This window comes from Hibiscus syriacus, unplaced genomic scaffold (genome assembly GCF_006381635.1).
Source record: "Hibiscus syriacus cultivar Baekdansim isolate YM2019G1 unplaced genomic scaffold, ASM638163v2 tig00111543_pilon, whole genome shotgun sequence".
Taxonomy (NCBI): Eukaryota; Viridiplantae; Streptophyta; class Magnoliopsida; order Malvales; family Malvaceae; genus Hibiscus; species Hibiscus syriacus.
In genome coordinates, this window is record NW_024063116.1 from 249,594 (window position 1) to 393,772 (window position 144,179).

The 144,179-nt window shown below is 35.1% G+C and overlaps 2 protein-coding genes, 1 long non-coding RNA gene and 3 pseudogenes across 6 annotated transcripts; all 6 read right to left on the reverse strand.

Annotated features, from left to right (window-relative positions):
- Positions 1-105: 105 nt before the first annotated feature.
- LOC120164855 lies at positions 106-541 on the reverse strand. The gene is made up of 3 exons (XR_005519766.1): positions 431-541; positions 219-326; positions 106-141 (listed from the first exon to the last, which is right to left on the reverse strand). It is a non-coding gene; the product is annotated as an uncharacterized LOC120164855 (long non-coding RNA).
- Positions 542-10,462: 9,921 nt separating this feature from the next.
- On the reverse strand, positions 10,463-13,834 carry LOC120164810 (protein CNGC15b-like). Of its 3 annotated transcripts, none has more exons than XM_039174458.1 (8): positions 13,360-13,834; positions 13,194-13,272; positions 12,705-13,163; positions 12,413-12,625; positions 12,000-12,292; positions 11,733-11,844; positions 11,421-11,657; positions 10,463-11,344 (listed from the first exon to the last, which is right to left on the reverse strand). In XM_039174458.1, exons 1-8 carry the CDS (start codon positions 13,386-13,388, stop codon positions 10,658-10,660), a joined length of 2,109 nt encoding a protein of 702 aa, XP_039030389.1. In that variant the 5' UTR covers positions 13,389-13,834; the 3' UTR covers positions 10,463-10,657. The 3 variants fall into 3 exon arrangements, with proteins under 3 accessions (XP_039030389.1, XP_039030391.1, XP_039030388.1); XM_039174460.1 differs by having other exon boundaries at positions 12,705-13,125; positions 13,159-13,272; XM_039174457.1 differs by having other exon boundaries at positions 12,705-13,272.
- Positions 13,835-15,177: 1,343 nt separating this feature from the next.
- On the reverse strand, positions 15,178-28,795 carry LOC120164853 (receptor-like serine/threonine-protein kinase NCRK). 2 transcript variants are annotated; one of them, XM_039174494.1, is made up of 11 exons: positions 28,570-28,795; positions 27,928-27,989; positions 27,406-27,497; positions 27,141-27,260; positions 26,807-26,917; positions 17,129-17,374; positions 16,704-16,948; positions 16,304-16,600; positions 15,987-16,220; positions 15,675-15,902; positions 15,178-15,562 (listed from the first exon to the last, which is right to left on the reverse strand). In XM_039174494.1, the coding sequence occupies exons 3-11, from the start codon at positions 27,473-27,475 to the stop codon at positions 15,251-15,253; spliced, it is 1,863 nt and encodes a 620-aa protein (XP_039030425.1). In that variant the 5' UTR covers positions 27,476-27,497; positions 27,928-27,989; positions 28,570-28,795; the 3' UTR covers positions 15,178-15,250. The 2 variants fall into 2 exon arrangements, with proteins under 2 accessions (XP_039030425.1, XP_039030424.1); XM_039174493.1 differs by lacking the exon at positions 28,570-28,795 and adding an exon at positions 28,280-28,364.
- A 4,089-nt stretch (positions 28,796-32,884) lies between these two features.
- LOC120164809 lies at positions 32,885-35,754 on the reverse strand (annotated as a pseudogene).
- Positions 35,755-54,618: 18,864 nt separating this feature from the next.
- LOC120164839 lies at positions 54,619-72,839 on the reverse strand (annotated as a pseudogene).
- Positions 72,840-140,877: 68,038 nt separating this feature from the next.
- LOC120164833 lies at positions 140,878-142,665 on the reverse strand (annotated as a pseudogene).
- Positions 142,666-144,179: the final 1,514 nt, after the last annotated feature.

The window sequence follows — 144,179 nt, forward strand, 5'->3', positions numbered from 1 at the left end:
TAAGTCGAAACCCAATTCCGAGACCTACCCGAAAGACGTTTATCACATAGTTGTATCAGAAGATTGGACCATGTAGTATTGATTGCTATTCGATGATGCTACATCAACAGACTGTCCAAGGGTTGGAGGTATGTTTTGAATCTGAAGGGATTAGAAATAAATCATATGGATGATAGAGCAACTACGGCATAGCTAGATGGAAATGAAAGCAATTTTACCGTGTAAAGAGAAACCGATGGAAACGAAACACCGACAAAATATCCAAAAACGGCTCCAATAGTTGTTGTGATGATGAACCTGGCACTGCAATTTTCCTACAAAATCCACTGAAAAGAATCCAAATAATTTAACAATGGAGGCCAATGCTGCAATGTTCAAAACAACTTGTTACACCAACACTATCGAGTATCGAAAAATGACATATCCCGACCTGCGGTTCATGCTGCCCATATCAGTATGCTCTCCTGCACTCCTTACGAGCATTCCTTGAGAATACCAAAGCAATGCAACTTTTCTTCGACCGGGCTCGATCTCGGATTAGCACAAGCCTCTGAGCTTCAATAAGCATCACAACAAGTGTCAAATTAAATTAGAAGCAATACGAATGAATAAGACATGCAAGCAAGCCACCATATAAGTTATTGCTTTAACTCAGCCAATGATTAAAAATGTTCTGACCATTGTTTTCTCTTAAAGTTAGAATGCAATTTACTGCAAAAATTTCAACACAAAATTTTATTTCAAGATTATTTAATTTAAATATTAGAAAAAAAACGCTACAAATTCTGATTCATTGTAACTTTTCTAAAAGGTTTAAAATAATAATGAATAAATAAAAACCCGCCAATTACACAGTGAAAGAAATAGCCATCACATTCAATTTCTTCACCTCCATATAAAGTATATATATATATATATATGCTTTTCCTGATCAGATTGAGAAACTAAAATTATGAATTTAAGGGTCAACCTTTATTTCTGGAGAATTTCAAAATTCAAGATCAAAGCCCGGAAGAATAAAATATCTAAACAAAAGTAGCAGAAAAAAAAACTAAATTTCTGAAATTGTTCCATGAAGTAGATTGTTTTTTATAAAATAAAAAATCAATCAACCAATAAAATGCTAGGGTTAGAAAATTACCTGCTTTTTTTGGTGATGATAAATTGATCACATAAAGGAGAAAACATGCAAAATGAGAATTTTAGTTGTTTGAGGGGATTAAGTATCAAATTAATTAATTAATTAATTATACTTCAAATTGAATTAAATGGAAAATGTAACAACTTTTAGTAATTTTATTGTATATAGATTGAGTTGCCTAATTTAAATTTCTCATATAATTCCTTTTAGGTCCGTTTGTTTCATGGAAAACAGATTTTGAAAAATGAATTCCGTAAAATAAAATAAATTTTCTTGAAATCATTTTACAATGTTTGGATGGTGTCGTGTAATTCATTTTCTATTGGTTAGTAAATTTTTTTAAAAATTATTTATTATAAATGACTTAATAATTTTTAAAACAATTTAATTTAAAAGTAATTATGACTTTATTTTGAAATTTTGATTTAATTTGAATTAATTTGGAGTCTCATCGAACTTTGAATTAGGTAGGTCAATACCTAATAATATATTTTAAAACAATTTTAAGAAAAATTATTTAAATGACAAAATTGATCTGCATATAACTAGAAATTCATTTTTTAAGGGTTCGAGAGTCAATTATGCATGGGGAAGGATGAGCACCCCCACAACTCCCATAATTCACACCCTCGATTATATGTTGTCTAAGTATTGGAATTATACAAATTTGAATTCAAATTTTAAATTGCGATCCTTTTATGTGAATTAATTTTGAAGAATGAGTGATTTTTTTAAATATTGGACTTGATAAAGATGGTTTAATTCACTCGATTTTTTAAAAAGGAAGTTCCCTTACTACATGCATTAACGGAAATTGAAATTTAGTTATGTTGGACGCAATTCCATTAACCTACGACGCTAGACAACATTGCCTTTGGTATTTTTTTTTAAAAAACGAGAAAACGAATGCATGACGTATGAATGCAGTAGTAATAAATGACATATAAAGGATGACTGAAATATCAACATATTATGACAATTAAATAAATAAAATAACAAAATACAAAAATAAATAAAACATAATGGATATTTATTTATTAAAGTAATTTCATAAAAAATAAAATGTCAAAAATTATACTTTATTTGAAGTGAATAAAATACATCTAATTGATTTAATATAACATAAATATAAATAAGGAACAAATATTAATATTAATATTATTTTATTCGAATAATTCTTGGAATGGCACCTCAGGTATTTGGAGGTCTTCCATAGATTAATTGAATAATTTACCAAATATCTTATATATATTTATAATATTAACAATAACAAGTTTTTATTTAATACCTAATATAATATTTAAAAATATCCCTTTTTATTAATATATAAATGCATACATAAATTTTCTCGATATATATATATATATATATACCTCGCAAATTTAAGTATATGTTTATAAAATAAAAAAAATGCTTAAAATAATAACAATATATGTACATTAATGTATTCCATATATGTAAAAAATAAATGCATATATAATAATATAGGGACCAAACCAAAAAAAACTGCAAGGATCTATCAACACATTCCACATTAACATTTCATTAAGTAATTTAACATAAATGATGACTAAAATGAATATAGAACAAAATATCAGCACTCAAATGTAGTAATCATGCATATTCCCATATTTAGTAAACGGATGACTAAAATACAATAATTTATAAATCAATGGCCACGGTCGCAATTTTACCCAAATCATAACAATTACACATGATGACTAAAATGTAAAGAAGTGAAGTTTAAAGCTCAAAACGTAAATATAAAAGCTTCTATTTAGCGACTGAAATAAATTTTTACAAAACCAAGATGATCCCTTGCGCAATTGTAGTATGCACTAATTTTTGACAAACCCTTACCCAAAATGACATCATTTTAGAAGGGATTTAAATACCCATTTTATAACATTTTTAGAATCTTAACCCCCATTTTGTTTTCTCAGTCGAAATTAAAAGAGAGAGAGAGAAGAAATTCTCTCAACTTCCCATCACTGGGGAAGATGGCCACCACTCACCGACGGTGGTTCACGATGGTCGGAGGGAACGAAAATTTTTCAAATTTTTTCCTTTCATTCTCTCTACACAAATCCGAGGTCCCTTTTTGCTTTCTGGTGGACTTTTAGCAAGGTCAAATCTTTTCTTTCTCTTGTTTCTATTTTGGTTCCTGGATTTGGCTCAAATCTATCATATTTCTTTTTTTTTCGAAAGCCTTTTTTTAAAACGTTTGAATCTTCCTTCATTTTTGTTCGAATCATGGTCCCTTTTTATGGTTGTTGCATGTTGTATTTTATAGATTTAATTCGGTAGCCTTTTGTGATATTACGGCTGAGAGTAACGGTTACTCTATATTTTTTTATTGACTCCTCTTCTTTCCACTGTTTGTCAAGATGATGACGATAGGATGGATGAAACGGCAACATCGACGAGTGTCAGAAGCCAGTGACAGAGGTAGCGGAGGTAGAATAGGGGCTAGGGTTTTGGTTGGGCTTTGTAATTAATTAAGCCTATAAATATATATAATAAAATAATAAAATAAATAAATAAATAACTATAAAAAGACAACCTGGACAAAAACGGGTGTCTACAGCTGCCTCTCTTTGTCAATCCTTATGTTAACAAGAATATGACAAAGATAAATAGACAACGAATTTTTTTTCCGATTCTACTTTTTAAATTGAATTTTGATATTGTCTCAAGAGAGACTAAAGATTACATTTATCTCAACAGAGATATTTTCATTTCAAAATTCTGCTTCAAGAGAAACATTCTCAAAAAGAGTAGAACTTTCAAGAGAAACAAATTTCAAACAATACATAACTTGTTTCAAGAGAAATGATGTTGATGCTTTGAGTTTCAAAAAAAACTTTCTCGAGTGATACAAAATTAGTTTCAAAAGAAAATTATCTCACGTGAGATACAATTTTTGCTTTTGAGATAAAATTACCTCGAGTGAGACAAAATTTGTTATGTGTTTCAAGGGAAACTGTGACAATAAGCAAGATGAAATTTTACTTCTAGAAAAACAATCTCAAAGTTTATGAGTGATTTGTTCCTTCGCATTGAGGAATTCAAATCATTGTTTGGTGACTTGACGCTTTATTTGAGGATGTCGGGTTTGTTAACAACGTTGTCCCTTAGTGTTGAGGACGGCTAGTTGCATTTGAATGACTATGCATCTGTAGACAACATTGTTCCTTTGCGTTGGGTGATTTGCTCGATGTCAAATCTGATGATGACATTGCTCCTTCATATTGAGGAGATCTAGTCAATGGACGACATTGTTCATTCGGTTGAGGACGTCTAGTTGTATTTGAAGGACTTCATATGAATACAACATCGTTCTTTCGCATTGAGGAAATCTGATTGTTTGAAAATAACATAGTTTTGTAAGCGACACTGCTCCATGAAGAGATCTGGTCTCTTTGGGTGACTTGCTCACATCCACTAATTTTCGTAGGAAAATTTGTTTCTTTGAAGTTTGGACCACCCTAAGATGGATGATTGCCACTCACCTAACAAAAGAAAATTTATTTAATGTTTATTTTGAAGAATGTTCAAACTTTAATAAGATGGTGAAGACATTCGTTATTTGCTATTATTAATTAATACTATTAATGTTATTATTTATTACTTATTAACTACTATTATTATTAAATATTAAAATATAAAATAAAATAAAACGTTAACCTTTTGTTAATGATCATTGTAGCCCAAATTAAATACAATCATGCCAATATGGGAACCCAACAGCAACAATCCAAGTAAATTAGGGTTATATCATTAACCCTCCACCCACAAAGCCACAATCATTGGATCAGATCTGATCTAACGATCCAGATCAATTGTATCCTTAGGGTTTCATCATTAACTCTAAGGTAGACGCCGTCGTCGCTCACACAAAAGCCACTCGTCGTCGTGGTCTTCACCTCCATGGTCATCAGCAGCTACTTGAAAGTCAACCTCCTCGGAACATCACTGTTTTCAATCTAATTTCACCCGTACTCATTTTGGTTACCTTTATATTATTTTAAATATTTTCTCTTTATTTTCACTTCGAACTGATATTTTATAACTTTTATGATTTAATCCTTTTTCTTTATATATATATATCTCATCATGGTCCTTGCTTTTTTATCCTTTTAATTTAGTCATTAGATACATATGTTTATTTCTGATTTAGCCTTGTACTTTTAGATGTTTGCATTGTGACTATTGAGTTATTATTATGCTCATTTTATTCTTAAATATCTACTTAGTGTTAGTTCCCTTTTAATGCTTAGATTATGGTCCTTAATTTGTTAGACCCTTAATTTAGTCACTAATTAAACTCTAATTTAGGTAATTTTAGTTTTTGTCCCTTTAACCAAATCATAAAATTTACGAATCCCTTTAGTTTAGTTACCATGTAGATTTTAGTTTGAAATGCTTTACTTTAGGATCCTTTAATCTTGCCCTATTTATGAAAGGTGAGTAACTTAGTTTAAGTCAATAGTTAAAATGTGTTTTTTTTATATAATACACGTTTATACGTTTCTTATTACCAAATAATATGTGCATGTTTCTTTTACTTAGATATTTTATGTTATGTAAGCCTAATTTCCGTAGCCTTTAAAATCTATATGTATATGTTTTTATTATGTTAATTTGTAACTTTATCTTTTTATATATTTGTAAACATTTTTATATATTTATTTTCATTCGGTATCCTTTTAAATAATATACTTGTAAACGTTGTTATATATTTATTAACAATGCCAAAGAGTGTTGGCACAAGTGGTTGGGATTTAAGAATTTGACCTTGTAATGCTAAGTATGAATCCTATCACCGTCATTCTTGGTGGACAATCTGTAAATTCTTATGTAAATCTTAATTGGGTCTTAGGTATGCCCTGACCTTGAATTAATGGGGGAGTCACCCCTTACCTAAACTTTTGTGTACCAATATATATATATATATATATATATATAAATATTAAATTATTATTCCTCATTTTATATTATTAAATGCAGAATAAACATAAATCATAGGGAAATTTCTCTTGTCTTAGACGTTAGACAAGTCAAATTTTATTCACGTGCTTCATTAAATATTCAATGTTATTTAATTTTTCTAATAAATATTCGAGGAGGATGTGGTTGTCTTAGACGTTAGACAAACCGAAGTCTTTCAAATTTTTCTTGTTTAAGATATTAAATAGATATTAATATTTATTTTTCCATCTTTTAAAGAAATAAAATCTTGATTATTCGAGGAGAATTTTTCTTGCTTTAGATGTTGAGCAAATTAAATTCTTTCAAATCAGTCATAATTTGAATTTCATTATTGATATATTTTTACCTACTCAATCATAATTATCTAGGGTTCAGAGACTTAGTTAATGAACTTAGTGCTCAACCTTAAAATTAGCAAACATTAAAATTTGGAACTTTAGAATAATTAGTGAATTTTTTTATTTGCTTAAGTATCTATTTATGCTTAAAAAATTATAATACATGTTAGTATTTTAATTGCATCATTTAAAACAAGATATATCTTTAGTTAAGCAGGCCTTTGATATCTTTCTAGAAGCTAGAGGATTTCAAGGTTACTTAATAAAGGATTTTATCTTTGTTTTTTTATTTATATTATAAGTATGAGCTCTTCAGACTTTGAGAATTATTTTTAAATTCCCTTAGGGGGCGTTTGGATGGGGGAATGTGGGATTCCCCCGGGAATGGAATCCACATTCCCCCGTTTGGTTTGGCCGGTAATGTCATTCCCGGTAATGTTTTATTACCAATAGTGGATTTTTTGGGGTATATTACCGGGAATGTCATTACCTCCCTTCCCTTAGGTATTGTAACATTACCGGCGTTTTGGACTAAAATGCCCTTAAATTTTTATTTTTTTTCAAAATATCATTATTCTGTCATTGAATAATAAAAATTCTACGAAGGTTAAATTACAAATTTATCCTTAAATTATTTTAGATTTACAAAAAAAAGTCTATAATTAAAATTTTTTATGAAGTTCAGGGGTTAAAATAAAATTTTACCCTTTCATTAAACTTTTTTTTTTATATTTTAAATTTTGTAAAAAAATTATATAAATATTATGAATTTAATTTTTTGAAGAAAATATATAAATATTTTACAACTTGTAATATTATACAAATATATAATAAGGACAATTTGGTCAAATATACATTCCAATAATCTTTTATTCCTTTAACCAAACACAGTAATCTTACATTCTTGCTAAACCAACCAAACACAAAATACAACATTCCCAGTAATCCTATTCCCTGGTAATCTTTTATTCCCACTGGTAATCTTACATTCCGTGAACCAAACGCACCCTTAGATGTTAGAGAATTTTGAGAGTATTTGAAAGAGTTGTTGATTTTAGTCTTTTAGCGTTATTCATAAAAAAAATCGATGCTCTTTCTTGAGTAAGGCAATGTTCTTGATATTCTATTAAACGTTGGGGAATACTCAAAATTTGCCCATGAAAGAGTACACTTTTTCAAAATTTTAATGTAAATTAATACGTGAAATTTTAGAATATTTGAGTTTGATTTTGATTTTCTTAGCCGATAGAGAATTCAATATTATCCTTAAATTTTTTTAAAACTCTATATTAATCTAAAAAATACATTAACAACATTCATAGTTTAAACAAAAATATTTGTGATAAAATATGCATTGTTTTTACGAGTGTTTCCCTAAACCCTATGAGAGTGTTAATCATTCCTTATACACGTAACTGCACCTCGAACTCAATTTTAGTTTTCACATATTTTAATTTTTTTTTTACCCAATCACACCTAAACCTAAATAGATTAATTGCGACTGCTAACATTTTCAAAAGTACTAAACTAAGATTTTTATTCATCAGGTAAAATTGGTGTGTACAGATGTTACTTTCATGACTACTACTAGTCCGTCGTATGATGGATTGTAACCCTGTTCTCGAACCTTAATGATGAAGATTTAATTAAAATATTATTATTTTATAATCATTTCAAATTATTTAAAAAATATCAAAATTTAGCGCTTCTTCTTTATCAAACAGTACCCTTATCCATTGATATAATTAATTCTATACTTGCAAATTGCTTCAGTATTGACTCATACATCATTAATTACTTTTTTATTTGAAGTAATTGACGGCAATCAAAGTAATTATTTATGGTACAATGCATAATTTAATTAAATATGTTAATTTGATTAGAACAGTGCACTTCTAAATTTGATTAAGTACCTTCATAATATTAAAAATGATTACACGAATTAATTACGGGAAAATACAAATTAAAATGGAATAAAATAAACATATTTTTACAGTTAAGATCAACCATCAATGATTAACGCTGGATAACATTTAACGATCAGCAGTCAACGAATCTTGAGTTGGGTAAAATGACGAGTCTCATATCGAGTTAAGTTAGTTTATAAATCTCAAATCAGATAAAGATAACCGAACGAGATATCAAAGGCCTTGGAAGTAGTGGATCTCGTTAAATACTCGATTCAATCAAGTACTTATCTATGTGTCGAAATTTTTGAAAACCCCCAGTTCAAATCCTAAATTAAGAGTGAGTAATTCAAGTTGAAAAAAATCGAATTTAAGAATGATTTCATATGACTTTAAGGGGGTGTTTGGTTCAGGTAATATGAGATTACCAGGGGAATGGAATGACATTCTCTCATTTAATTGGCCAGTAATCCTATTCTCCAGTAATATTTTATTCCCAACAGTAGTATTTTTGGAGTATATTATCGGGAATGTGGTTACTCCCTTTTAGGGATGGCAAACGGGTACAGTTTCGTGAATTCCGCACCGCATCCGCTCCAATTGGGGCGGGGATGGGTATAATTTTAGCGGGTAGTGGGCGGGTGTGGATTTAGAAAGTGGTACCCGTCGCGGGTGGTGGGCGGGTAATGGGTTTGAGACATTACCCGCCTCGCATCCGCCCGCCCCACATCCGCCCGCCCAGCTAAATATCCATTAAATTTTGGACCATTATGAATTTAGGTGTAATTTTAGAGACTAATTTATAAATTCTAATATTGTATAAGATATAACATGTAATTTATCCAACTCTCCAACAAAAAGCAAAGGATATTTTGGGCATTCCTGTCTCCACTATCCCATCAAAATCTGCATTCAGTATAGGTGGAAGAGTAATTGGTCCTTATCGTAGTCGACTACTTTCGGAGACGATTGAAGCATTAATGTATGCTCAAAATTGGGTTTGGGCCGATATTAAAGGTAATATTATTATTTAGTTTATATTAGTTGTCAAATTGTGCTTAATTATCTTATTAAAATTTAGTTACTAACTTATATTAGTTTTACTTTCTATTATATATGTAGGTAGTAGTGAATTTAAATTGGAGCGCTCTCAGTTGGAGGAAATAGAGAATGATGATTGTAATACTGGAATATTATATGTCACAAATATTGTCTGAAATTTTAGAATGTTGTGCCAAAGAACAAAAACATTATGTGTTTGTCATTTATGTTTCTAGACTTTAATTATGTCATTTATTATGGTGTTTTATGTATTTTAAGATCTATATTAACACTTAACTTAGATAATCCTTGGATTATTTTATTATGTTTCTTAATGGACATGTTTTTTTTATGTTTGTTGCTTATGTATAACTTAAGTTTGCTGTCAGGCGGGTCCAGACGGGTACGTCGCTAGTAGGTAGTGGGTGTGGGGATAGATTTGAGAATGTACCCGCGTGGGCGGGTGTGGATTTGAAAATTTGTACCCATCATGGGTGGTGGGCGGGTGGTGGATTAAAAAATATGAGGTGGGTATGGGGATGGGGGAGGGGGTATCCGCACCCGACCCGCCCGTTTGCCATCCCTACTCCCTTTCATTAGGTATTGTTGGATTACCGGCGTTTTGGACTAAAAGGCCCTTAATTTTCCCCCCAAAAATATCCTTCTTCCGTCGTTGAATAATAAAAATTCTACGAATGTTAAATTACAAATTTATCTTGAAACTATTTTAAATTTACAAAAAAAAAGTCCATAATTAGAACTTAATATGAAGTTTAGGGGTTAAAATAAAATTTTACCCTTTCATTAAACCTATTTATCTTTTCAATTTTGTAAAATAAATTATATAAATTTTAAATTTTAAAGAAAATATATAAATTAATTATAGTAATATTATAGTATAATTCAACTTGTTAAAAACAAATATATAATAAATACAATTTGGTAAAATATACATTCTAATAATCTTTTATTCCTTTAACCAAATACTGTAATCTTGCATTCCTGCTAAACGAACCAAACACAAAATATAACATTCCCAGTAATCTTATTCCCGCCGGTAATCTTATTCTCACTGATAATCTTACATTCCGTGAATCAAACGCACCGTAAGAGTGATTTGTTCTAAACAATTTAATGTTCATCATTCTTGTGTACAGCCTAATCAAGTAATAAACAAATTTACATCCATAGCTCACTACGCCTACACTCTACTTTTTGATTTGCTTACTCTTACGATTTCATTCCTCGTCTACAGAAAAATCAGGCTCAGCTGGTTTCTGCAAGGGGCTAACAACCCCAGAACCCGATTCACGATGCATATGAACACCTCTCCTAGTGCTTGCTGTTAGCTTGGCTACATACTTAGCCAATCCTGAGCCAGGTGCCTTCCGTTCGGGTTCGGGTTTGTGTTCAGAAGCCATCAGGTTCTCCTTTGCTCTAAGTTCAGCGGCTTCCTTTCGTTTCTTGAACCGACGCCACGCTGCTTGGACGAAACAGGCTGCCCAAGCTCTCCATTGGTGCGAGTAGAACCGGAGCTTGTGTCTTAGTTGCTTGCTATGGAGTCTTCTAAACTGCGCTGCAACGAATTTGAGATCTTCTGCTCGTAGAGCGAAGGCTTCGACTTCGGATATTGCTTTGACTGTTCGAGTCGACGATGGAAGGACGATGCTAGGACGAGGATCTAATGCCCATGTCAACAGCTCCTCACCGCAGAAGTCTCCAGGGCCGATCCGGCATGAGTTGAAGAATCCGGTTCGGCCACCGTTTGTAGTGTACGAATCTAGGTGGCCTCGTATTATGAAGAGCATCGCATTGACGGGATCGCCTTCTCGAGCAAGGACTGTGCCTTCTGTGAACAATGCAGGTTTGAGCCTCTCACAGATTGCATCCAGCATCCGTTCATCCATTTGATCAAACAGTGGTACCTGTTGATACATTGCACATCATAGGTAAGTAATTGTAGTCTAAATGTGATCTGAAAAGTTGGTTCCAAAGACTTACTCGTCGAACAAGGTCGAGACAAAGATGTCGTTTAATGTCCCGTCGGAGATCCAAAGGAAGGCCTTTGAGTAGAGCCTCTTCGTCGACTCCCCTCGTGGCAAGCCACTTATACTGATCATATTTTCTAACGGATTGTCTTAACTCAGGAGGAAGTTGCCTATGAGCCATCCATTGTTCTGTGTCGGTTCTCTTGATTCTCCATTCTTCCAATCTAATCGTCGTTGATTGAAGGTATGTCTGCCAGCGAAAAAAAACGATGTTGGTATCACGACATAAGAAGCCGAACCACGAAAGGATTATGTCTTAACTTACTTGCATATTCCCAATCAGCAGAGCAAAAAGAACAAGTCCAACAGTTGCAATAATGATGGCGAAAATTATTTCTCCAGCATAAGTGCTTGTGCCAAGATTTTGTCCCAAAGAACTACACATGAGAAAAGTAGACGCTGTTAGAGTTTAAGCAGAGTATCGTTGCCTTTGTTATATGAACAAATTATATGTTTTATTTGCAGAAATTTACAGTGTATTGGAGATTGCAGAATATGCATAAAAAATGTAAATATGAAAGCAAAAATGTACCTCAAGTTCCTTAAACCCCACCAAAGGCAATAAAAGTACTTGTTCAAGAATGGTGAGGTTGTAACATTGAATATCAACGCATCACCATAGATACCAAATGGATAGGAGCTGGAACTTGGACTGCACAGGTTACTAACATTGCTGAACTTGAACCAGGTCAACCTTCCAGGGTCTTTAACCATATTGCAATCGAAATATTTATCCTGACAATTCTGCTCCTCGATCTTGCAGGCGGACCTCCAGCATGCTTCTTGCCGCTCAACCGAAAGAAGGTACCAACAGGCTCCTAAAACCTTTTCAAGAAACAAGAACACTCAAATTTGGTAATTCAGGTATGTATGTATGTATGTGCATATGTATGTGCATATGTATGTATGTATGTATGTATGTATGTATGTATCATAATGACTTACATGGCCTGCCAGCATGTAGAGCATCAAGTTATATGCAGCGCCAGCCCATGCTGTTTCGGTCACAACACCAGTGGCATTGACAATTTGTGATGACAAAGGAAAAATAAGAAAAAGTTTTGGAAGGTACTGAAATAGTATTATGAAGCGCAGCATGTTTTTGGTGTTCATCATTGCTGATCCGTTGAGATTCGGAATGATGATCCAAATCAAAACCTGGACAAAGAATCCGACACATAAGAAAATGAAACATACTATGAAAAGACCAAATTTTTATATCAATTTCATCGTGTACCTGAGGAAGGGGGAGGGCAGCAACCAAATCAATCCAGAAACTCTTCTGAAGGTACCTGGAAGCAATCTTCCCGGAATCTATAACGAGCTCCCCTCTCCCAAATACACGAGAAGGCGGTGCAACGTAAGCGGTTCGAAACCGAATGAAGATATGAATTATGTAGAAGGCATCAGCTAATGATCTAACCAATGTGAGGATAACTTTAAGGGGTATTCCAATATCAATACAGATATCCTTTTGAACAAATGGCAAATAAAAGAAGAGAGGATCCACAAACAAAGAAACCAAGCATGCCACTAGGAAAATCTTGTTCCACCGGTGAATGATCGGTCCTCGAGGATCGAAAATCTTCTTCTTCACCCTCTCGAAATCTTCGGAGAAAACTCTGGACAGAACTTTAGCTTTTAACAATTTCCCTGTCCTGATAATAGTAGTAGTAGGCAACTTGTTCTCAACCCTCTTGGTGCTCGAATCGGATACTTTCTTCCCGTCGATGTTGTATGCCAGCTTGATCATACCATATCCATTGATTGTAGGGAGCTTTGGTAATTCAATATCATCTTGAAATCTGGGAAACACATAAGAAGCCACAAATCAATGATTGTTCCAGTGCTAATGAGAGTGTGTATATATATATATAATTACAAGAACAAACCTTACAGATCTTGAATTACTGAACATCATGGCTTTGCTTCAACCAGATTTGATCTATCAAATGACGAGAGAAAGGCAGAGAATTTTAAAAAGGGTAGGCCAGAAAACAAACTCTTTATAGATACAAGATCAAAAATCAACTGAAAGTGACTAGACAAGTCTCAAGAGATCAAAGCCACAAGAACTGGAAAAGGGCCTTCAATGGCTTACTGAACCGGGGAATCATGTGAACGATAGCATTAAAGATAAACTCCACTTGACATGAAGCAGTTCTAAAGATCATCCCCTCCTTTTAGGCCAAAAGAGCTGGCCAAAACATGTGAGCAATCTCTCAAATTTAAGTCTTCTTAAATGGAGTCTTTTCAGGCCACCTTATAAAAGATGCCTGATATGAGTTTGAGGCAGGAAATACATCGAACAAATGAAGAACCAGAAGCTATCTCTCTATTGTTTATTGTGTGCATATAGTTAAAAGAAAACACCCCAAAGTTTTAAGCTTTAGGGTACCCCATCATTAGAAGCCAAAAGAGAAGCAAGTAAATGGCTTAAAAGTCAACAAGATTCCAACAAAAAATATGTAAGATAAACATTGACCACAGCAATTGTTGTCTTAATATATTGATTTTAACGCAAGTGTAAGCAACCTGGAAGAGAATAAGTCAATAAAAGAAACCTAAATGGAATATGATTCTACACAAATAGAAAGGTAAAATTATAGCATTGGTATTTGCTGGTTGCCACCAAAAAGCTGGAAAGAATATGGAAATGGAAAGTTTAAACAACAGTTTCCATAGTTATATAGCAATGAAGAGAAACCCTTCTCTGTAGTTTACTTTTTTATATTTCCTAAAACTTTGAAAGAAAACGAAGCAACAAGTTGCTTTTAGTTTGATGGGTATGAAATTGTTGATGAGAAGATAAATACAGAGAGACAGCCATATGAATATGTCCAAAGATAAAGGTGAAGAGGGCTGTGTCCATGCACTTTGATTGTCATTTGTTTTTATTTATAAATTTTGTTTTATTTTCATTTAATATTAAATATCTTTAAATGATCATAAATATCTGTTTTTGTAAGATCCTAGGAGTAAACTACGGCAGATATGTTTGTTTGCTGGAGTATTGACATTTACTTTGTCCAAGAGATGTAATTTATCAGTTTACACTCGTAATAAATAGTTTAATTTGAATCATGTATTATAAAAGTTATTTATGTATTGTTTTTAATTTATTTTATTTAATTTATAATATTAAAATATTAATAATAATTAGAACCCGTTAAATGGTCATAGTAATAAATGAGAATATAGTTCTTTCTAAAGGTCTTGAGTTAAATAATTATATCTAAAAGATATATATTATCGACAGATTAAAAAAAATTATTTCAAACTGTTAAAACGATATTGATATTTATTATAAAAACATTCTTTTTATTATTGCAACCTCATTGTAAATATTTAACAACATAAAAATTTGTTAGTTTGGAATTTATTAAAAGAAATTGGAAACCCAAAATTCCATAAGACATATAAAAGTGTAATTGTAGTCACCAAATGATTTAGATTTTTTTTAATACAAAGGGAGTCAATGGAATCATTGGGGATGCCGGGCGGGACAGGTATGGATACTTCTTTCCTCATCCTCATATCCACTTAATATTTTCACATCGACCACCTATCTATCACTTACGATGAGTAAAATTTTTAAATTTATACCCGCTCACGTGAATACATTCTCAAACCTACTTCTCAAATTCATATAATTTTTTTTTAAATTTTTATAAATTTGTGTAATTTTTTTGTACAAAAGCCATGAAATGAATTCAATGAAAAACTATCACCTACTTCTCACACAAGCAACCCTACATCATCATCAAATAGAATACTTGTTTCTCACGGTGACGGGACATTTACCATGCCGAACGATTCAAATCGCGGCTCTATTAAGTCTACTGGTTCATCATCAATGACACGCGAGCTGCTAGCATTGGAACTCAAAAGAACCAGCCTCTCCATACAGTACTCAGCAGGAAGGGTACCTATTTGGTTGCCGATGATTCCAATATCATTCGTGCCTGATGGCACTGAGCTCTCTGCTGACCTTGATGTTGTTGACATGTGGTCGTCTGTGTCGTACAAATCCTCGATTACGGTTTGATGTCTTTCAAGAAGAGCTTCATTCTTCATGTTATGGGTGGATGGCATCTGCGCAGTTAACGAACCATGCAACATTATTGGCAAGTGGCATACTCTTCCTAGTAGTTTCATTGAATTCTTATGTGATAGTCTACATTCTAAATGGATTTAAGAAGGTTACCTGGTAAAAGTTTACTGGAATATTTCTTCTTTTCGATTTATCAGGAGCAATAGTTAATAGAATTTGCACAACCTCGCTCATTGTTGGCCGAGTATCTGGGTCTAACAGTAGGCACTCCTTTGCTAGGTAAGCCATTACCTGCATCTCTTCTTCTGGAAAATTTCCTTTTAAACGCGAGTCGGGTAACTCCGAGCTTACTTGCTTACTATCTTGTAGACGAGAGGTAGCCTGAATGGCACAAAGTATAGACAAACAGATGATTTAGTTGCATTAAAAAAGAGGAGAAACAGTAACATGAAATGGCTACTTTACCCAGATAACAAGACTTTCTTCTCTATTGTTTGATTTATGGATGGGTTGCCGACCAGTGATCAGTTCCAGAAGAACTACACCGAAACTAAACACATCCGTCATAGGTGAGGCTTTCCCAAAAACTGAATATTCTGGGGCAAAATAACCAAAGGTTCCCTGCATTCTTGCTGGAGAACTCGAACAGCTGGGAAGTCCATCGGCTCTTAAACATTTGGCCATACCAAGATCAGTTATCTGAACATTTTCAATAATCAATATGTACATCAACTGGCGAGAAATGAACGTATGTTAGATGTCTAAAAGTAAATCATCCTCACTTTGGCTCTCCAGTTCTTATCCAGAAGAATATTTGTAGATTTTACATCTCTATGCAAAATTCTGGGAGCAGCTGCTTCGTGGAGATATTCCAAGCCCCTTGCAGCACCAATAGCAATCCTAACACGAGTTTCCCAGGACATGGTCTCCCCCGAAATTCCATCCAAACAATCCCTCAAATTACCATTAGGCATGTATTCGAATACCAGCAGTCTATCGGCATGTTTCCCACTGGATTCTGAACAGTAACCGAGCAAGGGCACCACGTGGCAGTGATGTAGCCTCGACAACAGCTCGACCTACACAAAGCAAAACTATAAAATAACTCATCGCGTTTTGAGAACAATGAGAGTTTTCATTAACCAAAAACCTTAAGACAAAATAAGCAAGTTGAGATTGTACCTCTGTTGAGAAGATGGAATCTGCATCAAGACCGCTACCTTGAATTTTAAGTCGCTTGACTGCAACAATTCTTCCATCCTTGAGCTGGCCTCGGTATACATAGCTACTTCCTCCAAGTCCTATTAGATTGGAATCAGAGAACTTATTGGTTGCATTTTCCAGTTCAGAGTACGAAAACTGGCAAATTGTTCCAAGCACAGTCCCCATTTTGTTCCAAAAAAGGAATGAAGCACTTTGAAAGCATCCTGAAAATAGACAACGTCATACATTACACGGACAAACTAAGTTCAGAATGAAGAAAGTAGTATGCAAGGTTAAACAACAAAATAAATCAAAATGGTCGAGCATTTGTAATTGAATCACAATTGAAAGCAAATGAAGTTTATCAAAGACGGGCAAATTATAACATGTTAAAGCTTCTATACCCTTAGTTTCTGACGCCGATGAAGTCTTGTGACTTATTAAGTTGGCAGCACTGTTGCAACTAGTTTCTTTATCTGACAAGAATACTTCCGGTCCAATGGGGCACTTTGGGCATTTGTCCTTTCGGTAGAAATAGCATGTTAACGAAGCAAGAAATGCCAACGTTGTGAGAATCACACAGAGTAAAAGAACAATCACAACAATTCTGTTAGCGTAGTTCTTTCTCACAGGCGTCTCAGGAAGGGATCCTGTCAAAATATAAAATTAAGTGCCACTGTATAAGCTCCTAATGGTTGATGGTATTTAAATATGATATGTATAGTTCACGATACATATATGTAACATCCTCAATACCGGGTTAGTGACTAAATTGAAAAACTTTAGAATTTATTGGCTAAAGTACATAAATTGAATAGTTCAGGGACTTATATTGAAAACTTTGTGTAGGACTAGATAGCAAAGGAGGAATAAAAGGGCAGAATGGTCAATTGGTAGAAAAGATAATTAATTTGAAAAGGATATATATTAACCACGTGGATTGAAGGAAGGAAAATATCAAACTCCAGAGAATTCTTCTTCTTCCTTCTTCCAGCCGTGAACCTCAAGCTTGTTAAGGTGAGTTTTATTGTAAGATGATTATTTGTGTAAATTAAGGGTGGTTTATGATCCTTAGATGATACTTAAGCTTAAGAAAGCTTAAGTTATCCTCAAATCAAGAGATGAAGGAGTTAGGAGAGATTAAAAATAAGGAGTCTTTAAATGAAATCTTAAAAAAGAGTTGATAAGTGGAATTTGAAACTAAATTTGACTTGTCAATAGTTGAATTAAAATATATGAAGTGATAGAATTGAAATTAGAACATGTTGAAAATTTGGTATGATTCTTGACTTCCACATAGAGAATAGAATTTTGAAGATAAAGATGTGTTAGATGAGTACAAATGAGTTTAAGTATGTGTACTTGAGTTAAAAGTAAGAGAGGGAATAAGAAATGAAGGATTTGAGTTGATAAGGGTAAATTTTCGGGTTTAAAAATGAAATCTGGGCTTTGAGTGTCGATACTGCTTCATCTAGTACCGATACTTCAAGAGGAAAACAACGATATTGGGTATAGGGGTATCGATACTAGTTGAACAACATCGATACCCTAATTTTGAATTTGACAAAGACATTCATGGGTATCGATATTGGGAAGGTAGTATCGATACCAAGGGTACCGATACCATAAGGATAGTATCGATACCATTTTTGAAATAAGAACTTCGAATGCAAAATGAGTATCGATACCCGGATTGGTATCGATACTACAACTAGGGAAGTATCGGTACCATACCTTGGGTACCGATACTACTTTAAATGGAAAATGAAATTAAACCTTTATTCTAGCTTAAGAAATTAAGGATTGAATCATGATAATTGGAATACTGATATGTATACAAAATGTATGATTGTGTAGATATCGAGCACAAGCAAGTTTCGGAACGAACACAGAGTTAAGATCGATCCAGAGAGAGAGAATCATAGAGGTGGAATTGGAAATTAAATTAGGCTAAGGTGAGTGCATACTGTAGGTATAATTCAATGGAAATAAGACTTGTGATAAGTCTATTTCCTATGTTAGTATTCATAAATCCAATAGTTATGAACATGCATACACGATGATCATTATAAATACATGCATAAGTTATATTTATATATGGGTATATGATTGGATAAATGATAGATCATTCATGTGAACATATTCAATTAACATATGTTATATGATATGAGATTGATGATCATATGCACATGTGATATGTGATAGAAGAAAAGACATTTGTGATTATAAGAGAATTGATATGAATACATGAATATATGAAGCATAATCATAGTGCTCATGTTATATGATATGAGAGCAATAGAGATAGTTGGCATGCCAAGAGTCGAGGGTTACATAGATCATTTGGGACGTATGACAGGTCATTCGGGACCTAGATTTCACATGTCACTCAGTGGATTCTTATATGAGCTGTGGTGACAGTATATGTGTGCACAACCTCAAAGTACTCGCATACCTTAAGGTCTCAGTAATGTACATTGGCTTATATAAGATATAAAAAATATTTACGAGCATATGCTAACATGTTATTATTGTTTACATTGAATCATATATGACATTATTAAATCATGAGACGATAAGTATAATTGCATGTTCATATTTATAGGAAATGCATTGTTATAGTTTTATGTCTCACTAAATCTACGACTTAACGTGTAAGTGTTTTACACGTAGATACTGAGAAGGAAGACGATCAAGCTTAGGATCAGCTGAACAACATACATCCACTCGAAGATCATATCAGAAGTAAATTCACAGTACGTATTTTGTTGTATTAAAAGTATTGGTATGTAGAAAAGTGTAATTTACATATGCTCTGATCAGTTTTGTAATATTTTGGTTGTACGTATGTAATTATTAACTTTATGTTAATGAAAACTTGAATTTTCATGATTTTTTATAAGTTTTAAAAGTTGTAAATAGTGGATGTGACACCTCATATTCGTATTCGGGTCGGTTACGAGTTGAGAGTGTTATATTTAATGGTATCAGAGCTACAGTTTAGCCGATTCTATGTATAAACTAGAGTCTAGAGTGTCTTTAAATGTGTACATGCCAACAAAATAGTGAGAACTTCTGGTCTGATAAGAGTAATAAATATGTTGTTATGCTAATAGAGTTATTTGGTTATATCTTATTAGATCTTCGGACACTATAGCTCTCGAAGTGAAGCGGGAGATGAGAGGCTAGCTAATAGTAGTAATTCACCTGTCCTAACCAGGCAAGGTGAAGAACATGCACCTTCTGGAGTGCCTGTGCAAGATCAAGATGTTTTCTTTAGGACGTTGGACGTTATCCTGACGCGTTTCTAACCTCTTTCTTCCTCAACTCAGAGGATGAATGTAGCTAAGAAGTTAAAAGGATTATGAGCTCCTGAGTTCAAAGGTGAAGCCGATGAAGGTCCTGTTACTGCGGACTTTTGGCTCAATGATGTCAAGATCATGTTAGAGGGACTCCACTGTTCTGATGTGAAGAAGCTAGATGGAGTGGTCTCCTTGCTCCGTGGGCAAACGAGAATTTGGTAGAGAAATGTCACTTTGAGGATGACCAGTAATCAGGTGACATGGTCTTTTTTTTCTCGAAGAGTTTAAAAATAAGTATATAAGAGATCAGTTCATCAAGCAAATGAAGCAAGAATTTTTGAATCTGAAGCAATGGAACCGCACTGTGTATGAGTATGAGTATGAGTGTGAGTTAAACAAGTTAAGTCGTTTTGCGGCTGAATTAATTCCAACAGAGAAGGATGCGTGTGAATGGTTTGTGGAGGGCTTGCGCCCAAGGTTAAAAGAGATGATGATCGTGTTGAACTTGTCCTCATTCCAAAAGGTAGTAAATCGTGCTAAAGCTCTAGAGAGAGCTCAGAATGAACGGTTTGGGGAACAAAGAGCTCAACCGTCTAAAACAACTGAGGCTTCATCAAGTTATGCACCACCCAAGAGAGGTAGAGATTCTGGTTTTTGATCTCAAGCGAGGTCTGAATCAGTGGCATCATCTGCTAGAGGATCAAATCAGATGAGAGCTAGACAGACTCAGTCAGTAAGGTTTGGTGAAGGAAGAGCAAAGCATAGACAATGTCAGACTTGTAGAAGATACCACACTGGGATATGTAGAGTAAAATCTAGAGCTTGTTTCCGATGTGGGAAACAGGACATTTCCTAAGAGATTGTCCATTAAGGACTGGAGAACCTGCACAGTCAGAGCGATCTTCTTCGATATCTCAGAGAGGACGTGGTAGAGGTAGAGGAATAAGTCAGCCAGAGTCATTTACTCAACAGGAAGTACGCTCCACTGCTCGAGTGTATAACCTCAAGACCAATGAAGATCGTGATGATCCAGAGATAATTGTAGGTACATTTCTACTGTATGATAAATGTGTTTTGGTATTGATTGATTCAGGGTCTACTTATTCATATGTTAGTAGTAAATTGGTGAGAGAATTGGAAATTCAATTAGAAGCTACTAGTAGTGATGTGATAGTGACAAATCCGTTAGGGCACAGTGCTCGGGTAAATAGAGTGTGTCGAGCGGGTAAATAGAGTGTGTCGAGGGTGTCTCACACGGATTCAGGGAATTGAATTCCCTATTAATTTGATGGAATTACCCTTTGACGAATTTGAGGTAATACTGTGAATGGATTAGTTATATCGTTATCACGCTAACGTTGATTGTAGAATGAAGAGGGAAACATTAATCAGTTCAGATGGATTTGAAGTAATAGTTTTCAGTGAAAGATGAAATCCATTGGCAAACGTTATATCGGTAATGTCAGCAAAGAAGTTATTGCTACAAGGATGTCAGGGTTTCATTGCTAATGTAATGGATACTAGAAACAAAGAGAAAGGGGTTGAAGAAATTTCCATAGTCCAAGAGTTTCCCGATGTTTTTCCTACAGAGTTGACAGGTTTACCTCCGGATAGAGAGGTGGAATTTTAGATTAAGATAATGTCTGGAACCGCGCCCATTGTAATGACACCATATAGGATGGCTCCAAAAGAGTTGCAAGAGCTAAAGATTCAGTTACAGGAATTGTTGGACAAAAGATTCATTAGACCAAGTGTATCGCCCTGGGGAGCTCCAGTGTTGTTCGTTAGAAAGAATGATGGGTCAATGCGTCTCTGCATTGACTATAGGCAGCTTAATAAGGTGACTATCAAGAATAGGTATCCTCTCCCAAGAATTGAATACTTGTTTGATCAATTAAAGGGAGCTTCGGTATTCTCGAAGATTGATTTACGTTCTGGTTAACATCAATTAAAGATTCAGGAGAAAGACATTCCGAAGACAGCTTTTAGAACGAGATATGGTCACTACAAGTTCATAGTTATGCATTTTGGAGTTACTAATACACCAGTTGTCTTTATGGATCTAATGAATAGAATATTTCAACTTTATCTGGACCAATTCGTAGTTGTATTCATCGATGACATATTGGTGTATTCGAAAACAAATGAACATAGTGCACATCTGAAGATAGTTTTGCAGATTCTAAGAGACAAGAAGTTATATGCCAAACTATCGAAATGTGAGTTCTGGTTGAATGAGGTAACATTCCTTGGACATGTTATTTCTGCCGAAAGAATTCGGGTGGATCCTCAAAAGATGAAAGTTATTCTTGAATGGGAGGTTCCAAAGAATGTATCTAAAGTTCGAAGTTTTCTGGGACTTGCAGGTTATTATCGAAGGTTTGTTAAGAACTTTTCGATGATAGCTTTACCTTTAACCAAGTTAAAGAAAAAAGATGTGGCATTCGATTGGACTCTTGAGTGTCAAGAAAGTTTTGAAACGTTAAAGAGAATTTTGAAAGGAGCTCCAGTATTGGTTCAACCTGAATCTGGTAAGAATTATGTGGTTTATAGTGACGCGTCCCATAATGGCTTGAGATGTGTGCTGATGCAAGAGTGCAAAGTGGTAGCATATGCATCAAGACAATTGAAACCAAGTGAAAAGAATTATCCAACTCATGATTTAGAAATGACTACAGTGGTGTTCACTCTCAAGATTTGACGTCACTACCTATATGGAGAACGTTGTTACTTGTATACGGATCACAAGAACTTAAAGTATTTGATGACTCAAAAGAGCTAAATTTGAGGCAAAGAATATGGTGGAATTCTTAAAAGATTATGATGTAATAATTGATTTCCATCCTAGAAAAGCTAATATGGTAGCAAATGCTTTAAGTAGAAAAATGTTTGCAGCCTTACGAGCTTTAGACGCCAGGTTTCTTTGAATGAAGATGGTGGTCTATGTGCAGAATTAAAGCTTAAACCAGCATGGCTGGATCGAATTAAAGAATTGCATAATAAAGATAACATGTGTTTGAAGAGATTGGAGCAAGTAAAGAATGAAGAGAATAAAGATTTCGAAATTAAGTCTGATGTGAATTTGTACTATAAAGGAAGAGTGGTAATTTCAGATGATGAGGAATTGAAGAAAGATCTTTTGGCAGAGGCTCACTACAGTCCATGGATAATGCACCCGGGTGGAAACAAGATGTATATGGATCTCAAAAGTTGATATTGGTAGCCGGGAATGAAAATGAATATTACGGAATTTGTGTCCAAGTGCTTAACTTGTCAGCAAGTCAAAGCTGAACATCAGGTTCTATAAGGACTATTGCAACCAATGTCTATTCCTCAGTGGAAATGGGAGAATGTAACGATTGATTTTGTGACAAGGTTGCCTTTGACTTCGAACAAAAGAGATTCTATTTGGGTGAAGTAACGATTATACGATTGCAACTAAGTCAGCTCATTTCTTTCCGGTACGAACTGATTTCTCCATGGATAAGCACGTTGAACTATATATTAGGGAGATTATACGATTGCATGGTGTACCAGTTTTAATTGTTTCTGATCGAGATCCTAGATTCACATCGAGGTTTTGGAAGGCATTGCATGGAGCGTTAGGAACTTGATTGAACTTTAGCACATCATTTCATCCTCAGACCGATGGAATATCCGAGTGGACTATCCAAATTCTAGAGGATATGTTGAGAGCCTGTATAATTGAGTTCAAAAGACCGTGGGAGAAATATTTGTCACTTGCTGAATTTGCTTACAACAATAGCTACCAGTCAAGCAACAAGATGGCTCCTTATGAGGCTCTATATGGGAGAAAGTGTCGTACGCCCTTAAACTGGTATGAGTTTAGAGACAGAGAAGTTCTTGGTCCTGAATTGATTCAAGAAGTGGAAGAGAAAGTTCAAGTAATTCAGAATAATTTGAAAGCGGCAGCTGATAGACAGAAATCATATGTGGATCTGAAGATGAAAGAAATAGAATTTCAAGTTTGAGATAAAGCATTCTTAAAGGTGTCTCCGTGTAAGAAAGTGTTGAGATTTGGAAGAAAAGGAAAACTTAGTCCTCGGTTTATTGGACCCTATGAGATCATCAAGAGAGTGGGACCAATGGCATACCAATTAGCTTTGTCACCTGAAATGGAGAAGATTCATGATGTTTTCCACGTTTCAATGCTTTGGAGATATAGGTCTTATCCCTCCCATATTGTAACACCCGAAGAGATAGAGGTTTAACCTGACCTGACTTATGAGAAGGAATCGACCCAAATATTAGCTCACGAGGTAAAACAACTAAGGAACAAGACTATTCCATTGGTCAAAGTATTGTGGAGGAATCACAAGGTAGAGGAAGCAACGTGAGAGTGTGAAGAGGACATGAGGAATCAGTACCCCCATCTCTTTGTGCAGAGAAAATTCGAGGACGAATTTTAAGGGGAAAGATTTGTAACATCCTCAATACTGGGTTAGTGACTAAATTGAAAAACTTCATAATTTAGTGGCTAAAGTAGATAAAGAGAATAGTTCATGGACTTATATTGAAAACTCTGTGTAGGACTAGGTAGCAAAGAAGGAGGAATAAAAGGGCAGAATGGTCAATTGGTAGAAAAGATAATCAATTTGAAAAAGGATATATATTAACCACGTGGATTGAAGGAAGGAAAATATCAAACTCCATAGAATTCTTCTTCTTCCTTCTTCCTTCTTCCAGCTGTGAACCTCTAGCTTGTTAAGGTGAGTTTTCTTGTAAGATGACTATTTGTGGAAATTAAGGGTGGTTTATGATCCTTAGATGATACTTAAGCTTAAGGAAAGCTTAAGTTACCTTCAAATCAAGAGATGAAGGAGTTAGGAGAGATTAAAGATAAGGAGTCTTTAAATGAAATCTTAGAAAAGAGTTGATTAGTGGAATTTGAAACTAAATTTGACTTGTCAATATTGAATTAAGAGATATAAAGTGATAGAATTGAAATTAGAAAATGTTAAAAATTTGGTATGATTCTTGACTTCCATATAGAGAATAGAATTTTGAAGATAAAGATGTGTTAGATGAGTACAAATGAGTTTAAGTATGTGTACTTGAGTTAAAAGTATGAGAGGGAATAAGAAATGAAGGATTTGAGTTGATAAGAGTAAATTTTAGGGTTTAAAAAAGAAATATGGGCTTTGAGTATCGGTACTACTTCATCCAGTACAAATACTTCAAGAGTAAAATATCGATATTGGGTATAGGGGTATCGATACTGGTTGAACAATATCGATATCATAAGTCTGAATTTGACAAAGGCATTCATGGGATATTGATACTGGGAAGGTAATATCGATACCAAGGGTACCGATACCATAAGGATAGTATCGGTACCATTTTTGAAACAAGAACTTCGAATGCAAATTGAGTATCCATACCCGAATTAGTATCGATACTACAACTAGGGAAGTATCGTACCATACCTTGGGTACCGATACTACAAAAAAAATGAAAAATGAAATTAAACCTTTCTTCTAGCTTAAGAAATTAAGGATTGAATCATGATAATTAAAATACTGATATGTATACAAAATGTATGATTATGTAGATATCGAGCACAAACAAGTTCCGGAACGAACACAGAGTTAGGATCGATCCAGAGAGAGAGAATCATAGAGGTAGAATTGGAAATTAAGTGAGGCTAAATTGAGTGCATACTATAGGTATAATTCAATGGAAACAAGACTTGTGATAAGTCTATTTCCTATGTTAGTATTCATAAATCCAATAGTTATGAACATGCATACATGATGATCATTATAAATACATGCATAAGTTATATTTATATATGGGTATATGCTTGGGTAAATGATAGATGATTCATGTGAACATATTCAATTAACATATGTTATATGTTATGAGATTGATGATCATATGCACATGTGATATGTGATAGAAGAAAATACATTTGTGATTATAAGAGAATTGATATGAATACATGAATATATGAAGCATAATCATAGTACCCATGTTATATGATATGAGAGCAATAGATATAGTTAGCATGCCAAGAGTCGAGGGTTACATAAGTCCTTCGGGACGTATGACAGGTCATTCGGGACATAGATGAAGTCCTTCGGGACATAGATTTCACATGCCACTCAATAGATTCTTATATGAGCTGTGGTGACAGCATATGTGTGCACAACTTCAAAGTACTCGCATACCTTAAGTTCTCAGTAATGTACATGGGCTTATATAAGATATAAAGAATATTTACATGAGCATATGCTAACATGTTATTATTGTTTACATTGAATCATATATGACATTATTGAATCATGAGACGATAAGTATAATTGCATGTTCATATTTATAGGAAATGCATTGTTATAGTTTTATGCCTCACTAAGTCTATGACTTAGCGTGTAAGTGTTTTACACGTAGATACTGAGAAGCAAGACGATCAAGCTTAGGATCAGCAGAACAACATACATCCACTAGAAGATCAGATCAGAAGTAAATTTACAGTATGTATTTTGTTGTATTAAAAGTGTTGGTATGTAGAAAAGTGTAATTTACATATGCTCTGATCAGTTTTGTAATATTTTGGTCATACTTATGTAATTAGTAACTTTATGTTAATGAAAACTTGAATTTTCATGATTTTTTATAAGCTTTAAAAGTTTTGAATAGTCGATGTGACACCTCGGATTCGTATCCGGGTCGATTACGGGTTGGGGTGTTATAATATAGCTGTTGACCTATCAAATTCTTCAAAAAACAAGAAATATAGTTGGAGTTGGAAGAAAATACCAGCAGTGCAATTGCAGGCAGTAAAACAGGTAGTATCATGATTGTTGAAGGCTACTTTGGGGAATCCATCAGTAGCACACATACAATTCCACCTATCTCCATTTGGTTCAACTGCCACATAGGATCCACGCAATTTGATGTTTTAAATACAAAAAGATAGTAATAGCTCCACAAAATGCTGGACAATAAAGCATGAAGCATCTTCAACACGAAAATACTGCAACGAAGTCTACTTTTGAGACTTCATAGTAGTTAAAGAGAATAAAAGTAGAGCAAAGTTACACGAAAGTAGTTTAAAGATTCAGAAATGTTCTACCGAAATAATATCGCATACCTGGCCTGCAATCACAGGATCTAGAACAGTTAGATTTAAGAACATCACTTTGTTTTCCAGGATACAAGGAAGAGCATGTGCATGTCCAGTTTCTTGTGCCAGATGTATTGGAAAGCTCATCTGTCATTTAATGATCACAAGGACATTTCAGCTATGTAGCGGTTGTAAAAATAGCAAGCACAAACTTGGGGATGTCAAAGGTAAACTTTATTGTGAAGAAATCTTCAAGCAAAACAACTCTAGAAAACAGAGAGAGAAGACTCACCACAAAGACCTTGCTGAATCCAAATCAAGGTAACAAGACAAGCAAGTACAACTTCCATTTCAAGCTTCATTTAGTCCAATCTGAACACTAAGCTGTTGAGATGAATAATATCTAGTTATTTGTACATTTCCAGAACATGCACTGCTTCAACAAAGTAGATATTGAACATGCAAGTCAAAGCAATGTAACTGAAAACAATGAGAGGACTAGATCGGTATATCCGAATTTTAATTCTTAGCCAAAAAGCTAAAACCAGAAGAATTACTTTGTCAAAATGACATGAGCGGATTCCCTTTAATATGCAAAATCCCGAGTTATTACAAAATGGTAAGACTCGAGCTTTGCTCAGTTTGATGAAAACCCTCAAATTTTACCGGAAAACATAATCTAAGTATCGAATTAGATTCGCCTGATGTATCTCAGAAGCATGACAAACATGAAGTAATGAATTCCAACACCAGATATAACAATGAAAAGAAAGAAACTCCAAAATTACATGCATAATACAGTAGATATATAAACCTTCATTAGGAGGCAGAGGGGTACAGTTCGAGCAAACTTCCCTGATCTTAAATGCCTCCAATCTGCCATAACAAGGGGAAAATGAGAACAAAAAGGCGGAAAATTCATCTTAAACTAAGTAAACACGATGCCCTTACATTCATATCCAAACTCTAGTATGAAGGCAAGAATATCAGAAAAGCAAATAAACATATGATGATGGCTACTGTAAAATTCATGGTTGGCCAACAAATCTACAGCTGCTAATTCTAATTCTTTAATCCTCCCCCAAGGCAGTCAAGTAAAGCAAGAAAGGAACAAGTAATACCGTGTTGAAATACAGTCAGTACCACTGTACCAGTATTTTTCTCACCTAAATCATATAGCAAACTTCAAAATGTTGATTGGTATCTATCTACAGTCCTAGAGACGGCACAACTGAAGAAAAGTAATGAAAAAGGCTGAAGCATATAAGTGTCCAAAAAGGCAAGAAACACATTAAAACTTACCTAATTAGCAGCTGTTATTAAAGTATAGTTACTTCAAATATTAAATGCACATGGTCTACATGACACCGATTGATTTTTCAAAATAACAGCATCTAAGACTTTCTTCCCTCCACTCCAGAAACAACTGCATTAATGGGGTAGAAGGGCCACCTACCTAACCAGAATTCAACAGACCACTTCACTCCACGGTTGAAATTAAGCTTCTTTTAGACCAAAACAATCATCCAAACTAAAGAGAAAGTACCCCAAAAAAACTATAATTTCAAAACTAGGTATTAATAAACTAGAGAGCAAGAGCATAAGAAACTATAAGAAGAACGGATAATTCATTATATTCTTAAACTGGAAACAAACAAAGGAGGGAAAAGAAGAAAGGTGCCAAATTTTTCAATCAGGTGAGACATAGAACAGCACAATTAAGAAAAAGAGACAAAGATTGATGGTGTTTTGAATATATATAAAAGCATTTAAAAAATGGAATACATAGTGAGCCAAACCCATCACCACCTCTCTGAAAGCTATCCATTTGCCAACACGAAAATGACTCCCCAACCATTTTAGGATTAATGGGTTCTTTGTAAAAATTAAAAAGAAGCCAATGAAGTTTAGAACTTTGCAAATTTTGGGAATAGCTACAAAGTTTATATAAACCGTTGGATCAAAGAATGTCAATCATTATGATCTCATTGTTCATTTTATTAATTAGATACTTTATAAGAAGATTGGGAGATATATATATATATATATATATCATCATTTTAGGTTGGAAATCTAAATTCTAAATGATATTAGGATAATAAATTCTAAATGAGATTAGGATAATAATTACACATTAACAGTGTAAGATTATCAAGGAATAGTATTACTGTGAATGTTATATTTTGTGTTTGGTTGGTTTAACATGAATGTAAGATTACTTTATTTGGTTAAAAGAATAAAAAATTAATGGAATGTATATTTAACCAAATTGTCCTTATTATATATTTGTTTTTTTAACAAGATGAATTATACTATAATATTACTATAAAATATTTATATATTTTCTTTAAAAAATTTAAATTCATAAAATTTATATAAATTTTTTTACAAAATTAAAAATATAAAAAGGTTTAATAAAAGGGTAAAATTTTATTTTAACCCCTGAACTTCATATAAAATTTTAATTATAGATTTTTTTTGTAAATCTAAAATAGTATAAGGATAAATTTATAATTTAACATTCATAGAATTTTTATTATTCAATGACAGAATAATGATATTTTTAAAAAAAATTAAAAACATTTTAATCTAAAACGCCGGTAATCTAACAATACCTAAAGGAATGAAATAATAACATTACCGATAATAACATTCTCAATCAACCAAACGATGAATATAGATTCCATTCACGGGTAATCTCAAGTGTAATAACTAAAAAGAAGCAAAAGCTAAAAAGTCATTAAGAAATCACCAAAGTTTGGCCCACCTAAACCAATCTGCTTTGAGAAAATAATGGCTTTAATGTGCTTTAGGGGCAAAAGGTCTTATATTTAGTGTATTGTGAGTATATACTTTTTAGTTTTATATATTTAAAGTGAATTATGTGATATTGTAGATTAAATAATTCAATTATTCTTTTAAAGAAAATTAAATTTATTTTAAATGTTTTTAGCGGGATATTAATATAGTTTAATGTAAATGTATATCAAATATATATTTTTTATGAAAACCATTTTTAATGGGTAAATTATGTGTTTAATACTTAAATTATCAGTTTTAGTCTATTTTAGTACTTATGTTTTAAATGTTTCCAAAACAATGCCTAACGTTTAATTTTTGTTTCGTTTTAATACACCGTCGTTAAAACTTAACAACACTGTATTTTATGGGTAAATTACATCATTTGTCCCACAACTATTTTCTCACTCCTATTTTGGTGCTAAAGTTTAAAAAATTATAAAAAAATTGAAAGTTGGAGTGATCAAATTAGGAGTTTTGAAAGCTTTAATTAAATTAAAATTAAACTTTAGTGACCAAAATAGGAGTGAGAAGATAATTGAGTAAAGTATGATGCAATTTACCCATAAAAAAGGTGCCACGTGCAAATCACGTTAAGTTTTTAATGATAAAGTTCTAAAACGAAACAAAAACTAAAGGTTATATACAATTTTGATAAAAAATAAAAATTTAGATACTAAAACAAACTAAAACTGATAATTTAAATATTAAACACATAATTTCCCTTTTTTAATTCATGAATTAACCGCATAATAGTCTTGATTAATATATATATATATATATATATATATATATATATATATATATATATGCTTGTTATTAGACTTAGGGTACCTTAAGACTTACGAAGCATTAATGGCATTAGAACTGATTGATACCCTTCTTGGATGACATGTGACCATCATGTGGAGGGGCACCCAATAATGTTCAGAAATGGTGTGAACCAAATCCTCCAAACTTTTAAAACACCAATCATGAAGAAGCTATGGTCTTGCATATGAATGATTAAAACACTCGAATTCAATATTTTATTTTATTTAATTTTATAAGATTGAATTTTTTTAAATATATACCAAGTGAGATTCTTCTACACCTTTCTCAATATATTATCTCAGTTTTTTAAGAATGCAAGGTTCTCGGTTTTTTTATTTTTCTTTTACATCATCTCTTTGGAACAATCAACCAACGATGATCGACATAACTCATGATTTATGAACGATGGTTTGCAATGCCATGGATGGTATATAATATTTTTTATTTGAGTTTTGAAGATCTAATCGGACAAAAAGAAAAGGAAAGAAAATAAGTCATTTGATCAAAGGAAGTCACAACAACAAAGACAGTGGACCAGGAAATGTGAAATATTGTTATGGATGGTATATAATATTTTTGTCCAACTGAAAAGTGAAATAGTGGTGTTTGTTTTATTGCTTAAGATGAAAACGAAACAACAAATAGCAGAAACGTGTGAGAAATAAGAGTCGATAGCAACAAATTATTAGATAAGCTTCCCCACAACTAACTCTCGCTTTTTATAGTATTCTTAACGCATTCAGTTACTATTTGCGTTGACGTGGATTGAGCATAAAATCCTCATATTTGGCTGGTAGTTTCTTGATCCGAGACCCACTCCTAACTGCAGCAATCGGCTCCACAGCTGCTGTTGCCTCCTCAATATCTTTCATAACATTCAACTTGGTTTCTTGAGTTCATATCATCAATAAACTAATTTCATAACATTCGTCCCCTTTATCAGTTATAATTGATGCACTTATAGTGGTTGCTAGCTGATATGTCAAATATAGCGTTATTATGGTTATTTGTAGGTCAACATATTAGATAGATATAGTAAACAAACATTGGATTCCGCTCTGAAACACTTTAATAATGCTGGTGGACAAAAGGGTCGATCTAAGACTTTTAACTGATGAAAAATTAACAATATTTGTAGGCCATAGGTCTTCTCTAGAGATATAACAATATATATATATATATATATAATTCAATCAAAGAAACTAACCTGAATTTGATCAGCGTTCAAATGATTTTGAGCTCCAAAAACCTTCAAAGGGGATCATGTTTTTCAGCTATCACTATGCTTTGACATCACCAGGCAAGATGCATCAACTGAATCCACTCCAGAATGTGGAATTTTCCTATTAATGGCTTCTTCCAATGTGGACAAAAAATGTTTCTTTCAATTTCATCTTTTCAATCCACCTTTTAAACCAACTTGTGTGAAACAAATTGGTCATCCCACTTAATCTTGCCTCGCCTGGTGGAAATACCATCACCAATTTTTTGTCAATTCTCTACAATTAATATCAATGACATGAACTCTATCCTTTCTCCTTATATAAGGTATTGCTTTGGTACTCATGATTCGTTTGCTATGCTTATTTGGTTCTTTTTACACAAAGCAACTAATGGGTGCAAGATGAGGCTTGTGGCTCTTGCTTTAGCAATGTTGATGACGGCGAGTTCCTGCTTGACAGAAAAGGTTATAAAAGAGAATGTACCGGAGCATGAACACACCATGTCAATGGCCGGCGGCTGCAGGGCGATGCCGAAAGTGGGTATCCTAAAGAGAGCAGTGTGAATAACCACCATTACATTCCTAGGGAGGATTTTAGCAACTACCCTGGCGGCGATGGAGATGGAAGTGGGCAAAATTAACGAGATGATCAATAATATGGGAATGGACCGGTTATACCGCATGTTTAATGTGGTTTTTCTACATCTAATCATATTTATGATAAAGTTATTTTCTGTACTGTTGTAGGTGTAGCTTGAATTCTGGTTTTAGTAGCAACGTATATCTGTTGTAATAATACGTATAGAATCAATACTTCCAGATTCATATTGAGAATTTATAGTTTCGGGGTATCTAAGGATGTCAATTTCCTACCAACAAAAATCCAAACCTCTTCCCTCAACTGCATTAAAAGCTGAGTTCTACAAACAACTTACTAAAGCACCATAACAATATCAACGTGATTGCTCTGCTTTCTTACTACAAAGTATCAATCAGTGCAGATGCCATCTCGTCCACTCAACCGTGAATCAGTGCAGGAGGCCTGCAACCGTGTATTAGCCAGTTTTGCCACATGTTGAAATTTTATTATAAGCAATAGCTAGGCTAGCTGACCACTCCACTCGTTTTAACTTCAGTACAATCGAACATAAGCTCAACTGACAAAGTCGTGAATCATTTGGCCTCCGAACTGTCCCCGAAGTTGGTACTCGTGTGGCTGATATTGTTGATGATGCTGTTGGAAGACTTCCTCACTTTCTACTCCATGCTTGAGACCCAAGGTAAGTGACACAGCTCCAAGTCCCCTCATCTCAAGCCTGCTTTGCTCGTGAGGTGCGAAACTTATTAATGAGCCGTCCATGCTTGATGAGATACCAAAATCCATACTCGAGTGTTTCTCGTGATACTGGCATTCAACTGCCATATCTGAGCAGGCCAATTGCTTGTCGGACGTTGTGTTTATACACGAGCTGTTGATAGATTGGTCTTCATTGGGTCGAATGGTTATGGAAGTAGTAGATTTTGCATCAGTTTTGCTAGAATTCTGATTGCTTGCTTCCAAGCCTTTGGTCTCAAGCATGTGTAATTTTTCAACCATCGGTTTCCAAACACGAACTCGAGCGTTTATGAACCAGTTAGAAACCTGCATACAGAAATCAAATTGTTGGCATCATGAAAGAAAGCCAATCAAACACTCAACTTCGCTACATTCCAATTCGGTCACACAAATTTGTTAGACCAGATACTTAAGACCACAAAACTGGAAGCAATGAGTTCACCTGGTTTCGAGAAAGACCAGTTCGAGTGGCCAACATGTGCTTATCCGTGTCTGTGGGATACCTATAAGAAAAGTAGATACACAAATTCACACCAAATTATATATCAGAAAGGACATAATGAATTGGTAAGGAAGACAAGTTGACTTACGGATGAAGAAAATGCTCAAAGAGCCAAGCTCTAAGAATTGCCACTGCACGCTCCGGTAGGCCCCTCTGGGGCCTCCAGCCTTCTCGTTGGGGTTCAAGGAAGCCCATGTTAACCCCACCAGATTTCTGAACACCGTATTTCATCCTAGATATATTTATATCACCTTTGCTACTGCTGGCACCGGTAGTTGGGGACAATAAATCCTCCCCAAGGGCTCTAGATAAATGCCCACAGTCCGGTATAGCGTTCCTTAGGCACCGAAAGTTCCTTTCTACGGTCTTAAGAGCCAAGGAAATGTATGGAGTTGCAGCACTTAGACAAGCTACAGATTCAAAAGACGAAACCACCATTTGCGTCTGCTGATAATATAGCTTGTATCGTCTGCAAACCTTTCAATGGCACGGCATAGAACAAAGGACACAATCAATTATCTCGATGAAGATTGATTCTATTAGGATTAGGTCCAAAAACAATAATGGTTCACAACAAGAAACGATGGGTGAACAGCGATTTCACTGTAGTATTCACTTTTTTGACCAAAGAAGTTGGCCAAGTTAGGAATATAAATATTAATCCAGATAGCCTGTTATATCAACCTACAATGGGGCCTTCATCCAAGGCAAGAGGACAACTGATTGGGGTTGAAAATTTTAAATAAAGTAACTTTGTAAGTGTGGTCCGCACTGTTAATATAACCAAAGCCTTAAATAATGTAAAAATGACTTCAAAGTAAACTTATGAGATAGTTTTCTTCATGAAAGTTCATTAATGAAAATGCAGATAAAACTTAAAATGTTTGAAAATATATAAATGAGAAGAAGAAAATTGATAACCTACCTCGTCCTGCAAATACAAAAGCTTTGCCATCTTTTGTGGGTACTCAGGCCTACAAGAGCTGCCCCCAACGCCAACATCAACTGTGTTAATTTCATTAGAACTGCAAAGACCAGAGGCCGAAACCCCCGAGTTATTTCCCTTAACAGCACCATCCTCCGTATCAACTGCATTGGCAACAGCAACCGAGGCTGAGACACAGATGCCATTGGAGACTCCATCGGATGTATCGTAAACTTCACCAAGTTTTGAGTTGGTCATACGGCAGTATTGATCCAACAGTTCCTGTGCTGGTTTAAGAAACCTTGAATCCTTGAGAATAGTTGCATATCCTGTGAATGGACCAAGGGGTGAAGGTAAGTTGAATTCCCACTACCTTCACTGATTATAGACGGCTTCTGCATCGGATACAAATGGCCAGGCTTTAAAGCTTTTGAATCTTAATGAGGTTCCATAAAGGCATGAGAACCACACTGATCCTCTGTGAATTGAGCCGCACCAAAAATTTTGGACGAAGGATTCGACGAAAGAGTTAGAGATAGCCCTTGGATACTACTACAATGGTCTAATAGCGGCCTATTCGTCCAAGCACTTGCTGTAGTAACATCATAAAGTGAAGATGAAACAAACTGCAATTCCCCACAATGCCTTTTACTATCCTGGCCACAAATATCACTCCCAGAATACTGCATAGCGGCGCATACGTTGCTTTCCCTTGCATTATTTGACAGCACTTCCCCATAAAAAGAGGGATAGGGTTTTGATTGTTTTCCCTACCAGCTAATCCACTTGCATAAGCCGGTTGAACAAGATCTGAGTTTAGCCCCGAATGGACCAAGTAGCCTTGCTCCAAACTGTTGGGGAAGTCCCCCAAATGGTGAACCCTCGACTTTTCTCGCCGGCTTTGTTGTGCTACATGTGATTCGGGTTTGAACTTGTTCGTATCCATAACCAAACTCATGCAAAGGTGAATGAAACCAAGCAACTCGTCAAGTTCAACTATCTGTGGATATAAAACAAAACAAAAACGAACGAATACTAAACAAAAGTGAAAGAGAAAGAGAGAGAGAAAGCACAATGGTGAAAGAAAGTTACAGTGTTTATATATATAGATATAAAGGTGAGATTTGTTCACCAAAATGTATGATTATCAATATGAATAAAAAATTATCGGGGAATAAGATTATTGAGAATGTATATTTTACCAAATTGTTATTGTTTTATATTTTTTAACAAGTGAAATTTTAACTATTTAAATAAAAATTATTTATATAAAATTCTATTTATTGATAATATTACTTGAATATTTATATATCATGTATTATTTTAATTTTAATTAATATTAAGTTTTACATAATTTATGTAAAAATATATTAAAATTTTACATCAACATTTAACTAAATGTATGTTTACATTGTGAAAATTAGCTTCGATTCAAACGTGACACATTCACTGAAATGTTTCTTGTATTTTTCAATCGATAAAGTTTACATTCTTCTATACAATAATTTATCATAGATATTCATAATAATAAAAGTTATAAATTATTTTTGTTATCTAAGATATAATATTTATTATATCTTTTATGTACAATAATTTATTTATTTATCTTTTATATTTATACTTAATTTAGCATACTTTATCATTATTATTTATCTCATGAATTTATATTACGATCTTTCTTATAAAATAAAATCATTTGCAAGCAGATGAGGAGACATTTCACAATCTATTACAAATCTCAAAGTAGGTGGAAAAATCAAGTTGCCCCTTTTTCAAAATTGGTTCGCACTCTGCTAACAGTGCTTTCTAATCACAGCTGGCTTCATCTTATGTGATTTAATCACCCCAATAAAAGATTCTTACAAATATTTTTATTGAATATGTTTTATATGATAGAAACCAAATGGATCGGCTGAACATTGAAGCATAAAAATATAATGGAAATCAATGTTTGGAATTTGTTCTATTTGTAACATCGTTCGGGAAGAGAATTCCATAAAATATTATACTGAAGAATAGCTCCAAAGCCTGGCGCATGAATTGAAGTTTTGCATTTCAGTAGTTATGGTAGTTTGACATACTCCTTTATAATCAACAATGTCACCATTCAAATAAATTCCCTGATAATTTTTTTTTTTTTATTTGGGACATAGCAGCTACAAGGCATTCAGTTTGTAATATAGCATGCTTCGGTCTCCAGAACTCATGGTCGACCAAAAGTTTTTTTTCTACTTTTTAAATTATAAGAAAACCAGAAAGGACACTCACCTTGCCAAACAATGGATATTGTTATTGAAACCCCCCGTGTCAACGTTGAATCCGGTTGTGTTCCAGATATTTGATGTCATGAAAGTGGCAAATAAATAAGGCAACAAGCTCCAGGACCCATCATTAGCACATCCAACTTCTTCCAAAATAGATCTAACCCACTCAGAGTCATGATCACCAGCAAGAGCAACACTGTTTGCGACCCCCCTCATTCTTCTTATTTACCTCTTTTCGGGTATTTCTTCAGGTATATGCTTAACTACTCCGGCAAGCAATGAATAAATTAGAGGTGCACCTACTTTGAGCACAGCATCAGAAGCTTCAGCTAAAAGTTTATCAAAAGCCAAGGCCTGTCCTGCCTCAATGCAAAAACCGATTATTGTGTCCAAATCCACAATTTGCTTCAAACAAGCCTCCCTTTCTATTCTGTCACCAGAATGCATGCTGCTGGCAACTGCTTCTAACAATTCACGGTTTGATCGTAATGATGTGTCTATGCAATTCAACAGGGCAGCAGTGTTTTCATCATCCTATCTAGTCTATCAACTCCATAACAGCCAAAATACAGATAAATGCCTGCAGTTCTCCAAGATCAGTGACTGACTCGGCAAAATATCCCCCAATTGGCCTCGTCTTTTGAAGCATTTGTGCATAGGTGTAAACAGAATTCCAGCACCAGAAATATCCTTCACAATTGAGGTCAAATAAAAGTCTTGAAATATCATCTTTCTATTGATTCTATCGTCATTTAATGATTTCTCTGATTAAAAAATACTATGTTGAATTCAAGGGATCATCTTTAGATGGCAATAGCTCTTGCCACCATTTGACATGTGATCATGCAGTGTCAACAAGACATGGCCTTTAAGTCATATGTATGGCAAGTCAACTAATTAACAATTATTTCATTTAGATCAACAGATTTTAATTGCTTAATTAATAATTTGAATTTTTAAATAGAAAGTAGTAACTAAGATATCAACCTCATTCACAAATTAATATACCATGCATGTAAAGCATAGCTCACACTTGCAGAAGCAAGCAACAAAATTGCTATCTATAAAATTAGAGTATAAACCACCTTAAGTTATTTGGTAATCAAATTCCCACATGGCAGGTTGCAGCATATTAAAAAGGTAGAATGTATATCATTACAGAAGCCTCAAAAATACATAGCAAATATGTTGATAATGAAATTCAATCACTTGCATTTATTTTGTACAAAACAGACTAAACTTCTACCATGGGCATATGTTTTCTTTTGTCTTATTCTTGATTAACCCATCTCCTTCTCAGTATAAAGCTTTCAGTATTAAAAGTATAACTGGCTTAAGGTAATCACTACCCATGCACAACTTTTCACTTAGATCCCACACATCATAATGAAAAGGCTTAAGAAAGACCAGAACAGTTTATAATAAATATGCAACACTATCGAACACATGAAAAATTACTCTTTTTAGCATAAAGCAAATAAATAATGACAAAATTATTTATGAACTAAGCCCAAAAGAACCATATATAGTTCCTCCCATCCCTAAGTTTCACTTTCAATTTAATACATGAGATTCTTACGCACTGAACATAAATTTCCGATCTTGCTAGTTAAAACTCACACAGTAGATAACCGCTGACTCAACTAACACGAATCACCAAGATACAACCAATTCAAACTTGATCAAAGAGTAAAAATGTAACAAGAAGCAGCGGATCTAGCTCATGAAGCGCGTACACATTCAAAAATACAAATACCGATTACAACATAGCATTTGATGAAGAAAAAACAGGATCCCTTCTAACATTGACGAACCTATCAACAGGCATTTAAATTAACAAATTAGCATTAATGCCAGAAAGAACAACAGATCGATCCACCCTAATCGAAGTGGAAAAAAGAATAACGAAAATGCAGAGATCTGGATTCACGACTATTGTTTTGAATGATTCTCGAAAAATATTTAAAATATATATATAATGTGACTTACAGAAGAGTAACGAACTTACCTGTGCCGGTATAACTGTAAAGTTTCCCGTAAAAAATACAAATACCGATTAAAACTAAGAACGATAAGAAATCGATAAGAGATCGATCCACCCATGCCTTTGCCTAAGGAATAGCCCTTGATTGTGAAGTGGTAGAGCCATTGACGGTCTGGGTTACAGACCGAGAGCTCGTCGGCGAGCCCAAGGGAGAGGAGGGCGTGGGTCGGTGAAGTTTTGACGGTTTTCTGGGGAAGGTGATGGAAAAATAGAAGGGGGGAGAAGATAACCGGTTTAAGAGTCTAATTGATTCAAACTATGAATATAACCGGACCTATCAATATCATTGCTTTACTTTACAGTTTACTATTCAATCTTCCATTAAAGCTCAAATGCTGCATAAGATTATGAAAAAATGGCAGAATGAATCCAGCAAAACAGTAACTATAAGGAAACTATATCTCGAGGTTAACTTAATCACTACACTAATTTTTTAAAAAATTTAAATAAGTAAAATATTGTAAAGAAAGGGAGAAGAAGAAATCTTACAGGAGAACGATGAATTTTTCAGAGGGAGACAAACTCTTACTGAGAGAAGAAATATGAAACTATATCTCGAGGTTAACTAAATCAACTACACTAATTTTTTTAAAAAATTTAAATAAGTAAAATATTGTAAAGAAAGGGAGAAGAGAAGAAATCTTATCAGGAGAACGATGAATTTTTCAGAGGGAGACAAACTCTTACTGAGAGAAGAAGATATCACAGAGTTAAACGAGAAAAGAAAAATATTTTAACCCTTAACACACTTAAATAAAAAAATACCTAACAGGTGTATGAAAATAACATTCTCAAGAATAAATATACTTGAAAAAAAAATATTACCCTTATTTAAGAAAAAAAATTTCAATCAAACATAAGTATCCTTAGTCAGAAAAAAAAAAATATACCCGATAGGAATCTAAAATCCTTGATCCAAATTGTTCCTAAGAAAAATCAGCTAAAGCCTACACTGCAAAAAAGTACATGTAAATGGCAATCATAAGCTTCACGTCAACCTCTGGAATATAAACCGTAATTCCTCAGAGCCGACGAAATCCAGGGGTTTCCTTTCAGTTGCAAGCTCTACTGAAAAGTACCCTACTTTTTAAAGCTTAATATCTAAGAAAATAACATCAAGATTATTAGAGAATCTTTAGCTTATATTTTTCAACTAACGTAGTTTATGTATAAACTTCTTAAATAAAGATGTCATGAAGAATAAAGTCCCACAAACTAAGAAAAATAAGACCAAACTCAACATCCAACGACCAAGAACAAGATCCAACAGATACCCTTTCTAACAATGGAGTAATAATTAGTTTTTTCAGAAAAGCAAATAAGACGTATTATTACTTGTTTTTTTTCCCCATAAGTTAAGATGTTAGATCTCAAATATATTAATTTTCCAGTGAGAAAAAAGATTTATTAGAGAAGAAAGAACCTTTGAGAGGGATAATAATTGTGGAAAAAGAAACGAAAAAAAAAATGTGTTGAATCTTCAAGTGTTGAATTCTTATGTTTCGAGAAATTATTAAATGGTTTCGGTTTAACATATTATTTGTAGTCCTAACTAATAGTATTTGTATATATAATTTTTGTCCAAGGTGAATCTTCTACTCTTTCTAAGTGTAAATAAAAATTGTGCGGTTATTTATAAATTATTTTAAAATTTATAGATGTCATTCATTAAGATTATAAATAATCAGATCTAAAATAATTTCTCATATTTTTCGTGCACGAAAGTTAAAGCTGAAATACGTGGGGGTGGGTTTAGATGAACGGGCCTTAATTAGGATAACTAGCAAGAGTAATCATTGTTTTAAGACTAAGATCTTCTACCTTTAATAATGCAACCTTGTAAGCAACAACCCTTTTAAATTTATTTGGGTAAATTACGTTTAAAATTCTCCCTCTATTTAAGTTTCATTTTAGTCATTCAAGTATTTTTCTTCAAAATCATAAATAATGTTATATTTTCAGTTATTCATTAAAAAATAAATAACTGCTGACATTATAATTTTTATTTTTTAATCATGACGTGGTATTACTTTAGGTGACACATTAGCATCATTGTTAATTTTTTTAACGTGAGTAACCAAAACGAAATCAAAACATAACATTAAGTACGATTTTAAAAAATTGAGTAACAAAATAAAAAGCATGAATAAGTAGATGACTAAATATTATTTACACTTATTTTCTTTTATTCTCTATATTGGGAAAACATTCTTTTATATATAATAGTAAAATTAATATTATATAATGCCAAAATTAACTCTTAGTACTTATTATAATGGTCATTTTAGTATTTATTTTTTAAGCATTTTGGTCCTTTAATGTTTTATTCTAAGGTAAACAAGCTTTTAACATTTGATCAAATAGTTATTTGGCTCTTTTTATTTTTCTTTCTGGAGCATTATACCCTCAATGTTTCATTTAAGATACAAATAATCCCTACTTTAGAGAGTTAATCGTTGTTAACTAACGATTTCTATAAATAGAGGGGTCTTTTGTACAAAATGAAATATTACTAAAATACTTTAAAAAATAAAGGTGAAATTGATACTTAATTAAATGTTAAAAATCTTTTTTTGATATTATGTCAATTAATATTAGATACAACATTGAAACTCCTAATATAATCCTAAACTTTTAAATATGTGTATATATATGCATATGGGTTAGGATCCACTTACATTATATAAAATTCTTTTAATTTTACACTTTTTAGGATTATTAGATCAAGGGAAATCAAAGACATAAAATATGTCATAAAGACAAAAAGTATAAAAAGCGTCAAAAAGACAGAAAATCGTGTCATAAATATATAGTTGTTAGAAAATAAATAAATATATAATAAAAAAATTATCCACAATCATAATCAATACTAAGATTATGTCGTCGTCTACCGATCATAGATGAAAAAGAAAGCAATTAGCAATAGTTTAGAGAAAAGAAAAGAAGGATGAAGTAGGTTTAAGCTCTAAATATAATTTGTTTATTTTTTAGTTGTTAAGTAATTGTATCTATAAATTATCTTTAATGGTGTTTGCACCTATCACCTAAAGTTATTTAATTATTTTTTTAAATATTTAATGTATTTTTTTAAAATAAAAACAATAATATATATTTTTGTTAAGTTAAGGTGATTACAAAATAATATGTTTTAAATATTCTTATCATTTGAAAAAGAACACTTAAACATCTTATACAAACTGTTGGTGCGCGAACCTGTGATCTTTAAAAACAATAACGATTCTTTTAACCACTAAGATAAGTTGATTCATATAATGATGATAATTTTAATCAACAAATTAATCATTTATTAACATGTATTATATCATATACTCAAGCACAAATAAAACATGATAAAATATAGTTTTGTCTATGAAAATTCCCATATTAAAAATTCAGTACTTTCAAATTCAATTTAATTATATATTAATCTAAAGCATTAATATTTTAAAAACTTTATTAATCTATTGATATGGAATTCGGGATCTCGATGTTCAATTTTTTAAAATGAAATTCACATAAATTAATTAACAAATTCTTTTGTAGTGATATTACTAATATGGGTAAAGTACACAAATGGTTCCCTAATTATAAGGTATTTCTTATTAAGTTTCTCGACTATTAAAATTTTAAAATGATATTCTGACTATAGAGTATTGCTTTGTTGAGTCCTTCGACTATTAAAAGTTACAAAATTATCATTCAAACTATTCATTATATTCCAAAACTCGTCCTTTTTTTAAAAAAAATTGATGGTATATGAGCTGAACGTTACATACTGATTGTGATATGATAAAATCCTCGACACTGTTTTTCGTCCAGGTGGGGAAAAACTTGGTATGATTTAGGGGTTTTTTTTCATTGAAAAGATTTTGAAATGTGATGAGTCGCCACCAATCATTTTAAGGTGCAATCAGGACACCATAAACACGGGTGATTTTAAAGAACATTTTATTTTTATCAAAATACCAAGTTTAGGGTCTACGAAAACCAAAAAATAGGTTCGGGAGTCAGTTACGTGGGGAATGATTAGCACCCCTACAACACCCAAAAATTTATGCCTAGTTGATTACCCTATATTAGAATAAAAATTTTGAGTTCGAACTTTATCTAATTAAAAATCATTACGGATGTAAAGTTCAAAAGAGTATTCGTTTATTAAAGCCAAAAGCATTCGCCCCCTAGCATGAATGCGAGAGATCAACTATTTTGCTAATAACCGGACATTGCCTCAATATTTTAGAAATCATGATGCGGTCTTGAAAATGATGTCGACCTATTTTGAGAATCACCAGTAGCCCCTTCGAGCATACTTGTAGGAGATTATTGACTCTCTAATAGTGAACATTGCCTTAGGTTTTAAAAGAAGATGCAACAAAAAAAATTTTATTGACCCTAATTAAATAAGAGTAGATTAAGGTTGTCTATGTCATAAAGTGTCAAATTATGAAAATTAAAGAACCTAGAGGCCCAAACCTGAAAAAGTAGGCCCTAATATTAACTTAAATTAATTTTAATAATATTGTAATTCGAATAATTAAAGTAGAATCTCGAGCAAAAGCTAGGACCAAATTAAGAATTATTCTAATTTAAGGATTAAAGGTAAAATTAGGACTAAGATGGAGGTTCTAATATTAATCATAATTAATTTAATTATGGACTACCAAATAATTAATTGGGAACCTCGAGCATAAGTGAGGATCAAATTAAGAAATTTCCTATTTAAGGTCTAAATATAAAATTAGGCCTAAAATGGAGGCACTAAATCATAATTAATTTTAATTAATTATGGACTACCGAATAATTAATTCGGAACTCGAGCATAAGCAATTACCAAATTAAGAATTCTCCTAATTTAAGGACTAAATATGAAATTAGGCCTAAGATGGAGGATCTAATATTAATCCTAATTAATTATTTGATTCAAATAATTAAATTAGAACCTCGAGCAAAGTGAGGACCAAATTAAGAATTCACCTGATTTAAGGACTAAACCTAAAATACAAAATAATCTATATTAGGACTAAAACATTAAAAACTGAAATTAAGAGGTTTAACAATTAAAATCTAAAATTAGGACTAAATGTTAAGAAATTTAAAATTAAAGGCAAAACTAAAATTAATTACCAAGTAAAAGGACTATATTGTAATAAATTAAAACACAAAGCTGAAATTAAAATAAAGTAAAAGGACCTAGATGTAAGAAATTAGAACATAAATTTTAAATTGAGAAATTGTAGAAAATTAAAAGATGGATTTTGAAGGACTGAAATGTAAATGCTGAAAAGTAAATACATAAATTTACAGGTAAATTATAAATGACGGAAAATAAATTACTCGAAAAAAAAAGGTTATGGGTTAATTAATTGTTTACTCAGATCATAAATAAAACAAGTCATACCCCAAGGCGGGTCGTCACAAGGTCGTATTAAGGTTTAATATTTGAATATAAACCATAAGGGACCAAAATACAATAAAATAAAATAAAATAGTAGCCAAATCAGAAATAAAAATGACTAAAATGCAAAATTGGAACTATCATATCCAAATCATAAATAAGATAAGAAGTAGAGTTCAAACAGTAGCTAAAATGAAAAATATATAAATTCAGTGGTTAACTTCAGAGAAATAACATAAAACATAGTGACTAAATTTAAAAGAAATAAAACGTATCAAAATCAAATAAATAAAAGAATATTCAGTGACTAAAGCGTAAACATGCATAAACTGCAAGGACCTGAAAGAAATTTAGCCAAAATTAATATTAAAACACAAAATGGAAAATAGCAAAGCAAGAACACTAAATTTTAGAAATAAATGAAATATGTTGAAACTGGGGACCAAATTGAACGCGTGAGGAATAGAGAGGATTTCACTAATATGAAGGAAGAAAATACAAGAGGATTTTGGTAGAAGAAAATATAAGAGGATTTTGGTAAAGAAAAACTTGATTCTCTAACCTTTTACCCTTGCTATTTATTTATAGAGTTAGATATTTGATTACAAAGGAAAGATAAATAAAGTAGAAATCTACTTTAATAAAGTTATCTGCTTTTAATCAAACTAGGATTTTACTTTCCCAAATTTAAATATTAATTAATTGTATCACTTTGAATTGGAGTCAAACTTTAACAAATCTCTACCTTGACGCGAATTTTGAAAGTGCGAATGTTTTGAGACAAAACACAATTCAGAGAGGCACCCAAACTCAACAAAAAAAACAAATTTTCACTTCAACGAACAAGTTCTCTAACTCTTTAACAACACCCTCAAAGGGATAATCTTTAGTAATGGATATCAACCAAATCCAAGCTTTTCTAAGCTTGGATTTAGCCTTCATGGACATGGTTATCATAAGTGTCAACTTTGCTCACAAATGTATCACACAAGCAATATCATGTACAACACGATCCCTATCATCAATGATAATTCTATCTTCAAATTTGTTATGCCCACAAAATTGAATTCTTTTTATGCTTCACATAATCATTATACCCACTATTATCTTGTTCAATAAAAGTATTCTTTTTCTGGATTTAGTCAAGACATTTTACCAATAACAATGTTATTTGACACAGGGATAAAACATCACCTGCATAATTAAAAATATGGTACCCTGTAGAACATAAAAACTTGGTAGTCTTTCTCCGCCCTTTATCACAACAAGAAAGCCCTTGCAAATCTTCATAACTCCACCTTCATTGGAGAATTTATACCCTTTGAATCTATGGCACCTAAAAAATTAGATTTCTACTCAAATATGGAACATGTATCACATTAACAAATGTTTGAACAATCCCATCAAGCATTTTAATCTTGATTGTGCCAATACTTGCTACTTTACAAGAGACATTATTTCTAAAAACATCACATGTATATAACTTTATATGTCACAAATTGATAGAGATGCAACAGCGGGTGAATGAATGTTGCTCTTGTCGAAGAATCAAACCTAGAAAACTCTAGACTCGATCAAGGAACGAGAGAAAGAAATGATGGTGGTTTGCAAAAACTAGGGTTTTTGTGGAATTAGGTTTGCTGAAAAATTGAACAAGAAAAAAAGTTGATGATAAATAATATAGAATAAAGATAACAAAATAAAAATAAGATAATGAATGTAATTAGATAGAAATAACTTAGCTAAATTAGGGTGATGATGGGCGATTGGATGATGTTTGATGATGATGGTGGTGATGATGATGATAAAAAATTGTCCTACAAACCCTCATAATCGTAATTGACTAGACAAACTCGATAATTATCTCTAACCATCCCTAATCGCAGTGAAGAGGTAAATCGGAGTGTGAGAAATCTCTCTCATGAGAACTTGAAAGAACTTATGATGAAGAATGCTTCGAAGGCACAAGACAATCAACACTTGCAAAAATGAACTATCGTTGTATTATTAATCAAAGAAATATAATTTACAATAATGATTGAATGAACCCTCCTTTATATAGGATACGAGTTCTAAAAGTCCTAAACAACTAATGAATAAAATAGTAATAAACTAAACATATTTTAATTCTAATCCTAATAAAATAATAAACTAAAATAATGTTTTAACTCAATATAATTCCTAATAAATAATAAATCTAATCCTAAAATATAATTCATTGTACTATATCAAATATATTATAATAATCAATAAAATATTGAAAATTCATAATATTTATAAAATATTGTATTAAACCCATATAGAAATTTCTGCATGTGTTTGAGTGTATCTTGAGTCCCGATATTGGATTGATGCAATTCAAAACCATTTGAAAGATAAGAGATTAGGATCCCATTCAAAAATTCATCGCAAGTCTACTACTATTTTGGTCTTCTTTCCAAGGCTTGGTCGTTTGGATCAATTGGAAGAGATATTTCATCTTCATTTGATGTGAGCCTTGTGATGCATGTATCACAAACCAAACATTGATTAGATTCATATGAAACTGTTACTAGAGTCAAGTATCCATTCATCACTTGTTATAGAGTTTTCGTCAGTCGTAACTAGGAGTTCTTCATCATCGCACTCTTTGCTAACGTTCACATTTTCTTTCATGGTTTGAGCTAGTTGATCCTGCACCACGAGACCCTCTGTCTAGGGATCAAAACTAGATACAAGATGTTTCATCTTTCAAGCAAGTGCAGACCATTGTACACTTCTTTTAGAGTGAGTGCTTTACGATTATAGAATTGTGTCTCTGAAAGATGAGTAGGAATGAGGCAATGAACACAAGAGGATCATCCAGATCTCTTGATCATACTTCACTTCTAAATTCTCTAAATCAGATACAATTTCTTTGAATACAGTCAGGTGCTCTTCAAGAGATTAACCCTCCACCAACTTGAGTGAATAAATATGTTGCTTTAAGTGCAACTGTTGGTCAACAATTTTGCATGCATAGTTGCTCCAATTTCGCCTACAAATAAGAAATCATTTTTTCTTTCAACACATCCTGCAAAATTTTATTAGATTAGTAAAAAAATATAAAGAGATTTACAATCCTTCCGTTTTCTCATCATCCATTGTATTATCGGCTTCTCATCAATCCTTCTATTGCATCGTCTGGATCTAATTGTTCAAGAACATCTCGAATCTTTACACGCCACAGCGAGAACCTGGTGTTTCAATCCAAAAACGAAATATCATATCTATTGTTGCTATAATCTTGAACCCGAAGCTCTTATACCAATTGTTATAACATCGGAAACGATTATATGCAAATAAATAAATACGATCGGAAAGAAAAGAACACCAACATTTACGTGAAAACCCCCAAAGGAAAAAACCACTGTTAGAGGAGAAAAATTTCACTAATAGAAGGAAGAAAATACAAGAGGATTTTGGTGAAAGAAAACTTGATTCTTTAACCCTTTACCCTTACTATTATTAATCAAATTAGAATTCTACTTTCTCAATTTTAATTATTAATTAATTTGTGTCATTTTGAATTAGAGTCGAACTCTAACAAGTATAATTAAAAAGCAGTGATGAAATGTTTGAAGATATCAAATATTTCGATCAATTTTTTAAAGATATTAAATGATTCACACGACTTTAGAGTTAATTTGTTCGAATACAACAAAACATACATAAATCATAAGTAAGCTATATAAACGTATAAAGTCTTAAAGTTAATTTGTTCAACAAAACAATCTTCTTGAAATCCAAAACAACTTCAATAATATTCATAACATATTCAACTTGCATTCATGATCAGTCGTTAATTCATCATCCATCCTGATCAAAATCAAACAAATAAAATTATATTAAATTAAATGAGTTATAACAAAAGATGAAAAATATACTAAATTAGCGAGGTTATACCAATTCATTCATCTCATTTTCAAGGAAGCTCAACATGTATGATATCTTCGTTTTGCTACAACAAATCAAAAAGCCAAAAATATATTAGTCATTGTAAAACCAAATTCAATAAAACTTAAAACATAAAAATACATTGTTTTTATTTTTCTCCAAAGCAGATTCAGAAGCAACAGTAGTGACTGAAATTGCCAATATATCAGCATCCATTTTTGACAAAATGCTAAATTTAAGATGTTCTGCTTACACATCCCAAGGCATCAATATATACCAGGCTCCAATTAAACTCCTCCTCCAAATAAGTGTCTTATTCTGACTTGACAATGTAAAAGTATCGAAACTTCTAATATGTTGGTCATATTTAGCTGTGCCAGTTTAATACCTTTACCAAATTGACTGAATAAGGAGCTAACACTACTCTTAGAAGTACACCAATACTAACACTTTGACTCCATCAGTAGAGGAAACAACATTTGCTGCTTTATGAGCCTCAACATATTCTTGGTACAACTCATATAAAATACATCGAACTATTTGCATTTCTCTCGAAGCCTCATCATGTGAATAAATAGTATGGAAAGAAACTCAGCAATTTCATTTATACCTGATAAAGAGAATGACATCAATTAAACTCAAATAAATTCATTAAAATAAATTCAAACAACTTAATTTATACCTGGGATCTAAAATAGCACCAATTGAAATTACAAGTTACAAGTACCCCAATACTTGTCAATTTTTTCTTCATCTTCATAGCCATAGCTACCATGTAATCACTTCCTCCTAAAACTATTGCATCCAATGCTTCTTTTATCCCAAACAATTCGCTAAGAAATAATTGGATGTAGGATATTCGGAGCCTATATATAAAAAAATTAGTAGTAAATTCTTTGTATTAAATTAATAAAAAGGAATCAAGTTATACCTGAAATGATTTTTGTAGCTTCATTGACAAGTGCCAAGAATGAGCAAACCTCTTCAACTTTTTCCAGTCTTCCTTGCTCAGTAAAGTAGTGTATGTAGACTCTCGATCGACATAATTCACAACACTTCTTTGAACTCTAAAGCAGTAGACAACATAGCATATGTAGAATTCCACCTGGTACTAACTCTAAAATCAAGTGCTTTTTTGGCATTGAAAGTTGTTTGGCGAGTTCACTAAAAATATGCAATCGACCCGGAGAGGCATTGACATGTTTCACACTCTCACGAACATTATGAATTATGTCTTCAATTTCTCCAAGACCATCCTGAACTAACAATTAAGATATGTGCACAACACCGCACATGAAATAATTTTCCCCAACATCAAGTTTCTTTTGAAGATTCAAAATTTCCATCAATTTTCTAGCCACCACATCATTAGTCTTAGCATTATCCACTGCAAAGTCACCACCTTTGTCTCAATGTTCCACTCCTTTAGACACTTAAAAAGTGAATCATAGATACATACTCCAGAATACGGTGGATGCACATCAACAAAACTTAATATGCGTTTGTGAGCTTGAAATCAGAATCTACTAATGGCATGTAACGACCATGTAATGGATGTTTTGATTCGACGTCAACATGTCTGTAGTGATGCTCAGACGCTTGACAGAATCCAACAATTTTTGAACTCTTTTCTTTCCAATCTCATAACTGGAAATACAATCTTGTTTAACAGAAGCGTGAGATCTTGTTAAATCCTGGATTTGCTTCTTTCATTACCACATTAAACAGTCCATACTCCACAAAATTAAAAATTAATTCATGAACCATGATCACGTGGGAAATAACCTCTCTCATCTTTGCATTGTCAAACTTCCAATTTCAAACCATAGATGAAGAATCTGATTTGCCAGGCTGCACTTTTAAACTTAATTGACCTCTGTTAACCACTTTTAACTTTAGACAATCACCAATATGCCTATGCAACGGTGGTGGTTCCATATTTCATTTTCTTAAACTTTTCTCCACAATGGCTACATTCACACAAGTCAGTTCCATCATGCAACTTTACCATCCGAAATGTTCCCAAACTCCCGAAGTCTGCTTTCTCTTCCTTCTAGTGAATGGAGTTGGTTCTTCATTGTTGGTTGCATTAACGTGTTCTACACTAGCTGTAGCTGCTGCATCTACTTCTTCGTTATCAGTTGTAATAAAATCAACATCTGTATTTTGTGTACTTTCCATGGTTGGAGTGTTGGTACTTGATTCAAATTCAGTTGATTCAAGTGGCGAATCAGACATCTGTGGTACAACAATGAGTAAATGTTAGCATTAGCAAATAAAGGATATTATCAAATTAAAACAGTAGCATATCACTAAAATAGTACAACTAAATTGATGTAAAGCAAACACAGCGACAATTAATCTTTAATTGATCTCATTATGGTCTTTCATTTCTAAAGCCCCCAGGAAATGCAGAGTCATCGGCTATTATGTTGGTACTTCAGATTGTGAACATAGGAAACAGTCCGGTTGGGCAATGGATACTTCATATAAGATGCTTTTGCCTGCAGGTCTTCCTTCCTTTGATAACTTTAATCCACCTCTTCCAGTTTCCACAGAGGAATTTTTAAGCAAAAGTCAAGAGTTCACAAACAGTACGTGACATCTGGTCCATCAAACCAAACTCCAGCTTCTTCCACTGGACAGTTTGATCATTTAATGAAAGCTGAAGCACTGATGACGTTTGCAGTTGAATATGGTGCAGTAGAAACTCCTGCAAGTGATTTCTCATCAATTTTCAGAAACCCTTATCTCCCAAAGTCTCGTAAAACGGAGAGTTCTAATTCAAGCGAAAATAAATAAATACGCTGCAACATCACCCTCTTTTCCTTGCTTTGTGGATTGGATGAGAAGACAGGCATACCTATGAATCTGAAGACTCACCCTGGGGGGCTCGATTCCAATGCCATGCTCCAACTGAAGAAATATTATCTATTTTGGAAACAAGAGAGCTCCCCCGAGAAGGCCTGCACATGTCCCATTCGGGAGGAACTATGTGCCTACTTGAGCTTTTGATCGTATCAAGTACTACAATGGTGGCTCCCAGATTGAGCTTTTCCTTGACAAGTATACTGTATGAATATATCAATGCTAACTACTTTTATTTTCTCTTCCTACAGTGTATCTTATTACATGTTATTCTGTTATGAAAGGGACTGGTTTCCAGCCAAAAGGGTCTTACTGTTCGGCATTTCAGTATGCAAATAAAGCTTGTCCCAGGAGATTCTGCTAGAACTGTTACTGCCTTCTATGTGAGTAAACGAAATTGCAATCCCAGTGCTTCGGTCTCTGCATATAAAAGCTCAAGATTTGCTAATTCATCTCTTGCGTTGCAGTTGTCTTCTCAAACTCGGAGCATGATGAGATAGATTTTGAGTTCCTGGGAAACAGGACAGGGCAGCCATACATTCTGCAGACCAATGTTTCACAAAAGGAAAGGGTGACAGAGAACAAAGGATTTATCTTTGGTTCGACCCAACCAAAGACTACCACTCCTACTCTGTGTTTGGAACCTCTATCAGATTATGTAAGTCTCGTAATGAAGTAGTTGGTTTCTTTTTTTATGTTCAATCTTTGTCTAAAGCATTGATTTCGAAACATACGGGATAAATTCTTTGTTGACGACGTGCCGATTAGAGTGTTCAAGAACTGCAAAGATTTGGGGTGAAGTTCCCATTCAACCAGCCGATGAAATTATACTCCAGCCTGTAGCGGATGACTGGGCAATGAGGGGTGGGCTGGAAGACCAACTGGTCGAATGCACCGTTCATAGCGGCGAACAAGGTTCACGTCGTTCAAGATGCCACACAAAAAATCCCTAAATTCACACCCCAAAATTAACAGACCAAACAAATTCAAATTATTACCTTATGAAATGTCGTTCAAGATGCCAAGATGAAGAGAAAGAGATGAAGCTCTGTCGAATCGTTGCAGTTGAAGACTTGAAGCTTTGTCGAATAGTTGCAGAAATGAAAATTGTGGAGAGTGGGGAGAGTGGAGAATCAAGAACGGCTGAGTGACGAAGAGTTGAAATATTACTTTTTAGATTTAGGGTTTTTTGTATTACCACATAATTGCTTATGGGTAAGGATGTAAAATTGGGTTAATTATGGAGTTGGTCATCAGAATATCAGATTAATTAATATTTTTAAGATACATACAATTGGTCACCAAAATTGATTTAAGAATATTGGGGTAAATATAAATGAACGCACATAAATGAACATAACCGAACGTTCACGAACGAACGAGACCTATGTTCATGTTCGTTCATTTAATTAAACGAACACAAAAACTTAATAAATAAATGCACATAAACGAACTTCCCGCCGCACGGTTCATGAACGGTTCAATGAACGTTTAATTCATTTACAGGCCTAACGCTGCATTTAAGTTTTACAATTTGTTGGTAGTAGGGATGGCAAACGGGCGGGTCGGGTGCGGATACCCCCTCCCCCCCCTCTACCCACCTAATATTTTCAATCCACCACCCGCCCACTACCCATGAGGGTGCAAATTTTCAAATCCATACCCCCCACGCGGGTACATTCTCAAATTCATCCCCACACCCACTACCCACTAGTGACGTACCCGTCTAGACTCGCCTGAAAGCAAACTTAAGTTATATATAAGCAACAAACATAAAAAAACATGTCCATTAAGAAACATAATAGAATAATCCAAGGATTATCTGAGTTAAGTGTTAATATAAATCTTAAAGTACATAAAACACCATAATAAAAGACATAATTAAAGTTTAGAAACATAAATGACAAACACATAATGTTTTTGTTCTTTGGCACAACATTCTAAAATTTCAGGCAATACTTGTGACATCTGATATTCTAGTATTACAATCATCATTCTTTATTTCCTCCAATTGAGAGCGCTCCAATTTAAATTCACTACTACCTACATATATAATAGAAAGTGGGCGGGCGGGCGGATGTGGAGCGGGCGGATGCGGGGCGGGTAATGTCTCAAACCCATTACCCGCCCACTACCCGCGACGGGTATCACTTTCTAAATCCACACCTGCCCAATACCCGCTAAAATTATATCCATCCCCGCCCCAATTAGAATGGGTTCAGAATCCACAAAACTGTACCCGTTTGCCATCCCTAGTTGGTAGCCTATACCCTTCAAGTATATTCACCGTGAAGCTAACGGTGTTGTCGATGCGTTAGCACTACTTGAATGCACGAGCATCCCTGCTCGATTAGATTTCGTTCATCTGCCAGTTAATATGCATCGTCTTCTCCAACTGGACTTGGACAAGTGGAGGAGGAAGACACCTGACTGTTGATTTAACTTTCTTTGTAACAAAAAAAGTCATATTTACAATGACTGACCTAGAATTTTATATTGGAAGTTTAACATAAACTTATAAAGTATTATGGGATAAACTTAAATTTATAAAATTTTAAAAAGACAAAAACAAAATTTTAATATAAAAAATATATAAAAAATTAAAATATATAATAATTTCAAAATTTAAGATGACGAGAATACTCACCCACCCGCCAATGTACATCTCTGCCTACGTAGGTTATGCAAATTCAATGCAGAATTTACCAGTATTTTTTTTAAAAATAATACGGGCCTCATTAAAAACCTCTTCTAATCCTAATAAAGAAAAAAGAGTGTCCAAAATTCTATTAATCAAGAAGTAATTACATCTTTGCTAATGACACTAGCAATGATATCGGGACAAACCGAATCAAAGAATAATGCACTACCAGAACAACTAGCCCAGCTAGGCAGAGCATGAACAACATGATTACATTTCACGATTGATATATGTAATATGGAATCTAGGATTAGCTTGTAAAAGAAAAAGAGCTTCTTGAATAAAATACCCAATATCGAGATGTCATCTGAGTCTCGTGTAATTGTTCACAAGTATCTAAGAATCATATTCAAACTGCACATCCAACCATCCCTTCTCATTAGCAAGGCGTAAACTAACAAGCAAAGCAAAGAATTCAACAAAAGCAGGATCAACATAGCGTCCGGAGACTTGCGCCAAACCCCCTTATCCAAACCATTATGATCACGAGCTACCACCCCAATAGAAACCAGACACCTATTGCTATCAAATGCACCATCAAATTTATCTTAATCACACCTGGTGGAGGAGGTAACCATCTATTGTGTTGAATGAAAGGATTCTCATGCATCCGATCTAAAGCCATTGTGTGCAAGTACTCATGATGAAGTGCTTTACTCGTCGACACCAAAATCTAAGACGATTGAAATTTGGCATCATGCACAAATGAATTACGATTGTTTCACACATTCCACAAGCAGATTAAGAACCCAACAAAATCATCAAGTCCCAAAATAGATAAAGCCTCTTCTAACCATAAAACAAGAGTATCAGTATCACTCAATGAGATAGAAACAAGGACGTCAGCATGTCGAAGAACATCAAGAGTGCAAGGGCAACTCCTTAAATCATGTAACACAGACTCCTCTTTATAAGAAAATGGAACTGCAGTCACGTGAAGTTAAAAGAGCTTTTAATGTGTTAAGGCTTAATTCTATAATGCGCCCCCTAAATTATTCTACTTATTTTATATTGGTCATAATTTCAAAATATTCTGATTTTAATATTGAAATATCAATTTCATGTAGCATGATACTTGATGCGGAAGAGTAGCATCAATGGCAAATTGTCAATGGACATCCTATTTAAATTTCACTTTTGTATAACATAGAAAATGGATTATACGATTCGAAAAGCTAAGAAGATTAAAGATTTATTGTACCATCTCAGGTTTGATTTGCGACACTGGAAAATTCTATGTAGGGATACATTTTTCCTAACACGAAAATGTAGCAAAACAAACACAAGAATTCTATATCCAACAGCTATTAGGAACAACACCAGTAAATTCTCCCACTTGGAGTTGCTTCTTTGAGAGATGTCATAAGTACCATGGATTGCCTGAAACCCCGATATCGTCCGTACATGCCCAACGGCAAATTGGTCCCTAGGTACTCGTTCTCCAGAATCCCCTATGATCAAACATTAATGATTCATTCAGCAGTGATAAATTGCCCGACCAATACAAACATGGTCTGTATTTTGTAGTAAGGAATAGATGCACACAAACCTGGATGGAATAAGTGTGGAAAGTAATATATGATAATGGATACTTCCAGACGGGTCTAGGCAACTCGTTTCGGATTGTCAAATAGCCGGCTGCTAGCATCATTACCACCTGAAACATCATGTTTTGGTCTAGACTGGCAAGGCTAATAAAGATCCGAATGGGGAATAATTTTAAGAATGTAAATGAATGGGAACAAATGAGTGATAACTTACATGTATGGTTACAAACGCTAAGAAATTCCAGAAAACATTTTGCCACAAAGAAGTAACAGCCAGCGGCAATCCTTCATTGACGAAGAGGCACATGAAGAAAGCACAAAGTACATCAGCAAGCTGAATTCGTCATGCAATCCTATTTAGAAATAGAACACGAGACTCGATGATATGGCGATGAGGAACAGGAATGGAATGCTGGAGAGAAGTTGCCCGAACAAAAAGACTAAAGCTCCTGAATGCTGGTTCGACTCCTCGCTGGCATATATCTGCAAAATAGAAATGCACCAAACATGCATTTTTTAGTTAAGATGGGAAATGAGTGGATTTCAAATTGGGTACCTCCGTTTTAGCTAAAAGAAAAGGTACCACATACAGGTAGTGTTAGAAACTAAACTTACTTTTCCACGGTCAAACATGATGGCTATAAAGAAAAGGAAATGGAAGCAAGTTGACATTGTTTATGCTTAACTATTAAGCATATTAAATGTGCCAAATAGAGCAACTTGCTTTTCAATTAAGAAAATCAATAATGGATGCAACACGTATAATACTTATTAATAATTGGCAAGCAAAATTCCATCACGGCAAGAAAGAAGAATGGCGGCAGAGAGAAGTTGAGAAGCATCCAGAGTAGTTCAAGACAGTTTATTACATTTATATATACGGGTGTTCTAGTTTAGTTTAATATGCAACACAAGTGAGAAAAATAAAGGCTAAGAAAAGCAAAAATGAGAGATAACTTAGCAAAGCTATGAGAGAAAAGGTGAAGCTTAGCAAAGCTATGAGAGAAAAGGTGAAGCTTAGCAAAGCTTAGAATATTGAGGTTGTGTTTGTAAATTAGTCGGAGCTAGTATTGCAGTATTGTAATATTGAGAGTGTCATTGTAACATATTTTGTTTCGTATCAATAAAAAGTTTGAGTATTATAAATTATCCTGAGCCCATCTACGCTTCCAACAAGTGGTCTCAGAGCTTGGTTCGAGTTCAACGTGGTGGAGAAGATGGCCAACATGATTCAACCTCAAATTCCGAGATTGACAAAGATGAATTACGTCAATTGGAGCATTCAAATGAAGGCGTTACTAGGCTCCCAAGATTGTTGGGATATCATCGAGGATGGTTACACCGAGCCTGAAAATGCAACAACAGAAGCAACCCTGGCAAATGAAGAAAAGAAGGTTTTAAAGGAATCCCGAAAAAAAGATAAAAGAGCATTGTTCTTTATTTTTCAAGGAGTAGACGAATCTACCTTTGAAAAAATTTCTGATGCGAAGACCGCAAAACAAGCGTGGGAGATTTTGCAAAAATCTCTACAAGATGCCGAAAAAGCAAAGAAGGTACGCTTACAAACTCTCAGAGCTGAGTTTAAGATGTTAAAAATGAAAAATAAAGAAAACATCGATGATTATATTAGCTGTGTGAAAGCGGTCGTAAATGAAATGAAAAGAAATGACGAATCACTCGACGATGTTAGAGTGATGGAAAAAATTTTGCGGTCATTGACAAGAAAATTTGATTACGTGGTGGTGGCAATCGAAGAATCGAAAGATTTATCTCAAATATCGATCGATGAGCTTGAGGGTTCACTTCAAGCCCATGAGCAGAAAATAAAACAAAATGAAGATTCAAAAAAATTTGGAGCAAGCTCTACAAAGCAAGATGAATGTCAACGAAGGAGAAGCTAGTAGCAGCTACACACGAGGTCAAGGAAATCGTGGTGGTTATTGTGGAAGATAAAGAGGAGGACGAGGAACTTGTGGACGTGGTGGTCGATCATATAGCACCGTTCAAATAAGTGAAAGCAATCCAACATCAGGCCGTGGACGAGGATTCAGAGGCCGAGGTAGGGGCAGATATCAACAAGGAAGTAAATTCCAGGTACAATGTTATAATTGCAATAAGTATGGTCATTATAGTTATGAGTGTAAATCTGCTCCTAAACAAGAAGAAAGAAATAACGTAGCAGCAGCTGAAGAAGAAAAAATTGAAAAATCTCACGTATTTCTCACTTATAAAGAAAATGAAGAATTCAAGAAAAATATTTGGTATCTTGATAATTGTGCCAGTAACCATATGTGTGGTCAAAGGGAGCTGTTTGTGAAATTAGATGAAACAGTTCATGGGCGAGTAACGTTCGAAGATGACTCGCACGCAGAAATAAAAGGAAAAGGCGAAGTCATGATTACTTAGAGAAATGGAGAAAAGAAATATATTTCAGATGTTTATTATGTACCTGCTTTGAAAAGCAATATCATCAGTCTTGGTCAACTCCTGGAAAATGGATATGAAGTGCAGATGAAGAACTGCTCGCTTGCCATCAAAAATAAAGAAGGAGAATTGATAGCCCAAGCTGATATGACTCGAAATCGTCTATTTACAATTGATATCGAGTCGGGAGAAGTCAAGTGCATGAAGACCGTGATCAAAGATGATTCATGGCTGTGGCATCTAAGATATGGACATCTTGGATTTTCTGGTTTGAAGTTGTTATAAAAAACAAGCATGGTGAAAGGACTACCAGAGATCAACCCTCCAAATCAATTATGTGAGGCTTGCATCAAAGGAAAACAACATAGACAAAGCTTTGAAGTTGGTAGATCCTGGCGTGCCCAAAGACCGCTGGAGATAGTACACACAGATATAGCTGGTCCTTTTGATATATCATCGCTTGGCGGTAACAGGTACTACCTAACTTTTATTGATGATTTTAGTAGAAAATGTTAGATTTATATCTTGAAAGAAAAGTCAGAAGTGCTGGAAAAATTGAAAGAATTTAAAGCAATGGCGGAAAAACAAAGCGGTCAATATTTGAAGAGACTCAGATCAGATAGAGGAGGCGAATATACATCAAAGTTATTTGAAGAATTCTGCAAAGAGCATGGCATCATCCATCAGCTGACAGCCAGATACACGCCACAACAAAATGGAGTTGCAGAAAGAAATAACTGCACAATCCTGGACATGGCAAGAAGCATGATAAAAGGCAAGCAACTACCGAGAAATTTCTGGGCTGAAGCAGTTCGATGTGCAGTTTACCTATTGAACAAATGTCCAACAAAAAACGTGAAGTATATGACGCCAAACGAAGCATGGAGTGGTCAGAAACCAGGAGTTGGACACCTCAAGATTTTTGGATGCATCGCATATGCCCACGTTCCTGAACAGACCAGAAAGAAGCTTGATGACAGAGGAGAAAAATGTATTTTCATTGGCTATGATAAAAGAAGCAAAACTTACAGATTTTATAATCCTCTTACCAAGAAGGTAATAATTTCAAGAGATGTCGAGTTTGATGAAGCAAACTATTGGAGGTGGAGTAAAAAGGAAAAGAAAGTTGAATGACTATTTTTTAATGAAGATAAAGATGATGAACAAGTTGATGATCAAGGTCCTCAACAAAATGTAACATCGTCGTCAAGCAGCAGCAGTGATGCCGGTAATATAATAGAAGATCCTAAAGCATCTCCCACAGAAGTTCGAAGATCCACAAGAGAGAGAAGAATGCCAGAAAGGTACAACGATTATGAATTAAATAATATTTCACTATTCAGTCTCTTTGCAAAGAGTGATCTCATAACAAAATCAATTGGAGAAGACAAGTGGAGAAGAAAAGCTTGGAATGGATAATCAAGTTTGAGGGGGAGTGTTAGAAATTAAACTTACTTTTCCACGGTCAAACATGGTGGCTATAAAGAAAAGGAAATAGAAGCAAGTTGACATTGTTTATGCTTAAATATTAAGCATATTAAATGTGCCAAATAGAGCAACTTGCTTTTCAATTAAGAAAATCAATAATGGATGCAACACATATAATACTTATTAATTAAGTAATAATTGGCAAGCAAAATTCCATCACGGCAAGAAAGAAGAATGAAGGTAGAGAGAAGTTGAGAAGCATCCAGAGTAGTTCAAGACGATTTATTACATCTATATATACGGGTGTTATAGTTTAGTTTAATATGCAACACAAGTGAGAAAAATAAAGCCTAAGAAAAGCAAAAATGAGAGATAGCTTAGCAAAGCTATGAGAGAAAAGGTGAAGCTTAGCAAAACTTAGAATATTGAGATTGTGTTTGTAAACTAGCCACAGCTAGTGTTGTAGTGTTGTATTATTGTAATATTGGGGTAATGTCTTTGTAACATATTTTGCCTCGTATAAATAAAAGTTCGAGTGTTATAAATTACCGAGTGCCAATCTACGCTTCCAACAGGCAGGATCACCTTGATTTCTTTCAGTAGTGAAGGTACTCCAGCAATGCTTAAAAGTGAAGCAAACGATACAAATACGAAAATTGCAGCGGCTCTTTTCTGCGACGAGAAGAACGATAAAAGTTAGAAAAATACAAATACTAAATAAGTGAAACAATGATTATTCTGAAAAAAAAATTAAAAATTAGTTGAACTACAGAAGCAGGATAATGTGTTAATCAAATTACTTCATTTGTTTATCACAACAATGTGTCATAACATAATTTGTTGCAAGCATCCCCACGAAATGCATTTATTGGACCAATGCGTCACCAACTAGATGAATTGAATATGGAAGCAAAAAGGTTTAAATTGTATTTTAGTCCCTGAAGTTGTACCTCATTATCCCTTTGGTACCTGAAGAATTTTTTTGGTTCAGTTTAGCCCCTGAACTTTCCAACAATGGTGACTGTTACCGAAGCCCATTTTTCTGTTACAAAAAAAAAAAAAAATCATGCGACACTCTTGGAACGTGCCACATAATTATGTTACATTTGAAAAGCTTCAAGAGATTTCATAAAAGAACTAAGAAAATTTCATATGGATTTTTTTTTGTAACGGAAAAACGGACCAGGGAATGTGCATAATAGTTGAAAAGTTCAGGAGCCAAACTTAACCCAAAAAATTCAAGTATCAAAGTGATAACGAGATACAACTTCAGGGGCCAAAATAGCATTTAACCCAAGAAAAGATAAAAATTCCGTTCTACATCAATGATGGTTTTCAAATTTAAGTTACTTGAGAAAAGTCCACATTCACAAAAGTAAGCTAGTAGAAGTTGATCTTTGCAGCTCGAAAGCATAGGAGACTTGCAGTAAAAGGACATTAACGCATGCTATAACATACAGCTTTAGCAAATATAGATGTTTGCATCACATTGGTATAATGCTTATCAAACAAGTTTAGGTCAAATTAAGTCATATTCGCCTAGACATAAGAGCAGACATATTTTGATTGGTGCACACCAGGTTGTACTCCCCACAACTGAAGACAGAGAATGGCCCAAGCCCGAAAATAATGTTCTAATACACAGTGTAAGGAGCATATAAAGAATAAGTCGAAGCCAGTAGTATTTCCACTCCCTTGACATAATTAATAATGATCTCCAAGTCAAAACTGCAATTCGTGTGGCATTGCCAGCCTTTCCCTTGCTTTTGAGAAGAAGACCTTCCTGTGGAATGCAACAAAGTGAACAAAAATTAAAAGGGGTGACTTATAGCCACCATAAGGCTCCAGGACACCGTGCAATAAAAATGCTTAACATACAGTGTAAATAGATGTCCGCCAGCTAGACTCCATCATTCACTTACCTTAGCTCATTCTAACTTTTAAACTGTACACCTGAGGTATGTTAAACTATTGATTGAACACCACAAGGCTTGGGTTCAACCCCCAGCACTTGCAGATTCCCTTTCCTAATTTCCCCTTGGCCTTGTCCTCCTTTGTACGAAAAAACAACTATTGCTCGTTGCTTATAGTAACACTGTAAGGATTTGGGGCACAATTAGATTAGAATCTAACACATGCCCCAAATAAGAGCCAGTAATACATGATGACACATACAATTAAAGCTTCCTGGTATCCTATTAGTAACAGCCACGAAATCATAAATTGTTATGGTTCAAGGCAAACAGGAACACATATTGTACCCTCTCTGTGAATCTAAATATCATAGTTTCAACTGAAGCTGCATCAGCTAATGATTTACATGTTGCCTCAAGAGTACGAATTGCGACAGCAGTATCCATGTTCACAGATGAGAAATCTCCATTTTCATCCTGTTACAATGTACCATCCCACACAAATTAAGTTCTCAAGTAGCAACAATAAAGACTAGAAGTCATTATTCAGGAGTGAAACAATTAAAAAAAAAACGGCAACAATTTGTTTAATACTAAATAATACAAAACACCATACAATGATACAAGTATTTCTAATCCTCTTAATTTATCACCAAGCCAAATCATCCAATAGCTTTTGAGATCTGACTCAAAAGTTCTATAGGTTCTATTCTTATTCTTATACCTTTGGGGTTTTGCTTGTTTTTTGTAAGTACCATTGAGGCTTTGAACTATATTAAACTTAACAAGAATAATTGAATACCTGCCAATTTTTGCACATTGCAATGATCCTATCAAAATCTGTATTTATGGCACGTAGAAAGTGATCGGAAGGACTTTGCATAATTGGGCTAGGGAATCCAGCATTTGAGAAGTGCTTCATCAAGAAAAGGGAGATAAATTAGATAATAAGAAGGAAAGATTTGTACTCTTAAGTCTTAAAGAATATTAAGAGAAACAATTTGGATGATTAAATGGATTCTATTTTCTTCTCTTCAATCGACATTACAGGAACCAAGTGCATATATGAAAGAGTCTTTAAATGACCTTCCTTTTCTTCCATATCAACTGATAATAGAAAAATGAAAACAAAGACAATAGATCAAAAATAATTATACCCATGTTATCGCTTACCTGCAAGAAAGCTAATGTCTCCCCAAAAAACAGGGAGTTCCCATTTGAGAACAGACAAATATGATCAAAGAGGCCAAAAACTTCTGTACTGCTCTGGTAAATGGTGAAAATGAGAGTGCATCCCGTGCTTGCAAGTTTCTTTAGTGTAACCATCATCAAAAGGGCGGAGACACTGGAAAATAAATAAAATGTTAAAATTTAGTAACATAATTCATAAATGATCTTGATTCTATGGAAAGTAGATGGCACGCCAATCATACAGTTGGCAGCATTGTAGAGAATGCAAGGGAAAGGGGACAAATAAAAGTGAAACATTTCTAAGAATTAAATTAAGGAAAATAAATGAAAAAAAGTATACCTGTCAAGATGATAAAGAGGTTCATCTATGGATAAGATACGAGGTCTCATCACAAGTTCCCGAGCAATAATAACACGCCTTCTTTCACCCCTAGCAAGGACATGGCGTATATGTCCCGGACAAAAAATAATAATAATTAATAATATTTTTTTTAGACTTAGACAAAAATGGATGTCTACACAGATTCCATTGGATCATCGCGTGGGTAGCTCTAAAATTATATGGAAAAACCCTACGCCACGTGGATTGGTCTTCTTGCGAGATGTACTCCTAAAGCTCGGGTTTGACCCATCTTGGGTTTCTCTTGTGATGTCATGTGTCACCTCGATGACTTATAAGGTTTTCATCAATGGTGAGCTATCCGCTACTTTCACCCCGGAATGTGACATTCACCAAGGAGATCCCTTATCACCATTTTTGTTTGTACTATGTACCTAAGGATTCTCATCTTTTTTGTATTTGAAACAACATAGCTGTATCATATGTGACATGGACACTAGTATAAGAGGGCTCTATGTGAATCATTTATTGTGTGTCGATGACATTTTACTGTTTTTGCGTCACTCTGAGTAAGAATTTTAACATTTGGCTGTGGTACTTCATCTCTATAAACTGACTTTAGGAAAAAAGGTTAACTTCACCAAATATAGTTTTTTTTTCAACCCTCATACCCTGTTTGGCCGACATGCCTCTCTATAAGCAATTTTGGGTGTTAATGTAGGGCTTCCTTTGATTTCTACTTAGGTTTGCCACTTCTTGTTGGGGCGAACCTTTCAGCCTCTCTTGGTTTTATATGTGATCGAGTAATCAAGAAAGGTCAATGTTGGTCTAAGACTCGTCTTTTGTATCAGGGTCGCGAAGTCTTTCTGAAATCTGTTGGGCAAGCCTTACCAACCTACGTAATGGGGTGCTATCTACTACCTTCGACTTCTTTTCATGAAATCACGTACGCCTTGTAAGATTTCCAGTGGTCTGACCAATATGATGACAGAGCCTAGCCTATGATTACTTGGTCTTTTCTTTGCCGGCTTAAACATGTTGGTGGCTTAGGTCTCCGGGATCTTCGCATGTTTAACATTGCCCTCATCAGGAAACAGATTTGGTTTACTATCCAACAACCATAGAGTCTACTGAATTGGGTTCTTTCTGCCAAGAACTATTCTTCACAGAATACATTTGATGCTTGATTGAGACATCGACCATCATATGCATTCTATAGTATCTAAACTGCCATAACTTCTTTGTGGGAAGGCTTTCATTGGCAAGTTGGCATTAACAACGATGTTCTCATGCATGGAAGTTGTTGGAGCGATACCACACCCTTCGTGTTCACATCCTCTTATGTTGATACTTTCATTTCTCTAGTGCAATACATGAATTTTATGCTTCAAGATGTTCCTTCTTGGAATGAAACCTTTGGTGCATATTGTTCTTCTTGTATCACCCCAATTTGACCCTACATTAAAAATCCTAGAAATTGAAAAATTTCCCTAAATCTCTAGAATTGATTTAGTGACCAATTTGTAAGAAAGGAAAAAAGTTAAGAGTTTAATTTATAAGCCTTAAAGAATGCAAGGACTTGGTTGGCGATTTACCTAATTTTCTTATGATATCAAAACCCAAGCTTTATATTAGTAAACAGTGTGGCCCTTCACCCCACTTTCTTTTCTTTTATTTTCCACGATTCGTGTGCCGCTCACTCTTCCTTTCTTGTCGTGTCGTAGCTTCATTCTCCCTTTAAAACGTTGTTCACACCGAACCAAGGCTTGTCGACGTGTAAGACCAAATCCCTCATTGCTCTCCCCACCATTAACCATCATCGTTCATACTTCGATATGAAAAATCGAGGCACGATCACCATTTGGAGCCAACCACAGTCGTTCGTGGTCGTTCGATTGGCTATGTTCTCGTTGAGGTTTGCAATGTTAGCGACTCATCTTGATCACAATAGTGAGCGTAATGATGTTTGGAGGTATTTCTCTATTTTCATTATTCCATCATGTTGCTTCTCTTTTCTTTTCCATAGAATCTAGAAATCGAAAGTGTTTGTGGGTTTAGCTTGGTGGTGGCAATGGGTGTAACGTTGCTAGGAGGTAGTTCTAGATTTTCAATATGCCATTATATTCCAAAGATCTTCTCGTTGAGTAACAATGGGAATCAAGGTATGTGCGTAAGTGTTTGTCCATAGTTTAGTCGACATTCAAGGTTTATATTGAAGCCCTTTGTTAGAATCGACAATCTTTATTCGAATCGGAACCCCGTTGTCATGTTCTAATTTTAAACTGTAAAATATTCAGAATTAGTGAATTGGGAATTTTAAATCGGATGTTGTATTTTTTGTAGGAGATATCGAACAAAGAACTGGAGTATCGCCCCCTCCACCGTTACCTGCTAATTTTGAACCGAATCGAATTACAAGATCTGACCGTGAGTGTATTTTGTACTTTGGCCTAGATTTAGTTCATTTATAAATTAGGTTAATAAAATTATTATTGGATTATTTTGTAGGATCTTATTCATATTGAACCACTATTCGAGCTGATCGTGGAGATGCCATTCGTCGTTAGAGTTATTTTACCGAGATGTGTTTCTATCGAGTGCTATATTTTATTTTTTGAATTATCTAATTGGCTGATAATTTTTCTATTGATTGCGAACATGATTGTGATGTGACATTTGTGTTGAAAAATCAAATTAATATTTCGGTGGAAAGCATGCAAGCACATGCAATGTTGGTGGAGAAGCACTTTCGGTGCAAGTGGCAGCAAATGGCAACAAAAATGTTGAATTTTGGAAATGGTACAATCTCACATTTAGTCATTGTAATTTAGGATATTTACAAGATTAGTCCTTAAAGCTTCAACTATAAATACCCTAGCTCATTTAGCTTCAAAACCATCACCAAGCATTCTAGCTTTCTTCCAATACTAGAGAGATTTTAGAGAGTTTCTTGAGAGTTGTTTTCTCATTTTTTATCTAGAGAGAATTATCATTGTTTTCTTCTTGGTAGATCGAGAGAGGTTTTAATTCCTATTTTCTCATAGTGAAATTCTTCTACCGTTGCCCGTGGTTTTTACCCTAAATTTTTAGGGGTTTTCCACGTAAATTTTGTGTCTCTTTTATCTTCATTTTTATTTTCTCAAATTATCAGTTGCGATTTTGCTCTATCCGATAGCCGTCTTCCGCAACAATTGGTATCAGAGCTAGATTAGAGTGTGTAATATCTGCTTATTGTCTTTGTGGTTGCCACCAAAAGGTGGATCCTCCAACATAAGAAAGTAAGAAGGTATTACCCATTCTTTGAAGGTTCCAGAGAATTATTCACGATAGTAAAATAGTGGGAGCTATCCGTAAAAGAAGCTATGGCAACGAAATTTGATATTGAAAAATTCAATGGGAGAAATTTCTCATTGTGAAAATTGAAGATGAAGGCCATCCTAAGGAAAGACGGGTGTCTAGCGGCTATGAATGAAAGACCGGTGGATTTCGCAGATGACATCAAATGGAACGAGATGGACGGGAATGCTATGGCAAACTTTCATCTAGCATTAGCAGATGAAGTATTGTCAAGCATCGAGGAGAAGAAGACAGCTAAGGAGATATATGATCATCTTACCAAACTGTACGAGGCCACATCACTGCACAATAAAATTTTTCCTTAAGAGAAAATTGTACACTCTCCGTATGCCAGAATCTACTTCAGTGGCGGAGCACTTAAATACACTGAATACTTTATTTTCTCAGCTTACATCCTCAAGTTGTAAAATAGGAGAACAAGAACGTGCTGAACTTCTACTTCAAAGTCTACCGGATTCGTATGATCAACTCATCATCAACTTGACAAACAGTAATGTCACTAGTCTAGTCTTTGATGATGTTGCAGCTGCTGTTCTACAAGAAGAAAATCGGCGCAAGAACAAGGAAGACAGACAAGTAAATATGCAACAAGCAGAAGCGTTGACAACGATGACAACGATGAGAGGGAGATCAACAGAACGAGGCCAAAGCAGCAGTCACAAACATGGTAGATCGAAGTCGAGGAGCAAGAAGAATTTAAAGTGTTACAACTGTGGAAAGAAGGGTAATTTGAAGAAGGATTATTGGAGTCCAAATAAAAACTCCAATCCACAAGGCAATACCGCAAACACTTCAGATGATGGAGATGCTCTATGCTGTGAAGCATCAACCACCGTGGAAGGAAGAAAACGATTTGCAGATATATGACAAATTGATTCGGGAGCAACATATCACATGACCTCAAGAAGAGAATGGTTCCATCATTATGAACCTGTCTCAGGAGGATCTGTTTATAGTTGCAATGATCATGCCTTAGAGATCGTTGGCATGGGAACCATCAAATTAAAGATGTATGACGGAACAATTAAAGTTGTTCGAGATGTGCGGCACGTGAAAGGCCTGAAGAAAAATTTATTATCCTACGGATTGTTGGATAATAATGCAAGCAAGATTGAAACACGGAAAGGAATCATGAAAGTGTTCCGTGGAGCGCTTGTGGTACTGAAAGGCGAAAAAATAGCTGCAAACTTGTACATGCTGAAGGGAGAGACTTTGGTAGAAACAAAAGCCTCTGTTGCCTCATGTAGTTCAGATTCGGCAATGCTATGGCATCAGAAACTTGGACACATGTCAGAACAAGGAATGAAAGTCCTTGTGGAGCAAAAGCTACTTCCAGGCTTAACGAATGTATCACTTACTTTGTGTGAGCATTGCATAACAAGTAAGCAGCACCGGTTGAAATTCAACATATCAAATTCTAGAGGCAAAAGTGTTCTAGAATTGGTTCACTCTGACGTATGGCAAGCACCAGTTACATCCCTAGGCGGAGCAAAATACTTTGTCTCATTTATTGATGACTACTCCAGGAGATGTTGGGTGTACCCTATTAAGAAGAAGTCAGACGTGTTTTCAACTTTCAAAAACTTCAAAGCACGGGTGGAACTTGATTCTGGAAATAAGATCAAGTGTTTCAGAACAGATAATGGAGGAGAATACTTAAGCGAAGAATTTGATGACTTTTACAAGAAAGAAGGCATCAAAAGACAGTTCACAGTGGCGAACACTCCTCAACAAAATGGAGTGGCAGAGCGGATGAACAGAACCTTGTTAGAAAGAACAAGAGCAATGTTGAGGGATGCAGGCCTAGAAAATTCATTCTGGGCAGAAGCAGTCAATACCGCCTGTTATTTGGTGAATCGAGCTCCATCAACTGCAATAGAGCTGAAGACACCAATGGAGATGTGGACTGGTAAACCAGTTGATTATTCAAATCTCCATCTATTTGGAAGTATTGTGTACGTGATGTACAACGCCCAAGAAATTTCAAAGCTGGATCCAAAATCCAGGAAATACAAATTCTTGGGGTATGCTGATGGAGTAAAGGGGTATCGCTTGTGGGATCCCACTGCTCGTAAAGTGATCATTAGCAGAGATGTTATCTTTGTAGAAGATAAACTACAAAGAAAAGAAGACGATGATAGCGCTAAAAAGTCAGAGACTACTCAGATACATGTGGAAAAAGAGTTTGAAGAAGGAGATTCTTCTGAAGCAGAACCAGCACATGATGAACAAGTACTAGAGAGTTCTGAAGCTCCAACAACTCGTCAATCAGATCGTGTGAGAAGACGTCCCAATTGGCACTCGGATTATGTTATAGAAGGTAATATTGCATACTTCCTTTTAACAGAGGACGGTGAGCCATCAACATACCAGGAGGCAATAAACAGCTCAGATGCTTCACTGTGGATGATGGCGATGCAAGAAGAAATCGAAGCCCTTCATAAAAATAATACATGGGACCTTGTGCCACTACCACAAGGAAGGAAGCCAATTGGTAACAAATGGGTTTTTAAAATCAAGCGAAATGGTGACGATCAAGTGGAGAGGTATCGTGCAAGACTGGTGGTCAAAGGATATGCTCAGAAAGAAGGTATTGATTTCAATGAAATTTTTTCTCCTGTGGTTCGACTAACAACAGTTCGAGTAGTCTTGGCAATGTGTGCTACATTGAATTTACATTTGGAACAGCTAGATGTTAAAACAGCTTTTCTTCATGGAAATCTTGAAGAAGAGATTTATATGCTCCAGTCTGAAGGTTTTGAAGAAGACGAAAAGAAGAACTTGGTTTGCAGGTTGAACAAATCTCTGTACGGTCTAAAGCAGGAGCCGAGATGTTGGTATAAGAGATTTGATTCCTTCATTATGTGCCTTGGATACAACAGACTTAATACATACCCTTATGTTTATTTCAAGAGGTCTGGTGATAACGATTTTGTTATATTGCTGTTGTATATGGATGACATGGTTGTTGCAGGACCCAACAAAGATCATATTGAAGAATTAAAGGCACAACTGGCTAGGGAATTTGAAATGAAGGACTTGGGATCAGCAAACAAGATTCTAGGGATGCAAATTCACCGAGACAGAAGTAATAGGAAGATTTGGCTTTCACAAAAGAATTACTTGAAGAAAATCTTGTCAAGATTTAGCATGCAAGATTGTAAGCCAATTTTTACCCCTCTTCCTATTAACTTCAAATTATCCTCCAGTATGAGTCCTAGCAGTGAAGAAGAGAGGATGGAGATGTCTCGAGTACCGTATGCATCAGCAGTGGGAAGTTTAATGTTCGCTATGATATGCACAAGACCAGACATTGCACAAGCAGTGGGAGTGGTTAGTCGATACATGGCGAATCCAGGCAAAGAGCATTGGAATATTGTAAAAAGGATCCTAAGATACATCAAAGGGACCTCAAATGTTGCATTATGTTATAGAGGATCAAACTTACTAATCAATGGGTATGTAGATTCTGACTATGCAGGGGATTTGGATAAGAGCAAGTCTACTACAAGATATGTGTTCAAAGTTGCTAGTGGAGCTGTAAGTTGGGTTTCAAAATTGCAGTCAGTTGTGGCTATGTCCACAACAGAGGCAGAATATGTAGCAGCTATACAAGCCAGTAAAGAAGCAATTTGGTTGAAGATGCTATTGGAGGAGCTTGGGCACAATCAAGAGTATGTCTCTCTGTTTTGTGACAGTCAAAGCGCCTTGCATCTAGCAAGGAATCCAACATTTCATTCAAGGACAAAACACATACGAGTTCAATACCATTTCATTCGTGAAAAGGTGGAAAAAGGGACGGTAGATATGCAGAAGATCCATACTAAAGACAATATAGCAGATTTCATGACGAAGGCGATCAATGCTGATAAATTTACTTGGTGTCGATCCTCTTGTGGCCTGTCAGAGACGTAAGCAACATGAAGGTACAAGGTAGAAAGAATGGTGTGAAGATATGATTGTTCCAATCAAATTTTCAAGTGGGAGATTGTTGAAAAATCAAATCAATATTTCGGTGGAAAGCATGCAAGCACATGCAATGTTGGTGGAGAAGCACTTTCGGTGCAAGTGGCAGCAAATGGCAACAAAAATGTTGAATTTTGGAAATGGTACAATCTCACATTTAGTCATTGTAATTTAGGATATTTACAAGATTAGTCCTTAAAGCTTCAACTATAAATACCCTAGCTCATTTAGCTTCAAAACCATCACCAAGCATTCTAGCTTTCTTCCAATACTAGAGAGATTTTAGAGAGTTTCTTGAGAGTTGTTTTCTCCTTTTTTATCTAGAGAGAATTATCATTGTTTTCTCCTTGGTAGATCGAGAGAGGTTGTAATTCCTATTTTCTCATAGTGAAATTCTTCTACCGTTGCCCGTGGTTTTTACCCTAAATTTTTAGGGGTTTTCACGTAAATTTTGTGTCTCTTTTATCTTCATTTTTATTTTCTCAAATTATCAGTTGCGATTTTGCTCTATCCGATAGCCGTCTTCCGCAACAATTTGTTAACTAACATGTGCTTCGGATAATATTTTTGTGATATTAGATATTATGCCAATTGTCGAAAAATGCTATATCATAAATGTTGATTTATCGTACTCAGAATTTATGCCATGCATTCAGACTTTTGAAATTTATGTAAATATTTTACATTCAGATTGGATTAGAATTCAAATATGTATATAATGATGCCATTTCATACTGGGTTGGGTTTAACAGGGTGAATGTCACTTCGGATTCAGTGACATCTGCCTTTGTGACAGACCCCATTTTGGATGATATGATTGTAGTTAGAGTGGTTCTAGGAAACCTACTCTTCGAATGGTGTGTAAGACGTATGAGTACATTTACATTTGCATTTTATTTGGACCATGAATATAATGACTCGGGCTATGAATATATTTGTGTTTTGAACTTGTTTGTCTGATTGCACTTTAGAGACACACTAAGCTTTATAGCTTACATCCCATAGTTTTTCTCTCTTAGATTCTCAAATTTAGGCGATATGGTACATTAATGGTTACGTCATTTATTTTCAGAAAAATTATTATTTTGAGTATGAAATTTTATTCGAATTTCTTATTTTTGGATTTATATTTGTAACTTTATTTTGGAATTATTATTATTATTATTATTCTTTATTTAATTTGAGACTTTAGTCACATTGCAACTATTTTTGGACCGTTCATGCATGGTTTCTCGAATATTTATCATTCATGTCAGACTTTCTTTGGATTATTATTTTTAATAAAATATTAAAGTTGGAAACTGAAAGAAAATGTTCCTAAATTAAATGGTAATTTTTTAAGTTTAAATCAAATATGAATTTCTTGAGGAACAAGTTGGAATGTGAACTCTCTATATTCAACCTGTTACACCTCTACCAGCTAATGCTGATCATGTGTTACGTTTCCCAATAGTTCTGACTCATACGAATACATTAGTTTGGGGGGTCACTCTTTTGGGGTTTACTCCACCCGCTCGGGTTATGCCTGGCTGATGTGCCTCTCCCACTCGTCCGCATATGTTTCGGGCTTATGGTTCTTCCTCTCTCGGCTGGAAACACTTCCCAAGGTGAATCTATTTGGTTGGCGTCTAGCCTAAGATGTTTTTTCAGTCGGACGCCGTATTTTCTCTTCTGGTTTTGGTGACGGAAGGTTCTGCCTTTGTGTATCTCTTGATGAAAATGTTTTACATACAGTCCGGGATTGCCCAGATGCACGTATGGTGTTGTGCACTATAGAATTTTCCTCATTCCTGTTAGTATTACCTGCTTATTTATGTCTTGCTTGGTTGGAGACAATGATGAATACTCTTCCTTCATAACGATTTGCTTTCCTTCATCTGTTATCATATTTCTTGTGGCACAGATGTTGAGAAATCAATATTAGCCCGCACCCAACTTAATTTGATATCATTGCTTACATCAATTTAGTTATGTGAAGATGTCATTGCTTATCTCAATTTAATGGAATAGGTGGAGTAGGTAGTAATAATGTATGGCTAGGAATATTTCTCAATTTATTATTTGTACGGTGTAGGTTGCATGGTGAGGACTATAAATACCCCCTTGTATTTGAGTTATGCATCCACCAAAAATTTGAGTGTAGTGTCTTGAGTATAAGTTGTGAGCTTTTTATTGAGTTTTTATTTCTCTTCAAATTGTGAGTAGTCTTTGTAAAGTGTTGTAGTGTCTTTCATTGTGGGTATAATACAAGTAATTTGTTTACTTGTTCGGGTCAAATATTAGTAAGTTTATAGTTGTATACTCTAAATTTTACTCAACAATTGGTGTCAGAGCCAAGTTATAAGGTCTCTTGAAATTCCAAGTATGCTCTGTGGCTACAGTTTTAACTGATCTTCCACATCAAAAAATATTTCTTGAGATTATTGTCGGAGTTATTACAAACCTTGTGGAGCTTCTTTGTGTTTAGAGTAATTTAGTACTCTGCACGTTTGTTACTCAAGCTTGTTCGGTGTAGTCAAAGCCTTACCGTTAAGATGGGTGACCTTCAAGTAGTTGGAGGAATCAAGAAGCTAAACAACAAAAACTACAACACGTGGGCAACATGTATGGAGTCATACTTACAAGGTCAAGACCTTTGGAAGGTTGTCGGTGGTGGTGAAGTTACACAACCGGCGGCAGAAGATGCCAATGACATCTTGAAAAAGTGGAAAATTAAAGTAGGCAAAGCAATGTTTGCTTTAAAGACCACAATTGAAGAAGAAATGTTAGAGCACATCTGGGATGCTAAAACACCAAAGGAAGCATGGGACACTTTTGTTACACTCTTTTCAAAGAAGAATGATACAAGATTGCAACTTCTCGAGAATGAGTTACTATCGATGGCGCAACATGACATGACGATTGCTCAATACTTTCACAAGGTAAAGACGATATGCAGTGAAATTTCAGAGTTAGATCCGACATCTTCTATTGGGGAAACCAGGGTAAAGAGAATAATTATCCATGGTTTGAGACATGAATATCGAGGATTTATTGTCGCTGCTCAGGGATGGCAGATTGAGTTCAAAAATTTAATTGCAGGTCAAGAAGCCATGGCCAAGCAAACGGGAGGAGTCTCGCTGAAGAGTGAAGAGGAAGCGTTCTACACCAGCAAAAGCAGAGGCACTTTTCAGCGGTATACTGATAGTGGATCTAAAAATGATGGTGACAAGGTGAAAAATTATCAAGGAAAGGGAGGCTCTCATTTAGGGGGAGCTTCCGAGAATCGCAGTAATAGTAAAAAGTACGATGACAAGTGTTGTAGTAAGATGGGCCACATGGAAAAAGACTGTTGGACCAAGAAAAAGCCTGTTTAAAGTAATACTGCTACTTCCATCTCGAAGGAAAATAGTGAAGATGGTTGGGATGCTGAAGCGTTACTCGCTATGGAAAAAGGTGAATTAGCTCTCACGGTAACAACACCAGAAAAGATTAACTATGAGAATGATTGGATCGTAGACTCATGCTGCTCAAATCACATGACAGGTGATATACAAAAGTTGGAAAATTGTTCTGAGTACAAGAGAAAAGGAGTTTCCACACGTAAAGACAAAGAGTGCCATGGTGGGAAACGAGAAGAGAGTCTAGTGGGCTCGAGAGCATTGTCAGTGTCCAAGCATGGGGATGTCATGATAAGTTTACAAGAAATGCTTGGGGTGGTGAAAACACACCAGGAGGAGCTAGATCTCGAGGTAGAGAGGCTCGATGGTGGAGCCCAAGGCATATTCTAGCGAGACAGTACGTTCAATCATGAAGACGATGAGAGTCTTGATGGGGAACAAGAAGAGGAACTGATAGTCTAAGAGAAATGGGCTTATTTGATGGAAGGTTTGGCTTTCCACGCGGAGAGGCTCATCAAGTTGGAGCAGATCTCAATTTCATAGGAAAAGAGGGTCGGGTGACTTGAAAAAGTCAAGAATGAGGCTAAGGAGACCTAGGGTGTTGTGGAGTCCCACCTTGATAAATTGGAGTCCATGGAGGACATGTTTAAAGATGAGATGCAATGAGTTCTCAATGAGTTAGAGATGGTTCGAGGGAGTAATGTCCACAAAGCCGAAGTGATGGCTTTGAGAAGTGAGATGAATGAGCTCAAGAAAGTGTTGCTGATATGCAAATAAGCAATGAGTGAATGGGTGCGCTCAAAACCTTCTTGGAAGGACTTAGATAAGGGGTAATGCTCGGGGGAGAGCAAGGTGATGCCCAGAGACTTTCGGAAGCCATAGCTGTAGCTGGAAAACTGACCGAGCTTGCGGGAGACAAGCCAACTAGTATTGTGTCATCCAGGCCCATGCTCAGGGATAGAGGCAATAGTGGGGAGGACCAAGAAAAGTGCAATAGGGAGATGGTAAAAGAAACTCTTCGAATGACTAAGGTGAGCCATCGACTGTTTGTAGCCTAGGAAAGCCATCGCGAAAGAATGGAAAGGCTAAGTCTGGTGTAAAAAAGAATTCGAGCAAGGAAAAACTGAAGTGCTACTTTTGTGATGGTCCTCATTTGATTAGAGGATGTCCCGAGAAGTGTCACCTTGCAACCATCTTGAAGAGGATGAGAGAAGGAGAAACAACGTGAATTGGCGTGGCTGCAAGTGTTAAAGCTGCTAAGCCAAGAAAAAAGACTTGGTCCGATTGAGGGTGTCAATACCGTCAAGCAAGGAACGAGACGAGGTAAGGCTGTTGATGTTGAGGTAGTAGAACCCAGAAAAAAGTCCAATGTGATTGCGAGTGTCCAAGCAATCAAGTCAGGAGAAGGACTTGGTGAGGCTACTTGTTCTAAAGTAGCCGGATCAAGAGGGAAGCATGGTATGACTACATGTTCTCAAGTAGTCAATCCAGGATCGAGACGTGACTGCATGTGTCAAAGTAGTCGAGCACAGAAAGGGACCCAGTGCGATAGCGAAAGATAAAAATGTCAAGCCGATAGTGCAAAGTGAGCAAGTTTGCTTACAATATGTCAGGATGGATGTGTGGTCCAAGTTGAGGCATCTCAGGCATAAAGGTACACTTAAGGAGTATGTGAGCCGATTCAGAAAACCCATGTTCAAAGTCCCGAGTTTGACTGAAGAAGATGGGTTCTTCAACTTCATGTTCGGATTGAAGCCATAGGAAAAGAAAATGTTGGAGCGAAGGGAAGTCAAGGAGTTGTCTAAAGCCTTGACAACTGCCGAGTCCATCAGAGAATTTGGAATCAAGAAGAGCAAGACTTCCAAAGCAAGGCGAAAGCCAAGGGTAGTGGAAGAGATTGAGATGAGGCAAGTCAAGACAGATGAGCAAAATGCGGACTTGTTTACAAAAAAGCTTGAGTGTTGGAAAGTTTGAACATTTCCGTCGTCAGCTTGGTGTGAATCAAAGAATGGGGGCTAACACTGAGGGGGAGTGTTGAGAAATCAGTATTAGCCTACACCCAACTTAATTTGATGTCATTGCTTACATCAATTTAGTTAGGTGAAGATGCCGTTGCTTATCTCAATTTAATGGAGTAGGTGGAGTAGGTGGTAATAATGCATGGCTAGGAATATTTCTCAATTTAATATTTGTATGATGTAGGTTGCATGGTGAGGACTATAAATACCCCCTTGTATTTGAGTTATGCATCCACCAAAAATTTGAGTGTAGTGTCTTGAGTATAAGTTGTGAGTTTTCTATTGAGTATTTATTTCTCTTCAAAATTATGAGTGGTCTTTGGAAAGTGTTGTAGTGTCTTTTATTTTGGATATAATACAAGTAATTTGTTTACTTGTTTGGGTCCAATATTAGTAAGTTTAGAGTTGTATACTCTAAATTTTACTCAACAACAGACGCAATGTTTAAATCCACGGCAATAAGCTATTATCGACGTGGTTCATTGTGTTTGATAGTAGAGCCCTCCAAGACTCATATCTTTATGTTATGGGAGAGTCACTCTTTCATCATCTCTGCTGCTGGTAGCACACTAATGTTAGCCCCCTGCTGGTGCTTTTAAGGTTAACGTTGATGGCTCTTGTTCTTTGACCCAGACTGCGTATGGAGTTATCGTCCGTGATAATGATGGCATAGTTTTTGTTGGATGCACTTGAGTATTATATGCTTACGGGGATTCTATTGTTACTGAAGTTTTCGCTCTCACCATAGGCATTTGTTTCACTATTGAACTTCAGCTTCCTCACGTTGTGGTTGAGAGTGATGCACTTAACCTCGTTCGCCAAATGCTTCATCGTCTGCTTGACATCTCAATGTTTAGCTATCACCTAACGGAGGCCAAACAATTACTTGATTCTGCTCATCACATCCTGGTTTCTTATATTCTTTCTGCAAATTTGGTTGCTCAATACCTCGCCTCTTGGTGCTAATACTGTTGCTTCGTTCGATTTTACATACGACTATCCCACATTTATTTCTGATTATGTACTCAGGATACTATTATCGGGTAATAAGAATTGTCGTATTTTCTACAAAGGAAAAAAAAAAACAAGGCCAAGTTGAATTATTTTAAATTTTACTCTATTCATCCTTATATTTTATGTGTGAAGTTGCTATGTATATGTAAAGTAAATACATGGACAAATGCAAGTATTATCTAGGTTTGTCATGCATCTATTTTAAAATCCATAAATTTATAAAACATTTTAAAATAAGTTTATATATTGAAGCTTCGTTTACAGTTTATCAAAATAATTTATATGTATAAATCATGGTTCATAGATCAAATACATGTAAGAGTCTTATAAATATATATGTCCACATAATAGTTATACCCTCAAGAGCAAACACTGAAATCTTGTGATGAATGTTCTTCACGGATAAATCAAATCAACTGACTTACAAATATAAACATCAACATTGAGCTTCGCAAACTCAATAATATATCGTCAATATAATCAACACATCATGAATATTATAAATATAAACATGCTTGCAGAATATACAATTACGAGTGAGTATATACATATTTCATAATTCAAGACATGACATGCCTCAATACGACATTATAAGTCTCATATGTTCTCTAATTCGTAACTAAGGTTTAGTATTAAACTATCCTCAACATTAGCCAACAAGGCAAAATTGTATTTCAATATCGTTAACATAGCAGTTTTTCTCAATTTCGTCTAGCATTTAAATATAAGTATATATAGTTGATCTTTAATATTCGTATAGATCTCGTCACTAATGCTACAATAATATACACGTGTATTTATCATATCGCCACTAAAACCGCATAGATATAAAGATGTCCGCATTATTTCATGACCGTCCCTTAAGTCGCATAAATATAACATTCGAATGCTATTATGATTATGTATAGATACATCAAGTATGCATGATATAATAATTATCCTTAAGGTCACACAAGCAATTATACTTACGTCAGTAAGACCAACATTTATTAATCATACTTACGTTAGTAAGACCAACATTTATCTTACTAATGTCACTATGATAGATAATAAAACCCTTCTGTTATTAAGGTCAGTCGTTAGGTCCTTAAGACCAAAAACTAATTTTTTTATATTGAAGTCAATCTGATAAGGACATTATAAAATTCTTACTTTCTTAAGGTATTTTCAACATTTTATGAGTTAATACTTCATATTAATTTCGACTGAACATCTACACTTATGTCTTGTCTCAACAAGGCTTGAAAATTACCCCTAAATCTCTTCTACATGCTACCATTAATGCCAAACACTATTTCTAAAGTCCAACGAGGTCCTATAAAATTATCTAGTACATAAATATTCCATGTTAAACATCAAATCAAACATTTCAAGCTACAAACATGCATATCACTTAAAGACATGCTTTTAAATTATAAACTATCACAAGATATAACTCTTATGATAGTCATGGTACTATAAGGAATTATAATACACTACCTTACTTAAAATCAATAAAAAAAACTTTTTTCTTAAGATGAATCAATCTTCTCTTTACATCTAACTATAAAGGGTTCTTCTTCCGCTTTCACTATTCAAACAACATTAAAATATTTTAAAAATAATAATAAATTAAAACAATAACAAAAGTCATCAATGTTAGTATATACTAACTTCAAATAAAAATGAAATATAAAAGTATAATAGTGACTGCCTTAATTTATTTTAAAAATATTATATATTTGAACTTGAATAAATGGGAGAGAGGTGTCTCAACCGTCTTTCGGGTTGGGCCTGGAATTGAGCTTCGACTTGAATAAATGGGTTAGAGTCGCCACCGATCATTTAAAAATATTTAGTTGATCGGACATCATCTTACATGATATGCGTTTTACCATAAATATGTCGGATTCGAGAGTTGGTTACAGCTAAGGAAGGATTAGCACCCTTGAACTGACCTTTTGGTACCATTTTAATTTATCGGTTGTTTTAATTGCGAAAATTAAAATTAAAATTTAAAGACTTTTTTCAAATTACTTACCTTTGATCGATTGAAATTACCTCTAAAACGTTGAAAATATTAGATTATAAAATACAATAAATATCAAATAAATTTCAAATTAAAAAAAAATCAAAGAAGGAAAAAATACAACAACAACAACAATAAAACCCTATTCTCATATGCAATGGGGTAAGGGGGAGGTAGGGTAGTAGGCTACCCCCAACGCCAGGTTGAGAGCAGCTTTCGTGAAAGACCTCCGACAGTCAGAAAGTTAAAAATAAAGATAAAATACAATGCATGTAATAAATAAATACATAGTTGAACAGTCTTCATATGCAGTCGCGTCTGTAATGAGAAGTAATCCCTATAAATAAATCCCTGCGTAAAAATCTCTACATATATACAGAAAATGTAAGACCCGACTAAAGTTAAAAAGAGAAAACCTAAAGAGAAGGATACACAGTAGTCAACAATAGCAAGCTATGAGAAGGAATAAAAATCAAATGGGTTAACACCTAAACTAGGGCAACACTACTCCGCTACCCTCGTTCAAAGCCTTCATAAATTCCATTGACAAAAACGTATATAAAGTAGAAGTCATGGAAATTACTACAAAGGCATTAAAAAGAAGACAGAGATGTTACACCCTATGGCTGAGACCCACACTACTCGGCTACCTTGGACTTAAGTCTGCATACTTTCCTATCAGAGGTCTTGTCCTCGGTAAGGGCTAAATCCTTCAAATCAGATCTCAAGCAATCTTTCCACTTCCGCTTTGGTCGTCCTCTCCTTCTGGCACCATCGACTGTAATCGACTCTACCCTCCTGACCGCATCCAACGGTTGTCGCCTAAGGACATGTCCAAACCACCGTAGTCTTCCTTCCCTCAATTTTTCGGATACAGACACCACCCCCAATGACATCCTAATGGCAGAGTTTGGTGTCATGTTCCACACAGTCCTACCACATGCCCATCGTAGCATTCTCATTTATGCGGCCTCCATCCTCCTTACATGATCTTTCTTGATTGCCCAACATTCTGATCCAAACAATAACACTGGTCTTATTGCCATTCTATAAAATTTCCCTTAAGTTTTAGAGGCAACTTCTTGTCACACAAAACTCCAGTAGAATCCCTCCACTTTATCCATCCCGCCTTTATACGGTGTGTAACGTCATCATATACACCCCATCTTTATGTATCATAGACCCTAGATACTTGAAATAATCATTTGAGGGGAGAACGTGTCCTTCTATGCATACTTCTACATCTTCATTGTTTTGGTTCCCAATGAAGTTTGAACATAAATACTCCGTCTTTTCAATATTGATCCTTAGACCTTTTTCTTCCAAAGTAGTCTTCCAGGTAGCCAGCCTACTATTCAACTCAGTTTTTGTTTCAACAACTAGGACAATATCGTCAGCGAAAAGCATACACCATGAAACACCGTCTGGTGTTGCACAAAAGATGTCGTCCATAATCAAGGCGAAGATGTAAGGGCTAAGAGCCAACCCCTAGTGGAGTTTGATTTCCACCGGGAATGCCTTGGTGTCGCTAACTGTAGTCCTGACGTAAGTAGAAGATCTACAGTACATATCACGAATCACCCGGATATAAGCAGTTGGGATCCATCTCATTTTCAAGGTCTTCCAGATCGTATCGCGTGGAACGCTATCATACGCCTTCTCAAGGTCAATGAACGCCATGTGAAGATCTCTCTTTTTTCCTTATATTTCTCCATAAGGCATCGAAGTAGATGAATCGCCTCCGTAGTAGACCTACATTGCATAAAACCAAATTGGTTTTCCGAAACCCTAGTAACCTGTCTCAACCTAGCCTCTATCACCCTTTCCCATAGCTTCATGGTATGGCTTAGTAGTTTAATACCTCTGTAGTTGCCACAATATTGGGTATCTCTTTTATTCTTAAAGATTGGTATCACCGTAGACTCTCTCCACTCCTCTGGCATCTTGGCAGTCTCTAAAATAATATTAAAGATGTTGGTCAACCACTTAACTTTGTCTTCTCCTAGGGCTAACCACACAGTGATAGGATTTGATATGGACCGACAGCTTTGTCCCTCCCCATCTTTCTAAGAGCCATTTTGACTTCCTCAAACCCAATCCTACTTGTAGGGCAGTTATTGTCCGTAGTATGATGGTCGGCTGACCTATCAACGAGCATATCTCTACAAGAAGGGCCATAGTCACTAAATAAGCCAGAGAAGTAACTACCCCAAACCCTCTTAATATCATGATCTTTCACTAAAAGAACACCATTGTTGACCTTAATAAACCTAATGCTACCTAGATCTTTTTTCCTATTTTCCCTAGATTTTGCAAGCCTGAAGATGTCGTTTTGTCCTTCCTTGGTGTCTAATCTCTTGTACATTTCCTCGTATGCCTTATAGTTTGCTTTAGCCACTCTTTTCTTGGCTTCCCGCTTTGCCTCCTTATATCTTTTTTTAGCTCTTAATCTTTCTTCGTCATCATTGCATTGTAGAAACTCCTTGAAGCAAGTTTGATTTGTCTTCACCTTAGTTTAGACTTCGTCGTTCCACCACCACGATTCTTTATTTTTCTTGACCTTCCCTGTCGACAACCCAAGGGTGTTTTTGCCCACCTCTCTGATGGAATCTGACATATTATTCCATAACATATCTGCATTATTTGCGTTTGTAGTTCCAAAACCTGTATTAGACAAAACCTTACTCCTAAAGTCATCAGCTGTCGCTCCATGTAAGTTCTTCCAAATGATCCTAGGTCCAAGTTTAGCCCTCCTATGAGTGCTCCGTATGTGACGTACGCGGAACACCAAAACCAACAATCTGTGTTGTGATGAACATATCTCTTCAGGGAACACCTTATAGTCAATGCAAGCCCATCGATCCCGATATCCCGATTTCGATCCAGGATGTAGTTGATTTGGGTACAATGTCCCCCGCTATAGAACGTAATCAAGTTCACATCTCTCTTGTTAAAGAAGGAGTTAGTGACCAACATATCGTGTGCAGTAGCAAATTCAAGCAACGTACGCCCCTCCTCGTTCCTACTACCAAAACCAAAACCCCCATGAACACCGTCATACCCGTCGGTTACACTACCTATATGGCCATTAAAGTCTCCCCCTATGAAAAATCTTTGGTCCTCTGAAATGCTCCTAAGTACATCATCTAACTGATCCCATAAGCAACGTTTCTCCCCCTCCCCTAGGCCAACGTGTGGGGTATACACTGAAAGGACATTCACCACTTCTGCTTCTATGATAACCTTAATCATCATGATTATATCCCAGTATCTATAAACTTCAACTACATTTTCCTTGAGCCTAGAGGATATCAAGATACCTACCCCATTTCTAGCGTTATCTACGCCTGAATACCACAACTTGTACCCATTACACTCTCTGGTATGAGCCCCTTTCCACCTAGTCTCCTGAATACATGCAAAATCTATTTTCCTATTATTAAGTACGCCAGTCAGCTCCAGCAGCCTAGCATTTAATGTGCCTACATTCAACGAAAAAACTCTAAGTCTAGTTTCCTTGACACCACTCTATCGAGCCCTCCCCCTATACGCCGTATGGGATCTAAAAGAATGACATGACCTCAAGTAATCATCTATAGTCGAAGCTATGAGGGACTATGAAAAACGAATCCAAAGAAGACAGAAGATGCACCAATAAAACGCTTGAGAATTGAGGGGAACTAAGAAGCCTAGTTAGTTACTTAATAGGATTTTAAGACAGATTAACACTATATTACTTAACTTTAGGCCAATACAGGGCATGGAAAAAAAGGAAACACTATAAATCATTCTACCAAATAAAAATAACATATCTGAAAACTCAGCTAAAACATCAAAGGAGGAAAAAAATAAATAAAATAAAATCCCCATCGAAATAATAAGCTTTTAAAATATTAAAGAACAGACCTCTCTAGAGCAAAAATGTCTCTAAAATGAATCATCCGACTAATTTTAGATAGAAAATGACAGGTAATTTCGCCGGAAAATGGTAGGTAAGGAGATATAGATAGAGATGGGCGGAAGAAGAAGAGAAGGAAGAAAACCGAGAAACAGAGATCAGATGGCGGAGAGAGTAGATCTGCGAAATTGCAGAGCTAAAAGCAAAGGAAACAGAGAATCAACCAAACAGAACAAAAAGACACACGTGAGTGTCGATAATCAAACAAAAGGAACAAGCAAACCAAGATCTACAGATTTGAAAAAGAGGAGATAAAGCGAAACTAATTTTTTTTTAAAGCTGAAAACCAAAACACAACAAAAACTCAATGAAGTACAAGCAAAACACCATAGATATGAAACTAAAAAAGATATGAACAAGGCACAAACACAATTGAAGTAGAGATTGATAAACCTCAACAGATATTGAAGAGGGAAAAAGATAAAGATCATCAGGGAATTGAAGCAAAACAAAACATGCACTAGTACCAAAACTGATTCAAAGAGCTGTAAGCGCATATAACAAAGATTATAAAATCTACAATCATATAATTTCTTTAAACACTAAAAACGCATGCAAAAACTAAAAACAATGTTATATAAAAAATGTTTTAAAAAAAATAAAATAAATGAAGAAAATATTAAATTTCATAAAAGAAAAATAATAAAATATAAAAAAAATGTTAAAAGAGAAAATAAAAATAAAAAAATAAAATAAAAAAGTGGGTAAATAAAAATAAAACAAAATAAAATAAAAAGTGTAAAATTTTAAAGAAAATACAAGGGAAATATAATAAAATAATAAATAATAGTTGTAAAGATAAAAAGGGGGTTTTAAAAGTTATTTTTAAAATAAAAGATAAGAATTAAATAAAAGAAAATAATTAAATAAATAATCTAAAGAGATTGAGATAAAGAGAAACTTATAATGAAAGCAGCCTTAGACTTCAACTTTACCTCAAATTCTTCGGATCATTGAAACAGATCTTAACTTCAAAATTCACGTCGGCTTACAAGGACAATTCTTCGCTGCCGACTCGGATTATGTTGTTTAAACAATAACTGGTTTCGATCTCAGTTTCCTCTTAGCTAAGTGTGCTCTCAGAAAGTTGAATATGCTTCAATAAGCAAATCCTTAATTCTCACGTTTGGGATTTAGCCTTCGCTTTAGCCTTTGGCTTAAAAGAAAATTAGCTAAGCATGACCAAAATCATACTTGCATAATTGTTGAAAATGAAATTTAAAAGAAAATAAAGTAGTGTGCTAAAAATAAAGATAAAGCTAGAGAGAAAAAGGAGATTTTATTCTCATATGTGAGATAGAGCGCCTTCTAAGCTTACCATACGAGAGTATTTATAGCCTTCAAATTCCTAAAAACAAGTTAAAGATAATTCCTAAAATAATATCTTAAAATCCTAATTAAAACACTTAAAACTATTTAAACTAAAATTCCTAAAACAAAGATAAAATAAAACAATATCCTAAATCCTAATTAAAATACTAAAATATATTTAAACTAAAATACCTAAAATAAAGATGAAATATAATACTTAAAATATTATCCTAAAACATGAGTTTAATTCAAATCCGAATTCCAGAAACGTGCGGCCAATCATATCATTTGGCCCATGTTGACTGTTGGATTCGTTCAGATCCAACGAATCTAGTGCTGCGGCGCAGATGTCAAAAGATGAAACCCTAACGCGTGTTGGGCTTTTGGCTGGGTCGGGTCGACTTGATGGGTCCTCAGGTTGGTTTGCTGGGTCAGGCTTACCACCCGGTTGGGCTCCTTGTTGGGCCTCTTAGACTGTTGGACTTGGACCCTGTATTTTGGACCAAAGAAAGAAAAACAAAAATAAACAAATAAAAAGAAAATGAAAATGAAAAAAAATATAATAATATACTATATAATATATAAAAATATTCTTTAAAAAACTATATAATATATATATTTTTCAAAATATTTGTAAAAACTATATATTATATATATTTTCAAAAAGAGAAAATCGCCTCAGTGACCAAAAATGCCTTATAATATACGATTTTAACCAACTTTTTTTGGATTTGCCAAAATGACCAACAAAATCGCAACGTGAAATAAAATTCGCAACGCGATCTCCAGAATCGCAAATCAGTTCCTAGAATCGCAACGCGATTATGAAGAATCGCAATGCGATAGTACAAATTTGCATTGCGATTTTCCAGAATTGCAACGCGAATATGAAAATCGCAACGCGAACATATAAATCGCAACGCGATTCTGACTATCGCAACGAGTATCTGTAAAATCGCAACGCGTATCCGTAAATCGCAACGACAATATGTAAAATTGCAACGCGTATCCGTAAATCGCAACGAGAATACGTAAATCGCAATGCGTATCCGTAAATCGCAACGACAATACGTAAAATCGCAACGCGTATCCGTAAATTGCAACGCGATTTTTAAAGCGCCATTAGAATCGCTACGCGTATTTTATTTTCAAATTCCAAACACGAATATTAATTATCGGAACACTGAACCGTCTACAGTATATCCTGTAATCGCAACTCATAACCTAAAACCTAAAAAAAATCACAACTCAGTCCCATCTCCATCTCTCACTCTCTACGGTGAAATCCGTGCCCATCTCCGAAGATTTTCGTCCCCATCTCCGGCGAAATCCCTCACAACCATTCACGGTCAGAAATCCCTCACAATCATTCAGAAATGGAAAATCAACCTCAGAGGGTTAGTTTTTTTAATTATTTTTATTTTGAAAATTTTGCATTATTTTAGGGTTTTCATATTGAAATTGATGATAAGTTTACTGGTAATTTCAATAATAGATTAACCATTTCACTTAGATTTCTTATTAAATTCATTCGATTGCTGCCAATACTGCTAAACTGTTTAGTCTTTAACCTTGTAAAGTTAGTATTTGTCTTTGTTTTGTCTTTTGGTTGAAGTAATGCAATCCATTAAAGTTTCAATTTGTAGAAGAAGAATAGTTTCTAAACTTAAAATCGCAACATGAAAATGAAAATCGCAACACGAAAATGACTATCACAACGAGAGAAATGAAAATCGGAACGAGAGAATCGCAACGCGAAATGAAAATCGCAACGCGAAACCAAAATTGCATTGAGATTTTCATTTCGCGTTGCGATTCTCTCGTTGCGATTTTCATTTCGCGTTGCGATTCTCTCGTTGCGATTGTCATTTCCGCATTGCGATAGTCATTCTCTCGTTGCGATTTTCATTTCAACCAAAAGGCAAAACAGTGTTGCAAATTTTAGTTTCAAGAATAAACTACTACTCTTTATGTTTATTGTTTTTGGTATATCTTCACAGTATAGTTTTTGGTATATCTAACTTGGTATGTTTATTGTTTTTGTAGAAATTTTTTTCGGCTTCATTGACATTAAGGAATAAAGTTAGCCTAGCCACTACAATTTCTTCGAAGCTTTCACCTGCACAAAGAAATTGTTTGAGGAAACCTGCTTCGGGCCATGGCTGAGAGTACAATATCCGGGTGGAGATGCTAATTTGACCCATTTGTGGCTTCAGACCATGACTAGCGATCTACCCGACAGTATACAACGTGGTGAGGAAGAGATATGGTTTCATTTTCCACCGGTGTATACTTATTTTGGGCGGAAGGAGTTCTGCTTAATCACTGGTCTACGATTCAGACACGATGATGTAGGCCGGTACACTCGTCATATCACCCGTCCATCATGGTTATCCTGAGTTTTTCCTGATGAGTCAATAGAGAAGCCGAACTTACACGTCGACGACCTGAAGAAATTGTTTAATAAGAAAGATGGTTTTACTCGGATGAATGACGTCGATGTTGTCCGAGTATGCCTTCTAGTACTTTTGTATGCCGGCTTTTTAGGCAGAGAGGCCAGATAACCTATTCATCAGGAGCTAATATTATTGGTAGAGGACCTAAATGCATGAAATCTGTTTCCGTGGGGTTCGTATATATGGAAAGCTACATGGACTAAGTTGTCGTCTGCCTTTGATGACCGCAAAAGTTTGCGTGGCGATGGGTCGAAATACACTTTGTCAGGCTTTGTTTAGGCCTTTAAGGTTAGAATTTCTATATAATGTTTTCAAAATTATAATTAATTATTTAACAATTACTAATTTTTGTTATTATATTGTTTGTAGATTTGGATATTCGAGGCTTTCCCCAGCATGTGGACATATGCATTAAAAACTTCAAATGATATTCCTAGGGCTATTTCCTGGAAGAGGAAACGTCTGTTGCATTGGGAAGACTTAATACCATATGCGAAAATAAATAATGTAAGTTAACACAAATACTATCATATATAAACAAGTTATTAATAGTAGACGTTTAACTTTGTTTGAGTTTTTATATTTTTAGGAGGCCAACACTCCATTACAGAGACTGACACCCACGGAGGCTGAGCTTGCCACTGATTGGTGGCAAGCTAGTCAGCGTTTTTTTGATGGCACGAATGATGAGCAGCCTCCACTTCCTCCACTTCGAGAGCCATCACCTCACCCAGAGCCATCACCTGATCGACCCGACTATACACCTCTACAACGAGAGCCATCACCTATCCCGTCACATCATCGAGCCTCTTCTCCACCATCACCTCATGATAGGCGACCGGCAAAGATGCCACGACTTCTATCTCCCTGTTCTCCACCTCCACCTCCACGGGATGAGTCAAGGGAGTTACGTGATGAGGTCAATACCTTGCGTGAGGAGATCGATACTCTACGCGATAACGATGGTACATGGCGTGTGGAGGTGTCTACTTTACGTGGTGAGGTTGCCGCTCTACGTGAGATGGTAGTATCGTTGTAGAATGAGGTTCATACTCTACGCTACGAGGTAAGTTTAAGATTTTCCATATTTAACTTGATGATAAATTTACTCGTAATTTCACTTAGATTAACCATTTCACTTAGATTGCTTAGTAAATTTATTCGGTTGCTGCCAATACTGCTAAACTGTTTATTCTTTAACACTGTGAAGTTAGTATTTGTCTTTTGTTTTGTCTTTTGGTTGAAGTAAATTTATTCGGTTGCTGCCAATTCTGCTAAACTGTGTATTCTTTAACACTGTGAAGTTAGTATTTGTCTTTGTTTTGTCTTTTGGTTGAAAGTAAATTTGTTCGGTTGCTGCCAATTCTGCTAAACTGTGTATTCTTTAACACTGTGAAGTTAGTATTTGTCTTTGTTTTGTCTTTTGGTTGAAAGTAAATTTGTTCGGTTGCTGCCAATTCTGCTAAACTGTGTATTCTTTAATACTCTGAAGTTAGTATTTGTCTTTGTTTTGTCTTTTGGTTGAAGTAATGCAATCCATTCAATGTTTCAATTTGCAGAAGAAGAAACTTTCGCAACACGAAACTTAAAATCGCAACGTGAAAAATGACTATCGCAACGCGAAATGAATCGCAACGAGAGAATCGCAACGAGAAATGAAAATCGCAACGAGAGAATCGCAACGCGAAATGAAAATTGCAATGACAAAATCGCAACGCGAAACTATAATCGCGTTGCGATTTTCATTTCGCATTGCGATTCTCTCGTTGCGATAGTCAAATTCGCATTGCGATAGTCATTTTCGCATTACGATAGTCATTTTCACATTGCGATAGTCATTTTCGCGTTGCGATTTTAAGTTTCAGATTCTATTCTTCTTCTGCAAATTGAAACTTGAATGAATTGCATTACTTCAACCAAAAGACAAATACTAACTTCACAGTGTTGAAAATTTAAGTTTCAAGAATAAACTACTACTCTTTATGTTGTCATTGAACCTGCACTAAACCTATATGTTGTCCTTTTAAATGTTTATATAAGTGCTTACTTCTGGAATGTTATCTGATGCATTTTGTGAACAATGATATAATAATGACTTGGGTGAATACCGTGCAAGTTTGAAATATATTTGTCTTTGTTCTCACTGTTTAATATCATGTCTGTTTATTTACTGATTTATGTATTAATTTATTTTTAGCGGCCCGCTAAGGTGGATGCTCTATGTCGGGTTTTTCTTGCAAGACGGCGTGCACGTGCCATTACGTCTCCGTTCACCCCAATAGTGCGAAGAATCCGTAAGAAAAAGCCCGACTCACCTATCATCGTTCAAGAGGCCTCCCCTATCGTTCAAGAGGCACCTATCATCCCTCAAGAGTCCCCTCCCACCGTTCAAGAGGCCACTGTCATCATTGAAGAGGTCCCTCCCAACATTCTAGAGCCCGATTCACACGGCGTAATATATCGAATTATTGAGAAGCCCCCTCACGTGCCGGACATGATGGATGACTGTTGGCTTTCGTATAAGTTACCGGCCAGTACCATTCTAGCAGATGAAGTGGAGAGGAAACAACTACCGGAAATAATTCTGGATAATACCCTTTGGGCTAAGACCACAGTTGATTTTTATCTACATGAGCGGAGCCAAGGGTGTTACGCTGACATATACAAACTCAACGATGATATGCATTTTTTGATTGAACGGTCTTGGTGGGGTGTATTATTAGGGGTTGAAGACAACAGCTATTTCGATGGGGGGGTAAGTCTTATATTTCTTATATTTCAGTTTGATTAATTTTTTTAAATTTATGTAATTCACTAATATATGTCTTTTTTTTTGTAAAACAGCATATTGATGCATGGGTGACACGTCTTCTAATTGTAAGGAAATTGAAGAAAAATATTAAAAAAATGGGATATACAATTATGTCGACGTCTTTTCACGTAGTTCACTTGAAGAATCAACGACAGGAATCATATGTGTTGGCTAATGAACAAGCTAAACTTTATCCTGCATGGTGGGAGGTCGATAAGGTTAGTATATTTGTTTAAATATTTTAAAGGTGTTCATAAATAAGTGCACAATTTGAATTATTACATTTCGATGCAGGTGTTTATCCCTGTTTTGGACCGTACTCATTGGCTTCTCGTCGAGCTTAAGCTCCCATCCCTAAAGACAATAGTATATGACAACATGATAAATTACATATCATTGTCTGATTTGAGAGATATGATTAAGGGATGGAGCTCTCATTTGGCTAAATTCTTGGATGCAATTGATTATTGGACTAAGTCTAGAAACAAGAAGCCAAAGAAGTTCAATGTTACAGTTATCAGAGACGAGACCGCGCCACAACAAATGAAGGAAGCCAGAGGGGATTGTGGTCCTCTCGTATGCATGTGCTTGGAGCGTTTGACGACAGGAAGTACATATTTTCTACCTCCCACCGATAGAGATAGAGGTGCAGTAAGCTTGTGGTTTCAGCATTTTATGGCTAGAACGATATATGCGAGATGCTGCCTACCTGCATTCGCGTTATGAAAGTGTCCATAAACAATTTTTAAGTCAAATGCAAGTGTTGTTAAACATATTTACTCTTTTTGGTTTGAAAATGTTTGGTTAAGTAGCTAGAATTCAATAATTTGCTGTTTGTAAGTTTTAGATGTGTAGAAAGTGTTGTTGATTCAATGTTTGGTTTCTGCAGGTTAATCCTGAAGTGAGGTGAGTGAAATGGATGTATGGGTGAAAAAGTTGATTTCATTATTACTTTTTGATTGTTTAATTGATTTGTAAAAGATGATTTGTAAATGTTGATTTGTTTAATTGATGTGTACATAATATTTGTGCTTGTTTAATTGATTGAAATGTAATAGTTGATTTGTTGATTTCAATATGCATTATGTTGAATGCAAAAAAGACTATCGCAACGCGGAAATGACTATCGCAACGAGAGAATCGCAATGCGAAATGAAAATCGTAACGAGTGAATCGCAATGCGAAAATAAAAATCGCAACGCGAAACTAATTTCGCGTTGCGATTTTCATTTTCGCATTGCGATTCACTCGTTGCGATTTTCATTTCGCATTGCGATTCTCATTTCGCATTGCGAATTTCATTTCGCATTGCAAATTTCATTTCGCATTGCGATTCTCTCGTTGCGATAGTCATTTCTGCGTTGCGATAGTCAATTCCGCATTGCGATAGTCATTTCTGTGTTGCGATAGTCATATTCGCGTTGCGATTTCCGTGTTGTGATAGTCAAATGAATGTCTAATAAGTGATAACAACTGAACTTATCATAGCAATGTTCAAACTCAAGTTAATAATACATGCCTAACTGAAAATGTTAAAAGTTCACACATAATATACACATAATACAACGTTTGCATTTAAAAATCACCTAAGTTAACAGTCCCAAAAGGTGAAGCCGGTTGTGATTGGGATTTTGATGAGGATCCATATTTTGGTAGAGGAAAAGATGATTGTGATGGCACTGGTGATCCACATGTCAACCTTGTATGACCACTTTCCTTGCACCGACTACATGTCGATCTCTTCTTCTCTTCACCCTTAGACGGTATACGATCGTGACTTTTTGGTCGGCCAGGTAGCCTTCTATCCATGGCTGGTGGCAAAACTGTTTGTAAGTCATCTGGTATGTCCCACACAGAAGGATGTGGAATAGGGTAGACAATCTCGCCATAAGTCTGTCGATATACTTCTGTAGTGTAGCAATCCATAGCGTATGCACTTGAATCATCTTGGTTTAGATGAAGAGAAACTTTTATAACATGGCCACACGGATAACCAAATGTTTTCCATTTCATACAACTACACGTCTTTGCATTTAGATTGACAAGCCCATTTAAGTTATTATCCAGTACTTCAAACAAAGTGTTTGAACATGGTTCAACTCTCCATGACGTTGACTTCACAACACGTTTCGTTATCTTTTTTTCTATCCATGGTGTAACACGATGTTCCAATATTCCTGTAAATTTAAATAAATAATACTTAGTAAAATATATGATAAGTTACGAATTTAAAGAAATAATATCTATATGATTTCTTTTCTTGTAGTACCACTGTTGAATAGAGGCTCGAAAAAACTCCATTAACATAGTAATGGGTAATTTCTGGGAATGACGACTTAGAGCGTTGATTGATTCGGCACTATTAGACGTCATGAAACCATATCTTGCTCCAAGTTGATGTACTCTTAACCATCTTTCAATCCTGACATCTTCTAGTGTTTGAGCACACTGAGGCAAAACACCTCTTAAACAGTTTATATGCTTATTAAAATCCACTTCCCGATAAGCTTTTACAGCCTTCCAGTATGTCCATTTGTGATTTTTTATACCAGCAGACCTTGATTTTAGATTTCTATACAAATGAACACCACAAAGTCCATGAAAAGCATCTGGGAAACACCTTCTAACAGTGTTGTCAATTGAGTTTGCCCTATCGGATATGATTGTCTGATTGCTAATAGGACCTATGCAATCCCTAAGATGCCCCATAAACCATGTCCATGAATCAGAGGTTTCAGATTTTCCAACCTCGTAAGCTATTGGCAGTATCCCATTATTAGCATCCATGGCTACTGCTAATAAGTTTACTCTAAGGTATCGACCTTTTAAATGTGCTCCGTCAACTATATTAACTGGGCGCATGCAATTAATAAACGAACGAATCTACAAAATCATATACACAAGAAATATAATCATTTAAATGTGAAATGCATGTAACTAACAAAAATGAGTCAACAAAATTATATTGATTTACTAACCACAACACCAATGGCAATAAACAACAACTCAAAGCGTCCATCTCTATCTGTTTTGATATGAGTTACCAACCCAGGATTTTTCAGCTTTAAATTGTGACAATAAGCCAGCAGTTGGGCAAACGATGCTTCTGGCGACCCCCTCAACAATTCCAAGGCATAACATTTGGCTCTCCAAGCTTGAGAATATGAAATACTAATCTTGAACCGAGCATTCATGTCAGTCATAATTTCATGTCCCCGATATACCCTACCATTCAAAAACATTAACTCAGCCAGAAAACCACCCAACACCTTTTTGTTTGCCTGTCTATGGTGAGGAAAAACTTGGGTTCTTGAACATGTATGTTTATCAATAAAAGTCCTAACTTGAAACATTTCGCAATCTTTTATCCTCTTTGCAATCATACGCCTCATACAGTTTTTGTCAATCATACACCTTGTTTCGAAACGATCTTTGCTTGATTTGTTAACTTTTAGTTGATAGCCATCTTCCACACATTTCGTATACAAAGTTATCTTCAAGTCTTCCTTTGTATCAAAACAATCATCTTTCTTTATACGAATAATTTTTGTGTAACAATCAACTGCTATCTTTACCAACTCTTCTTCCGGTATCTGAAGTAATTCTGGCATATTCCAGTTATACTCCTGTGGCATTTTCTTCGGGGACTTTTCTTTGGGGATTTCTTCTTCTTCTTTTTCTTCTTCAGTGTTATATGAATTACAAAATGGATGTTCAACATGTTCATTTACAGTCGTAACTTCCTCCTCATTATCATCAACAACATCTTCCTCGGCAACGGCTGTTTCATCATCAAAATTCGGGTATTGACCAATATCAAAATCATTACACGCAGGGTCTGTTTCTTCTTCTGAAAAATCATCAAAATCCGAGTATTGACCAAGATCAAAGTCCGGGTATTGACCAAGATCAGATTTCGAATACTGACTAGTACTCACAATTTTTTCTGTTGGCTCATCATCGTCTAACTGGTCAATATAAAAACCAGAATTTGGTGCTGAAAGTTGATTGGGATTTGGATTAGGGAAAGGTTGTGGGTTTTGAGATTGTGTTTGATATTGGAAATGTGGTGAAACAATATTTGCTTGGTGATGAAATTGTGGTGGAACCATTAAATTTTGAGCACCATAAACTGGGGTTGAAAAACTTAGTTGATTACTACCCGCTACTGACCCAACTTCACTACTTCTAGGTTTAACAACATACAATGTAACATCATCACTTGAAACACTAATGTAAGCAATGAATCATTCAACATCTTCATTGTCGGTTAACAAATAAACTTTACCATTTCTCTGATAAGATAGCCTAAATCCACTTAGGGGCTCTAAATTCAATTTATTTGCAACACGTAACATTAGAGTTTCATAAGTTAACTTTTTTAATGACAGTTTTAGTTGAAGATTTATGGGTAAAGGCATATATTGTAAAACACCATGAACATTCTCCCATGACCCTCCAAAACACAAATCTATCCAAACATGATCAACATTAGATGATTTCATTATTGTAAATTAATTTACTAAACAAATGAGTTGCGAAACTAAAACCTATTGCCGGATGGGGAAGGATGTCGTTGGATATAGGAACGGATGTCGCCGGAGAGAGTGATAGATGGAGATGGAATGAGTTGCGATTTAGGGATTTAGGTTATGAGTTGCTGCTGCTGCGTAGTTATATACCCAAAACATTTGTGTTGCGAAATTAAAACCTGTTGCGAATTCAGAAATCGAGTTGCGAATTTGAAATTCAGTATTGCGATAGTCAGAATCTCATTGCGATTTACAGATTCGCATTGCAATTTACGTATTCGCGTTGCGATTTACGTAATCGCGTTGCGATTTACGTATTCGCGTTGCGATTTATGTAATCGCGTTACGATTTACGTATTCGCGTTGCGAATTAGGAAAATCGCAACGCGAATTTGGGAAATCGCAATGTGATAGTCAGAATCGCGTTGCGAATCTGGAAAGTGATTTGCGATACCGGAGATCGCGTTGCAAATTATCTATCGCATTGCGATTTAGTTGGTCATTTTGGCAAATCCAAAAAAAGTTGGTTAAAATCGTATATTATAAGGCATTTTTAGTCACTGAGGTTATTTTCTCTTTTCAAGACTATATATTATATACTATATATATACTAAATAAAACCCCAGACGAAAATGAGTGACTATAGCTGCCCCTCTTTGCCCATTATCGTGTAACGAAAATAGGGAAAAGACAAAAAGACAAATTTTTGTTTGATACATGGGCTCGGAAACAAGCATGTTTTTGTGGGAGTTGTCGACTTCTGAGCTTGAAATCCAACTCCATGTTGTCGTTGAATATTTATCAACCACCAACTATTGTGAAGTTGAGACTTGAAGAAAAAGGACGGATCCCTGTTGTTGAGCCATACAACAGGTGACTATTGTGATGTTTTTGAACATGATATCCTTCGTTTTGAAGTTGAAATTATAGATCAAAATTTGAATTGGAAAGTGGCTCCTTGTCGTCATTCTTAGTCAACCTTGGTCTTCTTCTTGGTTTAAAGACCTTGGTATGAAAATTTGACCGAAAAGTAGTGACTGGTTGCTACCTTGCGGTAAATGTGCCTCGAGCTGAATGGAATCGAACTCGAAAAGTTTTCATTGACAGATAGCCCTTCCCGCCTTGAGTTATGCTGTAAATTCGGTTGGGAGATAGTTCATTTTTGTTACATCGCAGCCAACCCATGTCTTTTTCTTAACTTGAAGACCTCGGCTTAAGTTTTAATAGGAAAGTAGTTCCTCGTTGCTACCATGTGATTGATATGTAATCGAGCTGAATGGAATTGAACTCGAAAGTTTTTTATTGACATATAGCCCTTCTCACCTTTAGCTATGTTGTAATAGGCTGGGGGTAACCCCCTATTATTGCATATGACTCATTTGCTGTGAAACTAAATCAATCTATTTAGGCATGATATCATTCTTCGTGAAGTTGAAATCGTGGATGCCTCCTTCGATGTGAAGTTGAGCTTTGAATTGGACGTCCTTCATTGTGAAGTTGAAATACAATCTTGTATAAATTGTATTGTTTCGAGTTCAATATCATTCGTTGTGAAGTTGAAATCTAGCTCAAAATCTGAACTGGAAAGTTGCTTGTTGACAGACAATTTTTCTCGACTTAAGTTATGATGTAAATTTCCTCTAAATAAAGGATGACCCCCCTTCGCAGGTCTAATCCGATCATAATTCTTTAGATGAAACCCTCTTGTGGGAAAGCCAAATGATATGTTCTTCAGGTAACGTTGAAATATGGCTTGAAAACTTTAACTGGAAACTAGCCACTCGCCGTTGAGTTAAGCTAAACTGGATCCGTTCTGAATTGACTCTTGAACTTGCCATAGATCAATTGGTTGAGGTGTAGCTCCTCGCCATCGAATTTAGGACACTTTTGAATTGAGTATATTTCATCTTGAAGTTGAAACTTAACTCTAAGGCTGCAAAAAATTATATATGTGAAAAATGATAAATATGATGCTCCTAAGTATGTATACGATGTATGAAACATGAATTAGTTCTTGTTTTATCTTCTGGATAGAGTCTCATTCTTTGTCTACCGGTTTTGTCTTTGGAATTGATCATGCCCCAGCACTGACGACTTTATGGAAACTACCTGACATTTGCTCATTTTTTGGCTTAATCCAATGATCTTGCACTCCTGATTGTATGGATCAGAGATTCTTAAGCTTTCTCTTTGTTTACTCAAGGGAATAAAACTCTATTATATTTTAGTTGATGATCAACTACTGTAACTGGTTGAATCATCTTCGTAGTTGTCACAATGAAAGACTTCCTTACGTAGCTTGAAAGTTTGCTTCAGCCAAGGTTACCTCTTTCAGTGTCTGTAAATTATTCTGATTGTCATGGGAAAAGATTGGCGAAACAAGAAGGTATGTTGCCTTAAAATTAGATCAAGCAACCTCAGTGCTTCTTGTGAGTTCTTTGCTTATTGTACTTGCAGAGTACTTTGAATTTCTTGTATGGTAATCTTGGCAATAAATCATGTCTTTACTCTAAATGTTGATAAGTGTCTCGTTTTCTACCTTTCACGCTCATTTGGATTGTTATTATCATCAAAGCTTGCATTCCTGTTGTTTCTCAAGTATAACAGTAAACTCACGCTTCAGGAGGGACCCAATAGTGAATGAATTTATCATCATCATAGGCTAAACTCTTTCCGACCAACGCATTGTTGTAGGTATCTTGCACCTTATTGGACGTCCATCTTCATAGTAAAGAGATATTGCATTGCTCATATGCACTTCTTCTTTGTAACGTCAAACTTTGTTTTGATAGGAACCACTACATAAGGCACATGTGGTAGAAAGAGAAGATATTGGAAACCTGGAGATGCCTCACATCGTTTCAGGTCCTTCAACCGATTTTTGAGAAACTATGTCTTGTCTGAGATATATCTCCTCTTTTAAAAGGTTTGGATGGTATAAAAATGATGTCAGAGCAATTGGAGTAAAGTATCAGTTCATTGAATATCAAATAAACGAATCACACAAGTTGTTTTCAAAAGTTATAGCCCTTTGAAAATTGTTAAGATCCATGGGTGATATGAGAAGGCAATGCGATTTGGTTTTAAATTTCATGGTTTTCAAATAGGATGTAGACAAAATAGCGTAACTAATGCATTTCACTGTAAAGCCCTTTAAAGAGCATTTCTATTTCAGTTCTCAAGAATCTTCCATTTGTTTAAGTTCCGTAGATTCCTTAAGCAGAGATAGGGCCAAAATATTGACCTAAAAATAAAACCTCTGAGTGCTTTTGTGTAGTCAACTATAACAGATGTTTCGTGACTCTGTTAGTCCATCTTTCATCGATAATTTCAAATCCATGTTTATTTCATACCTTATCGCCTTCAAATTATACTTTATTAAACTTGATGTCCTCGCTTTAGATTTTGCTGGGAGATTCATCTCGACACATAGAAACTGGTGTCATGATCTGAATGTACTCGTATTCATAAAGTTAAGGAAATTAACATTACCTACTACTTTAGTGGAATACCCTTAGTTAAAGGATTCAAGTGTCAGAAAGTCTTTGACTTGACAAACTCAAATGAAACTCTTTTCATAAAGCACATACATTACCACCATAGCTACTTCAGACATTACCTCCGAAGATTAACATCCTACTACTTTCAGCGGGGTGTCCCCAACATTGTTTAAATTAACGTTTATTAATATCACATTAATTCTTCGATTTCAATATTTTTTAAGTTTGTCAGGAAGAATCTGTTATAGTCTGAATGTCAGTGAAAATAAGAAAATTTCATCTTTAAAGCTCAATTTCTAAGCAACTGATCTAAGCTAAATTTGTTTATTCCACTATTCCATTTGAGAAAATTGTATATTGTCACAGAACGTCTTTAATAGACATGTAAACTAAACCGGTCTTGTAATGTCATGCATCGGAGATGCCCCATCTTTTCTAATTCCATACTTGTATATGTGAGAAAACATTTTTTCTTTTTCGGGTAAAAGATATGTGTCTTGTTTTTAAGGAATTTGATCTCGGCATATGTCAAAAGGTTATAACCCCATTTCCCAAAATATGCATTTCATTATATTTGATATTCACTGAATTTCAAACAATTCTTTATTACTCAAAGAAATGTTATTTTAAAAGAAATATTCAAGCATATAAAAGATAAATTCAAACAAGACATTGTTTCATAGGGAACACAATTATCTGGTAACAATGACGACATCTTCTTGTCTCATCCTAAGATACCATGTTCTTTGATTGCGACATTCACTTTTTAGATCCATCTCTAGTTTCATAAACATCCGCTTTGGTAGTGTCACTGCTTTCATCGTAAAATTTCAGCTCTTTTATGTCCATAATTAGCTGGATCAAAGCTTTAAACTTTGAGCAATCTTGCACATCATGCCCTTCTTCATTGCGGTAACAACAGTTGTTACCATCTTCACGTTTTGATGTATAAGAATGAGGTACAAGAAATATTGTTTTCACAATCTGTTTTCATACCCAGACTAGGGGAGACGTTATTTTAGCATCATTTGTTTTGACTCTCTTGTTCATTTCCTAAGTAATTGCATTAACCTCGCTTTCTTGGTGATTAGGCAAAGGGTTCTGTGCAACATTCGGTGCTCCTTAGTTATTGAAGTGGATCCAATTCTTGTTACGCATTTTCTGCACGATTTTATTGAATACGAAGCAGTTCTCAATAGTGCTCCCTGTGACACCTCCATGATATTCGCAGTGAGCGTTCTTATCGTACCACCTGAGGTATGGGGGCTTCATGGGTTCCACTGGGTATGGTGATACTATATAAGTGTCAAAACGTTGTTGATACAGTTCTTTGTATGACATGAGAATAGAATCGAAATGTTCCCTCTCTCTTTCTCTCCTGGGTTCCCTTGAATCTTGTCTAAAAGTACCTGATATTACAACTGCAGTTGATTTTGGGTTGGAGATTATAACACCTTTATTTGTATTGTAGGTGTTGATGTTGTTAATTTCTCCATCACTCTTCTTCATTGGAGGTTTCTTAATGGCCTCCTCCCCCTTGATCTTGCCTTACTTTATGGCCATTTCTACCATCTCCCCGACCATGACTAAGTAAGAAAATTTTCCAGATGTGATTGCAACCAGATGCCCGAAGTAAGGAGCCTTTAGTGTTTACCTAAATAGCTTTCTGGTTTCCTTCTCATCTCAGGGTGAATAAACTTGCACAACTAAATCCCTCCATCTCTATGCATATTGTCTGAAACTTTCGTTATACTTCTTCTCCTTGCTTTGTAGCGTGACTCGATCTGATCTCATTTATATGCTTGTATTGTTCCAAGAATAACTTGGCTAGATCTTTCTAGGTCTTGATATAAGATCAATTCAGCTAATTGTACCACCGGATGGCTGAACCGGACAGACTCTCCTGGAAGCAATGAATAAGGAGCTGATCATTTCCTATATATCCTGTCATCTTTAGACATAACATGGTAATGTGAGTTGACGGGCAACTGTTCCCATCAAATTTCTCAAACTCGGGGACTTTGAATTTTGGTGGGAGTACCAAATCTGGGATTAAACTCAACTCTAGAGCATCTACTCCATAATAATCATTGTCCCCTTAACCACCTTCATTTGATCTTCCAGCAGTTTGATATTTTCTTCCATTTTCTTTGCCTTGTATTCTTCATCAAAATATGGTATATGGTAATTATCCGAATTATTCTTAGGTTTGGATACAAAAGTTTGTACCTTTACAACATACAAGGCTTTCGCTTTTGCAGCGGATGAGTCCTCTTGTAATCCTGGTAAGATTCCAGGTGAAATAACTACATGTAGGGTAGGTGGCATAGCTACCCCTTCAGAAGACCCTGCCTCGGCGTGCCTGCCTGACTCAAGCCAGATAACTTGGCAACAATTTGATCAACCAAAGACTCTTGGCTTTTAATGATCGTTTCCAGAGTACTTTGGTTATTCTGGCTTATCTTTTCTTCTAACTCTCTTTGCAATTTCTACATGTTCTCTTCGAGTTGAGCAATTTTGGCTTTGATTTATCTTTTATTTGTGTGAGTGTTGTAACGATTATAAGTGTCCAAGGCTTGTGGAGGTATATCTGGTGTTTGTTCTGTCTTCTGATGAGACATTTTATGTTAGTTAATGTGAATGTAAAAACATGAAAAATGAAAGAAAAAAATGAAATGCAATGTATGAAAATAATGCTTGATGCATGAGAATTAGAGATATTAATCCAGAAACATGTCTGTTATTATAAATAATCTTTATTGGGACAAAAGTTTTTTTAATTTTTTAAGAGACAAAAATATCTTAAAGATACATTCTAACTAAATTATCTAAACCCCGAACAACTTCTAACAGATTGACAAGTCTTCTTCCTTCATCCGTCACTGGTTGAATACCTTGTCGGACCACTCTGGCTTCCTTTGCTAAACCGTGCAAGTGACGAGCTACTTTTTGTACTTGTTCCAAGAAATCTCGGATAACTGCATCTCTAGCTTTCACCCTTTGCTAGGCCTGTTCCCAACGAAAACGCCACTAAAACCCCCCATCAAATGAAACTATTTGACGCTCACTTGCTTGTTTCTTGAACCTGTCCACGATAGCCTCCAACCCAGCTATGGTTCTGCCATCCTGCTCTTGTTGTCTTTGAAGGGACCTCTCTAGGTCAGTAACCTTTTTCTCATATACCCTTGCTAGTTTTGCCAATCCGTTCTTGAAAGGCTGACTCTTGACGTGCTTGATGTAAACTTGATAAATTCTGATTCCTTCGCAATGCAGAAAGGCGGCATATTCTTCGATTGTGCATACCATGTCTTCTTGGTTAAATGTGAAGCAGTTGTACCCCAGATTCTAGAATTGTACTAGGGCTTTGATTAAGGGTTCATCTATTTTGACAAAGAGTAAAAGTGCGATATCATCATACCGCTGGCAGAACTTCTACTTTTGGTCACTTTTCTAGCTGTCCCAAATGCTCCTTAGTTCTTGAACATCGTTCTGCTTTAGGCTAACAGAAGAATAGCTAACTAGATATGACACATAGCTTCCTTGCAGACTGTCTCCCTTTTCTTTTTGAGTCTTTTCAGACCATAGTCTTACCTCGACATTTTTCACCTCTTGCATTACAACCCATTTGTCCATTATTGCAGATTATTTGTGTGTAACAAACACTTTTTTGTGGATCAATTACCTATTTTTATAATGCAAATGATAAAAAAACAAATTTATAATGAAAATGATAAAAAAAACAAACTTGAAAGAAAAATCAGTTAGTAAGATAGAAATAATAATAATACAAGTAAAAAAAATGATAAACTGCATGATAAAAGTAAAAACATCCTAAGTTTTGAAATGGAGTTTCGGGGTAGGCTCTAAGTCCCTATAGTCTCCCGGTTTAGGTTCTAAAGAAGAGTACCCGAGTTCTCTTCACTGGTGCCCCTTGGGCTTGCCAGACCCTTAGTCATAAACCCATTACAAGCTTATATGAACCAAGTTAAACTCGAGAGGATATATTCCCTTATGTCTATACAGAGAATAAATTCACACGAAGACATAAGGTATATGAATACTGAAGGTTACTTGCTAGGCCTATACGGAGAATAAATTCCCACGAAGGTGTCGCTTTCAGCTCCACTTAAAAAAGGTTTGGAGCTCGGGTATAGAGCTTGAGAAAAAAAATTAAAAATATGAAATAATTGAAAAAAAAACATTAGTACAACTATTTATTTGAAAAAAATAATCAAAGATAAATAATAAGAATCAAATAAATAAATAAATTTTTAAACTTGTTATTTTCGCTTAAAAAGACAACCAGAAATTAATTCTGGTCTGACTCACTTACATGTCCCCAATGGAGTCGCCAAGCTGTCTGAGCTGTCTTTCAGGTAAGGCCCGGAATTGGGCTTCAACTCGAATAAATGGGTTAGAGTCGCCACCGATCATTTAAAAATATTTAGGTTGATCAGACACCATCTTACCTGATCTGTGTTTTACCAGAAATATGTCAGATTCGGGAGTCGGTTACAGTCAAGGAAGGATTTGCACCATTGAACTGCTCTTTTGGTACCATTTTAATTTGTCATTTGTCTTAATAACGAAAATTAAAATTAAAATTTAAAGACTCAATTCAAATTACTTACCTTTGATCGATTGAAATTACCTCTAAAAAGTTGAAAACATTAGATTATAAAATAAAAGAAATATCAAATAAAAATTAAATTTAAAAAATCAGAGAAGGAAAAATGTTATATAAAAATGTTTAAAAAAATAAAATAAATAAAGAAAATATTAAATTTCAGAAAAGAAAAATAATAAAATATAAAAAATGTTAAAAGAGAAAATAAAAATAAAACAAAATAAAATAAAAAAGTGTTAAATTTTAAAGAAAATAAAAGGGAAATATAATAAAATAATAAATAATAGTTGTAAAGATAAAAAATGAGTTTTTAAAAGTTGTTTTTAAAATAAAATATAAGAATTAAATAAATAATAATAATTAAATAAATAATCTAAAGAGGTTGATATAAAAAGAAACTTATAGTGAAAGTAGCCTTAGACTTCAGCTTTGTCTCAAATTTCTCGGATCATCGAAACAGATTTTTACTTCAAAATTCACGTGGGCTTACAAGGACAATTCTTCGCTGCCGACACGGATTATGTTGTTTCAACAATAACTGGTTCCGATCTCAGTTTCCTCTTAGGAAACAATTTTGTTAAGTGTGCTCTCAGAAAGTCGAATATACTTCAATAAGCAAATCCTTAATTCTCACATTTGGGATTGAGCCTTCGCTTTAGCCTTCGGCTTAAAAGAAAATTAGCTAAGCATGACCAAAGTCATACTTAGCATAATTATTGAAAACGACATTTAAAAGAAAATAAAGAAGTGTGCAAAAAAATATATATAAGGCTAGAGAGAAAAAGAAGATTTTATTCTCAGATGTGAGATAGAGCCCCTTTTAGTCTTACTTGAGAAGATATTTATAGCCTTCAAATTCCTAAAAACAAGCTAAAGATAATTCCCAAAATAATATCTTAAATCCTAATTAAAACACTTAAAATTATTTAAACTAAAATTCCTAAAATAAAGATAAATAAAATAATATTTAAAATATTATCCTAAATCCTAATTAAAATACTAAAATATATTTAAACTAAAATACCTAAAATAAAGATAAAATATAATACTTAAAATATTATCCTAAAACATGAGTTTAATTCAAATCTGAATTCCAGAAACGTGCGGCCAATCCTATAATTTGGCCATTGTGGATTGTTGGATTGGTTCAGATCCAACGGATCTGGTGCTGCGGTGCATATGTCAAAAGATGAAACCTTAACGCGTGTTGGGCTTTTGGCCGGGTCGGGTCGGCTTGATGGGTCCTCGGGTTGGTTTGTTGGGTCAGGCTTACCTCCCGGTTGGGCTCCCTGCTGGCCCTCTCGGAGAATTGGACTTGGACGCTGTATTTTGGACCAAAGAAAGAAAAACAAAAATAAATAAATAAAAGTAAAAAGAAAATCAATAAGATATAATAATAAATAATATTATACTATATAATATATAAATATATTCTTTAAAAAACTATATAATATATATATTTTCAAAACTATATATTATATATATATATTAAATAAAATCCTAAACGAAAATGAGTGATTACAAGAGAGAGAGAGGAAGAGGGAGAGGGAGTGAGAGAGAGGGAGAGGGAGAGGGAGAGGGAGTGAGAGAGAGGGAGAAGGAGAAGGAGAGGGAGAGAGGGAGAGGGAGATGGAGAGAGGGAGAGAGGGAGAGAAAGGAGAGAGACGTAAGCTTAGCTCGATTGAATATGTTCTAACAACTAATTTTTGAACATGTTCTAACAACTCATTTTTATTATTCATATATTATAAGTTTTTAAATAATTTTTTATTGTTTAATTTAACTTTGAAACAGACTGAAATGGTCTGAAGTATAGACCATCTTGTTGAAGCACGGTCCTGACCGGAGTGGTGCGGCAACACCACCACCTGAGCTGCTGATTTAGCCCGGATCATGACTTGCATCACAGAACCCGCCATGCTCTAATAGTTTTTATAATTTTGTGGATAAACTACACAGCTGACCACTTAATTATTGCCTTATTTCATTTTGATCATCGATGTTTCATTTTCATCAATCAGACCATCTGGTTATTCAAATGGTTCAATCAAGTCACATATTATTAAAATTTAATGGAAAATATGACGTGCAGTTTAACATTATGATATAATTATATATTTGGTCATTGTTATTTATATAAACTATCAGTTTGATCACAATTTTAATTAAATTCAATACATTCAAATCTCTAATTAAAATGTAACACATGTCAATCTCTAATTGGATGATTAAATTTATTTAATTCAATAAATTTATTTTCATCCAATAAAAAGGTCACATATGTCGCCCTTTGACTATAAGAAAACAAATGAATATAAGTTGGTATCAAATAGTTTGAAACTAGGACACTTGGGTTGCAAAAACAATTGAGCATCCACTGAGCGAAGGGTGTCAGATGATTTGTATTTCACGTATATATCTTGTATAATAATATTTAAAATTTAATTTAAATTCATATAATTTTATATATCTTAAATTAAATTCATATCCTAACATTAAATTTTTTATTCAACTTATTAAATATATTTTATTTTAATTTTAATTTAAAAATATATTGTATTCATACTCTGACTTTAAAAAGTATATTTTGTTATTATCTTAATATCAAAGAATATATTTTAATCTTTTATTTGAAGTTAAAATAATAGAAAAATATATTTTTCAAATTAAAATAGGAATAAAATCCATTTTTAAGTTAAATAAAATAAAATATATTTAATAAGTTAAAATGAAAAACAAAATATACTTTTTAAAGTTAGAGTATGAATTTAAGTTAAGATATATAAAATGTTATGAATTTGAATTAAATTTTAAACATTAGTATACAAGACACATATTATATGTTGTAAAATATAAATCATTTAATACCCTTGGCTCAATGGTTATTTATTTGACCAAAATCCTAGTCGCCCTTGGTTTGAAACCCACCAATATTGAAATTTATTCATTTGTTTTCTTGTAATTAGAGGGTGACATGTATCACATTCTAATTACAAGTTTAAATATAATAAGTTAATCAAAATTAGGATCAAATTGACACATTGTTTAAGTAAAAAAGACCAAATGAGTAATTATGCCAAAAGACAGGTGGCTTAATTTAATCATTTAAATAGTTAGGTGATATGATTGATAAAATCAAAAAGAAAGGAGCAATAATTAAGTGGTCACCCATGTAGTTTACTCAAAATTTTTAATAGTTTAGGATAATTATAAACAATATATATTCAAAATTCTTCTTAATAATTAATAACATATACATACTTTATGAACACAACTTTGAACTGGCAAATTCTAATACTTTATGAATATTTTTATATTTTTCAACAGGAAAGTGACATTAAGTTGGTTGGAGATACCAACATGCAAAACGATCTTCCAATAAAATAAACACTAAGATTTTATGTGAAAACCCATTTCAAGAAAAATTATGGGCAGAAGAGGAGATAATTCATTCATGTCAAGAGAAGAATAATACAAGAGGAGTCCTCATGAACAACCTAATCTCTAACCCAACCCTTAATGTCACATTCCTAGAGTTTTGACTAGGAAAACATGTGGCCTTAGACAATTTATGAATTGAATTGGTACCTAAGTCAACATTATACACATAATTGTAAGAAATTTAGCTCATGAAGAGATGATAAAACCCACCAGGGTTAACAAAGATGCGAAAGCAAACACACTTGAGGCTGTAAACGCCACCAAGGCTTGAACAAATTTATATAAATATAAACATTGTTGGGGTTTTTAAAGTCACAAAGATAGGCAACAAAACACAAAGTCTTAAGAACAAAAGAGAACCAAAACTAAAAACCTAAGGAAAAAAGGAACAAAGCTAAGCAAAAAATAACAAAACTAAGAAGTTACAAGAGAGAAAATTTAGAGTAAATGTCTGAGTTGTATTATTCTGAAAGAATAGAATGATTACAAATGAGGAGGCGAGACTCTTATTTATAGTTGAGCACCTTTAGATCTAATAGTCTAGATTGAATTACATCAATGACTGAGGCTGAAATGAAATCCTATTAAAATCTTTCAATTTCAAATAAAATATTATCTCTTTAATAGAAGTATTTATCTCCTTGATATTTATCCTTATGGAATCTTCCAAGGAACGAGCTAGTTCTAGTGGGTCTAAGCAAGCCTAATACTCAGTATAAATCTTTTACGGATATCCACACACATGTCTCAGCCTGAACTTTACGAGCCTCAATAATTACCCTTGCCTAACCTAGTAACTCCCTTGTCTCTTCTTTTAGACACCCACAAGTTGGATCCTTACGAAATCATTAGCATTCTCCAAGAATTAAGCCAAAAGCTTACCCTATAACGCCCAAATATGTCCAAAGAACCTATTTTATGGGCTTCTACGCACAAGTCACGGACCCAAATATGTGGGATGTAATATTCTCCCCATTGAAACTCGTGACACACTCATCGCACAATTAGAAAGACTTTAACCTTTGGCCTATCCAAATTGACGGTTAGGTTTACCTCTACCTTCACTCATCAAAGAATGCAAATTAGAATTAAAAACACTAATAATATGTTTACTATGTACATTTCTCAGTTTTTCTTCATTTGTATTTACTTTAAAATATGTCAACCCTCCTTTATCAATGCAGTCTGACACCCTATGCATCAACACTTCTACCTCGAAGTTTGTTGTACCACTATGCATTAACCCTTTCAATACAAAGCTCGATGCCCTTCATCACCTCCTCCCTGCTAATTCAAAGTTTGGAGATCGCATCAATTCTTCTAATCTGAAGTCCAATACCCTTTCTTGTGTTGCTACTTCTTACTCAAAGTTCGTTGCTCATTTCCCACCTTACAAATGGGTAGATTCTCATCGCTACTCGGTGAAATACACTTCTCATCCTTCAAATGCCTTTCATCACTAATTCTCTCGCCATAACAATTAACTTTCAACTTTGGCTTAGAAGTTTTGATATCCTTAAAGTCAAGTTCTTTAATGGACTTGATGATTTTTAAGGTTTTTGTAAGCTCCTTGACTTTTCTTCGCTCCAATAATTTCTTTGCCCATAACTTCAATCCATACATAAAGGTGAAGAAAACATATTCCTTTATCAATGGAATCTGACACCCTATGCATCGACACTTCTACCTCGAAGTTTACCCTTTTAATACAAATCTTGATGCCTTTCATCACCTCCTCTCTGCTAATTCAAAGTTTAGAGCTCACATAAATTCTCCCTATCTGAAGTCCCATACCCTTTCTTGTGTTGCCACTTCTTATTCGGAGTTCGCTGCTCATTTACCACCTTACAAATGGGTATATTCTCATCGCTACTCGGTGAAATACACTTCTCATCCTTCAAATCACTAATTTTCTTGCCATCACAATTAACTTTCAACTTTGGCTTAGAAGTTTTGATCTCTTTGAAGCCAAGTTATTTACTGGACTTGGCGATTCTCAAGGCTTTGGTAGGCTCCTTAACTTTTCTTCGTTCCAACAATTTCTTTGCCCAAAGCTTCAATCCATACATAAAGGTAAATAACCCATATTCTTCATCTAAACTTAATACTACGAGCATTAGTTGTTTGAATTGATTCACGTACTATTTTAATGTCCCCTTATGCATGAGACACCTCGACTTAGAACACGTCTCCATCTAGACGTGCAATTGCAAAATCGCTCCTTTAACGGTTCAGGCATATTTGGCCCTCTGCCAACTCTGGCTTCTGAAGCGATGTTGTTAAACTCATAAACTACAACACCCTAAACCTAACACTACTATGCATTATCTGAATGTGAAACTAAAACTACTAAGCATTATCTCAATGTAACACTAACACTGCTATGCATTATGTGAATGCAACACTCTGCTAGTATCTATTCTCACATAACCATCAGAAACTAGTTAACTAAGGGAACCCGGTGTCATAGAGCATCGATGAAATTCCCACTAAGCTGTAAAATGATCTTGAAAGGGGAACCTGATGTCACATAGTATCGGTACAATTCCCACTTAACTGAAGCATTGGCTCGGTCTCACACAGTTGTCAAGCCAAGCTTTAAAGACATCTGTTGTACTGGACTGATGCAACTACATATACATATCTAAGGACCATAAGGCCACACAACATTAACAACGTCCCACTAGGGCAATTGAGGTAGCCTAACTACACACTAGTTTAACTCGACAACTAAAGTGAGGTCAACCCTTCACTAGTTGCACTTAAGGGTATTTTAGTCATTTACATCTCTAAAGAGTTCTCTACTTGTTTCATAATTTTACAACGATTGTTGCATTTGTTGCTCACTACCTATAATACTAGCTAGCTTGATACCTGACAAGGCTTTACTACTGGGTAGCGACATTATAGTTACTCTTAATACACTTCTCTTCAATACCCTTTGAATGGGAGGAACGACTTACATGTTCTCGGTTCACTGACATTTTCGGAGTAAACTACTTCACTATTACGTAATCTGACTTACTTATTATACCGCTTGTCGATATATTCTCTGCAATGATAATCTTTCTTAATTATTCGATAGGTGCTTGATTGAAGATACTTGGACATTTTACACTTAGTATGGTTATTTTGGTTGTAATCCACTCTTACGAGTGTTTTTAGGCCTCATTCATCATTTATGTCCCTCACAGACTAAGTTCCACCATTACGGATCATTCTTAACTCCTACGGGCCTTAATAAGGTCAAATCTAACCATCTAAAGTGGGTAATATCGATACTCTATTTATAATATAGATACCCTAGGGTTAAGTATCGATACCCCCAAGCGTATCAGTATAAAAAATGGCTTCAATTTTATGAAAATTATCCAATATTGATACCAAGTACCCTCAGTATCGATATTGTAGGGGTAATATCGATAATCTCCTTATCAATATCGATACTCATTGCTAGAAATGTCTAGATTTCATCCCAGTTCATCCAGTATTGATATTGTTTATCCAGTATCGATACTTGAACCTAGAAATACATTGTTTAAGCTCGGTAAACACCCAAAAATATCCCAAAGATGTTAGTTTGGTTTCTAATCATTTTCTAAAGCTTTAGGAAGTTAATTAGGGTCATAAAGTGTCATAAGAGAATATGTTTTACATAAACATGTCATATAATCATGAAATCAAGTATAATCCCTAAAAATACTCAAATTTTAACTAATCATCATGCTTATGAAAGCTTTAACACCACAAAGTATTATATATAAACTACCTTGATTTTAAAAGCCCGATTTGAAGCTCCTTTTGCTAGTTATCACTCTCCTACAAGGGTTGGATGATAAACCTTCACTTTCTCTCTAGCTATAAAGAACCCAAGGTTTTGAAACATCAAAACAAAATTACTGGAGGGATTGAGGACAAAATTGAAGCTTAAAAGAAGTAGGAAATGGCTCAAAGGACTTACCTTTAGCTATGGCACTTGGAGAGGAAATATGAGAAGGAAATAAAAAGAAGAATGAGCTAAAAGAGATAAAAGCTCTCGTATTTTAAAAATATGATAATTATACTTTTGATCCCTTCTCATCTTTCCACTATGTAAAAATCCTCTTTTTATGGTTAATTAGGTAAAATTCAAACTCAGCCCAATGGCTTTAATTACGAATTCCACAAGGTTCATATACCTCTTGGGTAACCCAAAACTACTAGTCCAGAATTTGGGGAGTTATAACTCCCCCTCATTGAAAGAAATTTTATCCTCGAAGTTCACTTGGATAAAATAATTACCTATACTTAGGTCACACACTTAGGAGCCTTGAAGCACCTAAACTCTTATCCAGTCTAATTCTCAGAGAATAAGTCCCCACAACATGACACATAACTCTGGAACTCACAAATCGATCTATAACCCATTTTTCTTATAGGGTGTTACTTGTGTCAAACCTTAAGTAAAAGCCTTTAAGAGGCACGAAGCCAAGGAATCAGATTTTTTTTCTAACACTGAATACTCAAAACATTTCATAAGGACAACACTACTCCATGATTTAACTGTTATCGCAGAACACTTCACTAGCTAACCTTACTCGATCGAGCGAGTATATTGCATAATCTTATAAATCTCTTTTACTTGCTAAACTTAGGTAACTTGATGATAACTCCGTAAAAAGACTTACATTCTAGTCTTTTCACTTAAGTTATTGCTCGTCTAAACAAAGTATGCACCGCATTTTTAGTTGCATTTAGTTACATATAGGTTGTGGTGGATAAGTTTTGCCTAGGCAAGATTTATTTGGCTTAAATAATGCTGCTGAGGAGAAGGGGTTGTTTGAGTTGTGTTTGTGCAGGAATTCTACAGAGGAATAACATTTCAGTCGTGACAATGAAAAGTTGCAAAAGCCAATGGAGCAGATGAGAACATGAGGAGAAGTTTTATCTCACCGAGGCAAGATTTATCTGAAGAAGTCTGAAGAAAATGTGATGAAACCACCTATGTCACATGCCAGCTGGATGACCTGCTTCACGTGTAAGAAAGCCTTGAATATCCTGGCAACCACCATCCATCTTTCCTTTTTAAGTTTGGGAAATTAATAACGGCTAATTAAGGAAACTCCAAAAGCATGCAAATCCCTAGGAGATTCTCCTTATAATTACCAACCGTAACCATAAAAAAGTGCAAGAAAGAAGAGCTTTACCTTAGGCGTGAGCAAGCAACTACAGTGTTTTCCCTCCGTCTACCCCTCAGTCTTCCTTGGTGTCCTTCATAGCCAGACGATAGTAGAGCGATGATCAGGCCTCGAGAGAGGGTGATCACCAAGGTAACATTGTGCTGATCAGGATTGTCGCGATAGAGCCCCCGATTTTGGGAGTCGTTCATCTTTTATTCTTAAACTCTTATTTTATTTGGGGTTGTATTAAACGGTTTAATCTTGGATGATCTTTGATAACACCATGAATGTTTTACTTGGTGTTAAACTTTGTTTTGCCTGAACAATATTTTATGTTTATAAATGATGAATTATGTTTGCTTATGACTGTTTTGCTCATAGTTTAAATATTTTGCCTTAACACTGTAAGAGCATCGAGAGATTGCCTGGGGTTTCGGTAAAACATGTTTAGGCATTATAAGAGCATCGAGAGATAGCCTTTTGTCTAGAAAGTGATTCTTGAATTCGAGAGAATTAAGAGAGATCAACGTGAGCAAATGAATGAATCCGAGATGGTGAAGTTCTAACTTTTCTACCTTAGAGATAAGGAGTGAGTTTCAAACGACTAAAATGGATAAAGGCTAGAGTAGGTTAAGACAACGTCTATAGTTAACGCCGAGAGGTATTGCCATAGCAACCGTCTAAGAATACCTAGTAATCCTATCGGGCAGTTTAGTGAGTCATAATAATTCATTCTGGGCTTAAAATAATTGTTGCCGAGATAATGGTTTAGCATTAGTGCTCTGTGACATGTCTGAATATGTGAGGTTGTTTGCATTATATTTAATCCAATACTTGTTTTGTTTTATTTTATTTGTCTGCATATTTTCTTTGTCTCGACCACACTTGTCCGAAATCATTGAATCATTATTCTTATCTCCTTAATATTAGTTCTTAGCTTTAATACTTAGTAGGATTAATTTGTGGCATTAGTTCTAGTTGTGGTGAAAAGATATTTCTAATCCAATCCCTGTGGAGACGATACTCACTCACTACTATATTACTTGCATCGATTGTGTATACTTGCACATATTAGCTTGCCTTAGTATATACATTCACAAGCGATCAAGTTTTTGGCGTCGTTGCCGAGGATTGGCAACTGACAAAATTTCCACCCATAACAAGTTCTTTGTGTCACTTTATAATTATTTAGTCTAACGTAGTTTATTATTTTCTTTTATAGGTTTTTATTATTGCATGACCTTGAGATCTGTTGGTAAGGCTTTGGAACCATTCGACCTCGAAGTTGAGCAATCGTTCAGACAAAGATTGCGTGCCCAAAGAACCATAGAACGATTGAATCAAATGCAAAACAACGTGAGAGATTTAGGAGATCAAGTTGCAAGACTAAGAGAGATACGAGATCATTTGAACCCAATTCTTGATGACCTCAATCCTGGCATAGTGGCACTTGAGATACAAGCCACTCATTTTGAACTCAAACCGATGATGTTTAATATGCTGAACTCTATCGACCAATTTGGTGGTACACCCAATGAAGACGCTAGACAGCATGTGCGTGCTTTCCTTGAAGTATGCAATTCATTTAGACAACAAGGAGTACATGAAGATGTACTCAAACTAAAACTTTTTCCTTACTTCTTACGTGATAGAGCAAGAGTTTGGCTCAGCGGAGTTTCTTCCGGATCAATGGAGTCATGGGCGGATTTATGCAAGAGTTTCCTACTCCAATATAATCCGCCCAATATGAATACACAGCTTCGGAATGACATTGCGAGTTTTCGCCAAGGCGATGATGAATCAATGTACGAATGTTGGGATAGGTATAAAAGTTTACTTCACAAATATGTTAATCATGGATTTCATGGTTGGACGCAAGTGGTGATGTTTTACAATAGAGTCAACGCACCAACTCAAATGATGTTAGATGCCTCAGAAATGGCACCCTACTAGACAAATCACCCGAGGAAGCTTTTGACATCCTTAACAGGATAGCAAATAATGACTACCAATTTCCAAGTGCAAGATTGGAAACCGGAAAAAAAACCTCTAGAGCATATGAATTAGAAAGCAAAGATTCGGTAGCAGCCCAACTTTCTTCCATAACCAATATGTTGAAAATTTTACAACATCCTAATGAGGTAAGAGAAGTCAAGGCGACCAATAATGTGTGCCTATTCTGTTAAGGCAACCATCATGAGAGTGAATTTCCTGAAAACCATGAGTCAACTAATTTTATGGGCAACTATAATTGGAACAACAATAATCCCTATTCGAACACGTACAACCCTGGTTGGAGACAACACCCAAACTTTTTCGTGGAATAATCAAGGGAACAACAACAATCAAGCCACAAATTACAGGCCACAGCAAAATAATTCTGACCATCAGCATATTCAGAATCAGCATCAACAGCCCTGACAGAGCAACAAAGGTATAGCTTCTTCCTCTAACACTCATTCAAATACTAACTCCTTGGAATTATCCTTGAATGAATTCATGGCCTCGACAAAATATTTCATGGCTTCTACAAAAACCTTGATGTACGAACATTCTGCAACAATAAAAAATCAAGGAAATTTGTTACAAAGCCAGGCAACACTTTTGCAAAGCCATAGTTCATCTCTCAGAGCATTGGAGAATCAAGTGGGACAGATTGTCATGGCATTACATTCTTGCCCACACGGAAATCTCCCTAGTGATACTGAAGTCACTAAGCATCATGGGAAGGAGCAATGCAATGTACTTACGCTAAGGAGTGGAAAACAAGTTGACCAATATGACAAGTTTGGGGGAGAACAGCTGAACAATTCTCTCCAAGGCGTAACACAATCGGATGAGGAATTTGAGAATGTTGAATAAGAGAAAGCGCATGAAGAGAAGGAAAGAAGTGAAGGCTCAGAAAAACATCAACTGGATAACAAGAAATTCATAGTCAAGGCCAGTGATTTCCCTGCACCATCAGTAGTCGATGTGAGACCTCCACCACCGTTCCCTCAACGGTTGAAGAAACATGATGATGACATCCAGTTCAAGAAATTCATTGATGTTCTGGACCAGTTGTGTATCAATGTGCCCCTACTCGAAGCCATCGAGCAAATACATTCCTATGCAAAGTATCTGAGGGAAATTGTTACAAAGAAAAGGAAGGTAGAACGTGTCGTCGCGGCAACAGAAATCTGCTCGGCGGTGAGCAAACTCCCACCAAAGCAAAAAGACCCTGACAGCTTTGTAATACCATGTTCCATTGGTAATGATTTCATCGGACGAGCTCTCATTAACTTGGTATCAAGTGTAAACTTGATACCAAAATCGATATTCATGAAACTAGACGGGTATCACGCCCATCCCACCTCGGTCATTCTGCAGTTGGCTGATTGGTCTTATGTGCGACCCGAGGGCATAATTGAAGAGGTCATAGTAAAGGTAGATAAATTTGTATTTCCAGTGGATTTTCTCATTCTGGATTGCAAAACTGATGAAAATGCACCAATCATTCTGGGACGCCCATTCTTAGCCACAGGAAGAATCCTAATAGACTGTGAAAAGGGAGAATTCACCATGAGAGTTGGCGAGCAAAGTTTCACGATCAATGTATTCAACTCTATGAAATACGTAGACGATCCAGAGGAATGCCAATGCATTAATAAGATTGAAGAAAAGGTGATCCTAGGACGAGGTGAATCCCTAAGGCTCGATGAGTTCAACAATTTATACCATGAACCTACAACCGAAATACATGAAGCAAAAAACTTTGGCCCTGACAAAATATTTTCAGAAGACGATTCTGACAATCATGGCCGCGACAATGAAAATATGCACACTGAACACCCTGAAAACGATACCAAGGCAAGATGCGAAGGAAAGACAAAAGACCAATTGAGATTTCTTCATAGGTCAGGTATGAAATTTGAACCTTTAGATTATGATGAAGTTAAATCTCAAGAGTCATCTTCACAACACGCACCGAAATTGGAGCTTAAGACTTTACCATCACATTTGAAATATGTTTATCTATGAGTTGATGAAACTTTACTAGTGATAATCTCTGCCAACCTAACCTCCAAACATGAGAAGAGTTTGTTGAATGTTTTCTCACATCACAGAAAATCTATAGGATGGACGATGACAGACTTGAAAGGAATCAGTCCAACCATATGCATGCACAAAATCAATCTTGAAGATAACCACAACACCTCGATAGAACCCCAAAGACGGTTCAACCCGATCATTAAGAAGGTAGTCATGAAGGAAATAATAAAATGGTTGGGTGCGGGAGTGATTTATCCTATATCTGATAGTTCATGGGTTACCCAGTCCAATGCGTGCCAAAGAAAGGTGGTGTAACAATGGTTAAAAGCGAGCATGATGTGTTACTCACCACGAGAACAGTCACGGGCTGGCTCATATGCATGGATTATATTAAGCTCAACAAAGCCACAAAGAATGATCATTTTCCCCTCTTTGTTATCGATCAAATATTGGACATATTAGCAGGAAAGTCATTTTATTGCTTCCTCGATGGATACTCGGGGTATAACCAAATTGCCATAGTACCTGGAGACCAAGAGAAAACAACGTTCACATGCCCGTATGGTACCTATGCATTTAGGTAAATGCCGTTTGGACTGTGTAATGCTCCAGCTACATTCTAATGATGCATGATGGTAATCTATTTAGATATGGTGGAAGAGTGCATGGAAATATTTATGTACGACTTCTCCGTTTCAGGTGATGACTTTGACTGATACCTCGGTAATTTATCCAAGGTATTGAAACATTATGAAGAAGCCAACCTAGTATTGAATTGGGAAAACTGCCATTTTATGGTAACTGAAGGAATAGTGTTAGGACACAAAATTTCATGCCATGGCATCGAAGTCGACAAAGCCAAGGTGGATACAATTATAAATCTTCCCCCACCTACAAATGTGTGAGGTGTACGCAGTTTCCTTGGACATGCAGGATTCTATAGGTGGTTCATAAAAGACTTTTCTCAAATCTCTAAACCCTTATGTCTTTTGCTTCAACAAAACCATCCATTTGAATTTACTAATGATTGTTTGAATGCCTTCACAGATTTGAAGAAAAAGCTTTCAGTAGCGCCAATAGTTATCCCACCAGACTGGAACGAACCATTTGAGCTTATGTGTGACGCTAGTGACTATGCAGTCGGAGTAGTGCTAGGGCAACGAAAAAGTAAAATTTTTCATATTATCTACTATGCAAGTCGAACACTTAATGATGCTCAAGTGAACTATACGACCACTGAAAAGGAACTCTTAGCAGTAGTATTTGCATTCGATAAGTTTAGGTTATATCTAATAGGCACTAAGGTAATTGTGCACACAGATCACTCAGCTATTAAATATCTAATTAATAAAAAAGATGCAAAGCCTAGACTAATTCAGTGGATATTATTACTGCAATAATTTGATTTAGAGATCAATGATAGAAAAGGTATAGAAAATCAAGTGGCGAACCATTTGTCTAGGCTAGATAACAAACATAATTGCCCTGACATTACAGATATTAAAGAAGTTTTATCTGATGAGAAAATATTATTTGTCACGGTTGCACCGTAGTATGCTGACATCGTTAATTTTCTTATTAGTGGTATTGTTCCTCTTGAATTATCTAGCCAGGGAAAACAGAAATTTCGACATGATGTGCGACATTACTACTGGGATGAACCATTTCTATTCAAGCAGTACGGAGACCAAATAATCCGAAGGTGCATTCCATAAGAAGATCAGGAAGATATCTTACTCCAATGCCACTCGTCACCATATAGAGGGCATTTTTGTGGGATGAGAACAGCAGCAAAAGTGTTTCAATCGGGATTTTATTGGCCAACCCTGTTCAAAGATGCGCATGAATTCTACAAGTCATGTGCTAGATGTCAACGTATAGGAAACATCTCGGAACAACATGAGATGCCATGGCAAAACATTTTGGAGATCAAACTTTTCGATGTATGGGGCATAGATTTCATGAGACCTTTTCTAACATCATTCGGAGATATGTACATTCTCTTGGCAGTGGATTACGTATCAAAATGGGTTGAAATACCTAAGAACGATTCCAAGACGGTGTTGAAGTTTTTGCACAAAAATATATTCACCCACTTTGGAACACCACGAGCTCTCATTAGCGATGAAGGGACACATTTTCATAATAAATTGATTGCCAATGCACTGAAAAGATATGGAGTACGACATAGAATTGCTATAGCGTATCACCCTCAGACGAATGGACAAGCCAAAGTATCTAACTGAGAAATCAAGTAGATCCTCGAAAAAGTGGTCAACCCAAGTCGAAAAGATTGGTCGCTGAAGCTAGATGAAGCACTATGGGCTTATCGCACAACATTCAAGACACTGCTGGGAATGTCCCCATTCAAGCTAGTCTATGGAAAGGAATGTCATCTACCGGTTGAACTCGAACACAAAGCTTATTGGGTCATCAAAAAGATAAACATGGATGCTCAGCTTGTAGGAGAAAGAAGACTATTGGAACTGAACGAGATGGATGAATTTAGAGCAAATGCATACGAGAATGCCCACCTTTACAAGGAGAAAATAAAATGATGGCATGACAGAAAAATATTGCCTAGGCAATTTTATTTCGGACAACAAGTACTGCTCTACAATTCACGCCTTAAGTTATTCCCAGGCAAGCTAAAATCACGATGGTCATGACCATTCATCGTACACCAAGTCAACGCAATGGAGCAATTGAAATTCAGAACCAAAACGATGGTTCCATCTTTAAAGTGAACGGGCAGAGACTCAAGGAGTACAAAAGAGCCTCAGTCATGCGCGAAAAATTGGCATCGTTAGCACATGATGCCCAAGAGTTTGATTTTCTTAATTGAGCAAATATTAGTTGCCTAGGCAACGAAAATATGAATTCTGTACATAAATAAGTTAAGTTATTTTATGCTTTAATCCGTTTTATTTTATTATTTTCTTCTTTCATATTGTAGACGAGCAAGGAACACTTGGCAGCATGGGGAGTTGAAGCATGCATGAAAAAGAAAAAAGAAGCCCTAGGGTATGTGTTTTGGCGGCAGAATAAAGAGTGAAATAAATCCTTTCTTCCCCTTTATGTCTTATCAAATATTTCTCATTTAATGAGAAATCTTTTCCCCACCATGTAAAGACCAAAATGCCCCGAAACCACCCATCACTTTCCAAGAAAAACTACCCACTCTTCTTCTTCTTCATTGTGTTTCCTTCTTTCTTTACAAACCAAAAAATTTCTTTTATTTCTCTCAAAATACCTCCCCATCACCACCACTAAAATCAGCCAAGAAAAATGGTGAGATCGAGACTGGCCCCAGCCCCCAGACAGAGTTTTGAACGTTTCCAAATAGCAGAAGCAGAGGCACGCTTCAAAACCATTCAGCAACGCCAAATCTATTTGGAAGATGGATTCATTTTTCCAGCAGAGGGAAAAGAGCAGTTTGGCCCTGAGGTGATGGATGTCATAAAGAAGCATAACTGGGAGAAGTTTGCTCGTAATCCTAACGTTGTAGCACCAGCAATGGTGAGGGAGTTTTATACCCACCTCGCGGATACCTCCAACCACACGGTGTATGTTCGAGGAAAACTCATTTGATTTTCCCCTTCTACACTTAACAAATACTTTAAGTTGGGGAAAGTGGATGACCAACATAAGAGATTTGTGGTTGAGTTAGATCAAGAAACATACAGTGGAGTTCTACAGGATTTATGTTTTGGGTGGGCCAAGTTCGAAGGGAATGCCCCCATAAGAAAGCGAGTAGATCACCGAGCCCTCAAACCATACGTGAAACTGTAGAACCATTTTCTTAAAGGCAAACTGATTCCAACGTCCCACAATACCACTGTCCTCGTCAAGCGGCTGATGTTATTGGAAATTAATCATATACGGTAGGACGATCGATGTGGGTGAAATCATCTTTGAGCAGATCCATGACTGTGGCAAGAAGAACCGTGGTAACCTACTATTCCCAAACCTTATAACTGCGTTGTGCAGAAAGAAAAAGGTTCCTGAGGAACCATTCAAAGACTTCATAAACCCAAGGAGGGTATTACAAAGAAGAAGGTCCACGAGTTGATGAGTTTTAATGATGACGACCCAAAAGAGGGTTTAGAGCGAGGAGCAAAATCGGTTGTCGCGACTAGAATGGCCGCTGTGGTCACGCACACGCGTGAGACATGTGAAAATATCGGGCGCCTGGAGGGCCACATGAAAATTTACTTTGAATATGCCAAGGCAAGGGACATGCAACTCAACGCCTTCATCAAGGAGTTGCTCCCAACCACAATGATCAAATTGCCAACCTTCCCAGTGTCATCCTCAACTACAATGCGGGCGGTAGCACATTTCATGTCTCGACATCTTATGTCCCTCCAGACGTTCCACCAGAGGTGCCCACCGATGTCGCACCATTGGCAACCCATGTCCTACTCATACCAGAAGAATGCCACGGAGATATCGAGGAGTTCCTCATTTCCTTATCCTTCTCCACCACCGAAAGTAGCAGTGATACTCCACCCTACTTCTTCACTGATGAAGATTTCACGCCAGCACCGAAGCAGCCTGAGCAGGATCCTATTCCATCCCCATTTCGATCAACACCACCATCCCCAACAACATCTCCTAGTCCACCACCAGTTCCAGCACAACCGACTCCCGCGACCGAGCAGTCCACTCCAGCCCAAGCTCCGACCCGCAAGAAGCGATACAAGATAACGGCGAGGCGTATACTTCAACCGTCTCTTTATCATCTAGAAGCAGTATACTCGGGATCCGAGAGCCCTTCCCCTCCTAAACGACGCCGAACAAGGGCATCCAGCCACACCACCACAGTAAGTTTTTTGTAGTTTTCATTTTTTTCGCATTTGCATATAACAACATTTAGTGTAGTTTTCATGCTTTGAGGATAATACATCCCTCAAGTTTGGGGGAGGTGTTGTCCATTCTAACATACTTTGTTAAATAGTAATTGATGTTAATTGGTTGAAAATTTTGGTTGTCAAGACATAAGCAAGTTAGGATTATTGTTAGAAATGAATTAGGGATGCCCAATGATGAATGCAAAATTTAATTGCCTAGGCCATAATTATTGTAAAGACTTTCTGACGAAGAGAACCAACCCTAGGCTTGATCCTTTGAAACTTATAAACACGATTGTAGGTTGTCTTTGCTCTAGGTAATCTGTAAAATTTTTAGGAAAAAACTTTCTATTGCCGAGACTTCAAAAATATTCTCTGGGTAAGGTAAAAACTCTCTAATGTTTAAAAACTTGAAAATTCAAAAAATACAAAGGGGCAATCCTCTGTGCAAAGGCATGAATAATAAAAACTCCAAAAGAAATTAAGAATAGCCAAGGCTGAAAGTAGTCACAGAATGACTCTGCCCGACTAGCTTGAGGGTAGAAGGTATGCTCCCTTTCACCTAGAGTGTGGAACGGTAATTGTGATGAGCTGACTCCACTATATAAAAAAAGTGTGAATAAAGAGAATAAAAGTTGATAAATAACTAGGAGTATAAACTAAGCCTGATGAATAATTTGTTGCCTTGACAACCTAGAAGTGCTTACTTTAGGTTTTCTAATTACCTCTATGCATAGACTGGTTACAATCACGTACACACAATAGCAAAGGATCCTGACTAGGGAAGGGACTTGACTAATATGACTGTCGAACATGTTGAGGCCACATATTTTTGGTGAGGGCTGAAATCTCAAACCTGATGATGTTCTTTATACTACTTTGCCATGACAATTTTGATTTTCTTTTAGCTATTATCCATTGCTTGAGTATAAGCAATAGCTTAAGTTTGGGGGTGTGATAACTCCGTAAAAAGACTTAAATTCTAGTCTATTCACTTAAGTTATTGCTCGTCTAAACAAAGTATGCAATGCATTTTTAGTTGTATTTAGTTACATATAGGTTGTGGTGGATAAGTTTTGCCTAGGCAAGATTTATTTGGCTTAACTGATGCTGCTGAGGAGAAGGGGTTGTTTGAGTTGTGTTTGTGCAGGAATTCTACAGAAGAAGAACATTTCAGTCGTAACAATGAAAAATTGCAAAGGTTAATGGAGCAGATGAGAACGTAAGGAGCAAATTTATCTCGTCGAGGAAAGATTTATCTGAAGATGTCTGAAGAAAATGTGGCGAAACCGCCTATGTCACATGCCAGCTGGATGACTTACTTCACGTGCAAGCAAGCCTTGAATATCCTGACAACTGCCAACTGCTTTTCCTTTTTAAGTTTTGGGAAGTTAATAACAGCTAATTAAGGAAACTCCAAAAACATGAAAAGCCCTAGGAGATTTCCCTTATAATTACCAGTCGTAGCCGCAAAAAAAAAGGCAAGGAAGAAGAAAGAAGAGCTTTACCTTAGGCATGAGCAAGCAACTGCAGTGCTTTCCCTCCGTCTACCCCCCAGTCTTCCTTAGTGTCCTCCATAGCCAGACGATAGCAGAGCGATGATCAGGCCTCGAGAGAGGGTGATCACCAAGGCAAGTGTGGTACTGATCAGGATTGTCGCGACAGAGACCCCGGTTTTGGGAGTCATTCTTCCTTTTTTTCTTAAACTCTTATTTTATTTGGGGTTGTATTAAACGGTTTAATCTTGGATGATCTTTGATAACACCATGAATGCTTTACTTGGTGTTAAACTTTGTTTTACCTGAACAATATTTTATGTTTATGAATGATGAATTATGTTTGCTTATGACTGTTTTGCTCATAGTTTAAATATTTTGCCTTAACACTGTAAGAGCATCGAGAAATTGCTTGGGGTTTCGGTAAAACATGTATGAGCATTGTAAGAGCATCGAGGGATAGCCTTTTTTCTAGAAAGTGATTCTTGAATTTGAAAGAATTAAAAGAGATCAACGTGAGCAAAGGAATGAATACGGGATGGTGAAGTTCTAACTTATCTACCTTAGAGATAAGGAGTGAGTTTCAAACGACTAAAAGGGATAAAGGCTAGAGTAGGTTAAGACAACGTCTATAGTTAACGCTGAGAGGTATTGCCATAGCAACCGTCTAAGAATACCTAGTAATCTTGTCGGGCAGTTTAGTGAGTCATAATAATTCATTCTGGGCTTAAAATAATTGTTGCCGAGATAATGGTTTAACATCAGTGCTCTATGACACGTCTGAATATGTGAGGTTGTTTGCATTATATTTAATCCAATACTTGTTTTGTTTTGTTTTATCTGTCTGCATATTTTCTTTGTCTCAACCACACTTGTCTGAAATCATTAAATCATTATTCTTATCTCCTTAATATTAGTTCTTAGCTTTAATACTTAGTAGAATTAATTTGTGGCATTAGTTCTAGTTGTGGTGAAAAGATGTTTCTAATCCAATCCCTGTGGAGACGATACTCACTCACTACTATATTAATTGCATCGATTGTGATACGTGCACAGATTAGCTTGCCTTAGCATATACATTCACAAGCGATCACTTGATATACTACATGTCAAGATACTACTGACACTTGCCATACATGGTCTCGATGTCGACTACCGAATATATGATGACAACTTCTGGCTTCTTACATATCGATATATGTTTCTACTGCACAACTCTGATTTAATATTAATCAATGCTCAACTATTTCTTATTTTCCTTACATTTCACATAGGTGTTACTCACCGATCGTGCATATAAGGTAATCACAACTGAAAATCAATTACTTGTTGAGTGAAACTAGCAACATCTGGCTCTCCTAGAGAGCATGCCTCACAAAGTGGAGATATCTCACAACCGTACTATGATTTAAGGATTCTATGACTCTACGTCTTACACCCACTATCTCTTACCATCTCTATGTTATTCACTAACGGTTAACTATAGTCAATCGATGGTTAAAGTATTCGGTCTTATTTAGCCTCTAGCACTTAAATCCACGGTCTTACACAATGTTGCATATTGTTATGCATTGTATATAGCTCGCACTCATATACCAACACGAAGACATCATAGAGGTTTGGCTCACCTAGCTAAATCACTTACTATTCATACATGAATGCATCATGGCAAAATCGGAGGGTTCTCTGTACCTTGAGACACACAACTTACTATGTTACCTATAGTACCCTTAGTACTTAGGGTGAAATCCTAGATTAATGCATCGAAAACGTAGACTTGACTAACTTACTCCTTGTGAGTATATGTGACATTTGCGCCTAGTTAGCAATTGAAGTGCCTTAACACTAGATGAGTTATATCATGATACTTTTGGTAACTAAGAAGACTTTCATACTACCTAGAATAACTTGGGCATTCTTAACATTCTCATTGAGATCTATACCTCCAAGACTAAACTTAGGATTGCTAAATATGTACGGGGTCAGTCACAAGAACCCGTAACTGATAATACGAACGTCTTTATAGTCTTATATGTAATTGGATAAACCACAAGGATGTTCCCCTAGGGAAACCCCAAGGGTGGAAGATTTCGTGACTACACATTTCTTAGAGTTGACCTTCAACTCAACAAGGAACAACCACCTATTCTCATATATCTAGACCCAAAACACTGAGATCAAAGAAACACTTGTGTTAACAACTTCTCTTAGGTCGACTACCGAGTTTGAACCAAGCCCCTAAAGATTATCTAAGGTAACTTTTTTCTATTCCCCTAAGGCCCACTTACTATGCACTTGAATCAAGATTCTCTACATAATACTTTTTCTACTTAGTTTACTTGACAACAGAAAAGAATACATGACCTTATGTCTACTAGAGTAACATGAAAAACTAATATAGTTGAAAACATACCTGGCATCTTATATGCAACATCGACGCCCTACACTTGCCTCACTATGATTTAAGAAGTTTGATCACACACAGTCGAATCGGGAACATATCAATCAGTTCATCTTCTCTCTGCCCGAGCATAGAACTAACACTTCTCTAGGTAGGCTCTCTAACATAATGAGCAACTGGATCACTTTCTTAGAAAGAGCTGAAACATTGCCTTCTGAACTAGGGCAATATTTCATTATATGCGCCAAGGATCTACATCAATAGAACTTCCTAGAGAGTTTAAGCACTTTTCTTGATGATTTTTTTCATAATACTCGCATTCTAGATACCTCAAAACTCTATCAAAGCCTATAAATCTAGCCAAAAATGGTGAAGCTGTTTGACTCCTGACTTGCTGGAGTGAAAAAGCTAACGTCATACTCCTATGCTCATGCGAACCTCTAGCCCATTTTGTCATCAATTAAGATAGATCCACTGGTATACAAGCCCTCATACATAGTTTACTTGATTCACCCAACAAACTTTTTCTCATACTATACACCCTTTCTACGACCTTAGTCTACCGTGACAACTCTGAAAATACCTTAGGTGATTTTACCGCCAACTATGCATGGATATCAATATGGAGCCTATCGAGGAACCTCTTGTACATTAAAGATTCGATTGCAACTAACATTAGAGCATAACGACTTAACTGAATAAAATCTATCTCGTACTCATACACTGAGCGATCTCCCTAAACTACCTGAGAGAACTGCATCCTCAACCCATCTATATGAGCCTCACAGATATACTTGCCTCTATCACTTAGGAATTGATCCCTCGTAGGCATCTCTAGTTGTAGATCTATCTCTATAGTCTCCCACCAATCGATAGCATCACCCTTAAGCAAAGCAATGACACACTCTAACTTACCCTCTAGGTAAGGTGAAGTTGTCTAAAAGTCCTCTAGGTCTCTCTCAACAACTGATCGACCAAAATTGGATCATTATCGCCTGAACCACAGAATTCGACTGTCATATACCTCTTAAGTTTCTCCATTACAGACTATATCAGCACTAACATACTTTGGGTTCTCAACTAAACATTATACGCCCTATGAATAACATCAATAATCTCTCTGAGAGTAGAAGTCAAACCTTTAAAGAATGTCACCTTTACAACTTTCACATCTAACAGGACCCCAAAATCCTCAATCCTAGATAGGAACTCATTGCTGACGCTATCGAGATAAGAGACATGACTTTCCATCCTATCCTCTAGACTACGCGTGAAACTATCAGCCATCGAAAAACTTTATAACACTGATTAAGAAAGGGAACACCATAAGGATTCTAGACTTATACAAGTACTTTCAGTACCTTGGGGAATATATTCACTAACATCTTACTAGAACTGACCACTTAATCCTAGGACCAACTTAATATAACGCTCTAATACCAATAAATACAATACCCTAGACCCGATTGGTCCTAAAATACAATATTAGGCTACCGAGGTAACCCCTAATTTTCAAAACCTATTCATTTTCATTTCAAACATATTGAATGATATCATAATAGACATAAATAACAGTTATAAGAACACTTATAAATCATAGATTTATGACACATTGTTTAAAACCAAATGATAGAAACTCAGAGTTTGATAAACCAAATACATGAATAAGTTTCCATGAATACATATGCCCACTAAAGCTACAGAACAATATTCTGAATGAGATAATGCAGGTCCTACTTTGACAATGCTCCACGAATGGCTCAAGCTAATAGCCTACGAATGGAAAATATCTGAACACTAAGCTTATAAAGCCCAACAGTATAATTGCTAATATAGAGCAGCATTATGAGTCTCATAAGCATATGCATGCTAAAGATATGATACTAAGTAATAGGTACATGCATGATCATAATCAAGTACTACCTACTTAAAGTTTAACTATTCCATCGTTTTAGTAAGAGTCTCATACTTCCTTTAATCCTCTTCTAAGGGCCTCGCCATGAGTGCACCTCTATTAGCTCTCTAACCATAATGACTATAATTGTTGTGCATTATCTAGATGTGACCCCAATACCACTATGCATTATTTGAATACGACACCGACACTATTGAGCATTATTTGAATCCAACACTGACACTACTATGCATATATGAATACAACAATCTTCTGGTATTTGGTCTCACATAACCATTAGACACTAGTTAATTGAAGGAACCCTATGTCACATAACATGGATAAAATTACCACTAAGCTACTGAATGATCTCCTAATCTCACATAGCCATCAAGTAGATCATGGATGGGGAACCGAGTGTCATAAAACATCAGTACAATTCTAACTCAACTGAAGCATTGGCTTGGTCTCACACAGCTGCCAAGCCAAGCTTTAAGGATGTCTGTTGTATTAGATTGATGTAACTACACATGTATATCTGACGACCCTAAGGCCAAATAACACTCACAACACCCTGCTAGGGCAACTAATGTAGCCTAACTACACACTAGTGTAGCTTGACAACTAAAGTAAGGTCAACCCCTCATTAGATGTTATCTTACTTATTCTCTCATTTATAACATTATGCAAAGGTTATTATTAGTCTGTTATTTTTGATAATTTATTAAGTCTCTCTATTCTAGTCATTAACACTTAATGATATTTTAGTCATTTTTGTCTCTAAAGAGGTCTTTACATGTTTCATGATTTTACGATAATTATTGCCTTTGTTGTTCACTACATGTAATACTACCTAGCCAGTACTTGACATGGGTTCGCTACTGGGTAGCAACAACTCTTGTCATTCTTAACGCACTTTTATTCAATACCCCTTAAATAGGAGGGATGATTTACACGTTCTCGGTTCACTGATGTTTCTAGAGTAAACGACTTCGCTATTACGTAATCTGACCTACTTACCATACCGCTTGTCGGTACATCCTCTGTAATGATTTTTTTTATTATTTGATACGTGCTCGATCGAAGATACTTGAACGTACACTTAGTATGGTTACTTTGATTATAACCTACTTTTATGAGTTTTTTAGGCCCTCTTGGTAATTTATGTCCCTAACGGATTAAATTCCACAATTACAAATCATTCTTAACTCTTACAAGTCTTAACGAGGTCAAATCTAACCATCCAAAGTGGGTAGTATCGATATCATAGGGTCAAGTATCAATACCCACATGAGTATCAGTAAAAATATGGCTTCTGTTTGCTAAAAATTGGAAGTATCGATACCATGTACCCTTAGTATCGATATTGTAAGGGAAGTATCGATACTCTCCCTCTCAATATCTATACTCCTTGCTATAAATGCTCAAATTTATACCATTTCATCTAGTATCGATATTGTTCATCCAATATTGATACTTGAACCCAAATATACTTTGTTAAAGCTCGGGAAACACCCAAAAATCATTCTAAAAGTCTTAATTTGGTTCCTTATCATGTCCTAATGCTTTATAAGTTACTTGGGGTAATAAAGTGTCATAAAAACACATACTTTACATAAAAAATGTCATCTAATCATAAAATCATTTATAAACACTAAAATACTCAAATCTTAAAAAATAATCATGCTTATGAAAGTTTTAACACCACAAAGGATTAGAAATACACTACCTTGATGTTAAAACCCCAAAATAAAGCTTTTTTATTAGCTATCACTCTCTTCCAAGCCTTGGATGATAAATCCCCCACTTTCTCTCTGGCTATAAAGAAGCCAAGGTTTTGAAACATCAAAACAGGTTTGCTGGAGGGGATTGAAGAAGAAAATGAAGCTTAAAAAAAGTAGGAAATGGCTCAAAGGACTTACCCTTAGCTATGACACATGTAGAGGAAACATGAAAAGGAAATGAGACAGAAGAGATAAAGGCTCTCATCTTTTAAAAATAAGATAATTATACTTTCGGTCCCTTGTCATATTTACGTTATGAAAAATCCCCTTTTATGGTTAATTGGGCCCAAATCAAACCCAATTAAGCCTAAGAACTTCAATTACGAATTTCACGAGGTCAACATACCTCTCGGGTAAACCTAAAACTAGTAGCCCAAAATTTGGGGTGTTACATAAACATTCTTGGCAAGTTCTTTGGTTGCTTTTAAATTGGACAACACTTTCTGATCTCGGTCATCACCCGTTTTAACATAATCAAGCAACATCGAACCAAGCCTTGTAGGATTACTAATCTCGGCCTTGTCCATTCTTTTAGATCGTTTGACTAAATTTGGGTATCTTTGTAACATATATGGACCTTTACATCGGTAGCACTTTAGTTGCTTCCTCTTAGTCTTTGGCTTGAAAGATTTATCCTTTACGATCGCATCTGGTCTTAATCTTGGCTTAACTTTGGAACGTATAGTCACACTAAGTCTCTTTCTTAGCATAACAACATTGACATTTGCAATTATGTTGGGTCTCTCATCGAGTTTGAATGTTTTAACACATGTAGTCGCACATCGTCTTACTCTAGGCTCAGCAACCTTGACTCTTATAGTCGTACCATGTCTATTTTTTAGCTTGGTGATATTGGCACTTGTAATTATGCTAGGTCATATCACTTCCCCTTCTAGCTCAGTTACTCTTTTGATGATGTCATCAAGGCGATTCTTCTCAAGACATCCCCTTATCAAATGAGGACCATAACAAAAGTAGCATTTCAATGGCTTGTTTTTCCCTTCTTATTTGACAAGGAATTAGCTTTACCATTCTTTCTTAGTGGCTTTCTGTAATACCCCAACCCGTATCCGACCCAGATACAAAGCCAATGTGTCATAATAACTTTTAAAACACTTTACTTGTACAAAATAGTGGAATATTTGAAAACTTGTATTAAATAAATTGAATAACTTACATAAATATAATCAAAAAGGTTTACAAAATCAATCAGAGCATATACTATTTGGACTTATAATTACATGTCAACCATAATTCATATAACAAAAGAACCTTCTATATATATATTGTTTCTGATCTGATCCTGGTAAAGATATGCTGTCCCAACTTCTTATCCTTGTTCCCCAAGCTTCCTCGATCCTACGTGTGAAACACTCACCCGCTAAGTCATAGACTTAGTGAGGCATATATTCATAAATGAAAATAATGAAACATACTTTCATAACATACAGTTACATACTTTCATAACATACAGTTACATACTTGCATATCTTACATGAATCATCATATATCACTAAACAAAACACATATGATTATGCATTTAACAAATAATAACATATTACCTCATAAATTGTTAATTCTTTTATATCTTTTATTTACCCATGATAATCACTGAGAACTAAAGATATGTGAGTGAATTGAGGTTGTACACAAATGTTGTCACCACAGCTCGTATAAATTGCGCTGAGTGCCATATAGAATGTCCTAAAGGACCGCGTAGAAATGTCCTGAAAGACCACGTAGAATTGTCCCAAAGGACCACATATATATCCCGAAGAATCGCGTAGAACCCTTGACTCTTGGCATGCCAATAATACCCTCAGCTCTCATATCACATAACATGGGCTTTACCATTTACAACTTTTTCGTTTTCAGATATTCACATGATTCAGTATCACATAGCTTATATCATATTTTCACTTAATCTTATATCACATAGGCATGTAATCTCATAGCTTGTTATCACATAAATCATGTCCTATTCTTATATCCTAGTTTATGTAATCACTTAGTTCAGTTTCACTTAGCTTGTCACATAACTTATCTCATTTTCCCTTTAATCACATAAGTCAATTATATCAATTCACATAATTTATCACACAGGCATGCATTAACATAGATCATGTATAAAAATTCACTTAACATCTAAACCTATGCATGTACTCATGTACACATAATCATCATATCAATAACATACTTGTATTCATGTACTCATGTAGTCTAATATAGAAAATAGACTCATCGCAAGTCTTATTTCCATAAGATAACCTATAAACAATATCATGCACTCACCTTAGCCTCACTATTCAAAGCAATTCTCCTATCTCTCTCTTGGTAAACTTCTATCCATCGACTTGTCCGGACTTGGTTGTCGTTCGGTATCTTTACAAATATACAATCCATATAAATATTGTACTTTGAATCAATACTAAATAATCATCAAAATTGAATCTCGAAAAGACACTTGATTCATTAATTCCATTTGACTAGTATTGATACTCAAGGTATAGTATCGATACTTCTCCATCGTGGTATTGATACTATACTTCAGTATCGATACCTATTCTTGATTCTATAATTCATTCTAAAAAAGGTATTGATACCTATATATTGGTATCGATACCCATGGTACTGATACTACCACTTCGGTATCGATACCCTATAAAGGTTTGATTAACTTTTATCTTATGGTACTGATACTCTTCATTCAGTATTGATACCTCAACTCAATTATTACTCATTTTCACTATAAAGTATCGGTATTGTTCATCCAGTACCGATACCCCTTGCCCAGAATATACTTATCTTAGCCTGAAAATTTACCAATACTTACCTAAATCTTTCATTTTGAACTCCTTTACAACATATAACTTAACTACACTTATCCATAATTACTTATAACACTTCCAAAAATTCTCATAAAACACTTAAAACCAAAAATCGTACTAATTATTCAACATGTTCTAAATCCATTTCTAACACTTTAGATTTCTCATTCCAACATATGAAAATTCAAATTTCATTTCAAAACTCATTTACTAACTTCTTTCCATAATTTCACTTAAAACCTCTTATGTTAAATCCTCTATAACTTCCAATTCTTTTAATTTTTACCTCTCTTTAAGTTTCCATAATCTTTCCTAATACTCCAACAATAAAAACCATTCATAAATTTCAAGAAATAATTAACTGAAAAGTTCTTACCTTTACTAAGACACTCACGGAGGAAGAAGGAAGACAAGAGAGATTAAACAAAAGATAAATTTCTGGATTCCTTTTACTCCCATTTTCCTTTCTCCACGTGTTATATAATCATCCCTAATGAATATTTAATTCATTTAATTATCAAATTACTAATATACCATTCATTATTTCCTTATTTACTATTTAATCCAACACCAAGATATTTTAATTGAGTCCCTAAACTTTTTAATTTTTTAAAATTAAACCCAAACATTTAAAATCTTATAATTTAGTCATTAACCTGGTTTTTGGGATGTTACATTTTCCATGGTTATGATCACTCAATGTCCCTACTTGGCCATTCGAAGAGCTTTCTATGCCATCTCACAACTGTCTCTCATCAAGGACTTCCTCATCTTCGCCACTATCTATGGGCTTGGGTCTGGATGACTCGATGCTAGTTGGCATGTCTCCTGCAAGCTTTGTTAGCGACTCAGTTACAATTTTGTCCTTCAAAAGTCTTTATCCCTCTTTTAATGTATTAAGTGACATGTTCTATCATTGTACATCAAGGACTTCCTCATCTTCGCCACTATCTATGGGCTTGGGTCTGGATGACTCGATGCTAGTTGGCATGTCTCCTGCAAGCTTTGTTAGCGACTCAGTTACAATTTTGTCCTTCAAAAGTCTTTATCCCTCTTTTAACGTATTAAGTGACATGTTCTATCATTGTAGACTTGCAAATGAGGATATCTCTATTCAACCCATCCACTTGTTTCCTCGAAGCCACAACATCAACTTCGAGCGCATCACTCCTATAAAACAATATCCAACTCAACTCAATGAAAATTACCTGAGTCTTGTCCTTGATCTAACCCTTCATGAATTCCAACTTGCCAAGACATGACTCTATAACATCCTAGATCTCCTTGGCTTCTTCATCGAATTTCCCAAGCCTAGTGACATTCTTCACCATCAACACCATGTTTTCCTTCCTATTGTTTAAGATGTCTATAAAACATTTTAAGTAGCCTTGAAGTTCAACCTTGAGCTCCTCCCCCATAGAGTCCAGCTCCTACTGGTGTGATTTTACTATTTCAAGGCTCTCTCCCAAACTCACCAAGGTATCCTCGAGTCGGGACACCCTTGACATCAACAAGTTTATCAAATTTTCCATATTATAGGCTTATCATTCCTCATGTGTAATCAACCCTGAACCCCTTTTTATTACTAAAAAAGAATGAATTTCTGGTTACACGTAGATTGGTGCATCTTTTAAAATGATATTTTCTTAAAAACTCTTTTAAAAGGCGGTTTATGGGTATTTGACCTACATAAACCCAAGAGGTCGATGACGAATCCAAAACATTTCTTTTATAAAAATTGAATTTTTCACAAATAAGTCGATACACGTCGTATCGCCAAAAATCGATTACGACGTCTTTTATGTAAAAACACCTTATTTGCCTATCTTAATCACCACTTTGTCATGAACTATCTCTATTACCATTTCTACTAGATCAAAAGCAAACACTTACAACGTTTGATTACAAATGCAAGTTGGTTTAATAGTAAGTCTTCTCGACTTAACTTGTTTACCACTTTCTACAAATCCGTCTAGAATACTTGTTGAGTGATAACGACTCGCTCTGATACCACTTGAGGCTGTAAAAGTCATCAAGAGTCAATTCTATGGAAACTTAAATACTGTCGAGACTTTCAAAGCCACAAAGATAGGCAACAGAGTAAAATAGTTTAAGAATGAAAGAGAATTAAAGCTAAAATGCTAAGAAACAAATGAACAAGGCTAAGAATCTAAGTAAAAAAGAATAAAACTAAAAAGTCAAGTAAAAAGGAACAAAGTGATAAATATACAAGATAGAAAACTTAAGTAAATGTCTGAGTTGTATTACTTTGAAAGAATAAAATGAATTCAATGATTACAAATGAGGAGAGGAGGCTGTTATTTCTGGTTGAGCTTTTTAGATCTAAAAATTTAAATTTAATTACATCAACAATTAATATTACAATGAAATCCTATCAAGATATTTCAGCTTCAAATAAAATATTATCTCTTTCATTTAATTGTTTATCACTTCAAATAAAGAGTCACTCTTATCATTTTGGAATATTCCAAGGAATGAGCCAAATCTAATGGGTTTGTGCAAGTGAAATACTTTGTATTACTCTTTTATGGATATATACACATCTATCTCATTCTGAACTTAACGAGCATCAATAATTTACCCCACTGAACCTAGTAACACCCTCGTCGCTTCTTTTGGACACTCTCAAACTTGATTCTTCATGGAATCATTAGCATTCTCCAAGAACTAGGCCAAAAGCTTGTGATGTCAAGCTCAGGTTTGCGTAAAAAACCTCTTTTGTGGACTTCTATGCACAATTCACGAATCCGAATATACAAAACATGACATGATGTTAGGATTTATGAAGCTCTATCGATCAACTGAAATATGCCAAGAGGGGGTGAATTGGCCTTTTGAAAATTTAGGGAGCAAGGAGAAAAAGGATAGACAATATGCACAATGATTTATAGTGGTTCAACTTCCTCAGTGAAGTCTACATTCACTACCTAAGCTCCTTACTTAGGATTTTCCAACAAATCCACTAATTTGTTCTTTCTATTTCAATGATCAAGAGTAACATTTACAACTCCCTAGTTTTTCACTTGGCTAAACTAGAACCAAAGCCCCTTTACAAAGGTAGAAAGATATAAATAAGAAAAACCCTTACAAGGTAGGTGTTTACACTATTTAGCTCAATAAAAACACGCTATTTACAAGAGAAAACAAAGAATAAAGAATAAAAACTTTTCTCTTGATGATCAATGTTTGGATAGGTGTTGTGTAACCTTCTTCAAGTGTCTTCAACTTGTTTTTATATGTTAGAATGAGTTACTAGCCGTTTTGGAAGGTTTGGAGCCGTTGGAAGACTTTTTGCACACAAAGTTTTAAAACTCTGGAAAAGTTTTGAAACTCTTTGAAATAATCGTTGGAAAAATATGATTGTTGGAGCCAAAGTATCGAAACTTTAGGGAAAAAATTGAAACTCTTGAGATAGTTTTGAAACTCTTAAAAATATCAAAAAAAAATGGAAACTGCCTTGGAAAGTTTCGAAACTTTTGTAGAAGTTTCGAAACTTCTTGTTAGAAAACGCATTTTAAGGTTTTGATTGGACTTTTAATTATTTTGATAAAATCTTTGAATAAATTCAATTTAGTCCAAAAACATTTTGTCGTTATTTGTTATATCAAAATATTTGTTCTACACATTAGTCTCTATTTATAAGGATAGATACTTGATTACAAAGAAAACTTAAAAAGTAAAAATCTTCTCAAAGTAGGTTTTCTACATAAAGGAAAAATAAAATTTCTACTCTTAATCAAACTATGTTTCTTGCTTTCCAAATTTATATCTCAATTAATTTTTGTCACTTTGAATTTAATTCAAACTCTAACAAATCAACACCTTGATGCGAATTTTAAAAGTGAGAAGCTTTTAAGACAAAACACCCAAATTCAATGAGACACTAAAACTCAATAAAAACAATTTTTCATTTCAACGAACAAGTTCTCCACTTTGAGAACATTCTCCACTTTTTCCACGAAACCCCTTAGAGGGGTATTCTTCAACAATAATTGTCAATTGAATTCAAAGCTTACCCAAATTTGGATTTAGTCTTCACATCGGTAAGAAAATCTTAAGTGCCTATTTTGCTCACAATTGGCTCCCTACAAGCAATATCATGCCCAACATCATCCCAATCATCAATAGAAATTCTATCTCTTGTGTTATGCTCACGGATATGATTTTTCTTCTTCTTAAATCTATTATGCCCATAGAGTTGAACTATTTTTCTTGTCAAATAAGTTATTCCCACATAATAGAACAAATTTTTGCTCCTAAAATTGTTATGCCCATGGTTGTTCTGTTTAACACAAAATCCTCCTTTTCCACTAAAGAAAAAATAATAGTTCATCTTTCATAATTTTTGAACCCTGTATAATATAAAATTTGATAGTCTTTCTCTGTCTTTTTATCATAATAAGAGAGTTCTTAAAAATTTACATTCCTCTGTCTTTCACAACATGAATCTGGTACGAAGATCCAACAACGAAATTTCATACTTCAAAAATGTAATTATCGTAATTAACTCAAACAACGCGGACGTTCTGATACCATTTTGTTAGAGATAACAACATGCATAATGATCGTCCAATAAAATATACACCAAAATTTTACATAGAAAATCTTTTAGTTAAAAACCACATACAGCAGATGAGAAAAATCACTAATGTCAAGCGAAGAAGAATAGAAAAGGAGTCTTCATAGACAACCTAATCTCTAACCATAGTCCTTAGTATCTATTTATAGGGTTTTATAAAGGAAACTTACAAAGTAGAAATCTATACAAAGTAGGTTTTATAAAGGAAACTTACAAAGTAGAAATCTACACAAAGTAGGTTTTATACATAAAGGAAAAATAATCCTAGTCAAACTAGGTTTCTTAAAAACTTGATAGTCTTTCTCTGTCCTTTTATCATAATAAGAGAGTTCTTAAAAATTTACATTCCTCTGTCTTTCACAACATGAATCTGGTACGAAGATCCAACAACGAAATTTCATACTTCAAAAATGTAATTATCGTAATTAACTCAAACAACGCGGGCGTTCTGATACCATTTTGTTAGAGATAACAACATGCATAATGATCGTCTAATAAAATATACACCAAAATTTTACATAGAAAATCTTTTAGTTAAAAACCACATACAGCAGATGAGAAAAATCACTAATGTCAAGCGAAGAAGAATAGAAAAGGAGTCCTCATAGACAACCTAATCTCTAACCATAGTCCTTAGTATCTATTTATAGGGTTTTATAAAGGAAACTTACAAAGTAGAAATCTACACAAAGTAGGTTTTATAAAGGAAATTTACAAAGTAGAAATCTACACAAAGTAGGTTTTATACATAAAGGAAAAATAATCCTAGTCAAACTATGTTTCTTAAAAACTTGATAGTCTTTCTCTGTCCTTTTATCATAATAAGAGAGTTCTTAAAAATTTACATTCCTCTGTCTTTCACAACATGAATCTGGTACGAAGATCCAACAACGAAATTTCATACTTCAAAAATGTAATTATCGTAATTGACTCAAACAACGCGGACGTTCTGATACCATTTTGTTAGAGATAACAACATGCATAATGATCGTCCAATAAAATACACACCAAAATTTTACATAGAAAATCTTTTAGTTAAAAACCACATACAGCATATGAGAAAAATCACTAATGTCAAGCGAAGAAGAATAGAAAAGGAGTCCTCATAGAAAACCTAATCTCTAACCATAGTCCTTAGTATCTATTTATAGGGTTTTATAAAGGAAACTTACAAAGTAGAAAACTACACAAAGTAGCTTTTATAAAGGAAACTTACAAAGTAGAAATCTACACAAAGTAGGTTTTATACATAAAGGAAAAATAATCCTAGTCAAACTAGGTTTCTTACTTTCCCAAATTTATAAATTAATTAATTTGTGTCACTTTGAATTCGAGACAAACTCTAACAAAACTAATGATTTAAATACGAATGGTTATAAAAATACAAAAGTCCCGATATATCCCTTGAAACAAGTGGTTGAATATTGAGCAATGCAAATTCAAGTAATGAAACTTGATAATAGTCAAGAACAAACATCTTCGCCAGTCAGTCATCTACTATGTTGGATTCTCGTGGGACCCAAAGACGTAAACCAAACTTGATTTCGAATAGCATAGATATCTTTTACCAGAGGAAACGAGCTGAGGCCGACACTCGAGAAAACAACTAACTTCATGATTTCCACAGATTCTGATCATACTTAGAGCCGTTTAAACCCATAAATCCATGTAAAAAAAAAATAAGAAAACGATTACAAGGTATCATTAAAATGGACCGTACATGTATTTGTATAACAAGCCGTACTAATCACGTCTTATTTTTTTATTATTTCATTTTACTTTTTTAATAGTGGTGGTCATCGTCTTCATCTCCTTAACAACCAAAGGCAAGCAAGCCTACGTGCTAATGACTTTGACAATTGAAAATCTTCAATAATATACTGATAAAAAAGAGAAACCGTCTTGGATCTATAAACCGAATCACGACAAATGGTGGTAATAAAATAATATAAAAATGTTTGTATGGTTGTTTGGAAATAAAAATATATAGTCGAACTAATGAGCAATTTCTTTAATCTTAGGCTACCTATGTGTATTATCTTTATCTGTACAGCAAGAAGAAAACGTACATTTCATCTAAAACAACTATAATAGCTTATCATATATTTTAGTCAACTTCTCCACCAACTTGGGGATGATCAACTTCAATCCTCTTATTCAGTTCTACATACTTCTTTTTGTTTGTGAAGTTATCCTTTTGTCGGCTTAAGTGTTGGGAAATAAACCGAGTACGAGTAATTTCCCTATAACCATATTAGTGAGAATGCGAAATAAAAGCGGAAAAATAATACCCGAAATTGATAACGGAGTTCAGCCAATTTTGCCTACGTCTCCGGACTACTGCAGATCTTTTACTAAAGAGAAAATATTTATGGGTGTTTACAAAACATTCACAACTCACAAGAAAACTCTCTAAACTCTTTAGTATTGGGAGAAAGAAATGATTTGGGATGATTTTGAAGCTAAATGGGTTAGGGTATTTATAGTTGAAGCTTAAGGACTAATCTTGTAAATATTCTAAAGTATGCAGTGGCTAAAATGTAATTAACCCAAAAATATTTTAATTAATTCGGTGCCCCCTTTGTTGAAAAATCACTCCACTTTGCATTTGTTTTTCAACAATTAGCCACCCCTTGTTGAAATCAATTTAGCCGCCCCCTGTTTTTGACTTTACAATCTCTCATTTGAAGACTGATTTTAATCTGTCTTCACACCTCGATCAATGCTGTAGCATTTCTGGTCTTGTTAGTCTAGCATGCCAACTGAAGTTGAACACAACTTCAGTTTGTCCGTAGTCACCATCTTTGTTAACATATCTGTCGGATTTTGAGCTCCACTAATCTTTTTAAGTTTCAAAATCCCATCTTTCAGAAGAGACCGGATAAAATGATATCGCAATTGTATGTGCTTCATCCTGGAATGAAAAGACGGATTCTTTGCTAGATGGATAGCACTTTGACTGTCGCAATACAAGACATTGTTTTCTTGTTTCTTACCTGACTCTTCCAAGAAACTTTGGAGCCAAACCATCTTCTTGCTGGCTTCCGTAACAGCGACATATTCTGCTTCAGTTATGGAGAGAGAAACTATCTTCTGTAGTTGAGAAACCCAATTCACTAAAGTTCCTCATAGAGTATAGACATACCATGTAGTGCTTCTCCTGATGTCAACATTTCCGGCTAAGTCAGCATCTATATATTCTGTCAGTATTGCATCTCCACCTTTGAAACAAAGTGTTTTGTTTGTGGTACCCCGTAGATATCTGAGGATTTATTTGACTGCTTCCCAGTGTACCTTGCCTGGATTATTCATATACTTACCAACAGCTCCCACTGCATGAGCAATATCTGGTCTAGTACAAACCATGGCATACATCAGACTTCCAAATACTGAGGCATACGGCACCTTCACCATGTGTGCACGTTCTTCCTCCGTCTTTGGTGACTGTTCTTTGGAGAGTTTAAAATGAATACCTAAAGTTGTCTTTGCATCTAACTGCTCAAGATGTAAATTTTCTACAGCTACGATTTTCAACACCAGTCTGATTGTAAACAGTTTTACAACTGGAGAGAAAATTTCATTGTAGTCAATACCTTCCTTTTGCTGAAAACCTTTGACAACCAGTCTTTCTTTGTAGCGTTTGCTCCCATCGTGCTCTTCTTTGATCCTGTAGATCCACTTGTTATGGAGCACTTCTTGCCTGGTGGTAATTCAGCTAATTCCCATGTCTGATTTGACATAAGCGAGTCCATCTCATCTTTCATGGAAGACTCCCACTTAGACTTAATCCTCCACCTGCATTGCTTCATCATAGCACTCTGGTTCACCATTGTCAGTCAACAACAAGTAGTGCAAAGAAGGCGAATAACGCTGGGTTGGTTTAGGAATTCTAGAGGAGCGCCTTAGTTCTGGTGTGCCTGGTTCTTCTTGAATTGCTTCAGGACTGATTTGAACATCATTTCCAGAAATCTCCTCAAACTCAGTAAATTCCTTTGTTTCAGCTTCGGTATTGGAGCTACTTGATTCTATGGTTGCCTTGTCTTTGTACATCACATTTTCATTGAAAATGGCATCTCTGCTTCTGATGATCTTTCGATTTTTGTAATCCCAAAATAGGTAACCGAACTCATCACCACCATAACCAATAAAGACACATTTGTTGGACTTGGCATCAATTTTACTTCTTTCAGCAGAATCTATGTGTACATGAGAAATACAACCAAACACTCTTAAGTGTGAAAGGTTTATTTCTTTCTTGCTCCAAACTTCCTTTAGTATTCTGCCATCCAAAGGAACTGAGGGCCACGGTTGATCAGGTAAATTGCAGTGTTGATAGCTTCAGCCCATAGAAATTTGGGCAATCCGGCATGTATCCTCATGCTTCTGGCACATTCATTCAGAGTTTTGTTCATGTGCTCTGCTACGCCATTCTGCTGCGGTGTCATGGGAACTGTTGTCTCCATCTTGATCCCATTGTTTGCGCAGAAATCTTTGAATCTACTATTTTTGTATTCTCTTCCATTATCAGACCTCAACCGCTTGACTTTCAAACCAGTCTCATTTTCCACCATGGCCTTCAATTTTCTGAAGGTATCAAAGACTTCTGATTTCTTCTTCAGAAAATAAACCCACACCGTCCTTGTAGAATCATCGATGAATGTGACATAATATAATGAGCCTGCAAGAGATGGAACTGGAGATGGTCCCCATACATCAGTATGAACCAACTCTAACTTTTCAGCCTTGGGTGTCTTGTCAATCTTTGCAAAGTTGACTTTCTTTTGTTTGTCAAAGATGCAATCCTCGCATAGTCCGACATCTATATTCTTTAGATCCGGCAGCTTCCCTTTTGAGCTTATCCACTTCGTTTCTCAAAGTCATCGCTCTCACTCGAATTTGGCTTCTTTTGGATCATTTCTAACAATTTTCGTGAACCACTGTGTATTAGAACACCTCCATCGACAAATTCGTATCGCGACCAAATTTCACTATTCACGAAATTTACTATTCATTTGAATAGTAACCTCATAGAAAAATTGACAAAATTCACAACCAAAAGCTTTGATACCAGTTGTTGGGAAATAAACCGAGTACGAGTAATTTTCATATAACCAGATTCGTGAGAATGCGAAATAAAAATGGAAAAATAATACCCGAAATTGATAACGGAATTCAGCCAATTTTGCCTACATCTCCAGACTGCTGCAGATATTTTACTAAAGAGAGAAAATTTACAGGTGTTTACAAAACACTCACAACTCACAATAGAACTCTCTAAACTCTTTAGTATTGGGAGAAATAAATGATTTGTGATGATTTTGAAGCTAAATGGGCTAGAATATTTATAGTTGAAGCTTAAGTACTAATCTTATAAATACCCTAGAGTATGTAATAGCTAAAATATAATTAACCCAAAAATATTTTAATTAATTCAGTGCCCTTGAAAAACCACTCCACTTTGCATTTGTTTTTCAACAATTAGCCTCCCCTGTTGAAATCAATTTAGCCGCCCCTTGTTTTTGACTTTACATTAAGCCCTTGAGCTATTTTAGTTTATTCAGATAAGCCCTCGTGCTAATAAATGCTTACTTTTTAATTGGTATTCTAATCTTTAATTTCTACATAACTAAATCTTCGACTTCTTTTATATATAAAAAGGGGCAATTGATATCTGCATATGAATCATTAATCTTAAGAAAGAATTTTGAGTTATCCTCATGAATGAACTCTATTCTATCAACCCACTAATGTACTACTGAATCGATCTAACTAATCACTAAACACAACATCATGAGAAAATTATATACATATATGATATTACTATCAAAAAGTACTTTTAAGAAGACAAAATATTCATATCAGATACGGTATTATAAATTAAAAATAAATTAATTTAACTAATATTAAAAATCACTAACAATTTTTTCACATGACAATAGAAATCACTAATGTTATCTTAATTTTTTTTAATAAAACCAATAAAATAATTTTAAATTAATAAATTAACAATTTTGAAAAATAATTAAATTAAAATTTTTCTATGATAACAAACGAAAAAAACAAAGATAAAAAAGTACATGTATACTGAAGTAAAATTAATATTACAATAACAAACATGAGGATAAATTTATTATTTTGTTTTAAAAATTCTCACTGCGACTACTGAAATATTCAACTTAAAAATTTAATTCTAAACTTATTTTAACAAGTAAAAATACATTATTTAGGCTTCTACTATCAATAAGTGCTTTTGCAGTAAAAACTCTTATAAAAACTCCACCAAACAGTTCCTAAAACGTACGTATTTTGATAATGAACCCTAAACCAGCCGCGCCCATTTACTAACGTAACAAGGTCGAAACGATGCCAAGAGCATCCCATTTCTCCTATAGACAGGAGACCCTCTCGGAATATTAAAACCTTTCCTCTCTCTTCTCTGTGAGTATATAATAATATCAAACTAGATTTTTATATATTGATTTACTTTTGAATTCAATATAATTATAGAAATATACACTATTGTATGATTAACTACGTTTGAACCTACAGTTTTTAGGATGATATAATTTAATTAAAACCCTCAAATTAAAAAGTTTTGAATGGAAAAACAGCAACTTTTAACTTTTTGATATATGATAAAAAAAACCTCAGCTTTAGCTACGCTCGACTTATTGCTAATTATATGTCGATTCAAACTAATTCATTGTACATTAAACGTGGACCGGTGTGGAGCTTGGTGGGGTCGGTGCAGATGAAACCTCGTTACCGACCCGTTTCCCACGTTCGGATCGGCTGTTTTCAGCAAACTTGACACTTCCTTCATGCAACCCCTTTTTGTTTCTCATCCTCACCCCACTCCGACATGTAATAGTGCTCTTCGGTGGATTTCAGAGGGTCTTTCGAAGGAGGAAGAAACATGCTTCCCCACTGTGGGAAGTGCAAAAACGCAACTGGTATCGTGCAAACAACGGCCATTGCTCCCATCAACGAAAGGCCGGTGGCCGTCGAGAATCTCGAGCTAGAGAAAAACACTAACTGAGTCAAACCGGACCCGAAGTTCCCTCCGGCGCCGGTGAGACCCGATAGTATTCCCAATGATCGGCGTGACACAAATGGGACAACCCCGAAAGTTGCACCGCATGCAGCTTGAGTCCCGAGAGAGAAAAGGATCATTGCTAAGATGGCAACGGGAAGGGAATCGGCTTGGCCAAGCCAGATGCAGAAGACACCTCCTAGTGTTTGGAAGAACCAAAGGATCCATAGCCTGCCTCTCATGCCAAAAAACCTTGCTGCTACATCAGAGGCATAGCCGCCCAAGGGACGAGCAAAGAAGTTGGCCATGCCAAAGCTTGCTGCTATAGTCCCAGCCGTGTGGAGTTTAAGACTGAATCTGTTTGTACATACAAAAAATTCATACAATTATAAGCATATAAAAATATTATATACATATATACATATTTAAGATTTAGTACCTGTCATAAAAGTATCCTGAGATGACATTGTTAATGGTCAATTCAATGCCCATTGAGAACCCATAAAGGAGGAAAAAGATCCATGTTCTGTAGTTTGTGACAGCATATCGAAAAACCTGACAAAGGAAAGCTAATCAACACCATATTTGTACGATCATTTAGTCATAGATGATAGTAATTTCAAAGAAATATTACCTTGGAGAATTTATCTTTGGAAGCTTTACCCTTCTTTTGAAGGGTTATAAGGTTTCCATCAGGCAAGTCTAGGCCTAGTGTTAGGACCAGGATGCCCATAATGACATGAAACGAGCCAGGGATGAAAAAGGCAATCCTCCAGGCAGTGAAAGGGGTTGCACCAGCCAGTTTGATCAAATGAAAAGCTAAGGGCATCAAGAGTTGAGTGACTCCACCACCCATGTCACCCCATCCACCAGCACATCCATTGACGAGCCCTATGATCTTGCCGTTGAACATTATCGTCGTCCAGTACTGACACGAAACGAACGTCGCGAGGCAAAACCCGATCATGAACCGAACTGCTAAGTACCCCTGGGCATCCGAAACAAAAGACATGGAAAAAACAGTTGGGGCTGATAGCAACAGAAGAAATGCAGTCCCATATCTTGGACCAATTAGGTCACAGACTGCACCCATAACCAGCCTGGATAATATACTTCCAGAAACCGAAGCGACACCGGCATTACCGATATCCGCTTGCTTTAAATCAAGATTATCTCGGATGACGGGAACAAGGGGTGCAGCAGCAAAAGTTGATATGAAACAAGTGAAAAAGGAGATCCAAGCAAGGTGAAAGGTTCTCATGTGAGGCTTAGCAAATGATAACGGTTTGAAAACTGTGGCCCTATGCTCTGAATCAACAGGTAGAGCAAATTTTGCCATATTGTTATCAGTTGTTGCAACCGAGAAGGCAAAAGTTTGCTCTCTGCCCGTGACTCCATGCATGGAAGTCCCTATAGAACCTTCATTATCACCCATTTTCTTTTTCTATGTATTCAAAGAAAATAACAGAGTTTCTTTTCTGGATGTTGCTTGAATGAATGTATTGGATATGGGGGAAGGTACGGTATTTATAATTCAGCTAACCCAAGGAACCTGCACATGGTAGGGTATTGGTCGATTAAAAAATGCACTTTAAAAAACAGTGAAATTAATTTAAATTTTGTTAAATAAAATTATGAGTTCATATTAAATATCTTACTTCGGTAATCTGTTTGGCTTAGATTAAATTACAACAACAAATCTGTCTTAAGATTATAATAATGTTATAGAGTTGTAATAAGCATAATTTAACAATAGCAATACAATATTGTAGTAATAATAAGCGATATATTATCGTAACAATAATAATGCAATAAAATATTGTTGTAAAACTATGTAGTAACAATATAATATTATAACAATGACATAACAAAACACCTCGAAATAAAAATTAGAAAGATAAATTATAACAAAACCTGTAATCGAAAATTAGATAAACAAAAGAATAATTATTGTTGAGACATGTGTGAACAATTTCCTTAAGATAAATTTGTCCTCTCCTCGGTGCTTCGAGTAACCTTGGATATCGGTCTTTCAAGATACAACAGTAAATGATCATAACACTAAGCACAACATCAATAAACAATCGAACACAATCTTATCTTTCTTTATCACCAGAAAAATGAAATTGAAATGAATTTTTCTAAGTTTTTTTCTTTTCGAAATTGTGTCTAAATTGTGTCACAAGTAGCCTTTAGTGAAGATGAAATTAATTAAAAGATTGAGACCATTTAATGAAGAAATTTAACATTTGATGAAGAGAATTGTTTAAAAAACTAATAAATATGATTGAATGAATGACACTTTAAATCAAAACATTAAGTATTTTCACCAAGCGACATAGTTTATTATTAATTTGTTCATCAAGAGATATGCCTTATTATTAGCATCAATAACATTCAACTAATTCATTGTTTTCCCGATAAATACTTAAGCTTAGACATTAATATTTACTATATGATTCATGTCTTCACACAACAAGTTTATTCCTTGTTCAATATAGTCCTTCACGCTTAAGTTTTAACACAATTTAGGTCAACTCTCTAACACACTTTACACGACCTCGATATCGACGTATGAAATAAAAGAAAGAAATTTTATAATTTAATGTATATGAACAAACAAAAGAATATAATATGATGAAAAGGAACAAACTAACAATACATGTGAGGTATCTGAAAAGTCAAACAATGAAGTCTTTTCTATCGCAACAATGGCTGCCCACTAAATTAAAACACAAAACAAAAGTAAAACAACTCCACGACTTTTCAAAAACTTGGATTATTCTGTTTAAGATTCCCAACTACTCTTGACTCTGTTACTTTAGTTTTTTTTTAATACGATATCTTTATACAGTGACTAAATATGTACAAACGATTTAATAATATTAAAAATCAATCAAATAATATTAAATGATCTTAGTCATTAAAAAATATTATTTTTCGAGAAATCACATATGCAAATAATTTTGTTTATAGAAT

Excerpts from the sequence above, each read along its gene's own strand:
- LOC120164810 (XM_039174457.1), bottom strand. The coding sequence starts at position 13,388 with ATGATGTTCAGTAATTCAAGATCTGTAAG. Across the intron at positions 13,273-13,359 it reads AGTAATTCAAGATCTGTAAG|ATTTCAAGATGATATTGAAT; the intron begins GTTTGTTCTTGT and ends TGTGTTTCCCAG. Across the intron at positions 11,845-11,999 it reads TGGGGTTTAAGGAACTTGAG|TTCTTTGGGACAAAATCTTG; the intron begins GTACATTTTTGC and ends TCTCATGTGTAG.
- LOC120164853 (XM_039174494.1), bottom strand. The coding sequence starts at position 27,475 with ATGAAGCTTGAAATGGAAGTTGTACTTGCTTGTCTTGTTACCTTGATT. Across the intron at positions 26,918-27,140 it reads ATCCTGTGATTGCAGGCCAG|TTGAACCAAATGGAGATAGG; the intron begins GTATGCGATATT and ends CCTATGTGGCAG. Across the intron at positions 16,221-16,303 it reads ATAAGAACTGGAGAGCCAAA|ATAACTGATCTTGGTATGGC; the intron begins GTGAGGATGATT and ends GAAAATGTTCAG.